This window comes from Anoplopoma fimbria, chromosome 12 (genome assembly GCF_027596085.1).
Source record: "Anoplopoma fimbria isolate UVic2021 breed Golden Eagle Sablefish chromosome 12, Afim_UVic_2022, whole genome shotgun sequence".
Classification (NCBI taxonomy): Eukaryota; Metazoa; Chordata; class Actinopteri; order Perciformes; family Anoplopomatidae; genus Anoplopoma; species Anoplopoma fimbria.
In genome coordinates this window covers 1,108,593-1,211,092 of record NC_072460.1, presented here as the reverse complement: position 1 = coordinate 1,211,092, position 102,500 = coordinate 1,108,593, and the positions used below count along the sequence as shown (strand labels likewise).

At 41.2% G+C, this 102,500-nt stretch overlaps 7 protein-coding genes across 11 annotated transcripts in view; 6 read left to right on the top strand and 1 right to left on the bottom strand.

Annotated features, from left to right (window-relative positions):
* The window catches only part of mgll (monoglyceride lipase), a 31,784-nt gene extending 3,435 nt beyond the window's left edge, over positions 1–28,349 (top strand). For both annotated transcript variants that reach the window (XM_054608426.1, XM_054608425.1), the window contains 6 exons: positions 7,780–7,886; positions 12,263–12,399; positions 18,817–18,927; positions 19,426–19,515; positions 21,634–21,849; positions 22,823–28,349. In XM_054608426.1, the coding sequence (XP_054464401.1) occupies positions 7,780–7,886; positions 12,263–12,399; positions 18,817–18,927; positions 19,426–19,515; positions 21,634–21,849; positions 22,823–22,954 (793 nt within the window). In that variant the 3' untranslated portion in view covers positions 22,955–28,349. The remainder of the gene's footprint in view (positions 1–7,779; positions 7,887–12,262; positions 12,400–18,816; positions 18,928–19,425; positions 19,516–21,633; positions 21,850–22,822) is intronic.
* Positions 28,350–31,336: 2,987 nt separating this feature from the next.
* prkar2aa (protein kinase, cAMP-dependent, regulatory, type II, alpha A) lies at positions 31,337–69,698 on the top strand. The gene is made up of 11 exons (XM_054608424.1): positions 31,337–31,898; positions 32,620–32,909; positions 58,743–58,778; positions 61,748–61,884; positions 62,887–62,993; positions 65,034–65,175; positions 65,726–65,827; positions 66,292–66,366; positions 66,487–66,552; positions 67,074–67,212; positions 68,337–69,698. The coding sequence occupies exons 2-11, from the start codon at positions 32,657–32,659 to the stop codon at positions 68,459–68,461; spliced, it is 1,182 nt and encodes a 393-aa protein (XP_054464399.1). The 5' UTR covers positions 31,337–31,898; positions 32,620–32,656; the 3' UTR covers positions 68,462–69,698.
* LOC129099378 (N-alpha-acetyltransferase 80) lies at positions 68,745–76,660 on the top strand. Its single transcript, XM_054608603.1, has 4 exons — positions 68,745–68,762; positions 70,333–70,415; positions 74,543–75,333; positions 76,635–76,660. The coding sequence occupies exons 1-4, from the start codon at positions 68,745–68,747 to the stop codon at positions 76,658–76,660; spliced, it is 918 nt and encodes a 305-aa protein (XP_054464578.1).
* Positions 70,332–79,276, top strand: hyal3 (hyaluronidase 3). 3 transcript variants are annotated; one of them, XM_054608419.1, is made up of 7 exons: positions 70,332–70,411; positions 76,635–76,939; positions 77,520–77,952; positions 78,156–78,303; positions 78,467–78,593; positions 78,708–78,797; positions 78,894–79,273. In XM_054608419.1, the coding sequence occupies exons 2-7, from the start codon at positions 76,667–76,669 to the stop codon at positions 79,179–79,181; spliced, it is 1,359 nt and encodes a 452-aa protein (XP_054464394.1). In that variant the 5' UTR covers positions 70,332–70,411; positions 76,635–76,666; the 3' UTR covers positions 79,182–79,273. The 3 variants fall into 3 exon arrangements, with proteins under 3 accessions (XP_054464394.1, XP_054464397.1, XP_054464396.1); XM_054608421.1 differs by lacking the exon at positions 70,332–70,411 and adding an exon at positions 72,386–72,650; XM_054608422.1 differs by lacking the exon at positions 78,708–78,797 and having other exon boundaries at positions 78,894–79,276.
* Positions 79,277–79,323: 47 nt separating this feature from the next.
* si:dkey-20d21.12 (uncharacterized protein LOC556245 homolog) lies at positions 79,324–81,660 on the bottom strand. Its single transcript, XM_054608428.1, is given in 5 exon segments — positions 79,324–80,093; positions 80,346–80,538; positions 80,541–80,563; positions 81,072–81,217; positions 81,579–81,660. Coding segments are annotated over 5 exon segments (504 nt in total). The 5' UTR covers positions 81,584–81,660; the 3' UTR covers positions 79,324–79,956.
* Positions 81,661–83,417: 1,757 nt separating this feature from the next.
* Positions 83,418–92,094, top strand: amt (aminomethyltransferase). The gene is made up of 9 exons (XM_054608423.1): positions 83,418–83,650; positions 86,146–86,313; positions 86,555–86,635; positions 87,675–87,806; positions 87,897–87,975; positions 88,475–88,620; positions 89,122–89,302; positions 89,632–89,787; positions 90,374–92,094. Exons 1-9 carry the CDS (start codon positions 83,525–83,527, stop codon positions 90,547–90,549), a joined length of 1,245 nt encoding a protein of 414 aa, XP_054464398.1. The 5' UTR covers positions 83,418–83,524; the 3' UTR covers positions 90,550–92,094.
* A 1,393-nt stretch (positions 92,095–93,487) lies between these two features.
* ifrd2 (interferon-related developmental regulator 2) overlaps positions 93,488–102,500 on the top strand; it is a 10,343-nt gene continuing 1,330 nt past the window's right edge. The window contains exons 1-13 of one of the 2 annotated variants that reach the window (XM_054608417.1): positions 94,724–95,020; positions 95,266–95,322; positions 98,092–98,208; positions 98,439–98,523; positions 98,673–98,797; positions 98,919–99,076; positions 100,196–100,249; positions 100,572–100,750; positions 100,882–100,990; positions 101,118–101,252; positions 101,410–101,538; positions 102,268–102,360; positions 102,487–102,500. The exon at positions 102,487–102,500 is cut by the window's right edge and continues 1,330 nt beyond it. In XM_054608417.1, the coding sequence (XP_054464392.1) occupies positions 94,975–95,020; positions 95,266–95,322; positions 98,092–98,208; positions 98,439–98,523; positions 98,673–98,797; positions 98,919–99,076; positions 100,196–100,249; positions 100,572–100,750; positions 100,882–100,990; positions 101,118–101,252; positions 101,410–101,538; positions 102,268–102,360; positions 102,487–102,500 (1,301 nt within the window). In that variant the 5' untranslated portion in view covers positions 94,724–94,974. Of the gene's footprint in view, positions 93,902–94,723; positions 95,021–95,265; positions 95,323–98,091; positions 98,209–98,438; positions 98,524–98,672; positions 98,798–98,918; positions 99,077–100,195; positions 100,250–100,571; positions 100,751–100,881; positions 100,991–101,117; positions 101,253–101,409; positions 101,539–102,267; positions 102,361–102,486 lie in introns of those variants that run through there. The other variant, XM_054608418.1, reaches the window with a different exon arrangement.

The window sequence follows — 102,500 nt, the reverse complement described above, 5'->3', positions numbered from 1 at the left end:
CACTTTATTTTGAAAAACCCTATCTTTCCAAGCACGAGGAAAATGCTGGCTATCAAATGACAACATCTGTCTCCTGATACCCATAAACCCTTGTGTTTTGAGGTTCCTCCTTGTCGTTGTTCTCAACCTTAATGAACAGCATCATCGTTCATTTGAAAGAGGCCTGAGGTTCTGACTCATAGTGCATTCTGGTGTCTGAGTGTAAATCACAATGTGGACTCTTAGTCAAAAAGACATCAAACAATACAACTAGATGTGTTTTAAAAACATCTCAGTGTATACTAAGAATTTTGAAATTCTCCTTCCGTGTGTTAATGAATGGGTCCACGCGTGGTGCTAGGGTCTGCTGTTGGAGGCCCCTTGCTCTGCACTACCAACAGAACCCAGATGTCACATTTAAGCTCGCTTACATATCACACAGTTGCATGCAGCACGGAAGGAAAGGGATGTGACAGAGGCGCCCACAAAACATCTGGAGTCAAGACATAACTGATCTCTCTCACATATTCTCACACACACACACACACAGCACACACATTTCATTAGAGCAGTGACTCATTAACCACACTTGTGTCCGTGCCTCTGCTGCATAATTGCTCAGTAAACCGCGGCTCATAGTTTACAGCAGCACACGTGTTTATTCTGCAGTTATCCTCGATTTATTCTGTATTTGTGTATGCAAATACTTTTTATACCTGTGTGCAGATATTTGTGTATGTGAGTAGCAAATGTTGGATGATGTTCTTGTGGTTGGATTGAACTTCTTGCTCATGCTAAATTGTAAAGGTACATGATCTGCTCAGGCAGTGGGACAAACATTCATAACTGCCCACAATTCCTCGGAGGACTGACGCCATACTGAGGTTCCTGATTCATCCCCACACTACCCTATGAACAGAACTCTACTACCTGCTCATATATTTCCTGCTTGTAAACAAAGAGTTTTGTTTCAGAATAACCAATTCTGAAAACCTTTCCTACTCCAGCTGCCAATAGCATCAATACACCAAATAACAAATTTGATTGGCATACCATAACAGCTTTACTGTTCCTCTGAAAATCATGTTTTTTGGAAGTAAAAAGCTGTACCACTGCAGGCTTAAAATAGCTGCAGATCTCTCTGTGTAACTGTTTCAGAGCCAAGGCCGTTGGATGGCTTATGTAACAGCGTTCTCACTGGAGGCCAGTTAGTGACCATGCTAACCATGCATGCAGGCATGTAACAGAGAGTCATGCAAGGCTCCATGAAATGCTTTGTATCAGTCATGGTGTGTTTATCGGTCGACCAACGTGTGCTTTTGATAGCTGATAATAGTAAATATTTTGTGGTCGTTTCACGTGCATTGTACTCAAATAGAAAAGCTTTAGAAGCTGCATCTACACTCACAGGACAATTCAATTCTTCCCTGAAGTCTGAAGCAGACTAATTAACGAATTTCAGCTGAGCTAGCAGCTACTAGAAGCTGTATGTGGTAGGCTTACTGCACTTTTTACAAGCTGACAAAACAGTAGCTATTCAGTAAAGTCACACTCCCACCATAACCCCAAACTGAGTTATTGGTCTGAATATGCTGCCGTCAGTGTATATCATAGTGTAATAGTGTGTAGTTCTGAGGGAAATCAGCCTCTCCTGAACACACTGGCATCTTAATCTCTTAATGCATAATCAAAGTTACACACAAAATGTCATTAGAGAGTAAGACTGCTGAGCTAGTGGCACAAACTGAGACACTCAGCCTGCTGTCTGTCGTACAGCCTACACTCAACCGTGGAAAATATACTCTGATACGCACCTCCTGCACTCTGATGTTACAATAACATAGTTCTCTTTGGTCTGGATGGATGCAGCCTCCAGACTCACAGCATCCCACTCAGATTAGTAATTTAACACAGCGTGACACAGCGTGTCAGAGCCCAATTATGAAATCTCTGTGGATGCAGCTTAGCCACAAGCTTATAGCATTATATGAATTTAAGTACAAAAAAATATTAATGAACATCAGCATGAATGGGAAGTAGAATTTCAAAATTCTTAGTATACACTGAGATGTTTTTAAAACACAAGCTTCATCTCGAACATGCTATACTGGATGGATGGATGGATACATTTTATACTTATAGATTATTTCTGAAAACAGAACATGTATCCTTTTCACTTTTGTAATAAGAATAGTTTCATATCGGCCATAGTAGCAGCTGGTGCATTGATAAGCTTTGACGATCAAAGGAATCTCCAGACAAGAGATTTTCTGTCTGACAGTTTATTCAAACTGCAGCCAAACGACTAAAACTCATTATAAAATGTTTCAAATTGAATTAATGCATGACAATGGTAAATACTGTGACTTCTGATAATATCAACAGCAAGATATTTGGTTCTTGAGACAAAGAAAAGCACAATATCCGCACAGTTGAACTGCTGGAACTAGCGTATGTTTTTGCTTGAAAGTGGCTTAAATGATTTATCAATGAATCACCATCATTGTCAACACAATTAAGAGCTTTGATGTGATATTATATATATTGACTCAAGTAACTGGACCAACTGTAGGCCAGACAGTTATGGCATGGGGTATTTATTTAGCAAAGAATGAGGAAGTTAAGCAGTGTTTGTTAATGAATCTCACACAATGGATGGGAAATGCACCTGTTTTTGTGTTTAACGGCAAAGTGTTGGAATTGCCTCGGAGAGGTTTGATGACTTTGGTTGATTGTTACGTTACTCTATGGCAGTAAATGTTGGAGCAAAAAACGAGGAGAGACTATCATAGGAGCTAGTTTTTATTTTTGCTTGTTTGCTCATCTCAGGATCCTGGACTATTTCAGAAAACATGTCTTTGTGGTTTAATAGTTAAACTGTCCGATCGATTTGGGAATCAATAAATCTGTTGTTGGTGGACCAAATGCTTCCAAACATGCTCCGGTGTCAGCAGCTGAATGCAGCTTATGGAATAAAACACATATCAGTATTTTCTCTTAGTTACAAAACAAGTATTTTAAGGGCAAATATTGACTGGTTGGTAATTGTTGTAAATGTCCTTCAAGGACAGCAATGACATCAACAGAGGGATGTATGTGAACTTAGCCTATTGAGTGTGAACAACTTCAGCATAACCTTCCTGATATTTTGTTGTTACACTCACTTTCTGTACAGTGCAAATCTTAAATATGTCTCCTTTCATCTCTTTTCCAGTTGTTTTGTTTAGACTTAAATGCATAAATTGGGAAATTACTGGTAACAACACTTTACATAATTGCACATGTACATGTTTTGTACATGTGCAATTATACCATCACAAGTCAATTCACATACCAAATGAAGCCTTAACGATTTTACATGGGTATATGAGCAGGACACTGAAGGCAGGGAAAGTATCTATGAATATTCACTGGTACATTCTCAAGAAGAAATGATTAACCTTTCTGGTATGGGGTTTTTCACGTCCACCATGTTGCCAACATGCTGTATGTTCTGTAGGAATAACATGATAAATAGATAATTGATAGGTCTGGAAGATACAGCAATAAAACATTCAAAAATATCCTTATTTGAAATTGTTCTTGTTGGTGTGAGAATGAGATGGGGTCAAAGGTCATTGAAAAGCCCATTTACTTCTAAAACCAGGAAGTAGGTGAAAGGTGGAGGGGAGGGACATCCGCAATGATTGACAGATCTTCCGATAGACGTCAAACTGGGGCTTTGAACCCTCATGGAGACCAGCATAACAGCCATACATGCACTGCAAACCTGTATTTTCAACAAACATAACGCACATCTGTGTGTGTAACTAGGTCAAGCTGTTATTGATGTTTTCCGCTGCTGGTGTCTTGGTGATTTTCCTTTTTGTGTTAGTTAGATCATTTCATTTTCCAGCTGCTCACTGCTAACGCTCGTCAGTGGAATATACTTTACAAAGATCAAAACTCTTTAATGGTTCCCTTTTTTGCGTTTAGTGTTTAAAATATTAGGGCCACTTGTATTTCCATAAAATTCATTGAGTAAGTACCAGCTGTGATCATTTACTGTGAATTTATTTATATCCACCTAAGAAAGTGTGCTTTGAGCTTGTTACGACATGCAAGTTTGAGGAACACACATTTCCTTTTCTTTATTTGCAGAACCAGTTAGCTTGATTCAAATCTCCACAAAGCAGCAGTTTAACCTACGCTGCAGATATCCAGACTCACTTTGCATGTGCATCTCATCAATGAGGACATAACTTCCCTCTTCTCTTACTCTGACATTCAGTTTCCAAGTCAATGATTGCATCTTGTGACAGTGACTGTTGAGTTTTAATGTTTCATGTTTTTTTGCACCACAAATGAAAAGTTCTGAGTTCTACTGTTTTAAGGACTGGAAGTTTTATTCTTTACTTTTACTGGCCAGCAGCTTCTAAGGTCATGTTTCTCTGGCCAAAAAACAACTTATTTACAAAGCCCTTTATTAATCGTGCATTTATTTTTTACTGCCTTCAGGGGATCGTTTCATCGTGTCATCTGAGATCTTTGTGGTTCCTATATGCTCTTGGCTCAATTCTGCACTCTGCAAAGATGAACGTGGAACATTTCCATTATTGTGCATCTCTTTGGTTTACCTTCACTGCTGTAACCTTCCCTTCTGTGGGTTCCTGCTGCCTGTCTCCATTCCTCTCCATCACACAGCGATTTCCTCTATCTCTCTCTGCTGTGGGGTTTTTTTCTTTCTGCACAGCACACACACACTTGCACATACACACTTTCTTTTCCATACCGGTTTGTCACACTTCATTCCTCTCTCAGCCTCCATGTCATTTTCAATTTGTCACATTGTTCTTTCTGTCATATCCATTTTGTTTTTCTCCAAGTGCATCAAATCTCACTGTCACCTGGGGATTCACGGTCTCTTACAATGTCTGAAGGTGTCTTAGACACTATTGACAGTTCTACTGCAACTGCTACCCGCAGGGCTACTTGGTGAACTACTGTAACTGACAAGATAGCAAGATGACTGTGAATACTCCAGCCAGCTTGGGGACATGCTTGCGCAAGGCAGATTTTAAAACGTGGTCATTTTAAATGCTGCTGTGACCCGGCCTATAATTAAATATAATTTGTTTAAAGTACAGTCGCTGTACCTGGAATACTCTTCATTCAGTTTAAATTTGGCAGTGTGTAAAACTCACAGATGAAGGTGCAGAATGTGGCATTCGAGCACAGTTGGAAAGGTTCGTAAGTTCCTAAATAATCTTGGAGTAGCCAGTCAGCGTTGCATTAAGGGGATTAGGTTCTTGGCTTTGTTTCGGGTCTGTGGTTGATTCGAGTAGCTCCGAGTAGAGCCAGAGGGAGGACTAAACTCTCTCTCTCTCTCTCTCTCTCTCTCTCTCTCTCTCTCTCTCTCTCTCTCTCTCTTTGAGTGTTTTAATAAGGCTGGTTATAAGCCATGTTGTTCCAGCAACTGAAACTGGTGTGGGAGAGAAGTGGGTCTCTAGTTCCCATGAGAGATGAGGGAGAAGGACAGAGTGAGAGAGTGAGAGAGAGAGAGAGAGGGGGAAGAGAGATAATGAGAAAGACAAATGAAAAGCCTCTTTTCTTGTTACAGGAAGATTCAAGTATTTCAGTTACACTCAAAGGAATCAATTCATTTGTTTCTAGAGAATAATCATCCAGGTGAGAATTGTCCTAAAGATTATCGGTAATGTATAGAATTTACCACAAATATTTCAGGCCAAAACATTCTATTATGAACATGATTGTGTGAGCTGAATATATCTAGTAGTCCTGATTTGTGTTGAAGGCATTCAGAGGAGTCCTACTGTAACTTACTAACACAGCTCACAATTGGTACAATGCTAAAAGTAATGTGCCTGAGCAATAATTAAAGGACTGTAGGTGTTATAAAGTATAATTCTGCAAAAGCAAGGCTTATTTTAAGCCTAAAATATACCCAGAAACGGGTTTTTTGTGTAACGTTTAAAAGACATTTCACACTTTGGAAGCTGCCATGTCTACTGCCAAGTCTTTTTACAGGGGCGTCATTAGTCATTTCTTTCAGATTTAAAACAGCCCAGTGTGTAATGCATTAGTTACCCAGGTGAAGGAAGGCTTCAGGTTGTTGAAGTTTAAGTAAAGTAGTATAACCCCAAAATGTCACAGCCTATTGAAGAAACTCTTGTCTTCTGAGCCTTGCCAGACCACCTTATGCAAAGTGGAAACAGTGGGCTGGCTCTGCACAACTGAGCCGACATACTGATGATGACTGGACATTGTCACGTGTCTGCAGATGACTGTATATGAGTCAATGCAGACATCTGTTGAGATAAGATTTCTGTATAATTAAATCCTACAAAACAATGCAGACCAGACGTATTGCCTTTATTTGATTTTTGTATTTCCTCTTTCTGGCACCTCAGGCAGAAAAAAACTGACAAAGTGAGAGAAATGCAGTAAAAGAGGTTTTCAGGCAGACCAACAAAGTATTTAGGAATTAATGGAAGGAATGAATCTTTCAGCTAATTAAAAATGTCACATTGCCGTGTGTTGTTCGCTGTACAGTCGCCTCAACAATGAACGCAGATTAGCCCCATTAATCCCCTGCTGCCATTCCGCATGTGTGTTAGAGAACATTGTGCCTATACAAAGAAACTCATTCACACACACACACACACACACACACACACACACACACACACACACACACACACACACACACACACACACACACACACACACACACACACACACACACACACACACACATACTCGCATACAAAAGCGCACACACACATACAGTACATGGATACACACACTTGCTATGAGCCAACAAGGGCCGAGGAAGTCTTAGCCCGAGGCGAGGGCTTTTCCAAAAGGAAGGACAGAATAGATTTGCCAAAGAAGCCTGATGAACAGATACTCCTATTCTACTCTTCTACCCGTCTTAAACTCTCACTCACTTTATCCCTGTTTCACTGGCTTCCCTTTTCCTCTGTCGCTGAATACATTTGGGCTAATTGTCTGCTGCTGATTGAAGCTCTCACAGGCTTCTCAGCTGTGCTGCAGTCCAGTGAAGGAACACTGCAGCGTTTCAGTGCTGCTCTGCTGATTAATATGCACTGATAGAAGAAGTAAAGAGCTTAAAGAAAACCTGCTCTCACAGCCGGTGCTTTAATTAGCAAAAGGTCTCTCTTTCTGAGAAAAAATGAATATATTTTTAATGATATCTTCTCTTCCCCAACTTTAATGGATGTTAGAGATGACATTAACGAGGGATTATCCTGTTAGCTTTTACAGATAATGTTTTCGTCATTCTGTGTTGGTTGTAGCTTTATGTTTGGGGAATGTGTGGCAAAGACTAGTTGTGGTACCTCAAATGAAATCCAGACAAAGACCCTGTTGTCCATCCAGCCTGGTGCTGCATAGATGTCATAATATATTATATATTTAAAATGTTACATATCATGCATGCATATTTGGCTCTTTAGCTGTTAAATGCTTAACAATGTTTACCTCTAACTGTGTCTGCCTGCTGTTTGGGGCTGACCAATAAAACTACGGAGCTTTTTCTTGAAGAAAAGCTGCCTGCTGCTGCCCAAAACTACGCGATCAGAGCAGTGAGACAGTCAGGAAAGAAGGAAGGGGTGTGTCAGATAGACTCATGGATAGAAATCTTCAAGGTTTACCTCAACTGAAACAGTTGGATCTACCAAGGAAGGAAATGCAAACAGCAGTTTGTTTGTCTCTGTAAACACATGAATTAACTCTTTTTCCTCCTCCTCCTCCTCCTCCTCCTCCTCCTCCTCTTAGGGCTCTGGTGTTAATCGTCCACGGGGCCGGGGAGCACTGCGGGCCGTATGATGAGATCGCACAGAAACTGAAGGAACTGTCCCTGCTGGTGTTTGCACACGACCACGGTGAGTCACAAACACACATGTTACATTTATACGCTAACACATACGCTCATGTTGCCCTTGTGTTCATCAGTAGTTCAAACACAGAATAACTTCTGCATAGGTTCAAAGAAAGCCCACCCCCCTTCTGCCTGATTAAAGCCCTTTTTAATTGTTGAGTGAACGAAGCCTGTTAGGGAAAATGAATTAGGTAAGTGTGTAGCTGGATGTGCTTTAAATGTGCTGTCGAGGAAAACTTCAGAGATGCTACTGTGGTTTGAAGTGTGAATGAATCTTCTGGCTCCATCCGGGTTTCATTGGATCTCTGTCGGGCTGAAACATCAGCAATGGACGACCTGGTTCTGAGCTCAGACAACAGTCACACAGTGAACTGGTGTTTAGGCTTTTAGCTGATTCTCAAGGCGATATTGAATGACAGTAAACAGGTAAATGTTTAGCATCTTAGTCAAGCAACACCAAGATCTAAATTAAAAACACCCCAACAATCTAAAATACAAAAAAAAGTGGATAACAGCTTACGAGAGGCAGGTGATGGCCAAAGCAGCCGTAAGTGGGAAACTGGAAATTACAAAAAGAACATTAAGTTGTAACAGTAAATATTACAAAACACAACAAATGGATTATAATCAGTACAGCTGTTGATGGTTTTCTGATGGACTTTTTGGTTGAAATCTTTTCAGCCTCTCTAGCAGCATGTCTGTATGGAGGTCCACAAATATTGGATGGTTTTGAAATCTGGTACAGACATTCATGATCCCCAGATAATAAATCTCAACTACTTTTAAATATCATGAGGATGATATTTTTGGTTTTGAGTGAAATGGCATTACAACTTTGGATAGATGATATTTGGTAAAGACATTCATGTCCCCCTCAGGATGGATTGTAATAACTTTGGTGAAAGCCTTTTCATCACTTTAATACCAAAATACATCAGCATGATCATTTGGTGTTCGTGAGCATGTTAGCATAAGGATGATAGCATTCATTTCAAAGGATTCCTGTTGCTAAGCACAGTCTCAGTGATCCATTACCGTGGCTGTTGACTCTAAGGCGTGACTTGCTATGTGGAAAAAAGCAGTCTCTCAGGTTGTACAAGGCATGTTTTTCTATTGATATATATAACAAAACCTTTTCCTCAACTGTATGTTCCCTTTGAACAGAAAATGTGAAACGGGTTCTGAACGAAGGATTTAATAGAAACGGCAAAATACGTAAAAAATGTTTTAGCTTGATAGGAAAATTCAATCAGGTAATGGCAATCTCTTCTCTGATTCATTCCTCCACATAGGTGCCCTTAGGCAAGGCAGTGTGCTGTTACTGGTCTTAGATACAGCAGGAGTGAGTGAAGTTGTGTGACTGCATCAGAGCCTCGCTGCAAAAAGAGCAGCATGTGTGTTCAGTAAACTCATCGGCAGGCTAACAGGATAGAGGGTGAGAAGGCAAACACATAAAGTCCCAGCTGTAAATGTAGACGTATTTGCAGAGGTAGACATCTCGATAAAGAGCTGGCAGAGACGATAAAAAAAGAGAGTGAATGATGAGGACGACTGATTGCTGCTCACACAGGAGCAGTTTGTTCAGAGGCTGGCAGTAAAATGTCACACCGTTAAATGGAAAATACTGAACCGTAGACACTAGTTTTCCATCTATCTATCTATCTATCTCACCACACACACACACACACACACACACACACACACACACACACACACACACACACACACACACACACACACACACACACACACACACACACCGCCTCGGGCAGCCCCTGATAGAGTTCAGCAGTTGAGATCTTTCACTTATTCTACCTCTGTCACAAGTTTCTTCTGTCTCGCATGTATTTCTGTCTAATTATAGGACTTTTAGGTCTTTTTCCCTCGCAGCCTGCACAGACTGAAGGTTTGCTCCATCTGTCACACACGCTGCAGCTATTTACCAGATGACAACCTCCAAATATGGCATGGTGACTGGTTAATTCACTCTCAATGTAACAGCAAAATACCAAACTGATAGTTGACACACGTGAAACATTTGGGCTTTTGTAGAATGTGGATGTCTAGATGGATGCGTATCACTGAACTCATAGAACGCCAGCACTGATATGTCATGTTGAAATATTCATAATGGATGATTGTTTGGTGATGCTCAAATCGTGTTTGTCCTGTATTGTATATCATTAGGAATGAATGGAATTGTGACAGTTAATTAGATCAGCGCTTACAAAGTTATGCATCCATCAGTCCGTGCAAAGTTATTTTTTCCTGCAACTCTGGATTAGAGACGCTTCCTCAAGAGGACAATATCTGGAAAAAAACATGAATTCTTTTTTGTTTGATCGAGTTTATTTTAGACTTAAAAAAAAGTAAAAGAGATGACATTAAACACGCCATAAAACAGCCATCATCATTTGTACCATTATATTCACCAAGCACTAAAAACATCCATAAATTCACATCCATAAAAAACAGAGTTTGTCAGCATGCCATAGAATGACATCACATAGACTCTGAAGTGTACCAGGTGAAGCTCTTGTTAAGATTCACCCAAGCCTTTCTTCATATCAGACATGTTTAATACTGTTACAACAGTGTTTCACTATAATAACTCAATATCTGTTTAGACTCCACTTGTGGTTGGTCACAGGAGGAGTTATTGTAGTTGGCAAATACTTTAATAGTGTGTTAGAAACCATTTATTCAACATTTATTCAACTGCCAAATAAAGGGCGTATTTCCCTTTTATATAATTGTTGAAGTCACCTTGGGCTAAAATAACAACTTTGTGATATTTTACAGACAAAATAATCAGTTAATTAAAAAAGTTAATCAAGAGATTTGCTATTATTGACTATAATAATTAGTTGCTGCCTGAATTCCGTTAAACCATGTAATTCTCCATCAACACCTGACATGTGGGCACACTTATGGTCACACCTGTGAAAAAATACATTTTAAAATCAATAAAAACAATTGGTATAATCCTGCAGCAGATAGGGTATCCGTTAAGGTAAGGTAGACGTTGGCCTGTTGTTTGCGTCTCTTCCAGTCGTGCAGCAGTGGATGTCGGTGTTCATACCTCAGTGTGGGTCAGTTGTCTGAAGTGTGCTCATGTGTGAATATCTGTGTGTTGGAGAGTAATAACAATAGATGTGGATTCAGTAGAGCGTGAGGTCATTGATCTCATGTGGGAGGGGGTGCAGTGTGCATCGATCCGAAGTTTGCAGCGCTCCGTCGCTCTCTGCTGCTGTGATTGGTACATTGATTTCCACGCTGTGATGATCGCTTCAGTATTGACGAGGAGAAAAAACATGTAGCGCACGTACACAGTCTTTATAAATACACACACACTTGAGATTGCAGAGCGAGAGCAGGAAGGTGTAAGCTGCACGTGTTGTGAATGTTTAGGTGCTCAGTGATGGTATTGGTTGCCATGGTAACCCGCCTCACCTCTCAACCACTGCCGCAGAAAGCTCGAGGAGACGACACACAATCTATGCATGCATAGACATACATATTCATCATTCTTTCCTCCTCACCATCTGTCAGTCAAATCTTTTCTCCCCCCGCTGTCTTTGTCTCCTCTCGTCCTCTCACCCCTCCACCTCCTCCACTTCCTGCCTTCCCTCCGTTTTCTCTCCACTCAACCCATGTTTTCTTTTCTCTTCCTCACTCTTCTTCTCCTTCCTCCTCTTGTCACCCTATTTTCTTCCTTCTACCTTTTTTTTGTCCTCCATCCTATTCTTTCCTGTCCCTTTCTTCTTCTTCTTCTTCTCACCCTAATCACGGGGCACATGCAATGTCCTTCATTTAATCGTTCCTTGCTCCATGCATGACCCAGACATTGTTCTGGTCCTCCATCATGAAGGCCCTTCCAGTGCTCTTATTTCTGTTTTTAGGAGTGAGGATACATGAGGGCATCCCTCCTCATCCTCCCTACCTCCATCTGCCCTCCTCTCTTCAGGTTGTCAAAGAAAGGGGGGTGGAGATTTCATCCACATGTTGCAAATAGCACCACTGGGAGAGAATGTGCTCAAAGCAGAACACATTAGTGTTTCATGTAATATAGACAAATATTGGAAATAATGAGAAGCTATAAGGTTTTTAGGTCCATCTGGAGTTCAGGGAACACGTTAGGAAAACGTTTCTGAGAACATGTCTTTCTCTTATATTCCTAGTTAGTTGTTTCAGCCAATCCAAACCAAGATCTAAAATTGGTGTACAAATGTCTTTCTTTCTTCTTTCTTTTTATTATGCATCTCTCAGCTATGTTACAAGGTGTTTTCCCTCCCTTTGAGGTATTAAAAAGGTCTTTCAAATGACCAGATATCTTGTAGTGGTACCAGTTTCCTCACACCAGTCTCTTTTGCTTCACAGTTGGCCATGGTCAGAGTGAAGGAGACAGGTTGAACATCAAAGACTTCCAGGTTTACATCAGAGACTCCCTGCAGCACGTCGACCTGATGAAGTCCCGCCACCCAGACCTGCCGGTCTTCATCTTGGGTCACTCCATGGTAGGACACTCTCCATGTAGCATTCTGCTGTTAGTGACAGGATGAACTGTGGCTCAGTCTGAGGGTTATGTTTTATTTTAATCACATTGCTGCATTTTAAGTAACAAGTCTGAGGATAGTAAACTCTCACAGTCCTCGAGGTTTGTCTCTCTGTTTTGTTTAGTGTGAAATTACATAATATTGTTTCTGGTACAGTGTGCTCTTTACACACACACACACACACACACACACACACACACACACACACACACACACACACACACACACACACACACACACACACACACACACACACACACACACACACACACACACACACACACAGGGACAGCTGAATGAGATCAGTTTTGAGAGGTTTACTGTGAAAACGTGACATTCAAATGAAAAAAAGGGAACACACTCCTCTGGTTTTACGTCCCAAAATAGTCAGCCATGAATGAAAAAGAGCATGAAAATCTGCTCTTCACAGTGAGCTTACCTCCACGAGAGCAGTAACGGGTTCAGTGACCGGCTCAAGGACAGTGTGGGTTTATTTGTTAAAGTACAAAAGACAGGAATGTAATGTAATGTTCTACTGACCTTCTGTGTCAGTGACAGTTTTCACCTTTATCACAAATTCCAGGCTTCAGTGAGAAATAAAAGATGTTCAATGCAGCAGCAGGTGTCCTAATAGACTTTATGTACAAAAGATGTATTCAGTGCAGATTACATAGGATTATTTAGTATTTATTTTCTATTTCAATCAATCGGTTGATTATTAAGTTTAGTCTTACATATTGTGAGCTACAACTATTTTCTTTCTGAGTTAGATAAGGAGTTCTCTCATATCTAATCTGCAGACAGCTGATACTGGTTTATCACAAAAGTTCTATAAATTATTCATTTTAAAATGTTCTTGATCTTCCTATCACCTGAGTCCAATTTAGGGAGTTAAAATTGTGTTAAATTCAATGCAAAAAGCAGCAAAAAAAACTGTGTGAATTCTACAGAGACAGGGAGAACCAGAATCCTCATTGAGAAAATGACATAATACCTGGAAACAAAATGCATCAAGGCCGGCCAGAGAAGTATTTTTAAACATTCAGTTTATTCAGTTTCTCACAGAGCTTCCTTCACAGCCTCTCACTGTTTTGCTCAGTGACCCACTAACTCGTACTGCAGCTAACAGAAGACAAACTGTACAGATAAGTGATATAATAAATGATTGGGTCCAGTCAGTTTTACTCCTTTGAACTCATTTGTGTCAGATGAGTGTGATATCCCATGTTGTATAAGGAAGATGCAAACTTCACTGACACAGGACATGAAACGAGAGCTTCTTTGAACAGAGTGCCGTTAGCACCACCTTTTTAAGTCAGAAACATTTCAGTGTTCAGTGTTTCTAGTCTTTTAGCTCACAGCTGGAAGACTCTTTTGATGCAGGGAACACAGAGAATAAATGCAAATTCATTACAGAACTGATGTGATTCACTGGGCCTGTTGGATTCTTAAGAAGAAATAAATTTTTTACAGAAGATATGACAAGATTTGAGGAAAAACTTTGATCTGTAGTTTAGAAAATATATTTAAATGTTTGACAAATGAGCTTTACACTTCAAGTCAACCCATTAGTCAGTAACCCTGTATATAAAGGCAAATTTCATAAAGGTTTCTATGTTAAATGTCTTTATATATACTTTATAAGTGCTTTATCGCAGTAATAAGTCATAAAACTCATTACTTATATCACTTACCCGTGGGTAAAAAAGCTGCAGAGCATTTGGAACAGGATTCATTTCTTAACGGCTCGTCATTCCCTGCATGAGTTTATGATCTTGCCATCACAGGAATCAAAGATGTTGCCAATTTTACCAATCACAAAATGATTTCTATATTAAAATCATCCCTTTTGAAGCAGTTTTCGACGCCATGGTTAAATAAAAAAGGTAGTCTTCTGGGAAGGACGCTTGATGAACTTCAATATCATAGCGTGATAAACATTCAATACTGACTTGCTAACACATATAATTGCAGACCTGATGGCTTTTAAAGTGAGGAATCTTTTGAATCCCATTAATGACTTGACTGTTGAATGAATGTCTTATTAAAAAGTGTGAAAACCTTTGGGGGGAGGGGGGGTTAATGGATTTACCACGTTGTTTAATGACTTGTGTGCTTTTGAGGCTGTTTCCTATCACAGCATCTTTTTTCATGAAAGAAAAAGTCTTTGTTGTGGATTTTTTTACTACCCAATTGTCTTTTTGTGCTGTGATACCACTGGAGTTTGAATTCCTGAGTCTATTTTTACAAACCTTTTATGGCTTGTGCTTTACCGTGCAGCACAACTGTGTTTATATTAAGACTGATGCTGCATTCAAAAGAATCTGAGGGGGTAGGAGTCCAGACGCAAATAGTTCTGTGCAAATAGAACTGTGAGATCCCAGATGGAGGCTTAGAGTGTGTTTGGACATCAGAGTGTGTAAATATTAATGCAGAACCAACCGAAGAGATGGCAGCACCTCCCTTTTTTTCTTCCTTCTCCCGTCTTCTTTTTCTCATCCCCTCTTCCCTCTCTTCTCTCTTTTCTTTCCTTCCTTCTGTCCTTCCCTCCGTCTGTCATTTCATCAGATGTTTGTTCTGTGGTGTCCTGTAAGCCAGTCCACCTGTACCACCCCCCCGCTTTCATTTCCTGTCTTCTCTTTCCTCGACAGTACTATCTTTATATTGTTTTGCTTTCATCTGATTTAATTTGCTCATTTCCTTTCTTTGTCCTTTTGTTAAACTCCTGTTTAATGTGTATCCTTCCTGCCCTTCATTTGTTGTAGCCTTTCTTCCTTTTCATCTCCTCTCCTAGGCTCTCCTTTACTTGGAAAAAAAGTAAATCCAGATCTTAACACTGGGAAACCCAACCCAAATGACATATTGTGTTACTCTGTTTTTACAGGCCTCATTTCCCAGCTTCCCAGTGCTGTGACTCCTCATCCTGTTTCTGTTAGCGTGTTCCTCTGCTCCTCCGCTTGTATGGATCTTTGTTTAACATTACCAGGATGACGTAAAACCTTCAGGGCCATGGGAACACCCTGTGGGTTCTACAGTATGTGCAGAAACGCTGCTCCAAAGATAACATCCTGAGGAGACTGTGGAGCACTTAGCAGAACCAACGGTGTGGATGTAATAAAGACAGAGATCTCACCTGCACTGCTGCAAGGCCAGGAGTTGTTTTTAATCAAAACAGTTAGCTGAATGCTTCACACTGAGCAGTCATAAGCTAGATTCCTGATGTGGTGTAAGATTCAAGTTTCTTTAGCATTTTGTTATTTTTAGCCAAGCTAACAGCTGGCTGATGTCGGCCTGTTCTGCGGCCCCACCACTTTGGTCCAGAGTGACATATCTTAGGAACTACTTGATGGGTTAGCATGAAGTTCTGTGCAGACGTCCGTGGTTCCCGTGGGAGGAATGCTAATAACTGTGGGGATCGTCTGACTTTTAATCTAAACCCACCAGCAGGTCAGAGAGTTCAGGAATATGGTGAAATATCCCAACGTCCACTGAATGGGTTGGCACAGATTCTGTACACATATTCATAGTACTCACACAATGTATCCTAGAACTTTGATGATTCATTGACTTTTCCTCCATTATCAGGTCAAAAAATAGGAAAAGTAGTGACTCATGCAACACTAATGCTACAAATGACCAAGAAACTGCATTGTGGTATTGTTAGCAGGACGTAGTCTACAAGCCATCGTCACACCATTGTGGACCTTTTGAGGGATGAATCTAAGTAATGATTATCATTTTGAGTGATTTAACATTAAAGACCCCCCTAGCATGACTGTAAACTCTCAGTTTTATTACAAAAAATAATTTTCTACACAAATAAGTGAATAATTACAGTGTATCAATTTCAAATCTTGCAAGATTATTGTAAATTTGTTAATTTCTCAGGGAAGAATCACAGTTCTCACAAAACATCTAAACATGGTACTAAATAACTGTTAAAAAATGTATAGCTTCTGTCTCTGATCGTCCACACTGACCATTTAACATTTCTGCATCTTTTTTGTTTAAGCAGCGATTCGACAATTGAAGCAGTATGTCGGTGTTGTATCAGCTCATGGGAATTTGGACAAAGGCTTTCAGCTCTGGCTCGTTCTCACTCTTTCTCATCTTTCTTCTTCTCCATTAGTGTTTCTGGCTGAAGCTCGTGTGTCCTACTTCCTTAGTGCCAGAGTTTTATGTAATGGTTTGTCACTGTTCAGGCCTTTTATGGTCTTTTTGTTCAGATTGTTATCCTTCCATCTCTCGTTCAGTTTCTTCTTACGCTAAACCATATTTCACTTTTTGTTTTATATCGTGCCACTTTTTCACTTTGACCTGTTTATCACAGTTAACTTTTTACTGAATAGCTTGATCTTGAACATAATTGCTGTTTTACAAGCAGGCTTCTTCATTTCTAAATGTTATTAGGGAAACCGAAGACGTAAGACCTTGCAATCTGAGCATGCAGGCTGTATAGTCCTCATACTGTCAGTGTATTAGCTCCTCAGGGAATCTTTGACAGTTCTAGTCCACCCACTGACAGCAGACAGTTAAACAATACAAGTATTCATCCTCTCAACCAAAGTTCAGAGAGAGTGTAAGAAAGGCCTCTAATAAGCGTCTTAAAGGGCTTCTCTGTCCAAATCCTCTCTCTCTATCTCAGTCTCCCTCTCTTCTCGTCCCTATTCAAACTTATCTCTCTCTATCATTGGAGCAAAACTGGACATGTACAGTATGTGGTTGTGTGTCAGGGCATTTTGTACCCTTTATGTATATTCAACCAGAATCAGATGAGCCGATTCGGCAGTTTGGGCTGCCTGAATCATCCAAGAGGAATTTCCCCATTCTGTGAATGAATGAATGAGTGTGTGTGTGTGTGTGTGTGTGTGTGTGTGTGTGTGTGTGTGTGTGTGTGTGTGTGTGCGTGTGCGTGTGCGTGTGCATGCGTGTCCTGGTGTTTACACGTGGATATTTCAGAGTAAGCTTGTCTTTGAGTATGTGCTGAAATGTGTGTAAAGGAGAAACAAGTGATGGAGCTAGCCAGCTTCTTCTCTTAAATGGTGTGTTTGTGTGTGCATACGCAGGGAGTGAGAGTTCGCTTGTGTGCTTTAGAGAGTGAGATTTTCTGGTGGGAAATGTTTTGTCTTTTGGTGCCTCTTTCGTGAAGTTAGCCTGTCATTGGCCCCAGCCTGATGAATATTCAAACGAGTGACAAAGAAGGCTCGAATAAACAAAGTTGAAGCCAATTAGTCTTAGAGAGAGAGAGAGACCGATTCACTCATACAGAATCACAGTGCTCATGTGTGTGTCTGTCTGTGTGCACCCTCACAGACACTCGCACTCACAGACACTCGCAACCCAGACAAAGTGAACCATGATGAATTGATTTTAATCTCGGCCGCCACGGAGCTGTTAATTATCATGGCCCTACATCCCAGGATTTAAATCACAATCTCAAATGTCAGCACGAGTGCCAAGATGTGTGGCCTTGAGCTGCTGTCCGTCGTGGCTTTGCGGTGCACGTTGTGCCCCAAGAGCCGTGGGTTAACATTCACATTTTTCTCCCAGTCTGTGTAGAGCAACAGCAACAAAAGAGCAGGGTGGAAATTCACGCCCGTCTAAACAAAAGACGGATTGTTCTATGTTTGTCTTGACCTCTGAGGAGTTTTCTCACTGCTCCGCGCATCAGAACCTCCCGCCTACTTTGCTGAGACACTCCCTGTCTTATTTTACAAGCTCATATCATCTTCCCCTCATTGAAACCGGTCTTTCTTCTATTACTAACTCCACAAGTTTCTTTTATTTGCTTTTATCTTTAAAAACTCTATCTCTTGCCAGTGGTTCCTTTTTATTTTCCTTTTCCAGGTAATTCTCCATCATCAGTTTGTCTGACTGGAATGCTTAATACCTCGCAAGAGGCAGTTTTTTCCTTTGAAAATCTAGAAAGTCAAACATATTCTAGAATTTCACTCATTTCAAGCTGCTCTGTACAACAACTATCATAAAACTTGCAGCATGATCATTTAAATAGTTTTAATACTAAAACAATTAAAAGTAGCATGCTGCCTGCAACACAGTTTCACACAATAACCAGTCAAAGTGCAGAGAGGTCGATGTGGTTTGTTTTGTAGAGCTGCCACTAAGAAACCTCACATTCTTTGTCTTTGTATGTGTTCACTGTTGGTGAATTAAACACCTGGTTTGTCTGCAACTCGCTTCACCCCTGAAGCTCTCAAGCCTCCTGCATTAAAGATCATCACGCCTTTAAAAAAATCATTCACTTCACTGAAAAACAAGTTTTAAACAACTGAAAACTTACTCATATGCAAAAATATCTTATCAATTTAATTGACAGTTAATTTACAAAGTATACGCTCTGTGCTTTTCCCTACTCAGGGTGGTGCGATCTCCATCCTGGCGGCCTGTGAGAGGCCCGCTGACTTTGCTGGAGTGGTTCTGATAGGTCCGATGGTCCAGATGAACCCAGACTCGGCCACACCGTTCAAGGTACCACATGATCGCTCGTCCGCTCTTCTATGCTCTTCACCTTTGCTCTCTCGTTTCCTCTGCTCTTTCCTTCATAGTTGAGTATCTATATTCAGTCGAGTGCTCGGTCTACCCAGGAGACTTTCTTCTTACTCCACTCAGCACGGCTGAGGGGGATTACTATAATACAGACACCTTTTATTATGTGTTGTGAGTGCCACCTTTGCAGCATTAGCTGTCTCTTTCTGAATCTCACAGATTCAAGTGTGTCCAATTTGTCAAGGCCAAACACAGACACAATCTGCATGGGAGGAGAAGAGACTTTTATTAGACACACCCTGCATGCAAACAGGTGGATTATACAGTTCATACTCAAGATGTTCATCACTGTATGTCTTTGTAACACTAGTCAGAGGCTAGAAAAATAATAGAGAGGGATAGAATCAACCATCAGGGAGGTGTTGATGTGTGAAAATAAACTGGAATGCTCTGTGTGTTTTGTTTTTTCGCTGTTTGCAGGTTTTCCTGGCGAAGGTCCTTAACCACATGCTGCCGAGCCTCACTCTGGGCTCCATCGATTCCAAATGGATCTCACGGGACAAGAAGCAGGTGAGAAACAGATTGTGAGCCTCCGGGTGGGAGAGCTGTATTGTTATCTGTACTTCAAATATCAGGGAAGGACGTCGCGGACAATATAATCAACCAGGTCTCAAGGGGGGAAATATGCATGTGTGTTTTACATGTACGTGTGTGATGTCATGCACGTACATGTAATCAGTCTTATCTTGTGTGTGTGTGTGTGTGTGTGTGTGTGTGTGTGTGTGTGTGTGTGTGTGTGTGTGTGTGTGTGTGTGTGTGTGTGTGTGTGTGTGTGTGTGTGTGTGTGTGTGTACCGTGAGTGGCTTGCATTGTTATTTGTTATTATAAAAACAGGTGCATGTACTGTGTCACCTACAGGACAAGGACACAACATAGCTTGTGTGACTGTATTTATCTTGAATGAACCACAGAGGAGACAAAAACACACATACTGCCATCTATGGCAAGCTGAACTTATTACTAATGTATGCAAAGTCATTTTGCCTCCTATAAACTCAAATCTTAGATATCTCTAAAAACATTCTGACTGTTAAGATTCAAACTACTTTTGCCATTAATGTGTATGGGGCTGCTTATCACAGATACCTACAGCTCACTTCCGGATATCTCCAACTGAATTATGACTAATTGTTATTCCAGTTTCAGACATCTACAATTTAAATTTGACTGCTCATAATTCCAGTTCAATATATCTTTAATTCCCCTGGATTTAAGATATTAATATATTGCCCTTTTTAGATGCGGTACATTTCATAATACAACTCACTAGTGAACCATATTCCCGTTCGCCACAAATTGCTTGCAGATAAGCTCTTTCTATCTCATGACTTGTTCTAACTATCTTATCCACAACAGCAACTGCCTTTGATTTGACTAACACTGGTCAATACTTTCCTGGGCCAACATCCAATCAGAAGCGACCACGAGCAGCGTCATTCATAACAATACAATCAAAATGACATTTGAGATATGTGCAACTATTATTCAGAGTAGTCAAAACAGAACTACAGATATCTGCAATGTCATTTAGGATGTGTGACGAGTCGAGTGTCGTTTTCAGTTTATTCCCTGCGGTTTACAGATATCTCTTACTGTTGTTTTGACTTTACAGGATGAGTTGTAGATATTCGGGTTTAAGCTTTAATATGCAAACATAAGGATTTAATGTTCAGCATCATCTAACCAAGCCACCAAGATGCTCACCAAGACGTTTAATGACACAAATCACATATAAACATCTAATATGTACTGATAAAAGACAAGAAATGATTAACATGTTAAAAAAAACATCTCCGCCTTCTTTCTCTCTCTTCTCTCTCTACCTCTCTCTTTCTTTGTATATATGTCAAAGAAGGCGGATATGTTTCTTATAAAACCGTTTTGATTTCTTGTCTTTGTGTCATATATATATATATATTTATACATTTCCACAGTAAGATAAAGTGTGGAACTATCAGTCCAGCAAAACAGTTTAAAGATTATTTGAATGCTGTAATTGATTCCTTTTTGTGATATGATGGTTCTCAGTTTAGAAGGAAATCTTTCCTCCTTTAAGACAGTGTTTCTGATCGTCACTGACTTCTCTGAGCTGCTGAACAGGTCGTGTTGTGTAACATATCAGCTTACAGTCATTCATTATTAACAGCAGCACATGTGGCCTGTGAGAAGCTACTTCTGAAGGCCATCAGCTGTGTCTACATATAAGATGAACACAAAGGTGTGTGTGAGTGTGATTTATGTGAGAGCATGTATGGACCTTATGGAAGTTTTCATGTTTGATGTAAGAAAAACAGGGTGTGTCGTCTGCTCCACAACTCTGATTAAACTGATGTAGCCTGTCACATCTACTTTCTGTGTCTCTTTCTTCCTCAGACTCTTATTTTTCTTTCCATAAAAACCCCCCATCCATTAATTAATCACAATACTCCAATTTGCCAACGTTTATGGTTTTCACAGGACTCTTCTTATTATCGTGGCCCTGTTTTCCCTCATGGAGGCTCTTATTCCCATGACTTTCTTCCATATTTGGATAAAACTTCAATGTTTTTAGTGCTTGTTAAATATAGATGCTTAATAAAGTTGAGTATTGTCCACCGATGACCCTTTCTTGTCTCTCTGACCTCCCAGGTGGAAAGGTATGTGGCCGATGAGCTGAACTTCCACGGCGGCATTCGGGTATCGTTCGCCATGCAGCTGATGGGGGCGGCGGCGCGCATCGAGAGGGAGATCCCGTCCATCAGCTGGCCCTTCCTGCTGCTGCACGGCGACGACGACAAGCTCTGCGACATCAGCGGCTCCAAGATGATGTACGAGAGCGCTCCGAGCTCAGACAAGAAAATCAAGGTGGGTTGCTTACAGAAAATGTTATGTTCATGATTTTGAAAAAATAATCTGTGGTTCAGCCTGGTAAAATAAGGTCAAAGAAATGAAATCATCACATTGACACAAACTTGTATCCAGTAGCTTCATTTGTAATAATAATGTATCACACAACTGCCTTCTGACATTTAAAAAATGACACAGTATGGGAGGTTGCTTCAGTTAACAAAAAAAGTTGATGCTTTTGTGACTGATACAGAAAGTACAACTCCAAGTTGAATGTTCAGTACATTCAGCTTTTGGAATAAAGGTCAATGCCTAAATGAAGCTGTGCTGGCAGTTAAATATATGTTTGGATATGCTAGTTTTAAATCATTAAAGTGCATTATTGAGTGAAACCTTTCAATCACACACACCCGGCTGACTCCATCAGGGTGCGTTCACTGACAAACATACTGGAGGCCTCTATATAGATTCTTCTTCACTGAAGTATGTTTATTTGTTAAGAAGGAAGTTCACACATTTGTTCTTACATAGTTGATGAATGATGGACAAAAAATAAAACTGAGAGGTGAGAAAAGTGAAAATAGAGAAGAGTGGTCCTGCTCACTTCTTAGCCTTTTGGATGTTCTTCTTTTTCTATTGAATCATGTGGTGTTCATGAGGTGCAGAGACTGCTTTATCATGTTTCTTATCAAAGAAATAATTGACATATTAAATGTTTGAACAGTTAGTATCAGGAAATTGGTTATCACAGAGAATTAGCTGTTCAGTTACTTTCATAGTATTTCTCTGAAGGTTTAGCTAAGGTCAACTTTGACCCCTGACTGAAATTGAACAGCAGTTAATTTAAAATAGGACGGAGACTCGTATTTTATTTGCCTGCTCTCAAAATGACTTAGATTTCAAATAACCGTTTTGAGCTACAATAAACCAGTTGTGTACAGCTTCCTTCTTGCATGCATCCCATCTCTCTGACTCTCTCGCTCCTGTTCAGGTCTTCGAGGGAGCCTACCACTGCCTTCACCACGAGCTCCCAGAGGTGGCCGAGACCACGCTGAAGGAGGTGACCAGCTGGATCACAGAGCGCCTCCCCGCTACGACATCGCCACAACAGCAAGACTCCTAGAATCGTGACTTTGACAAACCGGTCAGCGCTCCAAGGGAACTGCCAACCTCGTCCCAAGAGGCCTGCTCACTTTACCAGTCAGGCAAACTACTCCCCTCTCTACTACTCCCTCTCTGGTCTGGGTTATACATTTGGGCATATAGACTTTATTTTCTCCGTGTAAAAAAGCGTACTGACTCTATCCTCTGGGCACAAACTGTACAAAACTAAATATATTAACCTCAAACCAGGATACACTGATTTAAATTGGATGATGGGGTCAGAAAACCACTTCTTATTGTAGGTCAGTTTGCCTGAAAAGCATCTGATCATCTATTTAAGTCAGCAGGCTTATTTAACAACCATGTGATCACGTCCATTTGATCTGACTGGGGTGAAGCTGAAGTTAAGTAAAGTTAAAGCTTCAGTATGCTGGGGTTCAAAGCGAGATAATGAAGTTTCCTCCACGTTTATACACACAAGTGAGATCTTTTTAAGAAGTAATGACAAACCAGATGTAGTCAATTAATAATCCGCACAGGCACATTCCTTCTTTGCTCATCCACCCTGATCAGAAAGGTCAGAGGTCAGGATCAGCAGGAAGACAGCAGTCTCTGAGCTGCTGTAGGTTCAATGAGGGGTGAATGCTCAATAGATTATTCCTCCCAAAGCTTTACTGTCTTCACAGTGTCAGCAGTGTATGAGTAACACACAACATCATGGGATACAATACAGATTTGAGTGGGACAGTTTTGTAAGCCTCTTTTGACACTTATAAAGTAACTTTAAACGTATACTGTAAGCACATGTGACCTGTGTGTGTGTATATATAACAAATCCTCTCTTCTCCTGACTTCCGCATGTCCCTTTTCTTTGGCCTGACAGATGCTTGGCACTGAAATATTACTTTACTTCCCACCACCTCCATTTATTGAACGAGCTACCAACGGACACAATGACCTTCCATTTAAAGAACTATAGTTCTTCCAGTGAGCCTTAATAGTGCATGGACATGAGGGGGATGTAGTTTAACAAGGTGATGCTGCTCTCTCTCTTTCTCTGCAGGTGGGAATTAGAGGGAGAGTGCAAAGTTCAAAGGGCACCCCATCTTTGACCTTTGACCTTTAAGGTCACAGTTGATTTCAATGTTAGGGTCATTTGGGCTGTAGGTTTCCTCTAAATCCCATCTACAGTTCGAGTGGCTGAAGCAGTGGTCCGTCTTATATTTCCCCTTCTATTTTCTATGTTCCCAAAGTACAAACCTGTCTCTTCTCAACGAGTTGCAGTGCTTAAAGTCAGCCCTGGCTTCAAATAGGTTTTCAACAAAACCATAGCAATAATGTCACAGTAGCCTATATCTTTGGTAGCCGTTAATTATAAGCTAGACAGACACACACTGAGCTCACCATTTTATATTGTCAGGTAGACTGTAATTAGCAGGCATCGCTATGCTTGCAAATATTTCCACCTAATCATCACGCATGAGAAAGTTTCAGCAGCACGAGTCAAGAGTTTTAAAGTTGCACATGTTCATCCAACCCCATCATCAACCATGGGAAGGGATCAAACATTCTGTGGCAGATCAAACATGCAACAAGTGTCTTTGTTTGTTGACTTCAGACATCATGCATGTGCTATTGAAAAAAATCTAGTCTCGACCGTGTCACCCTGGAGTTCAAAGGAACACAAGGAGAGAGTGTGGGGTAACATGTTGTGGTATCCACGGTGACCGTTACTCACATGTAACAACGGCAGCAGGCCGGCGGTAAGGTTTATTGACCATTTTACATATGTAGTAACCACGGTGATCACTACAAGGCTGATAGAATGAGATGATTTTTTGGCTTCATGCCTGCTCTGCCTATTTATCTTTTTAATTTTCTATTTTCTCACTCTGTCTCCCCTTTTTAAGTTGCTGTGGTGACCGGCGCTCTTTGTTCTGTCCATCACAGAGCCCCTTGTTCTACTGCTAATTCACTCATCTTGCTCTGTCATCCACCCACACTGTCCCTAGTGGTCAATCTTTTGGCCGGAGAACGTTTAACAGTGAACACATTACTTAATCTGCCACTGACTCTGTCAGCTTGGATTTTGTATTTTCTCCCACAGTACGAACACAGAGTTCAAAGGGACTCATGTAGAGAGTGGGGGGGGGGGGGCGTGTCCTTATGTGCCAGCCCTGCGATAGCATGGTGACCTGTCCAGGGTGTACCATGCCTTCACCCAATGTCAGCAGAGTATTGCGACCCTGAATAGGAAAAGCGGTTCGGATGGATGTATCTGATGTTGCAAACATTTTGCAAACCAAACGAGAGATTAATCAATTCAGATCTGCACGAAAAAATGAACACATGGCAAAGCAAAGTGTTTGACAGAGTGGATAAAATGTAATTCATAGGATACTCTAAAAAGAAAGAGAGGAATTAAGTAAACAAATAGAAGGGAGTTTGGTCTGAGTGCATCAGACCAAATATCAGGTTACATTGCCTCCGGTGCAGACATAGATTGAGATGTAATGTATTCATCGGTCCCAGTGGGAGTCAGACCGTTAACCTCAACCTCATATCGCATCACTTCAAACACAATCTACTCCTGATTGAGCTGCAGCAAGCACAGCACACACAAAGGCTGCACAGTCCCAGTTGTATTCATGGTGGTAATAGCACCCCCACTGACACCGTGGAGTCAGACTGTTCAGTAAATTTAAAACGCTCTACCTGTCAGACTGCACGAGTGCATATTACTGCTATCGTTAGCTCTGGGGGCGGAGAGGGATGGAGATGGAGTGAGAGGAGCAGAGAGAGAAGCTGTCAGTAACCATGGCAGCATCCCCTCAACTCCCCCTCCTCCCCCCAACACACACACACACACGCTGAAATCACCAGTGAAAAATGTGTATTTGTTAATGGTGCGGGATGAGAAGCAGACGTAGCTGCGCTTTCAGAGCTGGTTGTCCATTTTGCTGCTCGGAGGATTCCCTTTTGTGTGAGCGTGGAGATAAGAGAAACGATTACAGTCATCAGCTCGCAGTGAATAACAGGAGCTTCACACACTCATTCAATTCAAATCAGGCTGCTCCGCTGTTTGTACTGAAAACACGCCCTTTGCATTTTTGCAAAAAATGTTTTTGGGGAATATTGAGGCCAAAATGTTTCCTCCTTTTCTAAGGAGTTTGTGTATTTTTGCCCCCATCTATCCCCAGTCTTGATTAAAAAGTGGTAGGCGAAACACTATAAATGAAATTAAAGAGGAATCCACCACTTTTTCACTTTTCAATTTATTCCTATTCATTCCTTAAAGGTGTGTAATCCCTGACACAACCCTCACATGTGCAAAGGCTTGTACTGTAAGCCTCCCCAGTCCATGCCAGTATCCTTTTCTACTGGTGTGTGGACTTGTACAAGCATGAATTGTGTGCAGGTTTGCCATACTGAGAGATAGCCATGTACAGATGCATTGCTCTGTTAATATGTAATAATCCAATCGACTGTTAATATCCTTTTTATTAAGTAAGAGGGAGAACATCACGCAGGCAGGACACCTCTGAATCTAATTTGGCAGCAGCTTTTCTGACAAATCCAAATTCAGTTGGCTTTCAGGTTTGTGAATGGGGTCTGTGTTTTTTTTTAATCTCGACTTTATGACTGTTTCTAAGAAAAGAGATGTTATATATGATGGAGGGGCACAGGCCACCTTTCTCCAATTTTATGAGATTAAAGTGTACTGGAAAGATTCAGTGCAGAGTTTGCTTGAATGAAGTCTAGCATCAATGCTCAAGTGGACAGCAAGAATTGAAGAGGTCTTCTCCAAAATGCTCTAAAGGCATGACCACGTACATATTATCCAAGTTGTGGTCATAATTTCCTCCTGTGAAAACATAAATTACATACTAGCCCTCGATCTTTCATTGAAAATGCAGATACCATTTTAAAATGGTTTGCAATTCAAAAATTGCATTTTGGAACAAAAAACCTCATTCAAATCTTGCTGATTTTTATCAACAGCTGATTGATTTGATTCAATTCTAGTGGTCGGGCTGCTTGATTACTGAACATAATTGTAATACACTGTACAATAGAATAGTATCGCTAACAACACTAGATGGAAGTAAAGAAAAATCGAGAACCCGATGTATTTGAAAAATTCTCTATTTATCTTGTCTAGAGTATTTATAGTAATTCATTTTATGTAAAGGCTACTATATATTGATTACGCATCATGAAAAGGCACTTTTTATACCACACACCAGTCATATTCTGTCATTTCTACTGTTGATGCTCAGTTACATCAAGGTCCATAATACTTTTTGGGATGGAAACTGGTTCAAGGTTGTATGTATGTACAGTCAGGAATCCCAAAAATGTATGACAATGTTTCTGATATGATTTTGCATAGAGAGTATTTTACTACTGTGTGTTGAAGTCAGCGTTGAAGTCTTTGTGCTGTTTGTCACTCAACTATAAATGTTAAAACCGTCTGATATCAAAATGTTTTGTAACAACATCTTAACAACAGGGTGTAATTGCTACAGGTTTGGGGAAATCTTTTACTTCTTTCCCAAATTAGCTTTTTAGGAACTTGGCTTTCTCTTTAATCCTAAGGTATCTCCTTTAAAAAAACAAAAAAACTTAAAAATCAAATGTAAATGAGTGAGATAATTTCTCTGCATTCATGACATCTTGTGTTCTTAGATCAAAGATAATTTGGTCTAAATATGTTTGAGGACTAAATTGCATGTATCAGGTTTCCTTCCAACAGCAGCATGTTTCAGCATCCCACACAATTAAAAGATTTTTATGGAAACACGTATTCTACGTCTATTTTTGGATTGTGGTTGTGGTCTAGTGTTGTTTGTGCCTTATTACAATGACGATGTGTGTGTTTTGATAAAGATAACCTGTACAGAGCTGCGTTCGGCAGAGGAGTGTCTCTGTTACTCTGGTTGTCACATCTGTTTCTGTTTGAGTAAATGTGTCTGTCTGCTCATCTTCCTCCCGTCTCTCTCTGTCTGAATTTCTGTCCAATCATTTGAGTATAAGCTGAGATACTCATAAATACCTCCCAGCTGTTTTAAACACCTGTTCTGTTTTAGTCAGCCTCAAGACATCCACACGGTGAAGAAAACACAATGCTTTACCTTACAGATGAGGCTTTTGACCTCCATGGGTTGCTATAACGATGAATGTGTAACATTGTCAACTTATCCACTTTTCCCCCATTGGTTTCCCACTGAAAATATAAAGTTCTGTCCATTACTTGATAATAACACTACAACGTTAAATTCGCTGTACACTTAAAGCACTAAAATAGTCACAGTTGGAATATGTATCTTTTTAATTGTCTGCGAGGAGGCTGCAGAGGGAAACGAAGATTAAAAAAACTAAATTAAGACAATGAAGTGTGAATTGTTGTCAGGATAAGCAATGTTCATCATCAGGTTCTTGTGCTTTTGTTGTGCCGCTAATGCCGTACTCCACTATCTCCACACACACACACACACACACACACACACACACACACACACACACACACACACACACACACACACACACACACACACACACACACACACACACACACACACACACACCTCTGCAATGGTAATAAGTCCTGTGACTTTTTTGAGTTATCCTTGATGTTCTTTTCATTGAGCATATATTGGTGTTGCAACCATGTAAGTGTATTTTTTAAATAAATTGTCAAATAAACAAAACTAAGAAACTCTCCAAGTGCAGTAGAACATTTAATTTAACTCAAAATTCAGTATTAAATATTGTCAGAATCCCCCACTTTTCACTGATGTGTCATAGTCCCTTCATAACAAGCTGAGTAACAGCATTAGACAATTTAAACCAAGTGTGTCAACATATTGTTATATTGTATATAAAATGTAAAAATCAAAGTACTTCTGAATCACTCAACTACTTGGACTTTCAATGATGTCCATACTCTCATTCAGAATAAACTCCAAGCAAATATCTCAAGTATTCATAGAGGAAGCTATTATTACTGGCATACTTTTGGGACCAATCACTGGGTGCAGACCATCTATTGAAGGATTTACCTCCAACTGCAAGTAACATGAAATGTTTTGAAAGTTCATTTTCATGCTGCAATGCATTCAGCACAGTGAGGCTGAATGTGACACAGGTCAGTTTAGCTGACCAGCTGGATTCAGAGGTGTTTTGTTTGCAAACTCAAGAATGATGCAGGACGACACTACTCATATGGTTCAAATAGTGCCAGGAGTTGATTTGGTTGTTTGGGAGATCCAAAGCACACATCAGCCATTAGGTGGTGTTATTGCATCACAAAAGTCATCGCAGACAGCCTCAGTTGTATGAATGTAGTTTGAGCTGTGTTTCAAGATCAGTGCACAAGCATGCAAGACATGAATGAACCAAGGATGTGGCTGAAGATTTTAAATACAATGAACTCAATTTAATATTTTATTTAGTTTCGGGACTCTGACTTTTCAATCTAAGGGCATGAATTTGCCCCGACCTCACTCGTATACAGACACTGAGGTCCAAATATAATAAAATCTTACTACATTAGCCTTGATTTTGATAACACACTTTAACACACATGCTCTAGTCACTAGAGCATGTGTGCGATTTAAAGCAGAGATTAACCCTTTAGGTTCAAGAGCCAGGAGATCCACATCACAGCAAGCATATGGTACAGTAGCTAACTCATCATCCCTCTTAGTAAATCTCTCTTCTCTCATCCTCCTCCCCCTCAAACATTCTCATGACAACACTTGATAACGACTTAAAAGAAAACTAGCTGCACGTCAGCAGTCCAAGGTGGAGATGATACATCCTAAAACACACAGATATACAAACATCCACTTACAGAAATGCTATCTGTTTCACTCTAGCTCAGTGTCCTTGCTTTTTTCTCTGCCCCATTTTCTCACTCCCCCTCTCTCTGAAAATGTAGGCTAGTAGCTCTGCTTGAGACATTTTTGGAGTTTGCTGGAACCACATTAGCAGCAGCTCCCATAGGATGGCACTTCTAGGAAAGCCAAGGCCACATTCCTAACTGTACGTGTGACTATTCATCCGTCACTTTCGGTATAGGTTGCACTGCCACTTGTTCATGTTCCTGTGGGTATAGTGGGAAATTCTTCAACTGGAAAATGCACTCCCATGGGGGGGACACACAGGCATGAGTCTTATTCACATAGAGCGATATCTAGGGGAAAACAGTAAGGTTCACAAGCTAATTGATTCCAGCGGTGTAATAATCTCCATAATCTCCCTGTGGGACTCAGGAACATTTATATTGATGATGTGAAATATTTTGAGGAGTTTCATCTGTTTTTGCAGAAAAGTAAAGTTTGGAATTGGTTGCAAACTCTGTGAAAACATCTTGAAACAATAAATCTTCCAAAGTTTATTCTCCCAGCAGAGGGAGCCTGGAGATCTGTGCCTCCTCCTCCTCTGTGTTTGGTGAAAACAGAGACCTAAGCCAATCAGAAACTGGTTGGAGGAATTAAATGCGGGCTCGCTGTGGCCATGGCAACGGCTTTACCTCTATGACAGCTAAGGAATGGAAATGGAAGAGAGGAGATGCTACATGGACTGTGGTGGTGCTTAGGAAACCTCTCAGAATAGGTACCTGTAGATCCACCCTTAAGGACCCTGCTCCACTTTGATTGGCTCAGTTCTGCAGGGGAAAAAGAGGAAACAAGAATCATCAATATTAATGCACTAAAGCAGTGTTCAGATTAATAGAAAGAACAGGATTGATGGATGTACTTAGATGAAATGCAATTTAGAGGGTGTGATACATGCATGAGAGGATAAACAGTGTGCTGTCTCATCAGAACAGAGCCTCGGAGGCCTGGAAGAGAAACAGGACTGATAGACGGATAGGCAGGTTAGAAAAGGAAATGAGAGAGGGAACCGGGACAGGAGAGAATGTGTCAGGTTCTGGGACTTTTAACACCTCCTAAGTGGACTTAGACCTTTTGAGAATGGCATTCTGCTGCAGACCTGCAGCTGTATGAAGGCGTCTGATGATATGTTTCTATTATTAGTCAGACAAACTTAACCAACAACATTTGCGTTGAATTGATGGGTTCCTTGAAGCTGAGCAGTTATATGGGGTGTTTTCTTGGAAAATGCATTAAAAAGTAAAACACAGAATAACAGTGTAGATGTTATGATGTAATATTCATTTAAACTGAGAGGCTGTTCTTGTGGGTGTGGTCCAGTCTGAGTGGAGCACTAGTCCCGCCTGCACGACAATGCTCGTACCCGATTGGCTGGTCTGATTCTAAGCCTCTGTTCTGATTGGCCGTGCTTTCTGTCAATCAATGTCACACGCGTTCGGCCCCGCCCCCTCACGCCTGCTAGAGGCGGCGGTCTGTTCGTGAGACAGAAGCGAGGAGCAGCGGAGAGAGAGACCGGAGAGGACAGCTAACACGTAGCCACAGCTAGCTCACAGCTAGCTCATCCGCTAGCCCACCAGCTAGCCCACCAGCTAGCCCTTCAGCTAGCCTGTCCGCTAGCCTGCACGTCGTACGAGGCTGCAGCGGGAAGCTAACTAGAAGCTAACTAGAAGCTACCAGTGGAAGCTAACTAGAAGCTAAGTGGAAGCTACCTGGAAGCTAACTAGAAGCTAAGTGGAAGCTACCTGGAAGCTAACTAGAAGCTAAGTGGAAGCTACCTGGAAGCTAACTAGAAGCTAAGTGGAAGCTACCTAGAAGCTACCTAGAAGCTAAGTGGAAGCTACCTGGAAGCTACCTAGAAGCTACCTAGAAGCTACCTAGAAGCTACCTAGAAGCTAACTAGAAGCTAAGTGGAAGCTACCTAGAAGCTACCTGGAAGCTACCTGGAAGCTACCAGCGGGTCCCTGCGGAGGGAGCGGCCGCAGAGAGAGAGAGACTGGCCCAACAGAAGAGCCAGAGAGCAGCAGGGAGGAGGACCAGCTCCTGCAGCCGGGACAAGCTCACGTAAGTGACGTTAGCTTAGCTTAGCTTAGCTTAGCTTGGACAGGATAGACAGGTGAGACAGGAGAGACATGTGAGATATGAGAGACAGGTGAGATATGAGAGACATGTGAGACAGGGAGACAGGTGAGATATGAGAGACATGTGAGACAGGAGAGACATGTGAGACAGGGAGACAGGTGAGATATGAGAGACAGGTGAGACATGTGAGACATGAGAGACAGGTGAGATATGAGAGACATGTGAGACAGGTGAGACATGTGAGACATGTGAGACAGGTGAGACATGAGAGACAGGTGAGACATGCAGGTGTGGTTCAGTCAGCTGCAGATGGAAGTCAACAGTAAACCAGTTGTGATGCTGTTGTGTTACTGGTTCCAGCCCCAGCGATGGGACCAGTTATCTGCCCCCCTCCTATCAGCCTGCAGCAGCTGGACTGTGTTCTGTGTTCAGCCCAGATAAAGTGGCCTCTCAGTGACAGTGTCACAGCAACGTCATTACACAACCTGTAGTACCAGTGCCGTCTCTATTAAGTTGTCAAACTTGAAGCTTTTTTTTTTTTTTTACCCAGTTCATTCCAGTTGCCATGCAGAGCTGTCATTACTCCTTTACATCCACAGGGCATGGACGTCTGCTGTCCATTCACGAAGCAGTCCTGAACCACGCCACTCCAACTAAAGTATGACTCTTTAACCGAACACGTTCTGACTCTTTCCTTCTGTAGATAGAAAGCAAACGCCGCCATCGCGCCTCACACAGCCATGAGTATTGAGATACCGGTGGGGTTGACGGAGCTGCTGCAGGGCTACACTGTGGAGGTGCTGCGACAGAGGCCGTCAGACCTGGTGGACTTTGCAGTACAGTACTTCACCCGTTTGCGGGACACCAGAAGCCAGGATGGGGCCGGTGCCGGGGGCAAGACGGGGAAAGGAGTGATGTTTGATGGGGAGCCAATGCAAACAGAGTCCAACGGAGATGATGACGATGACGAAGATGATGATTCGGACTTTGAGCGTAAGTAGATGTTTCGTTGTTGTGATTGTCACCTGTTGTTGCGTTGACAGTTGTCTGCAATACGATAGAATGGAAGAGTGTGTGTTTGCTTGAGGGGACTGGAGAGTAAAAGAGAGAAAGTAAAGGTGAAGCTTGAGGCCGTGTCACTGATGTAGTCAGAATCTACCTCCTCTCCTCATGAGAGACTGATTCCTGAGAGTGTGTGAGGCCTGCCATACTTACAAATACTTGAACCACGAAAAGAGCCCTCATCTGCCACTCATCTAATTTAGGTCTCCTCCATTCTCATTATCCATCTTGCTGTTAGGATCTTAAATAGTACATTATTTCTGTTGATTATTCAAACCACAAAGTTTCAACGCCTTAAAAGATCTAGTTTCATTAAATATAGCTTTCCCTTCAAATCAATACAGAAACTGTGTAAATATAAAAATTACTGCATTGCAAACTCTCAAGTGAAAATGATGCCTTGACTAAACAGACCTTCATGAAAGCTTTTCACACTTGTCTTTACACTTCAGTTGAATTAAAACGGTCTTATGTTGCATTCCAACAAGCATTGGAATATAACAAGAGGCATAACATATGAGATATGGTTGCAAGGGATTGTTTAAATATATAATTCTTGACATTTTACAATGATTATCAGTCAACAGCATAGATTTACCGCTTTGCAACTTTAATATAAGTTGATACTTGTACCATTTGAAGTGATAGTATATGCTGTGAACGTTTTCATCCATATTGCCAAGAAACTGAAATAGGCCAACATGTGTGCCTACAACTTCAGCGTTAGAATTACATTAAGTAGATACACATGTTTTCATGATAAAATATGTATGTCTCTTCTTAGAAGCAATGTACACATTTAAATGAACTGTAAAACCTTTGCTCTGCAGTTCTAACTGTCAGGGTCCCACACAGTACTTCACCTTCAGCAAAAGTGATGCCATGTCTCTTTGGCATCACTCCCCTGTGTTTGCCAGACTGGCAGAAGATGTGAGCTGCTTCATAGCGCAGCTCTCCTCTGTGCTGCTGAGAGCAGCGTGGCCCAGATCACATCAGTGTGCTGTGGAGCCAGAGGCTGTTACCTTGTGAATGGGGGTTCTGTTTTCTCAATGAGTTCATCCATTGCAATGCATTGTTATGATCAGCCACGGTGATCTGTGAACCTATCGTAGGTCTAGGTTCTACAATTCACTGATGTGCAAGTAGCTAATGACAGAATTTTACAACACGTTAAGCCTTGGACTTACTTCCTTAATTCTGCGGACAGATGCCGACTTGTACCAGTCGCACAGATGCACATGCCGTTCCATTCACACTACAAATGAGGGTCAGTGTTGGTCAGGTCTTCCAAACATGCAGATGTCCCGATCCACACTACATTCCAGCTGGTAGATGTTATAATTTACCAGGAGTTCAACGCCATATTATATAAATGTGGGTAACGGTGGATCTTTGCACAGCCTCTCTCCAGAACAAGCATCCACTTTGTTACTATCTGCTCTTTGGGAAACCAGCTACTAGAAGTACATATGCCACAAATTATGAATTTGCCTTAAAGACTTATGTGTGTGGAAATCTAAATTCTTCCAAAGTATGATCTTGCATGTTTTCTCTCCTGCCAGTATCATGGACAGATACTCAAACACTTGTGGAGTGTAACATTTAGGTGCTGGGTGAAATACAAAAGGGATCCTTCAGACTTTTTTCCTGCTACCTGACAGGTAGTTTTTTAGTTTTGTTTAAACTTTAGTTGTAGTCTTAGTCTGTTGCATTTATATGTTAACCATATTTATTATGCCCCGTTGCCCAACCTTGGAGTTTGGCACAAGCTGGTTCAGGGTAAAAAAGGGGATTACAGTTTCTGTTTCTGAAACCGTTTGGCCGCTGTCTAACAGCTGTGACCTCAGCTGAGAGAGCAGTGTGTATGTGTGCACACATGCTGTGTCAGTGTGTGTCGTTGAGTGTACGTGTGTGTGTTGGCAAACAGATGTTATGACTTGATTTCACGCCCGTTCAAATTCCAGCCTGGTGACGCCATGAAGCAGTTCCTTCCTAGTACATTCTGATTAGCGATCAGTTGTTAAGCATTATCCACACATCATCCAAGGTGAATGAACAGGGAGCTGACATTGTTGTGCCTCAGGGAGAAGCTTTTGCCCGGATGCTGTGGGTCACACACATGACATCCATGACAGTAGATTATCTAGCCAGGCTTGTGTACACTGCCCCCAGGGGCCTTCATTTCTGATGGGAACAACACAGGCCTGTATAATGAAAGACGGCATGTGCTCTTGCCTGAATACTGTTGTAGCCCATAGGTATAAGATATAGTGCTGCTACTGTAGTTCAACAGCACATGCTCCAAAAGAGTTGGTCTCGTGAAAAAAACACCAAAATAGCTCTATGAACTCAGGATTGCCAAAGAGGGATGGGTATTCATAATTATTTCCACAGGTGACAAACATCCAATCTGATTGTATTAGACACAACCAGTGCAACACTGAACAAACTACAGACAATAAGTCAAAACATTGACAGTTTAAGGGCCACTAATGCTAGAATACAAAGGGTGTAACTCTATGCAAGCACATCACTAATCCAGTTGTATGGGGTGTTCTGGTGCTTTATAACTTTATAACTTAACACTTTATATAGTAAAGTATTATATTCACTATGTTGTGTCAGTGTTCTTGTGCCAGTATTGGAAAAATGGTCCAGGGCCTGACTTTGACACTCTTAGAGGTTTGAAAAGTAATTTTCTCACTTTTAGAGCGTGGCTCATGGAAACATAATGCTCCTTTTATCAGGCGGTGGGTGACCCACTAGAAGTAGGCCAATGACTCATTTTGAGTTTTGACCTCTTGATTGAGAAATATGCCCATTATGAAAAAATATTTGAGCTGAGATGGCATAGAGCAGCTCTCTGTATGGGAGAAGAAGTTTAATTGGACCCATAATTGGTAAGAAATTATTTGTTTAAAAAGTCTAAAGCTTCAAGGTGAAATGCCAGTTGTGTAAAATGGACTGTCTGTGTCTGATGTAAATTATTTGACACTTTTTGTTTTCTTTTATTAGGATTCTTACAGTTGCGATGATTCACCGGTGTGCTCTGTACCTTTCGTCTGCGCTGCAGGAAGATCACTGTGTAGGATTGTGTCTGCTAAACAACTAGAATGTAAAGGAGTTGGATAGCTGGTGATGTTCTCCAATGGACAGTACATTATACTCATGACTCAAAACATGACGTCCTATTAACAGTTTTTGTTTTCCTGACTCCTTCTGCCTTAATCCACAACAGGATCACTACACAGGCCTAAGCTGCTTAACAAAGGGAGATATTGTTTTGGATAGAAACTGTTATGCCTCCTTCATAACTTGTGATGTTTGGCTAAAGACTTTCAAGTAACCCTTTATGTGTTGATGCTGAGCTTCAGAAACGAAATTGTATGTCGACTGATTGAAATGAACCTTTAAATCAGAGCAGTACTTTGCTGTAAAGTTATAAAGTTGAGTTTGAGAATAAATGTAGTTGCACTTAAACGGAGTGCTCTAGATCCGGATCACCTGCTTACTTACCTTCTGAATCCGGGTGAGATGTGTGATCTTACCATTTTGCTCAGTAGTTACTGGAGTTACAAAGTGTAGTGGAAGATGAAAGATGCTACATGCTTTATGCAAAAAAAAAAAGTGAAACACAAAGGTCCCTCCCGTATACGTGCATGCTCTTTTTCTTACGAGTTGGCCTGTCTAGTTTCTGTCTGACAATGCGTGTTCACCAAGAGAAAGAGAAGGGAAAGAATGGATGCCACTGTGACTGAAATAAGTGGGGCTTTTTATTAAAAGATGTATAGAGGAACTGATAAGTCCCAGGGGTGATAATAGAAATGAATTAAATGTGTCTTTATATGAAAGAAAGCAGGGATAAAGCAGATGCTAGATGAAACAAATATTTAGAGGAGGAGAGCGACTAAGAGTCTTTAAAAGAAAAGAGCTCATGCTATCTCAACAGAATTTTACACCGCTTAGTAGCTAGATGACTCGTCACCCAACAGACTTCAGGCTTAGCTCTTATTCATCCTCGACTGTGCAGTTTTGACCACAGATGAATGGAAATTTCAGCTTACTTTATTTATCATCAAACTTTGGAAGATTTACCTCTAAAATGCTGCAAACTGTTGGGAAGAGTGTTGTTTGTTCTTCCTGAAAAGCACAAATTAGTATTTTCAAAATACTAGCTAAGTGTGTTATGTTTATTATTGGAGCATTGGTATTTTGAAAGCAGAAGTCTTTCGAAGACTCATAACATCAACAGAAGCCAGTAAAGTGTCAACTTTTCTACGCAGCAGCACGTTTTCACCAGGAAATTCACATTTTCCCAGATGGTTGGACTGCAGTAATGACACAAGGCCCATTGCTAGGGAACACAACCAAAGACTATACCTATAACCTTGCAAGTAGGCCTGATACATGGACACCTTTCTAAGCGGGATGTCTGGAAGTCCTGGAGAAGTTTTGAAATGTCTGAATTCTGTTGAAGGCCTCACATGATCTGAAATACACTACAGAATATGGGTTTACACCCTAAGTTCAGTTGAAGTGTAGCATTCTCTTCTGGTGAGGGATTGTGTTTGTCATCAGTTGTTTTCATTTATTTGACCTAAGCTAAAATTGTTCCCCACATACCCTCAGTCTGAACATCTGTGACCACCACATTGTGGTTGTGTGTGGCGCAGACAAATATGTTTCTTCCATGTTTGGTTGTTGTTCAGCCCTGGGGTTAATGTTACTCCAGGCATCATCACGTACGTTGGGGTGAAATTCAGCCTCTCTGACCTCTTTCTGTCTCCTCCTCCTCATTGTTGTGCCCTGACTTCCTCTCTTTGTCCCTCCCTTCCCCCCCTACTGTTCTGCCTTTCTCTCTTCTTCCCCTCATCCTTTCTCGTGCACCTTTTAGCTCTCCACTATAGTAATGATAAGTTTCTCACCAACACTACATTTTACGTGATAACATTTGAACACATAATAACGTTATAATTTACCTTCGTCGAATACTCATTTTCACTGACCAGCGCCTGGACGCATCATTGTTGAAAATGATAAATGCGGTCACTTGGTGTGTAGGTGTGTATATTTGTATAGGTGTGTGTGTGTGTGTGGCTGGTCTCAGTGCAGTGTTGTGCAACATGTGATCTGATTATCAGGCTGCAGTGTGTCCAGTGTGCTTTTAGCCCACAGCCAAAGCCACTGCAGACTAGCATCCCTGCAGAGAGCAGCCGGACGGGCTGACTGACAGCCTTAAGTGGAAAAGCCCTCAGACGGCTCACGCTACTCAGTCTGGCTTTCTGACATGTTTTAATACACTACCTGTCTGTCCTCCTGATTTGTCTTTTCAGGGCTTGGCTTTCTTTATCTCTGCCTTTACCTGTATGTCTCTTAACTGAATTGGTTCTCTGTCTTGCTGTGTGTGTGTGTGTGTGTGTGTGTGTGTGTGTGTGTGTGTGTGTGTGTGTGTGTGTGTGTGTGTGTGTGTGTGTGTGTGTGTGTGTGTGTGTGTGTGTGTGTGTGTGTGTGTGTGTGTGTGTGTGTGTGTTTTGTCTAGCCCTTACTTTTTTCCTCTATTTAACAAAGTACATGAATCATGATTATTCCTCTGAAAGCCAGTTTGCTAGTTTGCCTACCTTCATGCCAACCTGCCTGCTGTAGTCCTCCTTTGTCTTTCTTATCTTTTAGAGTCTCTCTCTTTGAATCTGTCTGTAGCCATATATCTCTACATCCCTGTGTACCTGTTTCTACACCTCCCTGTTTGTCCTCTTCTGTCTTTTTCTCTTGTATTTTCCTACATCTATATCTTACATTTCTGTCGTCAAAAATCATTGTATCCCATCCTGTGTTTATATTAGTTTATTAAAGTAAAGAGCATGTTTGAAAACCTTAACAGTGATGGAAAGAGAGATACTGTGTATTGTGCACTTAAGAAACTCGAGATTGAGCAAAACCACTTGACAGTGCAACATAGCAGTTTAGGAAATGCATTGGTCAATTCAAGTCACAAAAACACATTTTTAAATGTGTGCAAGTGAGGCATTGAAAGTCAAACCTGACTGGCCAGATGGTTTGTTACACAGAACCATCTGAGAAGTCATCATTGGAAACTGTTTGGAAAAGGGAGAGCACTTTAAAAAAAATATGTGGCAGGGGATTGAATGAACCATCTGTCACTCACACTCTTACCGAAGGGAGTGTAGAGAGTGAAAACCTCTTTTCTATGGAGAAAAGCCTTCAGTGCCATTCGTTGCTCTTAATTCAATGAAGAAATTATTTTCAGTTCTGATATAACTGGTACTATTGCAACATTTACACTTACCTCTTTAGGTGAAAACATTGTTGTTTTCAACAAGCAAAACTCTTCTGTGTGTCCTCTCGCACATGCCTAAATCCCACCGTGGCTGCCAGTAGTTCCTCACAGGATGCTACAGGCAGCTGTACTGGTACGTGCTCTGGCTTACTGTACACAAACACATTCCTTCAAGCCTTTGTGTGATCTAGAGATTCTTGCTTTGTGTTGTGACATTGCCCTGAATGGTAATTGAAAGTCTGTGTCATTCTGTAGCCGCCTCTATCTAATCTTCGTGTAAGGAGACGTGGCTGTGCACCCACTAGGACGTTTTTGTGGTTGACAAAAGGACATAAACAGAGCAGCGTATTTGTTTGTTTGTCATTAGGGATCCTATTACAATGCAATAAGGGAAAGCTGGTTTTCCTTTGCAAGAGAACAGGGAGACAAAACTGGAAGAAAGGAAACACATGAACACAAATTGAAATAGACAAAAAGTAACAGATAGAAGGACAGAACCCATCATGAGAAAGGAGAAAAGACAGATGAGGCAGTGGCAGAGCAGGCTGTGGTACAATCCGGCTTGCTCGCATTTACTGATTATTTGAACTTTGGTACTTCCTCATTCTCTGCCCTTAAGCTATCTTTAGTGGCACTGCAGAAACCGGAGGAAATGGAGGGGGTTGGCAGGCCTTTGGACAGTGGCAGTACATCCTCCTCTGCTGCTGCATTTTGAAGTTCACATGCCCTTTCTCTAACAAACACCGTCCCTCTAGATCATGATGTTGGCAGACCAGATGATTTGTTACACTTCTTTTCTCTCAGACTCAGACCTGCAAGATAAAACATTGCTAAAATGTGAGGAATCAGAGTGCAAATCATTTGAGAACCCTCTATTGTAAAGAAAATATGCTTCCAATGCGACATTCAGATGGAGTTTTATGACTCTGAGATTTATGACGGAAAAAAGAGTTTCTTATCAAAGCCTTGTACATGTTGGTGATGAAAGAGAAACACTCGATGAGCGTGGACCCAAACTGACCCCTGGTCCTCTCCATACAGAGATAGGGAGTGAAAGAACATGGCCATTACTGGGTGGGGGGGGATGAGGGTCATAAGAGGGTGCGTGAAGGGTCTCGGTGGAAAATGTTCTTTTAAAGTGGGCGGTTGGGTTTAATCTTGAAATCCAGTATTTAAAAATGGAATATCAGCTTTGTGGTAATTACCGAGTATAACTCACAATATAGACGTTTTGCAATTATAAAGGTATTGTATTTTGTTGCTTTTATGTTTACGGCATGAAGTGAGACACTTAGAGGAGATACTAGTTTAAAATAAATGATAATTCTACAATGATATTGTATCGAAAACTAAACCCTGGGCGGATATATATATATATACATACATTCATACATTCATTCATTCATTCATTCCCAGGAGAGAAGTGGGAGTACAGAGGGGAAGAAGAGAGAAGGGCATGGGATAGAAACAAAGTTATTGAGAGAGATGTAGTGAGAACAAAAAGGACAAGAAACACAACACAGAATATGACTGATGAGAAGGAGGATGAGCGGGGCTGAGAGTGGTCAAATTACAGGATGAGGATATGGGAATCAGTCCTCCAGCGGTCAGTGCTGTGTGGCTGGCTCCACATTTGGCTCTGAGGGATCTAACTGGGAATCTGAAAAGAGTTTAGAATCCTCAGTCCTTCCTGAGCAGCAAACGGATGCTTTTTCCTTTGATAACAATCTACCAGTTGAATATATTCAACACATATGTTTTTTTTTGTTTAAGGTTTCTTTGGTTAGTGTTTCACATATTCGCCTGAAGGTTAAGCCATAGTAGAAAAATGGAAACTGAGATGTTGTAATGTGGAGATGGTGGCCTCATTTATCAGGCTATGCTCATGATGAGAATGAAATGAATGGAACAATATACATGTTCATACAGCTTACAAATTGGCAAATTTAGAATAATCTGTTGCAGGCAATGTAAATATAGTCAGTGATTGGATTCAAACATCAGTCAGCCATATCCTGTTCTATCAAGCCACAAGATCTTTTTAAATGAAACGATGGTTGGTTACTCAACGTTGTGTCGATAGTAGATACAGTTACCACCCACACTTCTTGTTTGTCAGCATTTCCCCAGTAGACATGTGAGATAAGAGAATTGACCGAGGTGCTGGCACTAGTCGGTTACCTAGCATTCCTTTTTTTCAGAATCATTTTCTACCCTACACTTGCACAAGAAGAGCCTGGCAAAAAGGTCACAGTGACACGCTCAATTTGTCATCTATGGTGAGGTAAAGACACATCAGACATCACACTCTCGTCCTGTTTCCTCTGAACCTACCTTGTCTTTCTCTCTGACCTCTCTGTTAGTCTCAATGCACAGGCCCAATCTCATTAGACAAGATGACTTGGAGAGTGAGAGGGGTTTATAAAACCGGTTTAGCAGAACCGTCTTTGGCACGGTAGAAGAAAGAGAGGATTAACGAGGGGAAGAAGTGTAGAGAAAGAAGAAAAACATGAATGAGAAGGGATTGAATGAGAGAGTAACTAGTGGGTGAGAGCCAACATTAAATACCAGCCAAATGCAGTTCATTTTTGACTGGGGGTTTGTCTACCCTTACAGACACCTTGGCAAACGGGATATCGCCTAGATGTTGTTGAGCAGTATTCCAAAAAAAATGCTTGTCTTGTTATCTGTGAAAAGTGGCTGTTGATTCCTGAAGTATTTTGTAACCCACCTGTTTGCTTCAAAGAGTGAAAGACAGATATGCAGACGGAGAGGTGAGAGACGGGCCTCAGGTTGACAGCTTGGTTGGAGATGTTTTCATACCTTCAGGCACTGAGAATTAAACAGACAGCCAGTCACCTCAGCCAACCGGGGTTATCCGTGTCCCCGAAGCATACTCGTAGCAAAGCCTGCATTGGATTTCTGTGTGAACAGGAATGTGATTGATAAATTCCAATTTAGCACTTTATTGCTTTCTAGAAACCAGACTGGGTACCAGTATAGGTCAGGAGGGAGAGAGAGATCGCATGAAGGTGACATGTGGCACGTGACAATAAACTATATAAAAGATTGTCAGAACCGTGTACATTTGGCCCATTTCCCCACCAAATGTTATTAAGATTTGTAACTAAGTTTCTGAGATATTTCTTTATAATATACAAAGACAAACATGAAACCATTATTGAAAACATAACCTCCTAGTAGAGGGGAATCTTTATTTAATGTTGTATAGTGTGTGCTGTGATTGTGTTCTACATAAACCAGCCATTGAAAAGGCTAAAAAAACCTACCTTTTAAAGACAGATTCATTTGGGGGTCATTTTAATACTGCATAGATTGTCGGATAAACATCAACAAGGTCCTAAACTGGGACGGCCATGGTCACCATAGAAACCACTTGCCTTGGAAGTGCTCTCAGCCGTCCGCTGCTGGAAGTGACGGTGAAGGGCAGTGGCCTCGCTTTATCATGATTCAGATAAAGAGCGGTGGGAGGTTACCAGTAGTTTACAGCCCTCCCCTCTTTTACAGCTATCTTTAGCAGTATATTTGCATTCATTTTAAATGACAGATTTTCATATTACTGTCTTTGAATTGCAGTTCTGATAATGAGTGTTTGTGTAACCCTCTATTATTTATCTGCTTAAAGGGCAGATGCACTGTTTAGTCAGTGAGAATTAAGTTTTCATTGAGAGGGAGAGAGTGATGATAAAAGAAGAGAGGGAGAGCATAAGTTGCAACTTTTTTTTTGTCTGTGCAATTTAGGTTGTATATTTATAGTTGTATATTGAATAAACCGCCTTTCCTCTTGTGCTAGCCTGCATGACTTGAAACCTTATTACGTGACACAGTACATACACACCAGTGTTATGGTGGCAGTAATGGTCAGATTTAAAGTAAGCATACAAGTGTACATTCTTAGTTTCCATGGCACAGCTAGCAGTATTCACAAGGTCCAAGTGAAATGGTTTTGCATTTAATGAGCTAACTCTAAACATAGGCTTGAGAATGTGGAGGTTTGGAGTTCTTTTGTGACTGTAAATGGTCACGTATTGGGAGAGCAGATTGGCCATGTTTACGTTACACCCCAGTGGTTTGATGAGAGCATGTTGCACTCTCCTACCCGCGGGCTGGCCACTAATGTCATTCTGCAGTTTGATATTTTACCACCACACACCTTCTGGAGGCCAGATATGTTTCTGTGCTTGTGTGTTAATGCCATTCGGTTTCTAGCTCACACATTTGTAAACATTTTCACCCTCGGAACCAGTATGAATGAATTGAGCATCATCTTCCTTGGGATATGAAATCCTATTGCTGTGCTTGTCATGTCGAGACTTGACACTTGAGACCAGATGTTGCCTGAGTTGTTGTAATTATTAATGTCTTTCAGCTTGTTTTTACTACAAACAAGGAAGTGCCCCATTCCAGGCTACTGGGATAATACTGCTACATGTAATGTCTCCAGGGCCTCATCTCCCCCAAATAATTACAGGCCCATCCCTTGAGGGTTCTCCTTGTAGCAAAAGAGGCAATACGTTGAAATGAAAGAAGGCTCCTGGGTTGGAGAATATAAGATAAGATAATCCTTTATTAGTCCCGCAGCGGGGAAATTTGCAAAAAATGATCAATTATTTGTTGTGTCTGAGACTGCCAATGTTGCAGAATACCTGCAGCAGCTCGGATCATAACCTCAGAGCCAGATAAGGTCAGAAAAAGGATTCCTTTCCCCCACATTCTGCAACGTCACATTCTACTGGTGAGGGGTAACATTCCTCAAGTCCTGCAGGTTTATAGTCACACAGGCCGTCACTGATAACAGAGTGGACTTTGTGGACAGAACCTAAAGGGAACACCGTCAAGGGTGCATGCTATACATATATGCATATATACTGTAATGTAATGTATACACAGTAATGCTTTCACAGATTTAAGATACTTTCAGTTAATAGCCTTCATATTTAGAATGTGAGTTTTATTGCATATTCTTCCGCAGTGGTGCAAGTTCACAGTACACTGTGCACAGCTTTGATGTAAGCAATAATGAGTTATGACCAGTGCCTGCTAGTTCTCCTCACAAATGTGTCGCTTCCAGGAATTTGTATTGAGGATGGTTGGGGAGGGAGGGGTGTCAGTGAGAGAATGAAACTGTTTACTGCTCCCCCCGGAAAAATCAACCTATAGACAATCTACAGTCCTCTGCGTTGGGGTTTCCTATCATTTTCCTCCTCATTTACACAAGTCATAATAACACATGGTAATGATTGTAAATTATTTCATATGCTGTTTGATTTTTACGTTATAGATATTGCATTTGAACAAATGTACATTTTGGACGTGCATCAAACGTGAACGTAAAGCTTAAAATTCTGTAGACTTAAAATAGTCTAACGAGGAGACAGTAAGAGCTGCCGTCATCAGTGAACTCTGACCTTACTTGGTTTACTCTCAGAGCAGCGTGTCCTGTAGTAAAGTGGAACAGGCAGGTCCGGAATTATCGGGGTAAGTACCCGCTAGTGAATTAGGTTGACATTAAAGGCTGTGTAGTCTTGCATCCATGCAGCATAGCTTGTCTCTATGTCCTGTCTTGTTTGATGTTACCAGTCATTGAAAAGTATCACCCTTGTGGTATTTGTAAAATTGTCACTTCTGCTTCTTTCACTGCAACTACTGGTGGCCTATGTTACTTAATGCTTATAGTATAGTATTAACACCATCAGATTCATGGGGGGATTTCCACAGATACTAAATAAGCACTTCATCATGATGCTCTCAGATACTTTGAAAAAGCCTCTGCTAAATGGCCTCTGCATGTGTGGACTGCCATTACTGCTGCTACCAAAGCATAAAATGGTTGCTGCTAGACTTCCATAGTGTGAACTGTACAGTCTGTACAGTTCAGTTTGAGCACTGCAATAACTCATGTTAACACCTTAAACAGATTGTTAATCGCAAAGAGCGTAATCGAGATCTGTTTAGCAAAGCTGACTTATCTATCTATTGAGTTACTCATTCTATGTATACGGCCTAGTCAGATTGTTTTGTGTGTTGGGTAACCAAGTACTAAGTGGTGTGTTAAAGCTAGGGTTGGTAATCTCCACACAGAAAATCCATTATATTTGCTGAGATTCTCTTCACATCTCTACAGCAATCAATAAATGAAATGCTTAAACAAAAAAAAGAAACAAATATGGTACTTGTAGCTGTTGCAGAACTTTCATAAGCCTATCACATCACCACAGTCTAACTCAAACTGCTAGCTTAACAGCTGTGCGTTCTAACAATAGCCATGTTCATTGTTAATGTTAATAAGGATCATTTCAGATGAGTGGCTTTGCAGAGAGGCCTGAAGGTACGGACTGGCAGTGTTGCAGACTTGGCAACTGCTAACTACTTTCATTGGATAAGAGTTGGCAACAATTGGGTTTTTTTGGATTAAAATGTAATTTAAAATCTATCTCGTACTAGTTTCTTTAATAAATGTATGGCACTATGGACACAAGCTGTAAATTGATCACTTGATAATAAACACCAGAAATACTGATTGAGTTTTCTTCCCTTTGTGTAAAAATCCTTTAAGCTACTTTACTATCCTCTTTATAATAAAGATCCATAAAGTGATATTTTCAACATACTAAAGACTCACTGTTATGTACCAGGGTTGCAAGTGCTACAGACTCCACTGAGAATCACCAACAGTAAAGATGTCACAGCTCGCTGTAATGGTTATCTTACCTGACAAAACGATGCAGTTTAAATACAGACCGTGAGCAGCCACTTTCAAAGCCTGTGCTTGTGACATGTTGGATCATTTGCCGTGGTTGCACTCGATATATCAATGCAACGATTTTTATCCGATCATGCCTTGATGCATGAACTCCCCTACACTCCAAGAGTGAGGTCTGATCAGCCAGACCACCTGCTGAAGGCTATGGATTGTGTATTTTCTCTACCTTTTATACCTTTCACCCCTTCCAGAGAGAAAGACGTTTTTTAAGTGTGTTCAGCTTTCAGTACTTTTGTACCAGGCAGGTTGTATTGAAGTGTCAAACACATATGCGGACTTAGCTGAGTGCCGATCTGGCTAATCTGATCACAATAGGTGTGTGCAAAAGACGAGTGTAACCACGGCTATAGATGGTGGTAAATATAGGAGAGGATATCGGGTCAAGTCGGGCTTAAAGGGGTTAAGCGACGTCAGCAAACTTGTTGATGCTGGGAAAGGGTTAACACCAGTGCAGCTATCAGCAGGACAGGCCTACTTCCTTTTAAGGACTTAAGTCTTCTGGAGAGTGCTACAGAAGGGGAGAGGGAGAGGAAAGAGAGGGGGAGATACTGGGAAAGGGAGAGAGTTAGATACAAGGCGAGGGGAGGGAGAGAGATAGAACAGCAGATTTTTGTGGGAGGGAAAAGGACTGAGTTAGATAATGTGAAAGGTAAAGAGAGAGAGAGAGAAGGGAATTGCATGGTGGGAAACAGGGACAGAAACAGTGCAGAGCGTGAGAATTATTGATTAAGCTTGATGACATAGAAAAGAGGAGGGTATAGGCTGTGAGAAATGAGCAGAGTAACTGTTTACTTGGCATGGATGAAGAGACAGAATGAGACGGGCTCAACCAGAGAACAGAAAGATGCACAATGGCTGCACAAACAAGAGAAGGAGAGGAAAGGCACAAATGAAGAGGGAAAAGAAAGGAAGCTGCTGCAAGAGCAACGCGTAGAGAAGGTGTAAGAGAAAATAAGAAAAGCATTGTTTGACAGGAGAATGCAGCATGATAGAAAAAAAGTGTCAGCGTGATGTTTTTATTTTTTAATTTGGGTATATGTGAAGTACAGATATCCCCAGTGTTGGTGATATCTTGTAACCTCATATCTCTGTTTGTGTGCAACTTCTGTGTAATAAATTCAACAAGCGCTCACAATCATAAATCACAGAGCTGAGAAACTGTAGATTGGCAGAGGGAGTTTGCCAGTTTCACTCATACGTCTGTTCTCCTCATGTTTATGCTCCATATATCATGCTTTGCTTCTGCCTACAGGTTTCTGTCCCAGCCAGGGAGTGAGAGATCTCCACTCCTATTAATTTAAGTGATAATACAGGAGAGGAAGTGTAAGGTATAAACTAATAACATGTTTATCTGCACCTGACACTACCAGTTCATCCTGTTAGCTGTCTATAAAACAGCAATGGTTGTCAGTACAGGAGAGCTACCGTCCTTTACAATCAAAGGAGTTTGTAGTTGTCAAAGTTACACCCCTGAGTCCTTGTCTCAAGGCCAGGCTGTCCACGGGATTCTGCCCAAAGACGCAAGGTTCATTTACCCGGTCACTACAACACCTGTCAGTGCTCCCTGCTTTCCTCTGGGATTCTTCTTCATTTTTGCTTTGGTGCTCCTGAATCATTGTTAATTTAAATCTGTCAAATATCCCAGCAGCCCTGACTAATGATTTATGGGGGTCTTCTTGTTCTACAGCTCTCCAGCTAGCAAAACAACCCAGTTGTAAACCTTCTGTGTTTTAAAAAAATGAGACTTTGTTAATGTGGGCAAAGAACAGCTGATGCAGAGCGGTCCACTTTACAACATTTGATATAAAGTTTCCAACCAAATCCTCGGTATAGCCTCAGTGCTTGGAGGAGCTGAACTGTACTTGGTGCCTCGCTCTAAGCCGTCTCAAAGGTAGCTGCCATAATGTTCCCTGCTTGTTTTACGACTTGTGCTGGTAGGAAAAATGTCACAAGCTCTCTGTAACCAATATTTGACCGCCCCCTACTTAACAACGTAGTGTTTCGTAACAATCTCCTCCAATGATGTGTCGTCACGTTTCCCAGCTGACTCTCATATGAGAAAAACAGCCTCGGGCATGAACAGCCAGTACTGATGACCTGCATCAACTCCCTGTGACTATAATAAAAGAGAATTCCACCGCAAAACATGATCCTTTTGGTGTTATCAATAATACATTTTAAACATTCAGTGTCTGGAGTGTGTTCTCAATCCATTTGGAAAGGCTCCAATTTGCTGGAGGCAATAATTGACATAATAATTAGTATAATTTGACTATGGTATGACGCACAGCAGCCGGCAGACATGCCACGTCAGCAGACCTGATACCTGCATTACACTGCAAATTATACCTACAATCACACAGACGTTTTCAGCAGGTTTATAATATACTGTCTGACTATGTGAAAATCAGAAAAAGTTGAGTCACATGCAATGCAATATCGAACAGCAACTTTTAGCTCTGCTCTTGAGATGGTTTCTGCTAAATGTATTCACCTGTGGTGGGCTGCCACACCTCAATTGTCATTCGAAAAGAGGATTTGTTAAGAAAAATGTGTCACTATCAGTTAAATAGTTTAATAGTTATTGGAATACTAATTAGTGCGATATTGCCTATGCCCAAATTCAGTTGTAGAATTACATGTGACATCTGTTCTGGGCAGACGTCTCCTTTTAAAGAAAGTAATAATTGATAGTGGAGGTATTGTGTATTTGTGTACTTCCTGTGCTGTCTTTGTCTCTGCTTTTTATAATCCGTCTCTCTACAAAGTTAGCCGCCTGCATGTGTAATTGTGTGCAAATTTATGTAACTAATGTGGTGTGGACATTATGTGATTAGATTTCCACATAAGCCTGATATTGTAGTGAAAGCTGTGGAGCCTGGGGCTGGTCCTGCTTAGGTCAGCACTTCAGCAGGCATTGACATACAGAGACAGATTACATATATCCTCTCTGTGGAGGAGGACAAGCAGAAAGGATTTATGTTTGTTCCTTTCTGCTTGGGGGAGATGAAACAGGGCAGAAGGAAAAAGAGATTTTCTGGAAAGATGAAGGATGTATTGATAACAGATCATGATGATAGTTCAGGTATTGGTCAGTTTGATGGCAATCATTAAAGGTTCTCTAGAGCATTGATATAGCATCAAACAACTATTTGCAATGTAAAGATCAGGCGGAAACCTCCTAAAAGTGAAACCAGTGCAGCAGTATTGTGTCCCATTTAGAATAACATGGATGATAAAGCAGGAGCATGCTTTAAGGTGTGTGTGGGGGGTGTGGGGGTTGTTGTCCATGTTGTTGTCTTACAACTTCAACTCTTCACAGTTTAGTTTCCCAATTTATAAAAGTTAAAGAGTAACTGCAAACTATAAATAATATGTTTCTACTGTCATGAAAGGCACCATTGCTGGTGTTAATATTGATATTTCCTTCTACATTTATCAAATTCGGCATTTAATGGTTGAAAATGTTATATATGATGTTAGATATTCACTCAAGAGATGGAAGCTCTAGGTTTTGTGCTGGCTTGGACAACAGGATGTATTTGTTTTCTCAATTATGGTCTGAGTGGTTGCCCACTTTTTTGCATCTTTAAAAATAATGCAGTGTATGGACCTTAGTGCAAACAACAATAATAATCTTATTTATAATGTTTATTTCACAGTCAGCCACAGTTTAATGTACTAGAAGAAACACTGCCCCAGAATCCTCTCCTCTGTATGAACAAGCTGCACGTGTGCACTGTGAAGCCATGCTTGTGGAGAGAGTTCTGTGTGGGTGTGCAGTAGAAGACTGGAGCTCAGCTACTTTATTAAGTCTGCTATAAAACCTGCCAAGTGTCTTCCACCTCCTGCCAGCACGTCTTTGAGGTTACACATGTATCCTGTACTGTGTGTTGGTGGTTGACTCGGTGTGTGTGCGTGTGCGTGTGCATGTGCGTGTGTGTGTGTGCCAGCAGAGGCTGACAGTGACGTCTGAAGCTGCTAGCTCTGTTGGAGAGGCAACACCTGAGGGAAGCTCCCTGCTCCATGTATGACCCTGCTGTTATCAACCAGGCCTTGAGAGGAGAGAGGAAAAGTGATGGAGCGACAGAGTGGGAGGATACAAGAGGAGAAACAGATGGGGAGGGCTGTTTTGGGGGAAATAGGGGTATAGATGGAGGAATGGAGGACCTTCAATAGTCATTAAGTCATTAAAATGTTGCTAATGACATGCCAAAATACAAGTATTTTTAATAAAAAACTGAAAAAATATGTCTAACTTTCTTGGCAGCAGGCCAAAAACTCACAAAGTATACATTTTGTTGAATACTATTAAATGGAGACATTCAAAGCTTTGTATTTGTAAAATTCTAACATGCTAACATGTACTTGTTCAACACTATTCCAAAGGTAAACATTTTTATTACATTTTGCTATAAATCATAATTAGGCTGCCCGGACAAACTGAAAAAAGTCTATTTTAACAGGTATAACATTAAGAATTGTTATAAACTCTTTGCAGATTGTGCTTAATAGTCTTGCACAACCCTTTTTACATTTCTATATAAGTCGTCACCGTGGCCTTGATTGTCTGAGAATTCACAAGAGATGAAAGAACAATAAATGAGAGCTTGTCAGCCGTCCCCTCGTCCTCGAAATGGACACAAATTGGCCATTTAGGTGAAAGAAATGTCACTGTGCCTCCACTGCTCACTGGCTTGTGTACTATGATATTTGCAGTCTAATATCGTTCTCACAAGAGCATCCATGGGTTTGTGTATTGAAGAATTAATAAGTTAAATAGCTTAATCTTTTCTATTTAATGCCACAAATGCAAAGTCGGGCACCATCCAAGTGTACAAGACTCAAAAACCAGGCGACAGCTCACCCATCCCCAAACATGATCCAACCCTGTCACTGTTTTATTCTGTTGAATAGATTAAAGGCTCCAAATGGTGGTTGACTCTCTGCCAAAGTGGCCTTTTTAAAAGCCAAACATTATCCTGCGTTTCTCTGTTTCTATTCAAGGAAGCAGAGTGCTAAGAGGGAAGCCGGGAGGTGTGAGCAGCAACAGGTGGACGGACAAATAACAGACCTGTCCAAACGTCGCTCACATTGCCTATTTTACTTTAACTCACCCACTTGAAAGCCAGCCGTTGCTTCCGCACTTTAGGTTATGGTTCATTTAATCCTTACTAAATGTGACGCCGGATCTCTCTGTCATGTCCCCCCCCTCTGTCTCATCCATCTTACCAGTCTAACCACTCTGTAGCCATTTTGTTAAAGCAAAATGTAAGATATTTAAATTGAAAGTGTCTGAGTCCGAGTGGCCACATTCAGGCTTTGGTCTCCCCTCCAGCTAACTGGCTGAAGTATTGACAGGCTGATCAGACCGACACTCACACTGAGAATGTCTGGAAGAGAAATCAATGGAAAACACCAGGCAGGGACGGATGAATTGTTCTTTTTTCTAATTCACTTATTTACTCGGGGAGGGGCTTGATCTCTCTCTCTCTCTTTGTGTTTGCTTCTCTTCTTTTTTTTCTGAATTACCAGTGTTCCCATGCTATAGGCCTCCTATTACCCTGTGTCTGATGGTTTATCTGCTTCTTTACACATAACACTGGTTTTTCTTTCTGTGCCCCCTTCTGGTCCGTCTTATATTCTCTTCCCCCTCCGTTTCTCCCTCCCTCCTTTTCTCTCCATCTGTTAATGCTGTTCTGGCAGTGAGTGGGTGTACAGATAGAAAGAGAGAGGGGGGGGGGGGTGGATATGCCACTTGTTACAAGCTGGGTAGAGGAGAGGGGGCTGGATGGCGGCCGAGAAGGGGGGGTGAAGGGGGTAGCGTTGTTATGGCGATGAGATCTTCTTTGTGTTAGGTTTCTAAGGCAACTTCAGGCATACACTTGATACAGCCACCATCACTACCCCCCCAGTCACATGACCGAAGGGAGAGCGCTTCACACACACACACACACACACACACACACACACACACACACACACACACACACACACACGTTTTTATTATGTCCACCTGCTCTTGACAGACAGAAGTGCATTTTATTGTGTCTGATGCAGACAAATCATGATTCATTTTCAGTTCGGCTTCAACACTGGGACTGAACACATGCTGATCAAGCTAGTTTGTTTCTGCATTTGGTTTAAAACGGCCTCTTAAAAACAACTTGCACAAGGAAAACAACTCACTGAGGATTATCCAATGTCGTTGACTTATATTTATTTAGACACAAACATGGGGTTAATGAGTTCAGATGATTACTAATAGTTTAATATGTGCTCATGTAGAGTACCTGAGCTACAACCTGTTTGGTAACCTACCTCGAGTCTAAACGGGGAACATTTTAGAGCCAAAGTAACCACTGAATACTGCGACTGCAATGTAGTGTACCAAACAATATAAAGAGGATTAACTACGGCCTATTACATCCCTATTTTACACCACACAACAAATCAGTGCCCCCTGCTTTGTTTGGGTCTATGTGTAGATCTTACATTTTTGTGTGTGTTTGCATTTTTGTTGGTCTCTGTGCTTGTTTGCTGCGGCACCTGCAGCGATCTGACCCTGTTCATGAGTTTGACGTGGATCATAGCAAATCCTTTTAAGCAGTTTGGAATGTCTCCTCCTGGTAGGTGGTCATGTTGCATATTACTGAGTTTTAGAGGGAAGGGGGATTGTGTTGAAGGAAACCAAAAAGTGGAATTAGGAGAGGGTAAACGAATGAAATGATCATTCAGAGAAATCATGATAACACCTGTGGAAACCTCTTCAAAGAACCCAGGTGGTGGTGCATGTTTAATGCCACTTATCACACATTGTGTGAACTCTAGGTCCTGCTAACCTTTTTTAAAAGATATGTAAGGGATTCATATATTTTTATATAATATCATTGATGTGTGACTAATCAATTTTCTGCTTTAGAGAGTTAATACATCACACTGAACAGCATGCCGCTTTTCCTCCAGCCCCTGTTTTCTTTAAGAGATGACAGGCAATGAGTGGAGAATGCGATACGGACTGACATTCAACAAATGTCCCCACCCAGACGCTAAAGCAGAGACCTTGGAGTTCATGGTCGGTCCTTAACCCCTACACCGCCACAGGCCATTATTTCTCCACAATTCCGAATGCCCAGTCCTCTGGTTCTGTGTTCTGTGTCATTGCTAACTCCACTGTTTGCATTGTAGTGCGTGCACTTATGGCTTTAAAATTTAAAGCGAGGATGCAACTCCCAAGAGTAGAAGCAGAAACTGAATGGATACATTATTGTCATGGGAGGAGGTGGGTGAAATATCCACAGGAAAAGCAGAATGGAAAAAAAATCATCAATGTTCATGTGAAAGAATATATATATCTATATATATATCTATATATATATAGATATATATATATTGTGAATGTTCAGCAGTGAAAGAGGAAGAGAGGTTAAGTCAGAATGAGAGTCATGGGGAGGAATAAGGACCAGGCAGTAGTTAGCTGATGACTAATGGGTGGAAGGTTCAGTGATGTCAAAGGATGTTACTGTATATTTTTTATTAAAAATGACTCATTAATTTTCCAATGTAAATTTAGATCACATCTTTATTTATCTGTGTTTTTGTTTCTTCTGAAGTCAAACCAAGCCAAACGCAAAACATTTAGAGTGGTTGAAACAAGTCTGGCTCTTCTTTCTTTTCTCATTTATGTCCATACGCTGCTTTCTCTTATGTGTGCCAGGGACAGGGAGGTCAAAGGTCAGGTTCAGGTCCATAGCTATGATCTGGTAGTGGAGGCGCTAGCTCAATCTCATTTGTCTTGCCATGAAAACATGTAAATATATTGTTATTTATCAGACAGAATAGTCTGCTGTTTAATATTTTGCCACCACACAGCATGGTGTGGATGGCATGAGTACTAGATAACACATGGGAGGAAAGCTGGATAAAATGTGCTGATTTGATTGCTATTTGGGATTATTATGGCCGAAATGATTGTCACGATTATTTAGATACATATTTAGATCATGATTATTTATCACAATTATCCATTTGCTTTAACATCCATGGTGTGCTATATTCCTGCTGATGTACACATCTTTGCATTTAATAAGACTAGTCCTTCCTTATGTACAGATCATCTCTCGTCTACATAGCACTTGATCATCAAGCCAAACTCGTGGTTGGTTTAATATGCGATCAATCCCTAGACTCTGTTCCATCTTCATTCAAAGACGTATATTAGTCTATAAAATAAGAGCAGATATGTTTCTATCATTGCTGCTCTAGTCACTGCTTTACTATTGGCGTTCATTCAAATTGCCATTACATATTGTTTACATACTTGTATTAGTAAAGAATACTAAAAAGCAGCCAACCAGGACCGTCCAGTATGAGGCTTGCAGTGTGAACAGTGTTTTTGGCTCAACCTTCCAGAACATGGGGTTCTGTCATTTGGAGGTTGACTTTCATGTTGGTCATAAACTGATTTGACTATATTGGGGGAAAAAAGATCAGGCAGAGTCTCCGTTTGTATTGGTCATCTTTACCAATCCCTCCCAACCATCTTCAAAGGGCCGATCTATGTCCTGAGGTTAAGGAGATAAAGTAAGAAACCAGACTCGGATGCAAAAGAGAAGACGTAGGCAGGGAGAGGAGTCATGAAACTTTGGGAGCAATGCGGGGGAGGAAGGTCTGTTCCTTTGAGACAACTGAGGGGGCGAACTATACAATAAAGGACAGAGAGGGGAGGGGGGGCTAGAGAGACTGAGAATAGTGTTGAAGTCATTAGAGTGTGTTACTACTACTTGTGTATAGCATTAGGGTTGAGACGATTGACATGTTAATGGACAGAAGAAGCTGTGATCTTCTTCATGCACGCGGATGGAGAATTCAGTTTAGATGTGCGTTGTTCCCTGGTGGCTTGTGATGTGAAGCTGTTATTGGGAAAAGAACAGTAACCTTGTGGTTAGAATAGGCAGAGGCCTCTCTGGTTGCACTGCCAGGGTGTGGGCTATACTCTGCCAGTCCTTGGACGAGGTTAAAGTAAAAGCAAAAGATAAAGGGAGAAAGAGACTCAAAGAATTGACTCAGTTGCCACTCGTTTCCCACTCCATTTTGGCTTTGGCTGGTAGTTTTGTCTGCCAGTCGTGTTGGCAGCAACCAAACGTGGTTTTGGAGACTTCTTTGGATCCTTAAAAATCAATTGAGTTGTTAACATTGAAGGTCTATAAGTTCTGCCCTGAGACTTGGCTAACAGATGCATAGCTCTGTGGTGCTGATGAATGGACTCAAAGACAGTATCTACAAAGATGGCAGAGCCTTTTTGATTAGAGACAGTCACGGTAACTAAAGAAACATGTAATCAGTGTACTTTTTGTAATACTAGCCAACTATCAACTATATTTTTACCTCATCAATTCTTTATTTTAATTTTTATGAACTTTTTTGATATCATTTTTCTTGGGTGTTCATTTGATTCCTCTATTTTATAATGTGCCCGTTGTCTAAACATGTTAACTTATAATGTGCTCACTCACTCACGCAGTAGAACAAGTTTGTTATGTCATAATCTCTACGCACAGAAAAGGAAGTCTTTGCCCTGATATCCGCTTGCTACACCACAACAATATATAGAAACATAACCGCTAACAGCAAATTGAGAGTGAAAGAGAAAACACAGGCAGAGGGCAGGGTCCCTGCAGAAACCGACACGATAGTTTACACATGCTTACAAATAGACAATTGCAGAAATCAATTTGAATGCATTTTTTCTGTGTGTAATTATGTACAACCAGTAAGTAAGTCCTTTAAAAGAACAGTAATAAAAATCTCCTTGCAGATGATGCAAATGTCATTGCAGCTGTAGTCGAGACCATCCCGCTGCTTGATGTGTGTTGAGTGATACAAAGTGCGATCTCCACGGAGAGGAGAGTGTTAAACTCCCCAGGTGACCAGGGGAAAGTGGTGTGTATGTGTGAGTTACCCCCAAGGTTCCCGTCTTCACAGTCTAGATCTAATGGGCTCTGACAGGATGGTAATAAGATAGCAATGGACACCCAGTGTGTGTGTGTGTGTCTGTGTGTGTGTGTAAGTGTGAGCTATGATCATGCTGGCTAGTAACAGCCCACCGTTAGAAAGCATGTGTTTAGCACCCTGACCTAACTCTTTGTGCGTACATTAACCCCGTTACACACGGGATACTGTTATCGACACACCCCAGCGCTGCCTCAGGGATACATAGACACAGAATGCAGATGAACACCGCAAACACACATACTGTACAAACACACTTCCATGAGTTTATTGTTTATTAATGTTTCATCCTTATGCACACAGCTCTCTCTCTCTCTCTCTCTCTCTCTCTCTCTCTCTCTCTCTCTCTCTCTCTCTCTTGACTTGCCACTCTATTATCCCTGATGCATATTCATATCCAGCATGTCCTTCCAGGCTGCTCTACTCTGATGAATACTGTCTTGTGTCAAGTGCACAGCACTGAAATCGTGACCAGAAATTAAACTTGATTATAGCTGCTGTTTAGACATTCTCAGGAAGCATCCTCTGCTTTGAACAGGATGTTTTCTCCTGTTTGTTTTGATGTTATAAACATTGGTTAAACACAGGTTATACATCATTTCCTGGTTAAATGTTACATGGATGTTTTATTACAGAATGAGAGCTCAACCTTTTAAAAGAAACCAAATGTTGATAAATGGTTTCTGACATTAAAGCTATTGTAATATATTTGAATTAAGATTAAATATATCTATAATGTGTGCTTTTACATACCTACCGGCCTCCGTATTTTACTAGCAAACTACCCTTGTTAATCACACAATATGGGGAAGACTCACCTCGCCCCAGGATCTTCCAACCCCTGCCCAAGTGGCAGATGTCCTGGCCTGTTCTCATCTGGCTCAGTTGGCCAAATTCTGAAAAAATAAAGTGGGTCTGCTGCCACATGGGGCCAAAACCAGCGAAGGTCTTAGCCTGGATAAGAAAATGGATGAAAGGAACTAGACTTTTTAACAGCATGTGACTGGTTCCACACTAACTTAAAGAATACAAATGTTTATACCAAGAAACATTTATTTGCATCGGGTAGGTTTATTTTATTTTTTAACCTTTAGTACTTACACATAGGTGTTATTGTTAGGAGCAGATTTAGGTTAGGCTGTTAATCACCTTATTATCCTGATCCCTGTATGGAATGGATTCTACATATTTCCATAGACCATTACTTAACAGGATGACACATTTAGGCTGTATGCTATTCTTCTCCGGCTAATATCATATTTGGATGTCACATCAGCGTATGAGCTCCTCTGGCTTCATGTAAGAGGCACTTGGCGTTCTCCTGGGTGAACTTCACAGGATTAGTATCTCAAATAACATCTGAGTGCTTTGTGAATAAACATTTATTGGCACAATGTTTGTGTTTTGAAGCTAAACCATGTGAATTGCTGGTCTTTGGTCAGGAAGACATTTACATTTTTCAATTACTGGGTCCGACCTAGAAAGAAATACAGCAGGGCAAATCTATATTAGTAATACTTAGATCTACGGGGGGGTCAGAGATTGGGGTCAGCTACTAAACAGCTTCCTGCTTAAGGTAGCACTTACAGGCCAGGTACCTGCTGGCGTGCGTCCTTGAATGATGAGTTATGAAGCAGATTGACGTCCGGGTGGCTCAGGAACGTTAACAGCATCTGTGCATCCACACATGTGCACTGCAACAGCTTGAGGATAGCTACTCTGGAACAGACAAGTTCGCCTGTCAAGTCTAAACATAACCAAACCGTGAATCTCTTTGTCCATTTGTAATAAACACAGACACTAGGATGAGATAACACTGGCAGAAAAGCACAAGATTTAGCACATCATTATTTTGGAAAATAAATGTTTACGTTTCAGACAGACTAATTAATGATATTTAATTGGAGCTGTTAGGGCGTGGTGTAACAGAGGCACAGTGTAACAGATACTCCCATTACCCTTTCCTCCTTTCTTTCTCCTAATACATTAGTTATTATAAATATTTCACTTTCATACACATAACCAAGAGGGCTTTTATTAAGTTATTTTTTAATCTGGCTTCAGGCATCATTGTGTGGTTATTGGTGCTGAGTTTGATCATGTTTTGTTTATTAGTTGGATCATGTTTTGTTTTATTAGTTGGATCATGTTTTTGAAAAACATGATGCTGCCCTTTGTTAGAGGTAAAGTGTGTCACGCTGCAGGCTGCAGACACTGCTCACTGCAGCATTCATGTGTGTAAGGAAAACGATGCACTTTATGAAAATACTCTTTACTTTTTTCTTTCTCAGTTTCTCTCTCTTCGTTCATGTTTCTCAGCTGGTCATTACGCTCTGTCGCTGTCTGTTTTTACTTCACACCTGCCTGCATCTTTTTGTGTGTCCTACGTTTTTGTATCTCTTCACCTCTTGTTGTGTTTATCTGTTTGACGGTCTGTATCTTTCTTTCTACCATGCTGGCTGTCACTCTGACTCACTGTCGGCCTTTTTGTTCCTTTTTTTCCTTTAAAAAACCCCAACTTATTTCGCTACAATTATTGTTATGAACACCGTCTGTTCAGAGCAGATAATAGTAATGAGGCTTTCAAAGCAATCACAAAATCGTATTAAATGTCATTATGTGAAAAACAAAGATGTTAATTCAGCTCTCTCTCTCTCTCTCTCTCTCTCCATAGCTCCACCACCCAGCAGATTCAACAGGAGAGTGTCAGGTAAGGACTGTGATGTCTGTGTGTGCCTGCATTCTCACCAGCATGTCTGTGTGTATGCATATGTTTGACGTCATGTCCCCTGACTGTAATCCACACCAGGGACGACACTGCATCACTGCCGAAGAGGCTCAGTGTTTGCGTTATTGTGCGTGTCATGCATGTCGAGGCCGAGTGGTAGACGTACTGATTTGTGTGTCTCGCGGTTGATGTTTTGATAATGAGTGTATTCACAGATGTCTTGGATTTAAAACACAGTGTTGGGGATTTCATGTGTCTGTGTTCCCCTCACTTTCTCAGTTTCTCAGTTTCTCTGTTGGCGCCTGTGGTCTTGTGTGTACGGCGCTCTTGTTTTCTCACGCTTCGCCGTACCCGTCTAGTGTTTACACATGAGTAATTGAATGTCGTCAGTCGTCACAGAGCACTGCACTTTGATTAGGCTGTGGGTGTGTCTGCTGATGTTTATCTTTACTCCTGTCCTACTGTCACTGTTGACCCTGCTGTCTATACCACAGTGTCATAAAGGTGTGTTGGAGTACATGGTGTTAATATGGACAAGTTGTCAACTTTGTTGGACTGTTTTTCAGATGTAACATCCAGTTGTATAGAGTTCCTTGTTTTTTATGATCTGGTTAACAAAGTGGTCCGAAGCGTCGTCGTTGGCAGACGTGTTGTTTGGTGCACGTAGACATTCTTTGTGGTGGTAATGGTGTAAGACACAATGATCCTTTTGAGCCCTAAGAAGAAATTGTGTTAATGTAACAACAAAGATGGAGCGTAAATATGATGCTCATGGTTTTTCCCAGAGATGTTACCACAAAGGTCCTTTTTCAGTTTGCAGGTCGTACAAAGTAGGTTTTGCAGGTGTTTTGTGTTTGTGGTGTTTTCTCAGGGCGACACATTTGAACTTCTCACAAGGAAAGGAGGCTCATTAAAGCTTAAATGACAACGCTTCCCTGTATCATAGAGGTCCTCTTAAATTGTAATGCACTCCAAAACACCAAAATTGTAAATCTGATCATGTAATTTGTTGAACAGCTCCTGGAAATCATTCAAATTCATAGTTTGTTCCAGTGGAAAATGTGAGATCCTAACCTGTCATTGACGTCTCTACGGCTTAAGGTGTTGTCAACATTACACTGGATGGTGGTTAAAATATTTCCAGGTCCTCTTTCTTTTCAATAGTTATCCGAATGTTGTGTTTAGCTGAACGTGTGATGTGGTTGAGAAGGTGAAACAGGTGATCTATTTTACAAACCTCATATAAAAGACACGCATGCTACATTCAGGAAGGAGGACAGCATCAGCGTTAATAGGAATCAGTTTTTTTCCTACAGAGAAAACATAAGGGCCACAATCACAGCTATAGTTTATTTTCTTTGGCCTGAAATGGGGTGGAAATGATGACTTGATTACATATTAGCATTTGATTTGATCACACTGCCCTGTTACAAGTGAACTTGTAAACAAAACACACTCAGACTCACAAGTAGTGCGTATATTGGCAGGTGTTTTTGTGTCCTGTCATCCTGCCAGTGATAGATGAAGGTTTTGGCAGCTCTTTGGGGAAAACAAAACACATCTGATTCCTGCAACCTAAGCTAACCATGATGGACCTGCCTGCACTCTCTGCCTTGTCTTATTCTTAATGTCTATTATTTTTAATTACAGTCATGAAGAACACACAAAGCTGATTATTTATGCTAACATCCATGTCCTCACACTCATAAAAGCCATGCGGTTTGGGGTCGTATCTAGTCCTTGGTTCAGATTATGTTCTCAGGCTTAATTAACTGCATCACATTCTGGTTGGCAGAGCACGGAGGTTCACATTTTAACAGCTTCTTATTTGCTCCGTTGTATTTACCTGCCTGATGAAGCAGAACTAAAGTAGTTAACGGGTTGTGACTCCAGAGGCCACGCTGCTCCAAACATGACTGGTATGAATGCTGAAAGATAAGACGTTAAACTTGTGATTGCGCACCCACGCACACACACAATCAGGCAGACTTCCAGGTGTTTGGTGTTAAATGTCATGTGAGAAATGGAGTGTGTCACTACAGAGTTGGGAGAAGCACGGATACATAGTGACAATTTGAAATGACCTTGTCAGTGTTTGTCAGCCAGTGTGGTGAAACAAGTCGCTCCGTCTGTGTCCTGCAGTAATGATGTCCTCTCCTCCCTTCTCCTGTAGGCCATCGCCTCATTTCGTGTTATACAATATCTTCCTCTGCTTGTGTGTGTGCTGGTGTAACAGCGTAACATCTCAATGTTTCCTGTTCTCTGAGTTTGTGTGTTTGTGTTTGTAGACACAGAAATAAAGGTGTCTGTGTTGGCAACTTTGTGGTTTTCTTTGTCATCTACTTGTGTGTGTTTGTCTGTTTATGTGTGTTTAAAACACATTTCTGTGTTGTTTCGTGACTATGATGGAGACGTTGTGTTTTCAAATCAGTGGAGAATCACGATAAGTCCGGTTGGAAGATAAAAGGTTAAATATTCTGTGATTATTTACATAAACTTTGGTGTAATGACAAAATATAGTGTAAATTGGTAGATAATGTAGATTCATTGAAGTCACTATTGATTGTGATCCCATAGCCATGTCTACTTAACTTGTAGGGCTGGACCCAAATATTTGTGTGTGTGTGACAGAAGAATAATTCTGCTTTAATGACACGAGTCTGTCCTGCATACTTACCCAGAGGTTAAATTGCTCTGAGGGTCACGGCACAGGGTACTACTTGTCCCCTAACCACAAGTATAGTGGTAGTATATTTTGCTTGTTTGTTTCTTTGTAATCCTTGTTGTCATTGTTATTTGTAGTTTTTTGTTCATTGCTCATTGCATTTACACTGCTTACTGTGGCTTAATGAGTTTCTGAACCTGGATTGTTTGCTGAGTCCAGTTACACTGTAATCAAACGGGACGTGTGATTGCAATGTGTAAAGTGGGTTTACATGTCCTCCCTCCAGTGTGTGCGGAGGCATTCAACCCAGACGATGACGACGAGGACACGGAGCCCAGGGTGGTTCACCCCAAAACAGACGAACAGCGCCTCAGACTGCAAGAGTCCTGCCGAGACATCCTACTGTTTAAAACACTAGACCAGGTAAACCTTCCAAACATACACACAGGAAGAGACATGCATACACACTAACGCATTACTAAGCTTCCAGCTTCAGTGACTGCTTTGCTCCATCCTACAATAAAAACTATATCCTTTAAGGTCCCTTTGGGGTATTGGTTTAATGGACTGTATTATACAGCAGGAGTTCTAATATTTAGGCACTTTGGCTGCGAGGAAAATGTCAATGTTTAATAAAAGCAGTATTAAGAGCACATGTGTTTCATTGGATCTTCTTACAAAGTACTGTGGTTGCCCTGCTGGTCACTCTGTGTATAACATCACTTAAAAGCATCTGCTCTTAGGGAAGGTCAGATGATCAATTTGTACAAAAACAATTTAGCAAAAGATATAAATACAGTTCACTTAATGAACAGTAGAGAAAAGGGACAAAGAAGATCTTGAACCAGTGAAAGAAGGACATGACCCAGTACAACCTCTACTCTGCTTGTCCTGTTGCCTTTAAACCTGCACTCATAGAAGCCCGTGTTACTATGCTTTTATTATGTGCTTGTTTTTTGTTGGGCTTGAACCCTACTAGATTTGGACATGGATTGTTTTGTCTGTTTTGCGAAAAGCAATTCCAAAAATCGTATCTGTGATTCATCCATGTTCGTTTTGGCTTAAATGAATTTGATATTTTTAAAACCTATTTCTGTCTCCATTGTGAATCATGTAGTACTTGGAATCCACTTTGATAGATCTATGTCACTATGATGCAATCAAACCCTCGTGACAACAATATTTTACTGGCATTGCATATCCTGTCAAAACATGTGCATGATATGAAGAAAATGTCCCCTCTTCTTTCTCTTGTGTACTTTTCCTACGGGGATAATTAACTTCCATCTCGCTCAGGAGCAGCACTCATATCAGCTAGACACAATTTTAACTGCTAGTTGAACTCCAGATACACATTTCCACTGTTGCTCTTTTTTTCCTTAATGACATTTGTGTATAATGTCCTTCCTCTCTACCCCCATCCAGGAGCAGTTCTCGGAGGTGCTGGACGCCATGTTTGAGTTACGGGTTCAGCCCCATGATCACGTCATCGACCAGGGCGACGATGGAGACAACTTCTACGTCATCGAGAGGTAGGAGGCTGATCCAAGCTTGCTCGATCTCATCATCCAAGCACTGCACGTTTGTTTTTGCAAGTTTGACGTCAGAAAGGCTCGACAGTTACTCACAAAAACCGACGAAGGCGAGGATGATGCTTGTGCACATTGTGTGTGTTTGACACATATGTATTTATTACACTGAATAACTAGATACAATTGAATCGATTGTATTATGTAAAGCCCTGTATAGTTCATACACAGAGAGAGGTAAAAATAACAGACACCTGAAACAGCACCATCAATTGCAGCCTCAAAAAATACCATACAGTTGAATTTGACAGTGTTAACAATTAAAAATGATATGTTTCTAAAATATCATTTTCATTTGCATTTGAATGCAATAAATGAGTGTGGAGCACTTAAATATTTACAACAGTGCTCCCATTTTGCTGGTCTTTACAGCCACGGTTTATGATGATGAAGGTTTGCCCGTGTATACGTGTCTACAGTACCTGTGAAGGCTGTGTGTAATGTCCCTGCCATGTTGCTAATGTAAACTGTTGCTATGTACGCAGGCCGTTACAGGACAGCTTTTGTAGCCCGGGCTGGAATACAATGTTTAGTTGCAGGGAAATCTAAATGGGTCTCCTCACCATACTGTGCTTGTTTGTAAAAGATTAATTAAAACATTGTAGGTTTGAACGTTGACTTTATTATATTTCGATAATGAGGCAACTTTTAATAAACTTCAATGATGAGTCTTCACTGAGAGGAGTCAGCATCTGTTTGTTCGCCAGCTACAGTCGTACATTATTCTACTCGCCCAATTAGCTTCTTTCTACTAGAACAGGACCTTAAAATGGCAGTTTTTAAGACCAGTGTTGGCTTGTGGCTGGTCATTGTTTATCCCACCTTGGCCTCTTTTCATTCTTGGCACGGCACATATCAGGGGTTTACTTCCACTTGTTGTGTGCTATCGTTCAGTCTGCACACATGCTTTCTAAGGGCGGGCTCCCTGTACAAGAGATGTCCGATGACCTTTAAGAGCAGCGCCTGCCTGGTCCTATACTATCCTGGGATTTTCCCTGGCCTGTAAAAAGCGTAGGTGGTGGTTAATGTCACCAGCAGGGTGGGGTGTGAGCATGGACACACAGAGAGGGAGGGATGAACGGACACCAAAAAGAAAAGCAGGAAAGAAAACGGGAGTGAGTAACACATTGTTAAAATGTACATTTTGACAGTTTTATGAGGCTTAAAAGAAGATTGAAAGTATATCTGTCCATCATTCATTGTGCATGATTTATTAATGTTCACAGCTGTCACACCTACTTCCTCTCTTTTAATCAAGAGCTAGCAGCACAGGACTTTAAACGGTGTCTTTACTGTGCTCAGGTAGGCCAACCCACAAGTGGTCATCGTCCCCATTGTCATGGTAATCCAGTCAAACTAAATCAATGCTAATACACTAGCGACAAGGGGTTTAGCCCCTCTAAACAGCCAATGGGAGGACAGGCTATCTTACGAAATGACTGGCTAATCCTGCCGAGCAACAACGCTGCAAATGACCCTCCCCAGGTTTAATCCTCGTACACAGAGAGGGAGAGCTGCTCTGTGGGAGTGTTACTATCTATCAGAGACAAGCACAACAATGATGACAAACCATGTTTAATGCTGTAAATGCAGATGAAAAACAGTGTACACAGATCTTCTGTACATATTGTCTCAATTTGCAAATGTATGAAAAGCATCTGCTGTAATAGAAATATGCACACACTTATACACATGAGTGCACAACACAAACAGGGTCAACAATGTGCTCACCCTGCCAAACTAACACAGGGTCCTGCCCAGAGGCCACAGATAAGCTGTAATTAGATGTCTATTTAAACCAGTCAGTAGGTCAATAAACAAAACACTGATCACCTCGTTTCACTCAATTGCATAAATCAAAGTCCTTCTAGTTTATTTTTCTGTGTTCCCTTTAGGATTTATGTCTCTGCTTTTGTTCCCGGTTTGCTGTTTTTATGTTTGTCTCTTCCTCTAACCCAGTCTGCCTCTCCTCTCTGTCTCCAGGGGGGTGTATGACATAGTGGTAATGGGAACAACGGTGGGTCAGTATGACAATAAGGGCAGCTTCGGGGAGCTGGCACTCATGTACAACACGCCACGCGCCGCCACCATCGTAGCCACCCAGGAGGGGGCGCTATGGGGACTGGTAAGAATAAACACATAGACAAACATGCAAATATACAGCATTTGTAGATTTTGATGCGATGGGTGACACTCCAACTGATGGTGATGTAAAATACTGTAAGAACGCCCCAGTGTGACACATTTAAACTGCCTAATTACCTGGAGGTTGTTTTCATTGTCATTAAATCATAAATGACTCATTTTGCTAACTAGGTGTATTCAGTCAATCAGTACCAATTGTTCTTATTTTCTTCCGTCAGTCAATTTCTAAAGCAAGTGTCCCCTTTGGTGAATCTATGAAGCTCTGTGTTGAATCATTTTCCCCTGGAGTTGTCTCCCTGCATTGTGAGCAGGTTAAGCACAGTTACCAACTCCAGCTCATTGAGCTGTGATGCTCATGTTAAGAATGGAGTCTGTTATCTGTGAATGGAGCCGGCTCTGCTCTGATGGTTCGTGATGCTGCAGCTCCCCCTTGTGGCCGAGCGCAGGAGGACCAGCAGCCGTCTCCCCCACATGGAGAGAACCTATCTGCCTTCAGAAGGTGTTTGTTGACTGGTGTTTGTTTCCCCTAGGACCGGGCCACGTTTCGTAGACTCATTGTGAAGAACAATGCCAAGAAGAGGAGGGTGTACGAGACTTTCATCGAGTCCGTGCCCTTACTCAAGTCACTGGAGGTGAGTTTAGTGGTTGTAGGCCAGTTAGAAAATCCTCTCACTGGCTCCAGTTGTTTTTGGCTTTCCCCCTTCTCCTTCTCCTTCTCCTTCTCCTTCTCAGGCTCTTTTTCAGAGGCAACAGCATCACCTGTGAAGCTAGACATCTAACTATCAGCGAGATACCAGCCAGTTTATAAAGGAAGAAGCTCAGTTCTACACTCAATAACATTCTGTATATTTAGTTTAGATGATAGTTAAAATGTACTTTTGTAGATATACATGCCACTTCAACTACACTGTGCCTGATGAACTGTCACAGACCATTTTTTACACCACCAAGCACAAACGGTACATGACCCAGTCTGAGTTTACATGGCTGTAATCTGCCTGCATAGTCAATGAAACGATTCTCTCTGCTCCCTACGTTCATCATATTGTTTTCCTCCTCTCAACCTTCCTGTCTCCCCTCCTCTTTTTCGGTGCAGGCAAACGAGAGGATGAAGATTGTGGACGTTTTAGGATCGAAGCAGTTCCCTGAGGGGGAGCGCATCATCACACAGGTGTGACTGAGAAAAGCTGGTGTGGTTTCATACAGCAGTGAAATGTTACGGATTTCAACGTACAAATACAGTAAATGACCACCTTTAAGTGTATTTACACTCTTCTTTCTTTGTCCTCAGGGAGACAAGGCTGACTGCTTCTATATAGTAGAATCTGGGGAGGTCAAGATCATGATGAAGAGTAAAGTAAGATACTCCTCTCCTTCATCTCTCCATTTCAACACTCTCCATGCAATTTGATTTATGCTTTATGCCGCTAGGGTGAATTGATTTCACTGTGTATCCCTCAGAGACCTTATAGTCACTCTTCCTCTGCCGGTTGTACTGAACATATTTACAGCAGCATCGCTTCAGCTATAATTCAATTGTTAAAAAAAGGCCAGAATACATAAACAAAAGGGAGAAAAGATTAAACCACTCTTAGGCTGATAAATATTCTAAAAAATATGTTTATTGGTACAGGAATATGCATTGATATAAAACCTGGTTGTATTTCTCTCATCAAGTAGTTTGCGTGCAGAGCGTGCTGACAACCCTCACTTCCCAGTCAGACCACCCGAGCACAAACGTGTTTCCTGGTTTTGCCCGGCGACAGCGGGAATGAGAATGGACGGCTCAGCTGCTGAGTGCTTGTCGCTGGGGGGGAGGGAAAGAAGAGGGAGACTCAGTGGTTCCTGACCTTTAATCCACTCCTCTCTTCCCTGCAGACGAAGGCAGGCCATGCAGACAATGCGGAGGTGGAGCTAACGCGCTGTAGCAGGGGGCACTACTTTGGGGAGCTGGCCTTGGTCACTAACAAGCCCCGGGCCGCCTCAGCCTACGCAGTGGGCAATGTCAAGTGTGTGGGTAAGACAAAAAACTCTCCGACACACTCCTTTAACACATTTGTCAGCATCCTTTGCTAATGCTGCTCACAAGAAAATGATAGTGACGGCAGATTTGTGTTTAAAGTAGCTTTTTGTTTCATATGAGGGAATGTGATGCCTGCATTTGAAGAACATTTTATATGATTTTAATCAAATGCATTTTCAGTTAATCAGCATTATACAAACCACTCAACCTTACAGCAGCGTCTAGTATTCATTTCAGACTAATTGCACTGTTACAGGCAGTTTGTCATGAGATATCAAGTGGCATTTGAGTTTTGATTAATTCACGATTGTCATTTAGCTCTCCATCCCGTCTGTTGTCACCTTGTATTTTTTTGTTAAATAAAGGTTGTTCAGTAATTGTCTCCCCTCTAAAGTGGATGCACTAATTCCGGCTCTACAGTGGATGAGCAGCTCTTTACTTTTGAAAATGAACACGGCGTTTTAAACAGCTGCTCGTGTTTCTGTCACCTCTATTCCCTCTGTTGTGAAATGTGCTTAATGCTAATTGTGCCGCTTTATTTGTTTATTCACACAGGATATTTTTTTCATAGCAGATGTATTGTCAGTCATCTCCCTTTTTTGCTCCCCTATTTTCTCCCCACGCTCTTCCTGTCAGTGCACTCACTTACCTGTGTGTGTTGTAGTTCAGCGTACCTTCTTTACTGTACTAACAGTCACCAGCTCCACTGCACTGCAGCAACATATACCGTCTGTTGTTCTCATGATTTCCCCTCTTCTGTTGCTGCTGGAGAAGATCAGCAGGACTTCAAAGGTCCTCTGAGGTCCTTTAAGGACATTTAAGAGGAGACCAGGAATGTCTTTCTACCCGTTTCTGACAAATGTCAAAGCACAAATTTAAACTTTCTGCTTTAGTTCATGTTTGAAGATTTGACGTCTAAAAACACCTCCGTTAGATTCATTTTTTACTGTGTTGTCCAGCGGATACTGGGCTGTGTTTATGCAAATGACTCTACACAGGCACACCTAACATCTCTCCTCTCTCTGTCTCTCTCTCTCTCTCTCTCTCTCTCTCTCTCTCTCTCTCTCTCTCTCTCTCTCTCTCTCTCTCTCTCTCTCTCTCTCTCTCTCGCTGTGCAGTAATAGACATTCAGGCGTTTGAGCGCCTCCTGGGTTCCTGTAAGGAGATCATGAAGAGGAACATCGCCCACTATGAGGAGCAGCTGGTGGCCCTGTTCGGCTCCAGCATGGACCTGAGAGACTGAGCCTCCCACACCACCCTCCGTGCCTTCTATTACAAACACACACACACACACACACACACACACACACACACCACACACACACACACCGTCATTTGTCCTTTCTCATATCATGCAGTGGCTAAACAGACTCATAATAAGCTTTACACAGAGTGTAAGAACAAATGAGGAATTGTTCTTGGCTACAAGTACATAAAACCCCACACAGTATGGACACTCGCACACACACACACACACACACACATATACACACACACACACACTCCACACACACACACACATATACATGTATAATGACACCTATGTAGGTACTGAGAGATGCCCACTTCACTGCTCATCCTCGTGCACATACTAGTTCAACACACTCATTATTGGCTCACAGGGACACACAAACACGCACACACAGAGCAAGCTACAGGCCACACACCTCATTGCTTGAGCCAGCTCAAACCTCTCAGTATGAATATCTTTGCTGCAATGACCTAAATACAGGTGACGCAGTGTAAGGACAGAACACACACATGCTTCACATGTGCAGGCTTTGTATTCACATGAGCTTACACACAACTTAAACAAAGTTGTTCCAACAAGCCTCAGCAAAGGACACATCAACACACACACACACACACACACACACACACACACACACACACACACACACACACACACACACACACAGGTACAGATACATATGCTCAAAAAACATATAGGCAACCACACTTGCAAAAACGGACATATTGTGGTAAAATGGAGACAAGAAACTTTTAAAATCTCTGAAAAGGAAAATTAATCAAAATGCAAAAAAAGAGCTTTGATAAAATATTATTTAACTATAAAAAAAAAAAAAAAAGTGTTTCCTCTTTGGGAGGCCGAGGTGCAGAACTTTGTGAGTGCGCTCCATTTCTTCCTCTACTGTTGTTGATTGAGTTGAGTTAGTGCTGGTGATAATTGCAGTACCACAGAAGAAGCAGTGAAAACAATAAAAACCCTACGTTTTCTGGGCCATTGTTATTCTATCATTGATGCCACACTTCATTGTATTGAATTAATTATTAATGTATTGTTATTATATATTCATTTATTATTTTTTGTTTTACTTTGACCAATTATGATGAAATTCACCAACCATCTCTGACGAAATGTAAAAACAGAAAAAAAATTATAACAAAAAACGTTAGTGCTTATTTCTCCTTGATTATCCTTGAATGAGTTGTCCTGGATTATAAAAAATGAAAAAAAATAAAGCAAAAATTTTGTTAAAAGTCTTGCCTCTGTTGAATTTCTTCTGAAACTTGTTGAATATCCTGTTAGTTGTGTGGAAGTGAGTTGGTGAGGGTCTGTTGAACACAACTGAAAAGTGTTTTAGATGCAGTTTCATTTTGTTTGCACATTCTTCTCAAGGACACTTCTTCTCGATTTCACATTTTTTGCAACTACCGGCCAAACCAGCCACTCAAGCAGTAATTACTGTAGATTTATGTTATAACGATGCAATCCACTGTGCAATAATAACAGTATTCTGTCTGTTTATATGGTTTATTTTAGTTATTGTGGATTTTTAAGTTGTTTTTTTACTTATTTATTATTCTTCACTGTGCGATTACTTATTTACTTATTTATAAGACTTGTTTTGATCTTGGTTTTTCTTGTTTGCACTATCATCTCTGCTGCTGTATCCTGCAAATGTCCCCACTGTGGGATTAATAAAGGATTATCTTACCTTATAAACCAGCTACAGAGGTGAATCACTTTCTGTTAAATAGCAGTATTTTAACAGAAGTTTGATAATGATTGTGTCTTGTAATAAATCACACCTAACCTCACAACATAAATGTATTATTATATAGTGCTTGTAATAGCCCTCCCGTCCGCAGGGGGCAGACGTGAGCTGTGAGGCGGAGGAAGTGACGCCGACCGAGGAGCAGACAACCAGCCGACCAGATCACCTAAGATGTAGGTAACGAACCAGAACGATGGACACTGATACTGACAGACTGCATGCAAAGCTAAGAGTAAGACAACGAGCCGGCGTGCATGCAGCCATGAGTTCTAACTCTCAGGTTGTAGTCTTTCCTTACATGGACGTGGAGGCGTCAGGGCACGTTTACGGCAGTCAAAGATCATTTGCTGCACCAAGAGCAAACGGATGAATGATATCCCGTTTATTTTTTACTACAAAACATATAAATGTTATGCATGCAGAATATTTAGTCACTGCTTTGAAAGAAAAGGGTTAAGAAAAAGGGATTATGCTTTAAACATTCATCTTTGAAATGTATTTTAGCGAAGGCGATTACTCTCTTGATGCATTTCATCTTTGAAATGTATTTTAGCGAAGGCGGAAGGGAAGGCGATTACTCTCCTGATGCATTTCATCTTTGGAGCGTTTAATGACAGTTTTAGGAGCTTTACGTTGTAACTAAACGTCTCACATCCTCAGTTCCTTCAAACAACATCCAATTACAATGTCATCCACTAGAAATATTCCATCTTTAACTGAAGAAACACACGTCAGACAGTAGAGGCGTGGCCGCGGCCGCCATGTTCCCACAATGCACCGCGCCACCGCAGCAGTGACCTTATAAGCTGAACTATTAACAACACTGACGTTCCGCTCAGACACGCTGCGGTGCAGTTATCAGACAGTAAACACTCTGTGTGACTGCGTGCTTATTCATGTGTTCACGTTTATGTGTGACCGTCACAGAGGGGGGGGTCACCGGGAAAGACGTCCGGCCCTCAGAGGCCCAGTCAGAGCTGACTGGAGATAAACCTCCAGGCTTCAGGCCTCCAATTACCTTTAATTATCTAATTACCTCTAATGAAGTCAATTTAAGAGGTTACAGCATGCTTGGGGCATTAGAGGTAATTAGAGGCATCCTCCAGAAGGGGGAGCTACATTACAGTACATTACATTACATGTACATTACATAAACATGTACATTACAATTACATTTACATTACTTTACATGTACATTACAATTACATGTACATTACAATACATTTACATTACTTTACATGTACATTACATTTACATTACTTTACATGTATATTACATTTACATGTACATTACAATTACATGTACATTACATAAGATAATCCTTTATTAGTCCCGCAGTGGGGAAATTTGCAATTTACATTACTTTACATGTATATTACATTACATTACAATTACATTTACATGTACATTACATTTACATTACTTTACATGTACATTACATTTACATTACTTTACATGTATATTACATTTACATTACATTAGTCATTTACATGTACATTACATGTACATTACATTACAGTCATTTACATGTACATTACATTACATGTACATTACATTACATTACAATTACATTACATTTACATTACATTTACATTACATTTACATGTACATTACATTACATTACAGTCATGTAGCAGACGCTTTCATCCAAAGCGACTTACAGGAAGTGTATTCAACATAGGTATTCAAGAGAACTACTAGTCACCAGAAGTCATAAGTGCATCTCCTTTCTTAAACAAGCATCTAAGAGCATAAACCAGAGCAAAAGTATAGTGCAGAAGTAAATTACTACGAATACAATAAGTGCAACAAACTAATATGAATACAATAAGAGCAACAAACTAATACGAATACAATAAGAGCAACAAACTAATATGAATGTACCTACCACAACATAAAGTACATAGATTGGAAATACCATAATATTAAAGTAGAATTAGTCCAAAAGCCTTACGTGCAGTAGAAGCTCAAAAGGTTTTTTCACTGTAGACGTGTTGACCTGTCACCTTAGAACGAAAGCACAGGTGTACTGTAAATAATGCAATTAATGATGGCTGAATTCCATTTAGCTGCTGGCTTGGAGCGACACATTCTGCTTGTAAACCCTTCTTAGAAATACTCTAAAAACCTATAAATGAGAAGTGAGATCCTGCTGCTGTAACCAGTTAATCCCAAGTCTCATATTAACAACGATCACATCATCTCAGAGGAAATGCATTCTGTGGAGTTATTGAGGTCGAGCCGTTATCGCGATCTTTGTGATAATATGTCAGCTGTCAGTTTCCTGTTCCACCTTATCTACAGGCCTTTTTAGGTGAATGTTGGGGAAGAATGTCGTTTTCAGTAGTGGGCAGTACCAAGCTCATAAAGCTGTTCCACAGTCAGGCGTTTGGCTTCAGCTCTTCTCTCTTGGTGAGTTAGTAGTTTTTTAATTGTTAATGGGTTTTTACTTTGTTTTTATTTCTGCAATACTAAAATGAATCCCAGGCAACAATTTAGATTAGTATTGTTTTCTTTCTTTGAGGATTTACAGACTGAAAACAGAGAAACTGCTCAGTGTTTTTTCACTGATGAGCTCAACTCTGTGCTTCTGCTTATTTACGTGTTTTTAAGACCTGTTAGAGTTTCAGACGTGTGAAAAAAACAAGAAGAATTGTAATCTTAAACGGAGTTATTGGCACCTTTGCGACGTATGATAGCATCATCACTTGTGGGGAACGTTTTAATGTACTAAAAAAAGAATATAAGCGTCAATAAGACACGGATTCGCCTGAATACAGAAATAGTTCACTTTATGGATGTTCTCACTGCATTCAGGAACATCTTTCTCAAGAAGCTGCTACTATGTGTTAACCTCGAATACTTCCCCATTATGATGACTGATGAGACGAAGCTCAATTACACATCTCAAATACGTTTAAAAAGAGGTGAGGGACACAGTATGTTACGTTCACCACTCATGTATAAGAACGGCTTCCCTTTTTAACATCATTTCCTCTCTGCTACATGTGTTTATCATAGAATTACCGGGAAAAAAAGTACAGAAAATTCCAATTTTTATTAGTAAATCAGGCACCTGGTCAACATGTCAGCATCCACCTGTTGCAACTACAATTGTGGACAGCAAGCTGGAGCTGTGCAGCCGGCTACAGCAGAAATCAAATGATGGATGACTACAGTTTATATTAATGAGGGGGGATTGGAAGCAATCATATCTGTGATCATCAATGTGATCAGTCATCAATTCATTCTGCTGAGGCTGAATTTGAAGGTACATGTCACGTTCACATGCGCACTGTTGAAACTTGCAGTGTGAGACATTTGTTTCTGTTTGGATGGGAGGTGTGACTTCATGTTGAAACTAGTCATCCTGTGGTTAACAGCAGATAGAAGATGTAGGTCGACATTAATGAATCAACACACACAGACAGAGGAATGCATGTCCACTCACACATCTGCATGCAAAGAAGCTAAAGTCCTCTGTAAGTCGTGACCTTGGGTCAAACAAGTGTTTAGAATGATCATTTAAGTACATTTTCTTAAAAAGAGGACAGCCTAGAATCCATTGGATCTTTGTCTTAAACAATGTTGGACTGAATACGTGTCGGTTTGTTACTGTTGGCCGGACAAAACAAGCAATTTAAAAATGTCGATTAGTAAATGAATCCTCCGATTATTCAGTAATGAAATGAATAGTTGCTCTTCTTCAGAGCTCAATTGCATGGTGACGTGAAGGTCCCTCTGTCATCTAACCAGACCTGCATGGAAATGAATGACTCACTCCTGAAGACTGACCCCTTCATGAGCAAGGCACACAACTCCCAACACCCTAGCAGTCTTTAACAGAAACAAGAGGGCAGTAAAAGGTTGCAGTGGAAACAGGGAGCACAGACAGAGATTAGATGGAGATCAACACTCTAGTTGTATCCTCATGTGTCTCCTCTTACAGAAGGACTGAGCTACAGACCTGTCAGGACACTCAGTGGTTACACATCGGATCCGAGGGTGCTGGTTTCTAGACGATGAAAGTTTAGTTTATCTGTCAGATTTATCACAGAAATGATGTCATGTTAGGCTGAGCGCACATATAGCATTTTTTCACTTGGCTTTCAGTTCAGAGATGTTCAACTAAAAGATAAACACGCTATACGGACACTCATCTTTGATCAGCCCTCCTCCAGACCTCCTCCTGGCTCAGACTGTGACCAGACTAACCACAGAGTTGAGGAGCCGCATGTTCAAAACTCATTTTAACATCTCTATTTTACACTGAGCTGACTTTAGTTAAATCCTGATCGCCACAGGTCATTAACGTCAACGATTTCCAAACCGGAGACCGATGGTGAGCTGGGCGTCGACCTGCACCCCGTCCCAACATCAGACCACCTGAAACAACATGTTGAGAAAGTCAGCGGGATCCCAACATTGGATGGAGCAGTTAAAGAGAAGCTGCACACTGACTCCGAACAACCAGAGCAGATCTGTGCGGTTCCGATCCACCGCCGTCCGGACCTGCTGGTGGCCTGTGCGGACCTGGTCAACTCTGAGTGGCGGAGGAGCCAGGCCGCCCGGGTTCACTCCCTCCAGAAGTCCTGTCCAGAGTTCCCCATCTGCCTGGTTCTCCTGCGTGGCCACAGAGAGACGGAGCGGCTGATCGGCCACGCCCGGCTGTCCCGGGTCGTAGGTCACAGCAGCAGCCTGTTCGTGGAGTCGGTGGTGGTGTCCGCCGCGGAGCGAGGGAAGGGCTACGGCCGGACTCTGATGGAGGAGACCGAGCGCTACGCCAGAGGCAGAGGGTTCAAGCGCATGTGCTTGACGACCCACGATAAGCAGCACTTCTACTCTCACCTCGGCTACGTGCTGTCCGTGCCCGTGCAGAACGCAGGCGCCATGGCGGCGTTTGTTCCCATGGAGACGCTTTTGAAGTTCTCCAGAATGGAGGGGGAAGAAGGAGAGGCGACTCTACGGACACAAACACCGACTAAGATTAATGCTCACGTACCACAAGGGGGTGCTTGTGTTGTGGGGTCACCTCCACCTTCTAGTTTACATCCTCCCCCTCCACCACCTCCTCCTCCTCCACCACCTCCTTCCATCCCACCCTCTCCTCCTCCACCACCTCCATCCATCCCACCACCCCCTCCTCCACCACCCGCTTCCATCCCTCCTCCTCCTCCTCCACCCCCTCCTCCTCAGCCTGCAGTGAAGCCTGTAGTACAGACTCTAAATGAAACTCCCTACAGAGACGCCAGAGGAGTTCCCATCTATTGGATGCACAAAGACATTTGAAAAGGACACAGCCAGATAAACTGGAGAACTCGAACACTCGCATTCTATGTGTCCACACATCAAAAGACAGAAACATACATACCAACATATAAGCACATGTACCATCATGGTCCCTCAGACGCACAGAAAACGAATAATGGAGGACAGACGGAGTGTGAAAAACATAAGAGAGAGTCAGAAATGTCACAAATGCAAAAAGAAATCAGTTTGGATACACTCGAGCCTTGTTTTTACTGCCAGAGAACTAGTTTACATTAAGCTGAATTGAGTGTTCTTGCTGTGCAGCGCCTGGTTCTGTCCCGGGCCGCGTTATCCCCAATGAAGCAGTGATTCAAGTAGAAATGTCCTCCAGAGCTCAGAAAATCAGACCCAGAGTGCAAAACGAGTGGAACTTCACTTACTTCAGCAAATTGCGAATTGTTCCCCACCCATTTAAAATGTGTTCTGCTTACTGTTACTTCACTTTTATGTTTTGGCTTCACTGTGCAGAATGATGTCGTGCTGAGTTTGAAACTGTTTGGTGAAGAAGGAAACTTCCTCTTTCCAGCAGTTACACTTTTTCAAATGAACAATATTTTCATATTGATGGATACTGGATGGATACAAATAGGGTTTTTAGAGTAGTTTAAATAATGAATCCTACTTAATTTAAGTGTTTTGTTAACCGTGAAAGCTCAGTAAAGGAAATTTAGAAAAATAAAAAAACACTTTTGCCCTTTGAGCAGCTTTGCTATTGGGAAATATTCCCCAAATCCAGTCTACATCTGCTGCTATCAAATGATGACACTGTAATGTCTGTTTAGAATGTGCCTTCTTTAAGTGCCAGATAGCTGTACTCTTAAAGTTTTTAAGACCTGTTTTATATTGATAAAACTATTCTTGTAAAGCTTTTAATTTAAAAATAATTCGGGGAATAAAGGCCTTTTTTAAAACATATTTATTTGTCTTTGTTTTTTCGGGATTTTAATATTGAAATAAAAGCTTACAGAGTGTAAGAATGATCTGGGATCACAGCTAACCTTCTATCTGCTATTTCAATGTTTGTAAATGTGTATATTTGATTTTCCAACAGTTTGTGTTCATTAAGAACTTGTTTCTCTCTGTCAGGAAGGACAGGACTGGTCAGTGGGTGAGCAGCCATGGTTCTGTCTCACCTCTCCCTCCCCTTCCTCCTCCCCCTCCTCGTTTCTCCCCTCTCCTGCACCTCTCGGTCACCACCCTCCACCCGTGGGGTTGTCCTCCCTCGCGCCGCCCAGCCGGCCGTGGCTGCAGGTGGTCTCATCCTGCAGGACCGGCCCTTCGCTGTGGTGTGGAACATTCCCACGGAAGACTGTCACAGACGCTACAACGTCAGTCTGGACCTCGGCCACTTTGATATCGTGGAGAACAGACAGCAACGCTTCCATGGACAGGTGACTGAGCCAGAGTCACCAATGGGATTCATTTTTTACTGATCCCCGTGTGTATGTATGTATATATGTGTATATATGTATATGTATATTTCAGAAACTTGGTTATGCATTGGTCACAACAATCCTATGAAGCTGCTTTCATTCACTTTTGGGCAATTGGAGAAGAACTCCACAACAATGGACAAACACACAGCCTAATGAGTTACGCCCTTCTATATGTATTATGGCCTACGTGTTAACAAACAATATTTCCTGTCACATGGGTTTCCAGTAACCCAGTAAAATTGATCACGCTTTTTAGCTACTGGATGCGTATCTCCACCCAAGGCGTGAGAACTACCTTTGCAAAGGTGGCGCCACATTTTTCCCGCCAGCCAATCAGAGCAGACTGGTTGTTTTCGGGAGGGAGCCTTAAAGAGACGGGCGTTAAAATGGAGCGTTTCAGACAGAGGGTGATATTAGGTATATTAAGACAGACAGGGAAAAGGGGTTTAGGACATTAAGCATATAAACATGTCCTAGGAGAAACTCAAACTATAAGTTTAAACCTGAAAATGAGCATATGTCCCCTTTAAACCAGGAAATGACCATCTTCTACCGTGACCACCTGGGGAAATACCCATACCTCTCACCAGACGGCAGTAGGGTAAACGGAGGGCTACCACAGCTCAGCGACCTCTCAGCTCACCTCTCTCTCGCAATGACGCAGATGTCCGGTTTGCTGCAGCCAAACTTCAGCGGTTTAGCGGTTATCGACTGGGAGGAGTGGTGGCCGTTGTGGGAGAGAAACTTTGGAACCAAGATGGAGTACCAGAGGCAGTCCAAGCTACTGGTGAGACAGGAGAGACCAGATTTGTCAGAGACGGAAACGACTGCGTTGGCAAGGCGAAAGTTTGAGGAGAGCGCTCGAAGGTTCATGGAGGAGACACTGAAGTCGGCGGTCAGAGTTCATCCCAAAGGACTCTGGGGGTTTTATGGTTTTCCTGCCTGCTTAAATAAGAAGAAGAAGACAGGTAGGACAAACACAGAGTGTGTGTTGAGCAGTTTGGTTGACGGGTCCTGACATTCTGTCTACATATCTCTTTTAAGTTTTGACCTAAAGATATTAACAAAATAAACACTTTTTTTTGCAGTTCCTGAACATAGAGTTTAAGTTGGTTATAACGGATGATAAAAAGTGAACCTGTGTCTTTTCTTGTTTCACATGTGTGGTCAGATAAAAGCTACACCGGACGCTGCCAGGCGGGGACCGAAGACCAAAATGACCGTCTGTCCTGGCTCTGGCGTCAGTCCACTGCTCTCTATCCCAGCGTCTACCTGCCGCAAAGCCTGGCAGGATCCACAGACGCAGCTCTGATGGTCAGGTACACAAAACTGAGAAAAACATGAGGAAATGTTCAACCGCATCAAACCGCTCCGGCCATAGAAACAGCCTTAACCTCTATGAAAGCTACTGTCGACTAAATGCTCTGCACTCAGGAGAAGGAGGAGTTACTGTTTCACATTCTTCATTCCTTCTTTACTCAGACACAGACTGCTGGAGGCTTTGAGGGTGGCGTCAGTTTGGCACCATGGCAACAATACTACACAAGCCATACCAGTCCTTCCCTATGCCAGGCTAGCGTTCACACACTCTCTCACTTTTCTTGATAAGGTGGGATTCTTTTCATCTCATAAAATTAAGCACACTCATGTAAACACGTACCAGTTGTGAGTGTTTGTGTGTGTGTGTGTGTGTGTGTGTGTGTGTGTGTGTGTGTGTGTGCAGACAGACCTGGTGCACACATTAGGGGAGAGTGCGGCGCTTGGAGCTGCTGGCGTGGTGTTGTGGGGAGAGCTGAAATTTGCTAAATCCAAGGTCAGTAATGTGTGAAAGAATGTTATTGATGTGTGTATGTGTGTGTGTGTGTGTGTATGTTTGTGTGTAACCCTCTCCCCTTTTCCCAACCCCCAGCATCAGTGCAGCCTTCTCAGGGACTACGTACACACTGTCCTGGGTCCCTTCGTCCAATCACTGAGTTCTGACATGAAGCGCTGCAGCCTCCAACTTTGCAACGGCAATGGCCGCTGCGCCAGACAACGCCTGACCTCAAGTCCAGCGATGACCTCTGACTCTAAGAAAACCAACGTCCTCACTGGCTCATTCAACGGCAAACATTTTCACAACAATTTCATGTGTGAGTGCTACCCGGGCTGGACCGGGCAGGAGTGTCACCACGGAAACAGACAAAAGAGAAAATGACCTGGACTTTTCTAACAAGGTGCAGTCACTAAAGTAACATCGTTATGTAAAAATCTATTAAAACAAAAAGATTCCAGAATTGTGTTTGATTTTCGTTAATTTTACAAAACAAATCCATAATACAAAAATATGCATAAAAATGTATTATTTATTTAACATTCTCCAACAGCAAATCATTTATTTTCTCTGAATTGTTTTTACTTTTTTACTCGTTTTAACTGCTGTGCACTTTCTGCAGCGGGAAACAACTAAATGTAGAAATACAATGTGGGCGGAATTCAGTTTAAACTCTTTCTGCTCCTTTTAAAAGATGTGATTCTCTGAGAAAAATCAGAAAAACTGAAAAAAGATTTGTAATAATTACGATATAATTACACACATTTTATGGACTGTTAAGTAAATGGCAGTTACATATTTTGGATCATGTGCTAAAATCAGTGGTTGGAGTCATCAACGTAACCTTGTCTAAATAAAAAAAGAGCTGAAGAGTTTGACTTTTTGTCAGTCCACTACGTTTTCACTGTGTTGCTACACGTGTTACTCTCTCAGTAACAACGTCTGACTGACAGCATGCACTAGAGACAGCTCTGTGTGACACAGTAACAATAACACTGAATCATCAGTTTGCTAAGAACTTGTGTATAATTGAAGGTAATGTTATGAGATATACTCCTTTTCATACAGTTACCAGAGCAGGAGAGAGGGGAAATGTTTTCAGAAACTTTAAATGTTTTCATCAGATACCAGTTCACACAGATAACATCTTCTGGGCACATCATGTCTCTCCTCTCAGGGCTGTCAGGTTGTGTCTCAGTGCCTGCAGTTCCTGGATCAGCTGTGACAGCTGCCTGGCTGCTGCCTCTTTCTCCTTTACTGCCTCCGTCAGCATCCGGACTGCGCCGCCCTGCTGGACTGGAGGCAGAAAGCCATACTGTCACTTATCTATCTAGGGTCAGATTCACATGTTATTTTTTTCTAAAACCTAATGATTACATTACATAGCTTGAGGTAGAAATTTAAGTGGGAAATTTCGAATAACGATATTAATGCAAAGATATTTGTAGAAACAAACTGGATGAAATGCAATTCATAGATCCAGGAAAGACAAAATATCCAGGATGTATCGGGAGAAACAGATGCAAATGAATGAATATTGTTTCTCACCCAAAAAGTAGAAGATGAGTAACACTGTGATCAGAAGCAGAGTGATGATAGCACAGCCCATGGCGTAGGCATGTGATGAGCTGGGTGTGAGCATATCCTGGAGACGACTCTGCCATTTGCTGCTGACCGGACGGCCTCTTTGATTGACAGTTGTCATGTCAATTGTGTAGAGATTCCCATTTGAGGAGGGGGAGTAGGCGGGACGGGAGGCCTTATCCCTGAAATCATAGACAGCAGACCAACAACAGTGTGTTTGTACTTTTAAAGCTGGTTCCAAGTGTGTGTTGACGCCTTTTTGGGTGTGTATTTTGTGGCTGCATTCAAGGTTTGTGTGTGTGTACCTATGTGGCTGCGTTCATGTGTTTTCCATTTGTGGCTGCATTCGAGGGTCTGTGTGTGTACTTTATGTGGTTGCATTGGCTGCATTCAGGGTGTGTGTGTAGTGCACCTTTGTGGCCGCTTCAGGTGTGTGTGTGTGTGCCTTTGTGTTTGTGTTTAGAGTGTCTATCTTTGTGGCTGCATTCAGGGTGTGTGTGTGTGTTTGTGGCTGGGTTCATGGTGTGTGTGTGTGTACTTTTGTGGCTGCATTCAGGGTGTGTGTGTATACCTTTTCGGCTGGGTTTAGGGTGCTGCATTTGGGGTGTCTATGTGAACCTCTGTGGCCGCTTAAGGTGTGTGTGTGTATACCTTTTCGGCTGGGTTCAGGGTGTGTGTGTGTGTGTGTACCTTTGTGGCTGAGTTCGGGGTGTGTTCGGTGGAGATCGTTGATAGAATCCACAGAATGTAGCTCGATCTCGGTGAGGTCTCTGTCGCTGACCCTGTACGACGTAGGGGTAGTCTGGGAGGACGGAGGCCTCGACATCTCGCCTCCTCTTGAGGGACGGACAGATGGTAAGACTGCCAGAAGGCTCAAGATGGCCCTCCACTAGTCAACACCTCCTACACAGGGAATATATCTGGATGCTATTTAATCTTCCTAACGTGTTCCATGCAGCTTTCCACAGTGTTAGAGTCCAAAGGCCGTGAGAGGCAACACCTTAAAAAAACAAAATTAAAACATCCACTAAAATGGTGTATGAGGGAATTGGTCTCAGAATAACTTAACTGGCTTTTGATATTGTTGGGAAAGTTATTAAAGTTATTATTGGAATGTCAGCTACACAAAATAACATTATTTTGATGTTAGTGCTTTATTTAATTTGAAGCCATTGTGTCTAAAAACTACTTGCTTACTTCATAAGAAACACAGCGGCAGCTCATGCAGATGCTTTATGTCTGCATTCATTTGCTTGTTTGTTCTATTTTGAACGAGTTTCATGTCATCTTAATCTCAAATACCATGTTGTTAATTGCAAGAGGTGAGAATATGATGGGTTGGTTCTGAAAGTAGAAGAGAAAAGATGGAAAGAATTAAGGATATTCAAATAAAAATAGAGCAGTCATTCGTATCATGTGAGAGGGCAACAAAACAGACCAACTTGGTTTCTATTTGAAGACAAAACAAACGCTGATTTATCAGACCTATTAATAGAGCTGGTGGTCAAACCCATAAAGGCACAATGTTGCTGGAATTTGAATCAAGGACCAAAGTACAGCACGGTCCTATCTAATGACTAACTGAATAAATGAGTGGATGATTAACTGTGCTCAAGACACTGTGAAACCAAACCAGATCAGTGTTTTGGGATAAGATAGGTCTAGAGAACACTGCTCTTCTCCTCCCACTTACCGTCTGACTCCAGTAATGAGAGCTGTGTTGGGTTTTATGTCTGCTTGTTTGTTCTTGTCAGGCTGTCGTTCTTCTCGTTCATCCAGTCTCCTCACACTCAGACACCCGTTTACCAAAACATGTGTTTGCACCCACAGGAGCAGCAACCGGATACACTGAATATCCACAAAGGTTATCCAGGAGCCACACGGTGACCAAAGGAATCCAGATGAACTCAAATTAACTCAGAATTGTATGAAAGCAAAAGGGAACCTCCAGGTTTTGCCTCAGTGTCCTGCCCTTCATGAGTATGTGTGTGTGTGTGTGTGAGTGTGTGTGTGTGTGTGTGTGTGTGTGTGTGTGTGTGTGTGTGTGTGTGTGTGTGTGTGTGTGTGTGTGTGTGTGTGTGTGTGTCACTGAGCAACTGTAGGACGCCCTAGTGCCCCCCTCCTACTAAGTTCTGATTTAGCTGCCCCGTTAGAGAGGTAGAGCAAGCTAGAGACATGTAGAGAGAGAGAGAGAGTAAGTCTCAGCCCTATTCCCCCCCCAAACACACTCACTCACAGGCCCGACCCTGCTGGCCGTCCAGGACTAAAATAGCAGCAGGAATGGGGGTATTATTAGTTACCCAGATGACTCAATGATCTGGATGGAGGGCATGATGGGGTACAAACGGATAAACACAAACACAAAAACTCAGAATTAATGTCGTGATTTCCATAGGATGTAAATATGAAAATGGCAATTGGAATAATACAACTCTTAGACGTGTCATTTCCACTTTATGAAGATAAAATGTGTAAATGAAATCTGTACAATGAGCATAATTGTACAGATTTTGCTCATTATTATAGATTATGCTCAGTATCAGTATGATCTGATACTACCTGCTTTAATATTAAACAAGAAAGCTTAATGGTGTAAAGTGTGCACAGCAATACATGGAGAGGCCTGCAGTCTGAGGCTCAAGCCATGTAAAACCCTTCATCATGGTTCCTTTCACCGCTCACTTTGGATTGAAGGCAACAAGTGTGCAAAAATATGTGCATTTTTTAACGCTATTAATTAGCAATAGTGTTGGAAAAATAAAGTATTGTTTAGTTGGCAGTTTGCTGTGTTTTCCATCCCTGACCACTGCGCTCAGAAGGAGAATGTTGTGTAACTAGATGGATATCACATCCCTTCACAACAATGATATTAAAATAAAAATACATGACACATTAATAACTGCAGTCATAACCAAGAGTCCTACTCCTCAAACCAATCACTATCTCTTTATTATCCCAGGTGTCTGATAAGATGAAGGAGTCATCAAACTTTGAACTCCTGCAGGTCGGACTCATCAACTACATTTCCCACAAGTCTTTGCTGCTTCCTCCAGTCGCTGCTGTTGCGTGTGTTTTTGCCAGAACAGGAGCAGGAGTTCAGTGAGAGTCGGGAGAGTTCAGAGAGCAGCCGGGACGCAGGAGGCATGATGTGGGCTCGGATGATGGTCGCTGTGCGGGGCTCCGGCTCCAGGCTGCGGGGCTCCAGGGACGGGCTGCTGCGGGGGGCTGCTGCGGGCTGTGCGGGGAAGAGACAGGCGTCCAGCGGGGATGTAAGTGAAGAGTTAATGTCTCATTAACATGCATCCAAAGTGCTCCTGCATTCCTTATAATATCTTATATTATCTTATATTTTCTTATGTTTTCTTATATTTTCTTATATTATCTTATATTTTCTATATGTTATCTTGTATTTTCTTATATTTTCTTATATTGATCTTATATTTTCTTATATTTTCTTATATTTCTTATATTTTCTTATTTTCTTATATTTTCTTATATTATCTTATATTTTCTTATATTTTCTTATATTATCTTATATTATCTTATTATCTTATATTTTCTTATATTATCTTATATTTTCTTATGTTATCTTTATTATCTTATATTTTCTTATATTATCTTATATTGATCTTATATTTATCTTATATTTTCTTATGTTATCTTATATTTTCTTATATTTTCTTATATTATCTTATATATCTTATTCTTATATTATCTTATATTTTCTTATATTTTCTTATATTATCTTATATTTTTTCTTATATTTTCTTATATTATCTTATATTTTCTTATATTTTCTTTATCTTATATTTTCTTATATTTTCTTTATCTTATATTATCTTATATTATCTTATATTTTCTTATATGATCTTATATTTTCTTATATTATCTTATATTTTCTTATATTATCTTATATTATCTTATATTATCTTATATTTTCTTATATTATCTTATATTATCTTATATTTTCTTATATGATCTTATATTTTCTTATATTTTCTTGTTTTTTCTTATATTATCTTATATTTTCTTATATTATCTTATATTTTCTTATATTATCTTATATTTTCTTTTCTTATATTTTCTTATATTTTCTTATATTTTCTTATATTATCTTATATGATCTTATATATTATCTTATATGATCTTATATTTTCTTATATTATCTTATCTTATATTATCTTATATTTTCTTATATTATCTTATATTTTCTTATATCTTTATCTTATATTTTCTTATATTTTCTTATATTTCTTATATTATCTTATATTTTCTTATATATCTTATATTTTCTTATATTTTCTTATATTATCTTATATTATCTTATATTTTCTTATATGATCTTATATTACTTATCTTATATTATCTTATATTTTCTATATGTTATATTTTCTTATATGATCTTATATGATCTTATATTTTCTTATATTATCTTATATCTTATATTTGATCTTATATTATCTTATATGATCTTATATTATCTTATATTTTCTTATATTATCTTATATATATCTTACATTATTATATTGGACACAGTGGTGCAGGGTGTGCATGCTGCATGTTTTACTATGAGGTCATAAGGTTGTGTCTTATGAAGGTGGTAGAGATGTGCAGTGTTTCTGGTTCTCAGTAGTAGGTTTAATATGAATGCTTTATGCCAGACTTTTATTTTCCTGCATCTTATTTGAAATTGAGTTTGTATTATTAAGTTTTTGTGATACATGTGATGTTTGTGGATGTTAGAGCATTTACAGATCACTCCTTTAGTGTCACTGCATTACAACACTGACATCAGAGTCACAGCAGCGGTGAGTTCATGCAGACATAATGTGCATCTGTCCCAGCAGACTGCCATCCCCCCCCTCCCCGTCTGCTTCACTGAGCTGAGCTGCACAACAGGATTTTTATTAAAACCACGAGTGACTGACTCTGCTGTCAGCGCTGTCTGCTCACTAAATCGGGGCTTTGAACTGTGACTTTACACAGAATCGTACATTCAGTCATTCAGCAATGTATTCATTCATTTCCCTCCTGCCCTCACTGAGGAGGTTATGAATGAAATGTTTAGTAACATGTCACACAATAAATAAGTATGAGTTATTTATTGTATATCTGTTATCTTTGAGTGTTGCAAAAGGGTTGAAAGGACTAAAGTCTGACTCCAAACCATGTGGCGAGCTGTAATCTATAGTTCATTAAAGGTAGGTGTGTGACAACCAGAACAACCAGGAACATCCAGCTCTCCTTTGTTCATTCAAATTAACAGCTGACTTTGGACTTGAACAGTTTAGTAAAAAACAACAACATTTGAGTGTTATGTAAAGTGCCGATACACTCTTCCCCATAATGCACTTCTGCCGCTGTGCTGATAAACACTCCCTCACTGGCTGGTTCGTAGGTCAGAGGTCAGGGCAGAGAGAACAGAACGTGGGGGCGTAGAAACAGTTGACCTGTCATGCTACTATTTGACAAGTCAATGCTTCCTCTTTGGAATGGGATGCAATACGACAATATGACTAACCCTAACCCATCATTTAAAAATACCAAACAACAATTAATTACTAAAATAATCTTATTTTTAGAAACACTCACTGGTATATACGATTTAAACATTGTACAGATATTTAAAAACTCCTAATTGTAGCCTACTTTAGATGCATTACTGATTCCATTTAGTATTAAAATAAATACATCAAAATGTGCCTACTGTATTCCATATGTTTCTTTTTTTGGTTCACTCAGTATAGCGTTTAATTTTCCGCAGGCTGCCTTGAAGAAGACTCCGCTGTTTGACTTCCACAGGGAGCAGGGGGGAAAGATGGTGGAGTTTGCAGGCTGGAGTATGCCTGTTCAATACAAAGACAGTCACATCGCTTCACACATGCACACCAGAGAGCACTGCTCCATCTTTGATGTCAGCCACATGCTTCAGGTGAGATCAGAGTCAACGAACACATACAAATACTTACAGTACACTCCTGAACCTAGGTAAACAGATATAGACATATATACATATACAAACTCACATATCACGTTCATAGATTACACATCATCATGGTAAGAAACGGCACTTTGTCAGTTAGATTTGTTTTAATCAATGAAGCTACCCACCAGAAAAAGAAAATGTACCATTGCTGTGTTTAAATATATCCTTTTGCTTTTTTTCCTGTCAGACCAAAGTCCACGGCAAAGACAGGGTGAAGTTCATGGAGTCTCTCGTAGTTGCAGATATTGCAGAACTCAAGGACAACCAAGTGAGATTACAGATTGTTTCATGTCGAACCTACAATAACTGATTATTTGTCCACTTATAAAGACACATGATCACCTTTTAAGTTGGCATGTGGTTAACCTGTTTGTACCGGTGGAGATGTATACATTCAGCAGATACATTAGCATTCATTTGGAGTGTTTCTGGCCACCTGATGAATATACGTTTAGTGTAACTCTCCCTGTGGCTGTACTTTGGTCCGCACCAACTCTTGACAGAAATATCTAGCTCTCTAGCTGTTTGCTGTGGTGCTGAGCAGATAGTGTACAATGGGTGTTTTTTATAGCTGAAAACAGCGGCTCGCTGCATCGTGAAACAAGGTTGATGAAAGCATGAGAATGAAACAAAACAGTAAAGTCACAAACCGAAGACCAACACATTTAGCCAAAATGCTCTTAAAAGCGCCTTTGAGCTGAGGGGAACTGCAGCGTCGGTGAATATGGCTGCTTTAAAGGAAGAAACTGTACATGTGATAAGAAATAATTCTATGACATTGACTAAAACATATACAAAGGTAAAAAGGGCCTGCCTCATGGGACTGCTGTCTGACTGCAGTCTAAGTGTCACTTGTTGACTCCTTTTGCTTCTCAGATCCCTGGTTCATCCTGAATGGATCTGAGATGCATTCACACATATATTAAGAGTTGCCCACTTTTGAATTAATTCCAATTTTCACCCAACATACCTAGCTTTGTTTGAACTGGTTACGGATGAAATCCAGGAGAAAATATATCCCAAAGTTGTTGGGTGTTCTGCGACAAGAAGATTTTAGTAAACAAGGTCAGGACAGCTCAGAATAAGGCTTCATGGAACAGAAGCTGATGAGAATGGTAATATGAGGAAATATTGTCTGAATTATAACACAGTTTGGTATAATTTCCCACGTCTTGGTTAATTTAATTAATAGTGCCAATTTAAGAAAAGAAATCCCTATGATTGGATTATCTAAGCCACTTTTATTGTGAACAGGGCCTTGTATAGATAACACATTCACCCACTCACCTTTCCTCTCACCCCTCCAGGGTACGTTGTCCCTCCTCACCACTGAGAAAGGAGGGATTATTGATGACCTCATTGTGACAAAGACAGACCAGGGCTACCTCTACGTCGTCTCCAACGCTGGCTGTGCCGACAAGGACTCGGCTCATATGAAGGTAACAGCACACAGAGAATATGTAGTCAGGCAGACAGGTTGTGAGTGTGGTAGACTGATTCAAAGTGTCTACCGTGCGTTTTGCCTATAGGCCAGACTGGCAGAGTTCAAAGCTGCAGGTTTTGATGTGGATCTGGAGTTCCTCGATGAAGCGCTGATCGCTCTGCAAGGTGAAATATTCTTCCTTACTTTAAACCTTTCCTCTGTCCCCTATTCTGTCTTCTTCCTCCTGCATGTCAGCCCATCATTCTTTTCATTCTGCCCAGTTTTTTTTTTTTATCCTCCCTTCACTATTCAGGAGAGCTCACTTTAGCCATCTCTCTCGATAATGGTTCATATTACTGTCAGGAGGTGGCGCCAACTGCCAAACTTTACATGCTTAATAATCCTGGACCTTTATAACTGTACTTAAAAAAATTGAATAATGTCATAATGATTCAATGACCAAATTACACTTACTTCTTTGAGATTTTCCTCTATCTTACTTTTAGTTCTATCTAACTCCTCTCTTCACAGTTTTTGTCGTATAGTCTCAGTCGCTTTCTTTGCCCCACACTGAATCTTTTGTTAATTGATATTTTATTTTTCTGGCTATTTGGCCGCCTCTGTGTAGGACTCTCCATGCCTTAGTGTATTAGATAGTTTATCAGTTGTGTTGTGTGTTGTCAGGTCCTTCCATGGCTCAGGTGCTGCAGGAGGGGCTAAAGGAGGACCTCACTAAGCTGACCTTTATGACCTCCGCCTTGGCCACTGTGTTTGGTATTCCTGGCTGCAGGGTGACTCGCTGTGGATATACCGGAGAAGACGGGGTGGAGGTCAGCATCTCCCTGTTTGCTTCCTTCCTTCCTACACTTTTATTTTCTTTTTGAAATATGTTTTTCTGGCAGTGGCCTTAACTATAAAAGTGCACTCAGTGATTGCAGTGTGCTCATTTATCATCATGATAATTCATTTGTTAAAACTCTTGAAATAGAACCTGCAGCCTGATTGCAGATTAATGCTTTACTACATGGATCTATCTTTTTTTCACTCTCATTGGCCCACTCTGCTGTACCTCTGTAGAGGTCAGGATGGATGTGGCGGGTCTCTCTATGTCTTCACATAACTCATCTTTCCCTCAGTGCCAAGACTCATTTGACTCACTCTGTGTTTTTATTCCATGAACATTTTTAGGTCTCTTTAATGGTAAAATACTTTCTCCCCCAACAGCAGACTTGTGTTTTTATTAAAATATTGATGCCATAACATGCTGTTTTTCAGTTAAAACTCTGGATGGAGACCCATCTCTACAATATGTCTGTGTCTCTGTGTTCCAGATCTCTGTCCCTCCCTCCAGAGTGGTGGAGCTGACGGAGAAGCTGCTGGCTAACAGTGAGGTGAAGCTGTGCGGTTTGGGCGCCAGGGACAGTCTACGTCTGGAGGCGGGGCTTTGTCTCTATGGAAATGACATCGATGAGACCACCACGCCTGTGGAGGGCACCCTAGTATGGACCATAGGTAAGATCATTACAAAATGTTTTTTTATTTAAATTAATTGTTTTGTGTAACCAGAAGGCTGTGGGGGAACCAGTGATTATAAAACATGTCAATCCTTTCATCTATATCTGGACTCTTTTTTTAAAGCAGACAGTTACATGAGATTTCCCGTTCACATTCAGTGAAGAGTCCCTAAAAACCCTCTGTACACTACCTGCTCAACACCAAACGGCAGAGACACAGTTAGCGACTAGCTGGTGAACATAGTGGAGCATTTAGCACTTTCCTTAAGCTTTAAATATACAGTGCAGTCTTTTGTGTTTTTTCACTCTTTGTCTTCTCACACGCAGGAAAGCGTCGGCGTCAGAACAAGGATTTCCCCGGTGCTGACATCATTGTTCCTCAGATCAAAGCCAAGACGGCCAGGAAGAGAGTCGGCCTGGTGTCCACCGGCCCCCCCGTCAGACAACACACACCCATACTCAGCCCTGATGGAAAGGTCATAGGTCAGAAAGCAAACATGGTGGAAGTGGTTAACATGAGGGAGTTGGGTACCCCTGTGTTCCAATTAAAAGTGCAGTACCACCAATGGAAGGAAATCTCTGCTTGAGTAAACGTAAAATATAATTAACAGTAATTAGTTTAAACCTCAAGTAATAAGTTGTTTTAAAATAACACACAGCACTGACACAAACAAGAGTCAATATTAAAGCCACATTGTGTAGAATTCTTTATGGTGCTACCACTGGGGGTCGCAATTTCAATTTCTAAACGTTGTCTCTTTCATTTATTCAAATTGGATTTTAAATTTTCAGTTTAGTTTGACATCATACAGAACGTACCAGATCAATGTAATGTATTCTAAATTCCAGTATTCATTTTTTGTAAGATATTTTCACATGTGGTGGAATGAATGAAATAGTGAAATGAGGTAATGTGGAAGCAGCCACAGATTGAGTAGATTAACAAATCAGTGGGCTGCTCAGGCTGAACCAGAGAGGAGGACCAATGTAAAATTGTCTAAGGATGTGGCTAGAAATGGATTCAGACTCAAATTATCAAAGTATGACCTTTTTCTGCTGTTTTCTTTAGGTGAAGTGACCAGCGGCTGCCCGTCTCCCTGCCTCAAAAAGAATGTTGCCATGGGTTACGTGGATGCAGCATTCACAAAAAACGGAACAGCCATCCAGGTTGAGGTCAGGAAAAAAGCAGTGCCGGCCATCGTCAGCAAGATGCCCTTCGTCCCCACCAACTACTATTCTGGATAGGGGACACACACACACACACACACACACACACACACACACACACACACACACACACACACACACACACACACACACACACACACACACACACACACACACACACACACACACACACACACACACACACACACACACACACACACGCACACGCACACGCACACACACACACACTCTGGACCATTCCTGCACTCTGTCCCATATTCACCAATGCTGTCCCCTTCCGTTTACCTCCAGCAATGCAACACCAGTGTAAGACTGAACTTCTTCATCGATGAGTCCTCTGAGAGGATATAATCCAAAAATGCTAAACTATTATACGATACAGTAGGTGTGCTGGTGATGTGATCAGACACTTTCATTGTGTAGCACATTAAATGCATAATAGTTTGCCTTTGAGACACTAAAGCAGAGATTGCAATGTTCAGTTCCACAGTATAAACTGACAGCTGGTTTGAGGACAACAGGACTTAACATGTAATAAAAAGACTGTGCAGGACATTTCCAACAGCAGGCTGTCTACAAACAGCTAGTATGATACATGCGTGTTTTCAAAAAAGACATCATCCAGTAACACGGCTTCACATATGGAAATGAACTACAAGCAGTATTGTTGAGTCAGAGAATGTATGTAAGATGTGAAGGGCTTAGATGCTCTGTTAACACGATTAATGTTTTATAAGTGGACAGCAGGTTAAACTGATTAAACGTACTGCGTGTTCAGTAAGAACAGAACAGGTGAAGCTGCGTGGATCCATTAAACACAATTAATAATTAACTTTTTGTTGTAGTATATAGGTTTTGCTAAATATAACATGACATCATTAACTTTGTTAACGCTGGACCAAAACTAAGAGATTCCAAATGGTTCTTCTGAGGTTAAATCATTGCATATCTGCAGCAAATCACAGTCAACTTTCTATTGATGTTATTGTCGTAAACCGATTGATCAACAGAGATTAAACAGTCAGATAATAATCCTTCCAACACAAAACTATCTGAAATATGCAAATTAATACAAACGTGCCAGTTCAGTTTGTGAAATTTGCATTTTTGTTCTCACAGAGTTCTTGTTTGGAGGGATGTTGAGAGAATTCAAGTTTGCTCTGTTGATTTGGTCACAAACCTCAACATCAAATGGAAACTTTTTATGACAATGTCTGAAAAAAACCTGAAAGAAAAGTTTACGCTACATGTGGCACAATGATATCATAACTTGAAAATGTGTTTATTGTGATTGTGTGTTCTGTCTGGTCTTGATGAAATGTAATTTCATTGTCTTTGGACTTTCTGTGGAGCTCTGAATGTATTATTTTGTCAAAAATAATAACATACTTAACATAAAAATAACACTACTGATTTATATGTTCAGTTTTGTCATCTCTGTCTTTAAGGCGCACTTTTTGCGTCACTGTTGATTTTAATACTTAATTGAATTTTCATGTAAACATTTTGAATAACATTGTTTCTTTGAATAGAAAATATCTTCTTCTTATTAAAGACAATTTCATTTTAATTTTCTCGTGACCCGCTGTCATTTTCTACTGAAATGGACTCTGATTTGAAAATAAGATTCATTTTTTATTACAAGACACTTCTTCACATTGCTGTGTTCAGTTAGTCTGCATATGGAACAGGATTATGGCCCTCAGTTTCTAGAAATTTGTTTCACAATTTTACTTTCCCAAAGATCAAATTGTGGCTTGTATGGGTAGAGCAATACATGGATAAAAAGGCTGAAAATTCTGACCTAATGTCAGTGTTCTGATTAAAACTTTATTTGTTATTATTGTTATCAGTGGGTGGTAGATTTGGAAGTAAAGACTGTGTTGTGTGTCCAGAGAAACCCCACAGCGACACACTGTGTTTTACCAGGGCACTAATGAGACCTGCAGCAGGGTTACACCCTGGGGAAGATGTTCAAAGATGACCAAAAAAAACCTTATTTCGGTATAATTGAGACCTGTAGGGAATGTGTGTGCAGCAGGACATTGGGTCTGTGTTTGTTTCTGGCCTAAGATCTGGTACCTTAAGATGCCTTGGTACCAGATTGTAGAGTTTCAATAAATCTCAAATGACCGCCACTGAATTATTTATTTTTTATATATTCAATTCTATGTCCATCTCCTTTTATTAAAAAGCACTTTGAACTGCATTTATTGTATGAAAAGTACTTAAAAAATAGTTAATAGCATTATTCCATTTCAAAAATCTATCGCAAAGTTTTGTTTTATGCACTATTCTTTTTATAAACATTTCAGTATTCTGTCATATTTTCCTATATATTTATTTTACCAATAATTCTGAATGAACTCGCTCACATGTGAATAAGTATAAGATGAATAAGAATAATAATAAGTATAAGAATAATAAGAATAAGTATATAAGAATAAATAATGAATAATAATAAGTATAAGAATATAATAAGAATAATAAGAATAAGAATAATAATAAATAAGAATAAGAATAAGATGAATAAGAATAAGTATAATGAATAAGATGAATAATAATAAGAATAAGAATAAATGAATAAGAATAAGAATAAGATGAATAAGAATAAGTATATGAATAATAATAATAATAAGAATAAGAATAAGAATAACAATAAGATGAATAATAAGAAGAATAAGAAGAATAAGATGAAGAAGAATAAGATGAAGAAGAAGAATAGGATGAATAATAATAATAATAATAATAATTATAAGTATAAGTATAAGAATAATGAATAAGAATAAGAATAAGAATAAGATGAATAAGAATAAGATAAGAATAAGAATAAGTATAAGAATAAGATTAATAAGAATAAGTATAAGAATAAGATTAATAAGAATAAGTATAAGAATAACAATAAGATGAACAAGTATAAGAATAAGATGAATACGAATAAGAATAAGAATAGAATAATAACTGGGTGAACGCATGTACTGTGGTGTTGGTTCAGACACAGGGAACGGGGGACGCCAGAGACCTGGCATCCCGCCCCCGTCCCCCGTCGCCACCGAGAGTAAGATGGACTCTGAGCCGGCAGCGTGCAGCAGACTCACCGCAGCTTCGAGGAGCGACCCTCTGTCCGGCACCAGACTCAGACTACCGGGGCACCGCCGCCGATAGTCCAGAGACCACCGCACGACCGACACGGTACCGACGGTACACGTAACCGCCACGCACCGCCCCGCACAGCCCCGCAGCCCGGAGCACGCTGCGCGTCACCGCGGCTAGCTGCTAGCTGTTAGCCGTTAGCTGCTAGCTCCCTCTGCTAGCTGTTAGCCGTTAGCTCCCTCTGCTAGCTGTTAGCTGTTAGCTCCGCTCAGGATGCCGCGGAGTAAGAAGGGGAGGAGAGGCTCCAGCAAGCCGGGTGAGTGTGTGTGTGTGTGTGTGTGTGTGTGTGTGTGTGTGTGTGTGTGTGTGTGTGTGTGTGTGTGTGTCCCACGTGGCGCACCGTGACCTCCTCCGTGTCCACGTGGCTCGTGTAAGTGTGTGTGTTTGTGAGTGTGTGACAGAGTGTGTGTGTGTGTGAGAGAGTGTGACAGTGTGTGTGTGTGTGAGTGTGTGACAGAGTGTGTGTGTGTGTGTGTGTGACAGTGTGTGTGTGTGTGTGTGTGTGTGACAGAGTGTGAGTGTGTGTGTGACAGAGTGTGTGTGTGAGAGAGAGTGTGAGTGTGTGTGTGTGAGAGAGTGTGTGTGTGTGACAGAGAGTGTGTGTGTGTGTGTGTGTGACAGAGAGTGTGTGTGTGTGTGTGTGTGTGTGTGTGTGTGTGTGTGTGAGTGTGTGTGTGTGTGTGTGTGTGAGAGAGTGTGTGTGTGTGTGAGTGTGTGTGTGTGTGTGTGACAGTGTGTGTGTGTGTGTGTGTGTGTGTGTGTGTGTGTGACAGAGTGTGTGTGTGTGTGACAGAGAGTGTGTGTGTGTGTGTGACAGTGTGTGTGTGTGTGTGTGTGTGTGTGTGTGTGTGTGTGACAGTGTGTGTGTGTGTGTGTGAGAGAGAGACAGAGTGTGTGCCACGTGGTTGACCTGCAGGCTGTGTGTGTGTGTGACCTTTAACCTTTACCTGAGCTCCAGTGCTGTTCAATAACTGAAGGGTGATTCATTTCCGGGTTACCTGCCAGGTTCAGGGCCCTGATTGGCTAAAGGGTTAAAGTTAACAACAGGTGGGTTTTTTTAAGCACCCACGTGTCACCTGGTGACGTCACTCTGTTGGAGAGGAACAAGGTGGATTTATGTACACATCATTGGAGGTGTTTTACATGCATTGAACAGCAGCTTGGAGCCACAGGTTGATGGTGCAGGTTGATGGTGCAGGTTGATGGTGCAGGAGCTGCATGTGTCTGGAGGCGTTACAGTCACAGACCCCTCACGTTGGATGACGTCAGCCCGGGAAGCAGACACGGGCCAGAGCCGAAATACATGCATATAAATACATACTCACACGCATGCACATTTCTGAGATCTGTAGAGTTCTGCTATGGATTAAGAAGAGTGAGTGCTTGAATATAAAGACCTGGATTAAGATAAGAAGTATCTGCACATCTGACTTTAATTTAGATTCTGAGTTTGCAGTGTTAATTATTGCAAAGTTTGCAAAGTTTCAGGATAATGGTGCTCACTTCTGATGTCTTCTACTCCATCATGGTCATTCCTTCATTTGACCTCTTATTCATGCATCCGTCCTCCAATCTATACACCTTTACCTGTCCCCCCCCCCCTCCATACGTCATCTGCAGGCTCTCTTCGTCAAGAGGTTCTTCAGCTGCAGCTGTCGGGTAAAGCCTCGTTGAAAGGTAACTCCTCTGACGCTTGACCCCTGACCCCGGCTTCGTGTCCGACTTAAAGCTTGTCTAGAAGCTCTGCAGCCTCACTACAGTGCATGCAGTAAACCCACCAGCCTCATGCTAAACTCACGTTTTAAACTTCTCATACTTTACCTGCCAGGCTGCTTACTGTATTGACTGACTGGTTGATTCTTATACAGCCTCTTTGTGGATTTGCAGCTTATTGGTTAAATCACGTAATTGTTTGAGTTTCTTCAGTCATCATGCATGTAATGCTTGAACGCCGTGAGATGACGCCCCCACCGTCATGCTTTTGATGGCTGTTTTAAACACCAACAGCACATGACTGGCTGCTATCATCTGGTCTTGCTTCATCACCGTATACTTTTCCTAAGTCCGAGTGTGCACCCATCACGCCTTTGTGGTTGAGATCTCTCTGATCATCGAACCTCTCTTTAACTCACCTGCGCTGACACCAGATAAGTTTTGATTCCTGCAGTCATTGCTTCCTGAGGTGACCTGGTTCCCTCTCTTATACATTTTGTGTTTATTATCCCAGTGTAACATTCTCAACACTGTTTTCAAATGACCACACGGTACACTAAGGAGTTTGTTTTTTTGTAATTGTGTCGTCATTATTCTTGCGTTCCCATCCCACATTGCCTTACTGCTGCCATGTGTTTTGTTTGTTTTTAATACTTGTACTGGCGACTGAATCTGTTTGAGTGATTGCTATGTAAGCAGAAAGTAGCAGTGAGTCGTGGCAGGGAGCTGACACTTACCATAACTGTGCTGTGCGTGGGAAGGCCTTTAGCTGTGTGATTGTGTAGCTTTAGAGTAACCTGTTCAGTGGCCGCCGGGTCCAGGATGATGACTGGGAAATAAGTCACTGATAAACGTCAGAAAGTGTTAGCTCAGCTGTGAACGGTAGCTTTGTGAAAGAGAGAGGCTGCAGGAATGAGAATATCGAATAAGGAAAGCAGAGTTGTCAGGGCTGCATTCAGGTTTATCTTCTAGCAACGAGATTAGCCAGTTTAGAACTATAAGTATATAGAAGTTTTACAACTGGCAGCCATTAATTGGACCCCAATATGCAACTATTGTGTCATTACAGTGCTGAACAGTTTTGGCATTGATGAATCATCCAGCTTCTATCCAGTCAGCTCATTTGTGAAATATTTCAAAAGCAGCAGCTATTCAAACAGGTTTAACAATGTTTACTGCTTCTGTCTATTTTCTTTACACCAGCAAATTCAGAAGAATACAGAAGTGCCTTCAAATGATAGTGTGGTACTTTGTGGTATATTAGTCAGACGCAGCAGATATTATGATTCATTTGGCTTTAGGCTGAAGTTGACTTCCACCCAATGAAAATAATAGTTGGACAACAACTTTAAATTGTGATCATCTCAGTTAACACGCTCAAAAATAGTCCTGCGTCCAGTTATTCATTTAGCTGTTTTTGAATCATTCTCTGGAATTGTCATGCTACCTGAGCACAGGTGGATTTCGCTGAATGATATCAGAGAAAATGTTGCTAGTTGTCATATTAACAGTATTTTGGGGGTTGGCATTGAGCCTGTTCCTATTGTAGGGATGTCATGGAGAAAGTAACTTGAAACTACAACTTCCATGTGGCATTTGCTGCTCCACTAAACGTGACCCTGACTGTCCTGGTTGACCTGAACATGAGAACACACACATTCAGACACACCGTCTGACCATTCTGGATTGTACTCACTGACTGACTGAATGAATGAATAAGTGAATGGCCCTCTGGTCTCCAGTAATCCCACCCACAGTAGAAAGTCCTGAGCCAGCAGGAAACCTTAGGGTTAGCTTAGCTTAGCCTGCCTGGCTCTTACCTTGTGTTGGGTCCAGACTCAGTGTAACAAACTGACACACTCCTGCTCCATACTTTACTAAACATAAAAGAAATAACTAAAACTGCCAAATGGAAAATCCTTCTGTTGTCTGCTATCATTATGCCCTGATTATTAGCAAAGTGATAATCAGCCCATGTGTGGGTGAGATTGATAGTAAAACAGGGCATATTGGAGAGCAGATATAAAAATGACACGTTGATTGAAATAAATGAAGGTATACTGAAGTAATCCGAGTGTAACAGGGTGTCTGCAAACTGCAGAGGTGTAGCTGCCCCAGATACAAGTCATATTACAGTTTGAATATAGCATGGCTGTTAATCATATACAGTACATTGGTGGAGTCTTGTCTTAAGTTGTGGGAATCAGTCCTGTGTTGACTCTGTTTCAGTGTCTCAGTAGTTGGTTCGGTGCTTCATAGAAGACTACTGTTAAATCAGTGTAGTCTTGGACGTTCTGTTGAGGTTTATTGATGACATTTTTTTTTAAAATGTATCATTCATCCCTGTGTTTGTGGGTCGGTGTGTGTGTGTTGGTGTGAACTCTACTGGTGTACAGTTACTGACAAAGAGAGACAGCTGAGCAGAGTAAGCCTACAGTCAGCTGTGAAATGGCCTCTGGACAAATTCTGGTTCATTTTGGGATGAGTCCTGCTTGTGTTTGTTAGTTCACTTGTACAGTTAACCAGCTGTCATTTTTAAGGCTCTATACCTTTTAATCATCATAATTTGCTGACACCAGAAATTATTATGTCAAAAACTGGCCTTTGTAAGTGTTGCAAAGATAGTATTTATTCTATGGCTCTTCTATATGATGGCATTCTAGTGTAAGGTGTTTCTGTCATCCCTCTCTCCTTCATTATTCCCACCTAAATATTTCCTTTTTTTAAATCTAGGTATGAAAAATGGGGTAAAGGGAGAGTCTGGTCCCAGCGATGATGAGCTGACGTCTGAGGTTCTCAGCCACTGCAGCAGTGCCAGCGAATGCACTTCTGTTCAGGAGGAGGTCGTAGGTTTGTACAAAAATGCAGATAATACACACACATGCTTATTTATTTAGTATGATGGCCAAGCTACTGCTAACAAACACCAAAGGAAATGAATACAGCCAACATATTGGTGCATTTTATTTCCTATTAGCATATTTTTGGGTGTTGGGAAAGTAAAACTCACATGACCCTGAATTGAATCACTATAGTTACATACAGTTGACCACTCCTGTATGTTGACTTACCCAAAACAGGAGGTGAGCAGGTGGATGAACAGACTGCCCAGGAAGAAACAGAAGACAAACTAAAGCAGTGCATAGACAACCTGATGGATAAGAGGTGAGGTTATGTCTTTTAAATAGTAGAAATAGGAAATGTCAGGAATGAACAGAAATACATGCAAAGTGATGGTGCAACACCAGACGGTGATATATATTCAAACAAACAATGGTCTTGTCTCTCTCGCTCCTTGTCTCGGTGTCTCTCAGCGCTAAGACGCGTCTAGCAGGTCTGGAGTCGCTGCGACAGGCCTTCTCCTCCAGAGTGCTGTACGACTTCCTGACAGAGAGACGCCTCACCATCAGCGACTGCATGGAAAGGAGTCTTAAAAAGGGTAAGACCAAAAAACCTGCTAGTGCATAAAACACATTTCCTCCTCTGTCTCCCAAGGTGGAAAAGATACACAGTCCTAAACAACTGCAGTTGAACCAATACAAACGTTCTTTCCCCTCCAGGCAGCGTGGAGGAGCAGGCAGCGGCGGCCACAGTCTTCACCCTGCTCTGTATCCAGCTGGGGGGTGGAGACGAGGCGGAGGAGGGCTTCAAGATGCTTCGCCCAATCCTCACCGCAATTCTAATTGACAACAGTGCCAGTATAGCAGCCCGCCAGAGTGTGAGTCATCACATAAACCTTACTATGATATTGTGCAAAACTTTGGATATAGTTTTTATTTACAGAAACCCCGGAGAAAAAAAGACAAGAGCAGAAAACTGAACATGAAATGTAACGTCAGCTCTGACATATGCATGCCATGTGTAAATGTAGGATCAAAAATTAGCTGCAGGGATTGCAGCTTAAAACTCGGCAATGTGATAACAACAACAACAACAAAACCAAAAACATCTGGTTAAGATACGAGTTGATTTCTTCCACCCAGCTGACCTCACTCTCCCCTCCACCGTTGTTCATCAGTGAGTCATAGCTCAGAAATTCAGTTTAAAGGTCGACTGTCCGCTTTCAGAGAATCTCTCGGCCTGTCGGGGTTGTAGCTTTGATTTATCATATCTCCCTTATAAACTTTTATTTTCTAGACAGTCTTTAGGGGACTCTGGGGGACCACTCCCACATTGTGACAATAACAGCAGCCATTTTGGACTCTCTTTGGAGCTACAAATATAGGCATATAGGACTGAGTGGTGTGTGCTAAAGTCACAGTCATTTTCCTTTTTTTTTATCTCAACACATAACAGGTGTGGCCCAAACCAGCTGGCAACTATTGAGATAAAAAAACTAAAATGTGGTGGTTAGCACTGTTGCATCACAGCAACAGGGTCCCGGGTTTAACTCCTGGGCTGGACGGGCCTTCTGTGTGGAGTCAGCGTGGGTTCTCTGGCTTCTTCTTACAGTCCAAAGATAAGCAGAATAGGTTAATTGGAAACTCTAAATTGCCCGTGGATGTGAGTGAGAATGGTTGTCTGTCTCTGTCAGTCAGGCGAGCTGTCCAGGTTGACCCTGCCTTTGCACAATGTCGACTGGGATCGGCTCCGGCCCAAAACAGGATAAGCGGTTAAGGCTGATGGACGGATGTTTTCCAAACCAGGTCATTTAACACTTTAGAGTTTTTCTGAACAGAAAACATGAGCAAATGAAACAATATAGGGTTGACTCGGTTTAAAAAAAAAAAAACCAAATTGCATTAGAGTTATGGTAGCAACAGTATTGCAATGGTCGTATGTGTTCTGATGTTGCAAGTTCTTGTAATTTGACTTTAATTGCATTTTTCTCCATCAGTGTGCCAGAGCTTTGGGGATGTGCTGTTATGTCTCTACCGCTGAAGAAGGAGAGGTGAGAACAATTTGCTCTAAAAAGCTGAATCCATAATAATCTCATTATTCTTGCTTGGGGGCTACAGGGAAATATTTTGTCTGTTAGTGGTTCCCAGGTTCCTGTTAACCTGGTGAATGTATAAACTAAAATATATCAAGCAACAAAAGCCTTCTAAAAAATCTCCCAGATAAAATCTTGACAAATGTGCTCTATTCTCTGGGATAGTACAATAGTGGTATTCATCATAAGTGTTGTTCTACATCAACAGTTTATCTTCTCATCCCTCATTATGTTTTCTCTGTTTATCTTCCCCTTCAACATCACCACTGAACCTCTCCAGGACTTGATCAAGTCTTTGGCCCTACTGGAGAGCGTGTTCATGTCTTCCTACCCTAACAAAGAGGGAACGCTGCCCACACCCAAACCGGGCAGTCCAGCCCTACACAACGCCGCCCTGCAGGCCTGGTCCCTGCTGGTCACCCTCTGTCCTGCATCTAGACTACGTGTGCTGCTTGACCTGTGAGTGGAACAAACTGTTCAAAATGAAAATGAATGCATCAGTGTGGACTTAGAGTAAAGTTATCCTTCAGTTTAGTTCTGTTAAGTTTCTAGGGCGTGACACTTTGACTCCTCTCTTGCCCTCCCTGTAGTCACATCCCCAAACTGCAGGCGTGTCTGCAGAGCAGTGACGTCAACTACAGGATAGCAGTGGGAGAGACCATCGCCCTGCTGGTGGAGCTGGGACGAGATATAGACGAGGTGAACACACACATAGACCATTGAGTACCTTTTGGTTTCCTTCTTTTACCATTAAACCTATGTTTTACTGTTTTTTGTTTGTTCTAATATCCTATTTCTATGCTACAATTATGTCACTTGTGTGTAGGAATTTGAGGTGGAGGACAGTGAAAGTATGTGTGAATGTCTGAAGAGTTTGGCCACAGACGGCAATAAACATCGAGCCAAGAACGACAGGCGGAAACAGCGCTCCGTCTTCAGAGATGTGCTCCATTACATCGAGGTTTGTTTCATAGCTGCAACGATGACATTTGTGTTGAATGATTTTACTTCTCTATTAATAAATTGGTTCCTGAACTAATATTTCTTTAAATTAACTTTCAAGTTGTGCACATGTGCCCTGTCTTTGACTTTGTGATGTTTCCTTTCTTCGCATGCAGAACGAGGACTTCACAGAGGAGAAGATCAGGTTTGGATTGGAGAGCGTTTACATCGACAGCTGGATGAGGAAAAAAATCTACGATGCCTTCAAAGAGATCCTGGAGTCCGGAGTCAGACACCATCTACAGGTCAGGAAACGCACTGAAGCCTTAGTGTGCTCTAAAAGAAACAGTTTGGTGTGTTCTCACAGGAATAATGACGTGTTGGGGCCCCGGTAGTGATGCATGGGTAAACAGGGTCATGTGATTGCTTTTCATCCACATATTTCTGCGTTTCCTCCATAGAGTTACTAATCTTAAGTCATGACCATGCTCACATCTGGCATAGACGTGTATAAATATAAAAAACATCAGGAGTTGAGCCTGCAGAGGTGATTTCTGAAGCAGGCTGTGAACAATGCAGCTTTCATTTTGTGTGCAGTGTAATGCTGATGAACACACTTGCATAAGTGTGGGTGAATCCCACTTCCTCTTTATTAGATTTTAATAAATAACTTAAGCAATAATGCACAAACACTTTAAATGAGACGCTCAGCATTTTAGCAAAAGGGAGCTTTCGTTCTGCACAATGGAACCAATGATGGCACTTTAGAAAGGAAATACTCATTTAGGTCCTTGGTGGGCAAGATGACATTACAGTTTATTCAATTAAGTATATTTTAGTGGATGTTGAAGATGAATAGTAGATTTTCAAAGCTGTCAACTTGATCCACTCATTTGTTTCCCCATTTTAGTTTTTACTGTTGATGGTCTAGCCATAACATAAACACACAACAGCAAAATCAATAGTTCACAGTTGGACATTATTGTGTCCCGATCCCATATTGTTAATTTTAGTGGATGTTTGTGTTGTTGCAGTTCAATCCACTAGTGAGAGACATCTTTGGCCTCGGCCCCCCCCTCATCCTGGACGCTACGGTCAAAGCCAACAAGATCTCGAGATTTGAGAAGGTAACGGCATCTCTTCTGCTCTTGATTCTCCGCCTGCTCACTGAAACAATCTGACCTGGGAGGGTGTGATTGCATTTTCCAGTATTGCATTTATACACTCATCTCTTAATTTTTTTTCTTCAACAGCATCTTTTCAACTC

Excerpts from the sequence above, each read along its gene's own strand:
- prkar2aa (XM_054608424.1), top strand. The coding sequence starts at position 32,657 with ATGAGTATTGAGATACCGGTGGGGTTGACGGAGCTGCTGCAGGGCTAC. Across the intron at positions 61,885-62,886 it reads TGTTTAAAACACTAGACCAG|GAGCAGTTCTCGGAGGTGCT; the intron begins GTAAACCTTCCA and ends ACCCCCATCCAG. Across the intron at positions 65,176-65,725 it reads AGGGGGCGCTATGGGGACTG|GACCGGGCCACGTTTCGTAG; the intron begins GTAAGAATAAAC and ends TGTTTCCCCTAG.
- LOC129099378 (XM_054608603.1), top strand. Across the intron at positions 70,416-74,542 it reads CCAGATCACCTAAGATGTAG|GTCATTAACGTCAACGATTT; the intron begins GTAACGAACCAG and ends TGATCGCCACAG. Across the intron at positions 75,334-76,634 it reads TCCTCCACCACCTCCTTCCA|GAAGGACAGGACTGGTCAGT; the intron begins TCCCACCCTCTC and ends TCTCTCTGTCAG.
- hyal3 (XM_054608419.1), top strand. The coding sequence starts at position 76,667 with ATGGTTCTGTCTCACCTCTCCCTCCCCTTCCTCCTCCCCCTCCTCGTT. Across the intron at positions 78,304-78,466 it reads GACGCAGCTCTGATGGTCAG|ACACAGACTGCTGGAGGCTT; the intron begins GTACACAAAACT and ends TTCTTTACTCAG. Across the intron at positions 78,594-78,707 it reads CTCTCACTTTTCTTGATAAG|ACAGACCTGGTGCACACATT; the intron begins GTGGGATTCTTT and ends GTGTGTGTGCAG.
- amt (XM_054608423.1), top strand. The coding sequence starts at position 83,525 with ATGATGTGGGCTCGGATGATGGTCGCTGTGCGGGGCTCCGGCTCCAGG. Across the intron at positions 87,976-88,474 it reads AGCGCTGATCGCTCTGCAAG|GTCCTTCCATGGCTCAGGTG; the intron begins GTGAAATATTCT and ends GTGTGTTGTCAG. Across the intron at positions 89,788-90,373 it reads CCCTGATGGAAAGGTCATAG|GTGAAGTGACCAGCGGCTGC; the intron begins GTCAGAAAGCAA and ends TGTTTTCTTTAG.